General features: G+C 41.1%; 6 protein-coding genes, 2 long non-coding RNA genes and 1 pseudogene across 8 annotated transcripts; 3 read left to right on the plus strand and 6 right to left on the minus strand.

The window, feature by feature from the left end:
• The first annotated feature begins 16,281 nt into the window (after positions 1 to 16,281).
• LOC149401587 (putative glycerol-3-phosphate acyltransferase 8) lies at positions 16,282 to 19,772 on the plus strand. The gene is made up of 4 exons (XM_089611993.1): positions 16,282 to 16,772; positions 16,876 to 17,188; positions 18,599 to 19,072; positions 19,143 to 19,772. Exons 1-4 carry the CDS (start codon positions 16,432 to 16,434, stop codon positions 19,545 to 19,547), a joined length of 1,533 nt encoding a protein of 510 aa, XP_089468119.1. The 5' UTR covers positions 16,282 to 16,431; the 3' UTR covers positions 19,548 to 19,772.
• Positions 19,773 to 20,336: 564 nt separating this feature from the next.
• Positions 20,337 to 24,698, plus strand: LOC149401588 (uncharacterized). The gene is made up of 12 exons (XM_089610799.1): positions 20,337 to 20,745; positions 20,803 to 21,181; positions 21,239 to 21,447; positions 21,586 to 21,881; positions 22,596 to 22,703; positions 22,789 to 23,044; positions 23,138 to 23,278; positions 23,415 to 23,589; positions 23,686 to 23,768; positions 23,859 to 23,936; positions 24,299 to 24,453; positions 24,564 to 24,698. The coding sequence occupies exons 1-12, from the start codon at positions 20,337 to 20,339 to the stop codon at positions 24,696 to 24,698; spliced, it is 2,424 nt and encodes an 807-aa protein (XP_089466925.1).
• Positions 24,699 to 29,293: 4,595 nt separating this feature from the next.
• Positions 29,294 to 30,064, minus strand: LOC149401589 (uncharacterized). Its single transcript, XR_016296436.1, has 3 exons — positions 29,839 to 30,064; positions 29,650 to 29,760; positions 29,294 to 29,517 (listed from the first exon to the last, which is right to left on the minus strand). It is a non-coding gene; the product is annotated as an uncharacterized LOC149401589 (long non-coding RNA).
• Positions 30,065 to 30,496: 432 nt separating this feature from the next.
• Positions 30,497 to 31,647, minus strand: LOC149401590 (uncharacterized). The gene is made up of 3 exons (XR_016296804.1): positions 31,359 to 31,647; positions 31,099 to 31,282; positions 30,497 to 30,662 (listed from the first exon to the last, which is right to left on the minus strand). It is a non-coding gene; the product is annotated as an uncharacterized LOC149401590 (long non-coding RNA).
• Positions 31,648 to 35,352: 3,705 nt separating this feature from the next.
• On the minus strand, positions 35,353 to 35,514 carry LOC149401591 (U2 spliceosomal RNA; annotated as a pseudogene).
• An 18,590-nt stretch (positions 35,515 to 54,104) lies between these two features.
• Positions 54,105 to 58,488, plus strand: LOC149401592 (ascorbate transporter, chloroplastic-like). Its single transcript, XM_089612468.1, has 11 exons — positions 54,105 to 54,372; positions 55,052 to 55,539; positions 55,643 to 55,750; positions 55,830 to 55,985; positions 56,078 to 56,293; positions 56,413 to 56,622; positions 56,819 to 56,956; positions 57,166 to 57,267; positions 57,481 to 57,546; positions 57,821 to 57,905; positions 57,984 to 58,488. Exons 1-11 carry the CDS (start codon positions 54,318 to 54,320, stop codon positions 58,079 to 58,081), a joined length of 1,722 nt encoding a protein of 573 aa, XP_089468594.1. The 5' UTR covers positions 54,105 to 54,317; the 3' UTR covers positions 58,082 to 58,488.
• A 1,219-nt stretch (positions 58,489 to 59,707) lies between these two features.
• Positions 59,708 to 60,600, minus strand: CYP86A8 (cytochrome P450, family 86, subfamily A, polypeptide 8). Its single transcript, XM_089612269.1, is given in 5 exon segments — positions 59,708 to 60,068; positions 60,071 to 60,282; positions 60,284 to 60,385; positions 60,387 to 60,447; positions 60,450 to 60,600. Coding segments are annotated over 5 exon segments (789 nt in total). The 3' UTR covers positions 59,708 to 59,805.
• Positions 60,601 to 102,332: 41,732 nt separating this feature from the next.
• ORC5 (origin recognition complex protein 5) lies at positions 102,333 to 104,991 on the minus strand. Its single transcript, XM_089613899.1, has 4 exons — positions 104,108 to 104,991; positions 103,588 to 104,007; positions 102,868 to 103,198; positions 102,333 to 102,775 (listed from the first exon to the last, which is right to left on the minus strand). Exons 1-4 carry the CDS (start codon positions 104,941 to 104,943, stop codon positions 102,725 to 102,727), a joined length of 1,638 nt encoding a protein of 545 aa, XP_089470025.1. The 5' UTR covers positions 104,944 to 104,991; the 3' UTR covers positions 102,333 to 102,724.
• Positions 104,992 to 113,958: 8,967 nt separating this feature from the next.
• LOC149401595 (uncharacterized) lies at positions 113,959 to 115,032 on the minus strand. Its single transcript, XM_089610800.1, has 3 exons — positions 114,623 to 115,032; positions 114,407 to 114,494; positions 113,959 to 114,315 (listed from the first exon to the last, which is right to left on the minus strand). Exons 1-3 carry the CDS (start codon positions 115,030 to 115,032, stop codon positions 113,959 to 113,961), a joined length of 855 nt encoding a protein of 284 aa, XP_089466926.1.
• Between the last annotated feature and the right edge of the window lie 11,543 nt (positions 115,033 to 126,575).

The following is a 126,575-nucleotide window of genomic DNA, read 5'->3' on the forward strand; positions in this document are numbered from 1 at the left end:
TACCTTCAATAAGCTAGTTTCCTCTTCTATAGAATATCACATATTCATGAGCAAATATTCCTTATTTCCCTTTCTCATTTGGGCATGTGGCTTGAGGCTTCCAGAAGCAAAATTGTTTCCTCTTTTGCTTGCCTTGGCCGCCCATCAGACCTTCAACCTAGAGGAAATTTGTTTCCTCTTTTTCTTTTGGCAAATATCTTCCTACATTAACGCACAAAATAAACTCTCTTTCACACTATGGGTTGCACGAATTTTTGTCTCCCATTCCCTTGGGTTGGACGGCCAAATGGACTTCTAGAAGGTGTTTCTAGATTTTTTCTTCATTTGTTCATGACAACATAAGAAAAGCCCATTAAGAATTTTCAAGTAAAATTCTATGAAATGAAATTAATCCTCAAGAACCAATTAATTTATCATGGCCGAGCATCAATATATCATCAAATGACATTGTCAAAAAATTTATTGACATTCATTTCATCTTATGTCCAAAAAGAAAAAAAATACCCTTTTGACAATTTTCGTAAAATTTGTCTCGTTCTTGTTTTGACATAGCTTCTAGTTTAACTATTCCTACTCGATATGATTTATGACAGTGACCTCATGGATCCAAAAGAACAAAGCTTGAGCTAAAAACTTGGACTCAAAAGTTCACAAACCTTTTCCAATTTTTAGCTTATTGTCAACTGACTCCACTAAAGAGTTGACACTGAAAATATCTCGGTTCAAATGAATTTGTTTTCTACTCAAGAATTCAACTAAATTGTGATGAGTGGATCAACTTAATATTATCTATGTTTACCCTTCATGAATATCATCAGCTAGTCGGGATTTACCAAATTACCATTTTACCCTTCTAGCTGTTATTTCCTCAACTCATTTGTCGCTTGTGAATAAGTTAGAAATAATGTATTGACGAAGAGCTAACAAGTCACATTATTTAATCCAAAAGAGTCAAGACTCAATTTGGACACTGGCCAGTTCATTTATTCACATTCCAAGGAATAAAGCATGAGGTGATATATATTGCATTTCAGCAATCTTGTACATGAATTCCATATCTATGAGAACTTCACAAAGTTACTCATGACATCTTCACAACTTAGTACTTCACCAATAGTTCCTATTCAGAATCACATAGTGAGTCCGAACTCTGACTTTCTCAAATGAGAATAAGTAAGCTGTGAAATGGCATGTCTCATTTCAGGATTAAGGTAAGCATAATGCAGTTCATACGTAGTGACTTCGAGACATAAGAGGTTGAATGGTTTGTTCTTATCTTGTCTCTAGAAGTGCCTTGGTCAATTCAGTACCTTTGGAAGATACCTAGAAGAACTATAGAGTCTCCAACTCTCAATGTCCCATACCCAGACATCATAGATTCTCCTAACAATCGTACTGAGGTCAATAGTACTTTGACCATTAGGTTGCGAATATATCGTTTTAAGAAAACTACGAAGAGTTTGTTCATGCAAATCTACATTTGTCTCTTCGTAAGTTGTTAAGTTTTTTTATGGACTAAAGACTAAGGTTTTATCATAAAGCTTCAAATAGACAAGGAAGAATGAATGAACGTTTCAACTTTTATTAATAAATAAGCAATTACAAGCAAGAGTCTTCCTGAGACTATATTACATCAAATGTACATAAATAGATACTACTACTCTTCTTGTGGGCACCATTGACAACATGTGATTGACTGGTATATTGACTAACTAACTAACCAATTGGTTAGTACGAATATAAATACAATAGTCATATGACGATCATGGCCGCCCATGCTTATATAACATTACATAAATTGGTCACAATAATAGGCCCCTCAAACTAAGCATGAAGACTATGTTTAGCTAGGAAATAAAATACGCAAACTGAGGCAGGAGGTAGAAGTTTGATGAACACATATGTGACTTGCTCAAGTGTGGGCACATATCTCACTTCAATTATGTTTGACGCAACCTTCTCACGAATGAAGTGTGCATCAATTTCGATGTGTTTCATTCTAGTGTGAAAAATTGGGTTCAAAGCTAGTGAGGTTGATGGTCTAGGCTGATGGTCCATGCTCGAGTGGCATTCCCAGTTTGCTGAAAAGAGATCAGATCCACATATTATATCATGTTACAGAAGAGAGAGCTCTGTACTCGGACTCTGTTGAGATTCGAGAAACAACCCCTTGTTTCTTTGCAGACCATGAGATGAGATTTCGAACCAAGTAGACAAAGATTCCACTTGTTGAGCTTCAGTCATCAAGGTTTCTTTCCTAGTCATTATCTGCATATCCTGTGAGACTTATCACTGAAGCAATTGTGAATCGAAGCCCAAGTTATGGCGTGCCAACGAAGTAACGAAGGAGTCTTTTACATGTCATCCAGTGTTTCACCGTAGCAGATTGTAGAATTGACTTAGCTTGTTGAATGTGAAAGCTATGTCTGGTCATGGTTAGGTACTGTAGTGAGCCAATGGTGATCCGGTAGAGAGACACATGCTTCAATAAGTCACCATAACTCTGTCTGAGCTTGGAACTTGGAGACATTGGCGTTGAGCTGGGACTTAAGTATACCATGTTGGTCTTGTGGAGTAAGTCACACAGATACTTCTTCCGAGTGAGATTAAGATTGAGGTCATCTATGCACGCCTCGAAGCTGAGAAAGTAGCTGATTGACCCCCAAGTTTTCAATTTGAAAGACTTATCTAGATCAGTTATATCTTTGGCGATTAGGTCTGATCCGTTTCTGGTGACTAGTATATCATCTACATAGACAAATAGATAGATACACGTCGAGTCGCATTTGTACATGAACAACGATCTAACTGATGTGGAGTTGGTGAAGCCCCAAGTGGTCAGTGTGGTGCTCAGTTGCTCGTACCAGGCCTTGGGAGCTTATTTTAACCTGTACAAGGCTTTGTGGATGTTCATGTTGGTATGTATACACGTCTTCGGCAGAACTTGGTTGAGGAATACATTGTTGAAATCCAGTTGTTGTATATCCCACTTGTATGTCATTGGAAGAGTGAAGAGTATCTTGAGTATAGAGGGTTTGATCACCGGACTGAAAGTCTCGAAAAAGTCAACTCATGCAGTTTTTTCAAAATCATGTGCAACCAAGCGTGCTTTCAACTTTTTAAAAGACCCATTTGAGTTTCGTTTCACCATGAATATCCACTTGTTGGAGATGATGCTAGGTGCTTGCTCTGCTGGGACTAGTGACGAAGTCTTGTTGTCCTGCAACGCATTGTACTCTACATTCATAGCAGTCTTCCACTATGGGTTTGACAAAGCTTCAAACATTTAATGGCTCATTTACACTATTACACATACTTGATTCAACATTAAAGATTTTTTATTTTGAAATTCCTACTTTTGATTTGGTGGTCATGGTGTGGGTGTTGTGTTTATGGTGTTGTGCAGGTGTAGAGGATGTGTGATTTTTGATATGTGTGTCACTTTGTGGTCTCAATGGTAAAAGAATTTGTAGTGGTGAGTCTTGTCTTGGTATAGGTATGTGTGTGGTGCATTGTGGTGAATGTGATGTGTGGAAAATGGCTAGCGCATTGTGGTGAGTCTTGTCTTGGTATGGAAAGTGAGACTTATTGAATACAACAGACCTTGATATATATACATATATATATATATATATATATATATATATATATATATATATATAACCGTTAGAGTTTAGACAACTATAACCTATGTGATTAGGACTATAACCAATGAACACACGCAAAGTGGATTTGAATATGAACTTATGAATAGTGTAAGGTATCAAATAAGGATAACAAGCATTGCCAAAAACTTTAAAAATGATAGTCTGGCTTTTATTTGTACAGAAGTTCAAAAAGTGATTTTAGGTCAAGAGTGTGAGATCGAACTGTGTTTATGGTAAACACTACACTGACAAAGGCATCCCACCAGTATTTGTAAGGAATTTTGGCTTTGGATAAGGGTGTGAGATCTAACTCTGTAATATGTTGGTGTTTTCGCTCAGCTTAACCATGTTGTTGGTGTGTCAGCAAAGATGTCTAGAGGCTATTCCTAATTTCTATCCTCACTACCCCAGTCTGTTTGTATGGACTTGATTTTGGTATTGAATTGACTCTGTACAAAGGTATTGAATTTGAGGAAGATACGTGTTTTCTTTTGTTCCGAGAGGGTAAATCCAGGTAAAACATGTGTAATCATCTACAACAGGGATGTAATATCGAAAGCCATCTATGGAGATATCTAGTAGAGTCCTCATAAGTCCGAGTGGATGAGGTCAACAGGTTGTTTGGTGTATCTCTCAACGGTTTTAAAATTGGATTGATTCATTTTGCCAGTGATAATCAAAACAAAAGTTGAGATTTTTCATTGAAACAGAATATTGAACAAACTTTAGAATACAATGGTCAAGCTTCGACCACCGCGCCATGCTAGATTTGTTGAAGGATTGGGACGCAAATCTATTTAGTCATATTTTTTTAGATTGCAGCGCGAATTGAACTTCTGGAATAGCCGGAGTTTTAGAATGACTAGTAAGGTTAACAATCACCAATTCGTATTTCGAACCAAGACCGCTGAGATGTAGAGGATTAGGTCATATTCCTTCATAAGTGCACCGACATAGCTTAGATCGTCAGAGATTGTGTTCATCTTCAGGATGAGTTTGTTGATCGTGCGGAGTGCAAATTGAAGTTGAAGCACTCACACCTTTGATGTTGTTTGAAAGATCCAGCTCAAGGTTGACCAAATACTTGCTGATGTTAGGCAACGATCGACGTGACCTAACATTCCTTGTGAGATTGAAGCGAAGAGCCAACTCCAAAGAAATTAGCCGTGACAAAGCCACAAGTAGTACCTGGATTAGGCAATCACCTTGAATCACCATTGGAATCGCTCGATTTGTGTGACTGAGGACATATGAGAGTTTTTAGAAGTAGGCCTTCAAGATCGTGAGGTCGAGTTATGGATATCACTTGCGTGCTCGAAATCTAGAAAGTGTTACGATCCAGTCAAATAATAACAGGATCGATGTAAGGAATCACACTCTGATATCCTTGGATCTGAGTTTCCAAAATATGGAGTTGACGATCATTGATCGTCAGTGAAGCCGTTGTGTTCACGGAAGATGCCATTGACAGAGCAGAGATGAAGAAAAATGGTTAGGTGTTGAGCTTTAGCTCTGATACCATAACGAAGTGAACAAATGATTGTGTGTGTGTGTGTGAGAGAGATAGAGAGAGTATCTGGTATATTGACTACGTGACTAACCAATTGGTCAGTAACAATATAAATAAATATTCATGTGACGATCGTGGCCATCCATGCTTAACTAACATTATATCAACGGTTCAAACTACTACATATAATATATATATATATATATATGTGTGTGTGTGTGTGTGTGTGTGTGTGTGTGTGTGTGTGTTATAATATATATAAAAAATACATAAAAAATTATAAGGTAACCAATAGTTCAAGATTTTAAATAAATAGATAATTTTTATGACGATGCAGTTTAATTAAAAAATTGTAAAATAATTCAAATATTTTATTTTGTAGTTGATGTCAACGTCAACCAACATATATCTTTATAAAATTTGAATAACTGATATTAACTAATATTAACCTTTGCAATTTGAGAGTTTAAAATTTTGAATAGGTTAATTTTCTTTGTTAGTTGATTTAATTTGTTTCTATATAGGAGTGAATTTCCACAAAATCTACTGTAATTTGAAAATTTTGGAAATCAAATAGACAAGTTACTTTAGTTTATTTTTTAAAATATCATTCTTTTTAATCAAATTTCTAATAAATTAAGATAATTCTTTTAAATTTATCTCGTTTATCTTAATTAATGATAATTTTATATATGATATTTATTGAATATAATTTTTCAAATTCGAGTTTCGAAGTTAGTTAGTTAGTTATGTTAATGAGAATACTACATTGTTCATAATGGATTTGTCAAACCATAATCATAAATGTATCAGCCTAGATGAAATCACGAACACCAGGACCGGTAGTACCTATAGAGATTTCCACCGGTTCCGCCTTGATATATTTTCCATTTTGCTATACAGTTAAAAAAACCTAGTATATCTCTCTAAACGAAATTTAGTTTTAATATTAATTAACCTATGTGTGTTTTTTGTGTGTGTGTGTGTGTGTGTGTGTGTGAGAGAGAGAGAGAGAGAGAGAGAGAGAGAGATAAATAGAGATTGTGTTGGTGTCCAAAGCAGGTTTAAGACACTATGTTTCAACGTCAAACACGTCTAAGTTTTTCTTACACGTCTAAATTTTAAAACATAGCGTTTCATAAAGGTGGTTTAGCTAAATGGCTAATTTAAAGTAATTGATTTGTAAAATAATAATAAAAAAACGTTTGTCTTAAATTAGTGAAATTAACAAAAATGTACAATAACCAAATTTCATAAACAATAAAAAAAAACCTATGATTAAGTTTTTTAAAGTGATAAATTGCTTCTAATAATCGTATAAAAATTTAATCTTGGTGTAATTTGTTTACAACGTAATTCTGGTTACTTGCCAAACATTTGAAATTTTGGCTATTTTACGAAGCAATTAGTTTTAAATAGTTATTTTATCTAATTTTTTGTTTCAAAATTGGTTTGGACATCAACACAATTCTCTTTCCCACCCATATATGTTGAAATATTGTTAATACAGAGCATTTATTAACTTTTGTGTAGCTGATTATTCGAAAAGATTAGAGTGGTCCCCACTCGACGAAGTTGAATTATTCCAACATATTCATAATTATTCATAGCGAGAGGTATAAGATAGAATATTTATTTGCCAAAATATGATATAAGTTGAATGAGAAATTGATGCTCAAATCGTGTTAGAAAATACTAAAACTTGTGAAGGAAATATGAAAGTAGTGTGGTTGGTAGTAGGGGTGAAAATTTGATCCGGACACGAAACGGTTACAACACAATTTGTTGGATCCTCTGTGGTATAATTAGTTTGACAAAATAATTTTTTTAAGGTTATTCGAGCGAAGCTACAAGAATTTTTTCAAGTCCCGGGTTACTTATGTTACATTGTCCTCTCGTGCGAACAAAACAAGAAGCTTCATAGTTTTCGGTTTAGAATATATTGGGCACATATTATCGGATATTTGTTTCTGATTCAGTGTAATTCGCGAGAGATTTTTGGGTTGACCTATCAAAGCTCATTGTGAGTCGAATTAAGTTATTCACTCTTGTTAGAAAAATTCACGCCGCCTAAAACCTTGAGCTAGTCTTTCTACCTTGTAGGTCTTCAACGACAACTAGCTATTGGTGCTTTCAATTTTTGGATCATTGCCTTGATCAGAGTTTGTGAGTGCGCGTGTTTGTATTGACGTGCTTGATAATCTTCGAGAGAAGATTGGGTGAAACATAGAGAGGGTGTCTTTAGTCTAAGGGGAGCTCGGATTTACATCCATTGGAGAAGTCAAAGACGAAGGTGTTTGTGAGGGAGTCATGAAACTTAATATTCCTATTCTTTTGATCAATTTAAATAGTGAGGGTACATGCAAGGTCAAATCTCAACGTCACCGAATGCTCACTACCAGGTTTGAGAATCTCAATATGAGAGAGGAAGAGACTATAGATGAATTTAGTTCTAGAGTTTATGATATTTATAATGAGGCTTTTCCTTTGGGAGAACCTATTAAAGATGCCAGGCTTGTGAGCATGGTTCTAGGATCCCATCCAAATAGATTTGACATGAAGGTGAGACTCATGATGTGAATAACATGAGAATTAACGATCTATTGGGGTCTCTCAGAACTTTTGAGATGAAACTAAGGGTGAAAGAACTAGAAAAAGAATAATAGAGGCTTTGGTCTTAAAGCTGAAGCTCACTCTGAAGTTGAAGATTAAGGTGACACGTCTGATCAAATTGCCCTCCTTGACAAGAACTTTAGAAGATTCATGAAGAAGACGAGCAGAAGAGGGAGAGAACGAAGACATAATCTACACCAAACTCTCATTATATAAAAGAAGGGAAATTTCAAAAGAGGAACAGATTCGGTGAAAGCAACAACAATAGAGGAAACAAGTCGAAAGGAATCCAGTGCAGAGAGTGCGAAGGATTTGGACATATTCAGGCGGATTGCAAATACCTTGAACAAGAACAACAAGTCTTATATTGTTAACTAGAGTGACAGTGATTTTGACAGCACCAAGCTTGATAATGAGAACACTAACTATCTGGCTTTTAATGTTGTCACAAATTCGAAAGACAAGGAGAAAATTGACTCAATTGCAAACCATAAGTTGGTTGAACATGAGTGGAGCAGTGATGATAAGAGTGAAGTTACAGAGGAATATATTGTAAAAAATTATTATCGAAAGAATGAGAAATAGCTTATTGTGGTTGATCATAACAAGATGCTGAGTCAAAATATCACTGGTCTGAATTTTGAGAAGAATGAACTTGAAAAGAAGGTACTTGATCTGAATGCTGGAAATTATGAGCTGATGAATATTGTGAATAATCTGAGAGACCATGTGAAGGGAAAGATGAAAGCTCATTCGGAATTGAACCAACTAAAGAAGAATGTGAAAATGCTCAACTCTAGGTCAAGTAATTTTGACTCCATTTTGGCTATCCAAAGAAGAAGTGGTAATGGCAGAGGTATTCGCTTTCAGTGAGAATATTTTCCGAACACTACCCAATTTTTAAAAGCTAGAGAAGATGTGTGGAACTCATGGTCTAATAAGATGCTCAATCAACCTTTGACATTTTTCACTCGCACTGATGGCAGACTGAAGACGAAATGGATTTGTCACTACTGCAATAAAGCTGATCACATTAAGCCGTGTTGTTTCAAGTATCTAGTTGATCTCATACTGAAGAAGGTGAAGAAACGGGCTCCTATCAGGCAAGAATTAATGGTTAAAAAAATTATGCGTTGTGGTTACAATTCTGCAAATCACATAGAGCAGAGTAGCTGGTACTTCGACAGTGGATATTCTGGGCACATGACCGGTGATGAGAAGTTCCTCATAAATCTGAAAGAAAGCAAGACTCAATCTATAACTTTTGGAGATGGTGTAAAGGGGAGATTTGTTGGTAATGGAACTCGTAATATGAAAGGCTTACCTCAACTGGAAAATGTCCTTCTTGTGGATGGGCTAAAAGCAAATCTGATGAGCATCAGTCAGCTATGTGACAAATATCATCATGTGGAGTTCACTCAGAAAGAGTGTCAAGTATTTGACAGAGGCAACAAATGTGTCATGGAAGAAAGGCGATCGTCTAACAACTGCTACTTAATAGGACTTGGTCAACAAACTTCTCAAACAACTTCCATGATCAGCAAGTCCGATGAGATGAACTTGTAGCACAAGTGGATGAGGCACCTGAACTTCAATACCATGAAGAAAATCAATACTAGCGGCCTTGTTAGATGGATTCTTGAACTCAAAGGAGATCTCAATATTATGTGTGGGGAATGTCATATTAGAATGCATACGAAGACCGCTCACAAAAGTACCTCTCATATCAATACCAAAAGACATTTTGAGCTACTTCACATAGACTTTGGGGTAAGAAGTATGTGCTTGTATGTGTTGATGACTACTCACGCTATTCTTGGGTAGATTTTCTCTGGGAGATTCCCAGCACTCCCATCCTTCAACCTTCCTTAAGAATCCAGAAGAATCTTACTACTTCTTATATCATTGGTGATCCTCATAAAGGACAAAGAACCAAAGATAAGCCAGCTCTTAATTATCGTGACATGATTAAACATTTATGTTTTATTTCTAGCATTCAGCCCAAGAACATCAAAGATGCTATTGTTGATGAATACTGGGTAGTTGCTATGCAGGAAGAATTTGGTGAATTCTAATGATTAGATGTCTAGGATCTTGTTCATTGTCCAAATGATGTCAATGTCATAGGCACCAAGTAGACTTTCAAGAATAAATCCGATGGAAAAGGCAATATCACTAGGTATAAGGCACGTCTTGTTGCTCAATGCTATTCTGAGATAGAAAGTGTGGATTTCAAAGAAACCTGCACCTCTGAAGGCCATCCTTCTATTACTTGCTCTGGCTTGCATCTGAACTTTAAGCTTCATCAAATGGATGTCAAGAGTGCATTTATGATTGGCTTCCTCACTCAAGAAGTATATGTTGCTCGACCTAAGGGAGTAGACGATCCTCATCATCCTAATTATGTCTACAAGTTGAAAACGGCCATGTAAGGGTTGAAGTAGGCGCGTAAGGTTTGGTATGAGAGGTTGACTATGTTTCTGGTCGATCATGGCTATGCTCGAGGGAGAGTAGAAAAAACTCTTTTTGTGAAACATACCAAGTCAAACTTCATCATTGCTCAAATTTATGGTGATGATATTATGTTTGGTTCATGTTCACAGAAGTTGGTTGAACAATTTTTTGAACAAACGCAACGATAATTCAAGATGAGCATGATTGGGGACATGTCCTATTTTCTTGGACTTCAGGTCAAGAATAAATTAGATGGTATATTCATTTCTCATAGAAAATATGCCAAGAATTTGGTGAAGAAGTTCGAGATGGAGAAAGCTGCTCACAAGAGAACACATGTAGCCACTTATGTCAAAGTCACCAAAGATGAAAATGGTGTTCCTATTGATCATACTCTCTACAGAAGCATGATTGGGAGTCTATTGTAATTGACTGTAAGTAGACCGGATATCTCTTATTCAGTATGATTATATGCTAGAAATCAGGAAAATCTCAAGGAAATCCATCTGGCTAATGTCGATAGTATAATCAAGTATGTGTCCGGCACAATTTAGTGGGGTACACCAAAGATACTAGCTCAACTTTAGTGGGGTTTTGCGATGCAAATTGGGCTGGCAGCACTGAAGATCATAAGAGCAGATCTGGAGGATATTTTTTCTTAAGAAACAATCTGGTTTCCTGGTTCAGTCTGAAACAAAACAAAATCTCTCTTTTTACAGCTAAAGTAGAGTACATAGCAGCTGGAAGTAGTTGCTCTCAAATGTTATGGATGAAGCATATCTTTTTTGAATGTGGGATTCAACAAGATGTTATGCCTCTTTACCGTGATAACATAAGTGCTATAAGTGTCTCGAAGAATCCGATGCAGCATTCGAGAACTAAGCACATTGACATCATGCATTACTTTATAAGGGAGTTGGTGGAGAAGAAGATCATTGAATTGAAGCATGCTTCCAGTGAGAAGCAGTTTGAAACACTTAGATCCTCATTGGGTCTTTGTGTAATTGCGAATTAATTTTCTCAGTATCTTATCTGTCAACTAGGCTTCTACACATGACACGTGTCTTTATCAGGGAAAAGTCATGAAACCGCTCCCGCTTCTTGAGAATAATACTCATTGCTCTCTTGCCTTGTTCAACATTTTCTCTCTCTTGTTCAAAAGGTTCTCTGAAAGCCCTTTATTTCATCTAAGAAATTCTTCGCGATCCAGTGTGCTATTTGTCCAATTTGTGAGAAAATGGTTAATACTCGGGCGTCTAAACTTGTTCACGTTCATGGTCATACAAATGTTGGGGTTGTGTCATCATCAGAGCCACCGATTTTGCCTCTAAACATAATTGTCAACGCCGCTATGTTGGAAAAGGATTGAGAAAGTCTTCAGAATCCTTAGTTTATCGAAGAAGGCTATGATGCTATTGAGAATCAGGTTTTCCCTAATCCTAATATTTCTTCTATCCAGTACTACAAAATACCTATTAGAAGTCGCTATATTTGCGTCGGATACATTTTAAGGCGACGCACAAAATAATTTTTTGGAGTTCGGTTGACGTGGAGAAGAGTAAAATAAAGGTCATTCAACCAGAATTGACCACGTGGCCTCGCGTCGCTCAAAAAGCAAACGACGCCACGTGTCGTGGGACGTCGTTCTCTTTTTGAGCGACGCCACGCCATGTGTCGTTTGGCTTCGCTTGCTTTCTGAGCGATGCCAGCTGTCTGAGCGACGCGCAAGACACGTGGCCTGGCGTCGCTCATTAAATAAGCGACTCCCCATTTTAAATATTATATATATATATATATATATAGACGTATAATGGAATACATACTTTTAAAATTAAAAAAATAATAATAATATTGGAGTCGCTCATTAAACAAGCGACTCCCAATTTTAAATATATATATATATATATATATATATATATATACGTATAGTGGAATACACATTTAAAAAAAAAAAAAAATAATACTGGGTCGCTCATTAAACAAGCGAATCCACATTTTAAATATTATATATATATATATATATATATATATATATATTGACGTATAGTGGAATACGTATTTTTAAAATTAAAAAAATAAATATTGGAGTCGCTCATTAAACAAGCGACTCCCCATTTTAAATATTATATATATATATATATATATATATATATATATATATATATATATAATATTGGAGTCGCTCAAAAAGTGAGCGACGCTAGGCGTTTTTATTCTTTTAAATCGCATAAGTCCTGAAATCTCACAGCAGTTTACATCTTCATCTTCTTCGATATTCTCTCCAAAAAAAACCGAAAAACTCCATTGAAATCCACCTCCACCACCACCACACATCTCCACCGACTGAGGAACGGCTTCCACACATCTCCAGTGACTTTACTCCATCCGGCGTCGTGTTCTTCCATGGTGAACGTTTTCATTCGTGGCTCACGGGTAAGAGATTATTTCTAGGGTTTTTCTAGGTTTTTTTTTGTTTTGATTTCAAAATGTTATGAGTAAGAATTTTTGTTTTTTGTATTGGTTTTTTTCGTAGCCGGTGTAAATGATGTAGATTTGTTTTTATTTTCCGCCGCCCCAGGCACCCCTAGTCTCCGCCGCCACCGCCGCCCTTCTTCGTCTTGTCGCCATCGGTTTTAGGTGGAGGTTTTTTTTATCTGTTTTTTTTTATATATTAAATTTGTTGTTATATATTTTCAGCCCCTCATTAGCTTGTGGTCGCCTTTAATCCGGTTGTCACTCGTCGCCGACGCCGCCTCCTGTTTTAGCTTCCAAGTAAGTTTTTTTTTATTTCATATTTTTTTTTGTACACATTAAATTGAGCATACATAATATTTCATAAGCAAGGTTAACTGATTGTAAAAACTGCTTTAATACTGTTAATTATAAGATTATGAAATCAAATCGTGAAAAAATTGTGTTGTTTTTATCTGTTTTTCGGTTGGATTTGAATATTTTTTTCATCTGTTTTGCTGCAAGAAAAATATAGTGGAATTCGTATTTTTAAAATAAAAAATAATAATATTGGAGTCGCTCATTAAACAAACGACTCCCCATTTTAAATATTATATAATATTAGAGTCGCTCATTAAACAAGCGACTCCCCATTTTAAATATTAAAAAAATTAATATTTTTTTAATATTTAAAATGGGGAGTTGCTTGTTTAATGAGCGACTCCAATATTAGTCCGACGTGGCGCTTACGTGGAGCGTCGCTCGGTCATAAGCGACGCCCATACTTTGGGCGTCACTAGCATACGCGTCGCTCAAAAAGCGACGTCCAAAATATAATGCTTCGCTTTTTGAGCGACTCTAAAGGGGTATTTTGTAGTAGTGATCGTTGCTGGGGTTATTGCCTCTAAACTTGTAATGGGTTCTAAGACTGGTGATGTTGTGCGTAATCAAGCACATGGAACACAGGGGAAAGGGAGAATTTCAGTGATTCCTAACCTGATGAAGCAATTGACCCTCCTTTGATGACCTATGTGAAGAAATCCAAGAAGAAACTCTCTAAGAAGTCATCTCATGCGAAGAAGAAGTCTGAACAAGTGACACATGTTATTCAAGGTCCCTCTGTCCTAGAGGAAACCTCTATTGAAGATGATGCACCTGAGCCTGAATTAGTCAATGTGGTCCAGCCCTCTGTTGAAGATGGTGCATCTGAGAGTGTAAATGAAGATGATGTGGGTGTGCTCAGTCGATGGTCTTGATAAAGTTGTTCTAAGCATGTTCTTTCGTATATTATCAACAGAGGTCACAGTCATGGAGAGTCCAAGAAGAAGACGTCTGCAAAGAGGAAAGTCCCTGAAGAAGGAGATCCTAAAAGGGATGATGGTGTTAATGAAGCTGTGAGAGTCCTTCATGATGAGGAGGAGACTGAAATTGAAGAAAGACTATACAAAAGGAACAGAGATTATCCTTCTCGCAAGAAAAAAACAGTTCCTTCCAAGAAAAAAAAAAAGAAGAAAGTTGTGTTAGGGATTATTGCCCACGAGACGATTTATATGTATTCTTTAAGACGCTGAAATTATCAATAAAATTAAGTTATGACATTTTTATGCATGTGAATCGAAAATTTTATTTCTATTATAGATATATCAACATTCATCTAATCTTTAGTCTCTGTATCAAACTGAATAACATGTTAGGCATCGAAGTTTGGACGGTGAAATAAAACTTGGTTGGTTATTGATCCATGCCTGGATAGTAAAATCACATATGTGGAACACAAGTGAAGGTTGATCACTTGGGAGGACCATTCTACACAGGTGGTCTATGTACGGTATGACAGACTTTGGTCGTTGATATGCCGTTTAAGGAACCGTTACGACACACTAATCGGGGTCGCTATGATGGTCACAATGAGACTTGTTCTAAATCCTGAAGTGGTCATGGACTTGTAGGTTGTATTACAAAGTTCTTTGACTCATTCGTTAATGGCTACTTGAAGATGTCTTAATACTTATGTCTTGGGAATTTGGGATATGATCTGAGCAGAACGTGATTCACAGATACAAAATTCAGCCTTCCTGAAAAATGTTCACTCACCTAAGAATTGATTCCAGAACTAATTGATTGCATGCACTTTCGTAGTTAATATGTATGGAAGAATTTTTCACTGGGAGGAGTAACGATGCTTAGAACTTATATGTATAGCTCATTTACAAATTCACTTTTATAGATGTAACAAGAATAATTGCGATCAGCTTGTATAGAGGACTTTAATTAGTAAATCTAGAATTATGTGGAGCCATTATAATGAGTAACACCTATCTGCCAGTATAGCTACCTTATTAATTAACTATAAACACCTATCAAAAGTTTCCAGCTTCTAATTATTATCATTTAATATTAAAAAATTAAAGATAATTAAATAATTAGTTGGTTTATTATAGCATAGACTATTGACTGATAAGACAGACATAAGTATACTAACCCTATGCTATTAAGGGACATTACTTGAGACTTGAGAATTAGGTAAGTTTTGTTTACCTGAATTATAGTTGTCTAATATAGAATATAATATGCTTCTGAATTCCATGCAGTTAGAGGAAATCAACATATCCGAACAACAACAATAATTATGAATCGCACGAAATCTAAATAATATACTAAAATACATACTAGGAGCAAGAAAGAGAGAGTATGGTCACCAATAAAAGCTTTAAAATCAACGAAAGCCTTTTAGGTTTCCAAACTACTTCAGCTAACTCTAAATAAACAAAAAATTATTCAAGTAATTTGAACCAAACATAATAAAATTGAAGAAAGTATATATTGATTAGCCTCATAGATGTATGTCAACAAATTCAAAATTTGTTGTCATATGCTATTAAATTATAGATTTTTTTTAATATACATATCAACAAATTATGAATTTTTTTGACATGGAGCTCACTAACATATTTATCGGGATAGTTGGTTGATTTTGGAAAATCTTCATTCACATATATTAAGGTCCAACACCCTAATTTTATTTATTTGTTAAAACGATGATCATATTGTTGCTTTATGCAAAATATAGTTTATTATTTCAATAATACCTTACTTGACATAATTGTACCTACAGAAATTACATTTATAATAATAATAATAATAATAATAATAATAATAAAGAGCATAATTTAAACAACTATCATTAATAAGCTAGGTAATAAATATTACTATTATTAGTTGACCATTTCTTTAGTAAATTATATTTAATGACCTGATGAATGCAGAACCGTACTATTTTACTAAGCTGTCCACAGCTGAACGAGATCAATATATCGAGACATTACTATTCACTGTTATCTCTTTCAACAACATAAATCATGAAGAATCAATGTTCTCTAGAGTTTATTAAAAAAAATGTTCTCTAGAAAATATCAAATATAATACGATCATTCACTTAAGCTTAATTTAATTATTTATCTCCTAGTTGTTCAGTTCGGGAAAAGGAATAAAAAGGACATATCAGTCATTTGGACTCAAGACACCCGCCAAAAAGCAACTAAAGCAGAAACACCTTCGTACCCATTTACGTAATTTCATACCCCCAACCTCCACATTTAAAACTGGCCGAACCAAACGTTCCCTCCAGAGAAGACCGACCCAACTAAATAACTACACCCAAACACACTTCACATTCCCAAATCTCTCATCGCATCAGAGAGACCATTCTAGCCCTAAGAGAGAGAGCGACGGAGCTCAAACAGAAACACCGCAAGCATGTCTTCGCCGGAGCACAAGAACAATAAGAAGAAGAAGCAGTACTCGTTCCCGGCGATATCGAAGTGCGGTACCGGCGGTACGACGGCGTACGGATCTGTGGCTGCGGATCTGGACGGAACGCTTCTGAAGTCTCGGAGCTCTTTCCCTTACTTCATGCTTGTGGCGGTTGAGGCTGGAAGTCTCTTCCGTGGCTTCGTTCTCCTCCTCTCTCTCCCCGCCGTAATCTTCGCTTACCTCTTCGTCTCTGAAGCTATCGGAATCCAGATCCTCATTTTCATTTCCTTCGCCGGACTAAAGATCCGCGACATCGAGCTCGTTTCCCGCGCCGTCCTCCCCAGGTCCGTACGTCTTGAAAAATTAACAAATTTCTACAAATCCTTATTTTCAATTTCACTTTTCCCTTCTTTTTTAACTTTTACTTTTTGAAATTGGCCGAGTTAGGTTTTATGCGGCGGATGTGAGATCCGAGAGCTACGAGGTGTTCGAGAAGTGTGGCCGGAGAGTGGTGGTGACAGCGAACCCGACGGTGATGGTCGAGCATTTTGTGAAGGACTTTCTCGGCGGAGATAAGGTTCTCGGGACCGAGATTGCGGTCAACCCTAAGACGAAGAAGGCCACGGGGTTTGTGAAGAGTCCCGGGGTTTTGGTCGGAAAGTGGAAGAGAGAGGCTGTTCTCAAAGAGTTCGGTGATGAGTCGCCGGATATCGGTCTCGGTGACCGCGAATCTGACCATGATTTCATGTCCATGTGTAAGGTACGTCAAGCATTTATTATTAGGACGCGATCTAATATTATATATTTGTAGTTGTTTAGTTACTAGTATTTTGACTCAGTAGTATTTTATTACCGTCTTAACACATACCTAAGATTACGCTTATTTCAACAAAGTATAATTAACCTAATTTATACTACTGATAGATTTGAAGTGCAGATATATCTAAGAATGCATTTTTAACAAAATACAATTAACCGACTTAATATTCAGTAAATATGATCACGATTTATACCATCAATGTTGGTAGACCCCTTAAGTATAAAAATTGAGGAATATACCTTTGTTTGCAATTTAGTTTTGCTAAATATCTTAACGTGATATATATATAGTGCATGATTTGTAAAAAGTATGACCTGTAGCGATGTATATATATTTTTGGTTTTTTTTTTGCTTGTATCTTTTTTCTGGCAGAGTGTCATTTCTTAAGAAAATAATGATAGTCGCGTTAATAAATATTGTTAGTAGCATAGTTAATGGTGACATGTTTGAATGTATGCTTGTGGGACCTATTGCCTTAAAAGCCTCCAACTGGATTCCAGCTCAAAGATTAGGTGGTCCGTTCAATGATTTTATTGGGGCATTTAAGATATAATAAATGTCCGTCTCATTACAAAGAAACTTATTAGCTTACAAAACGTATATATGCATTAAATGTCCTTTACCCACTTATAAGGATTTATGGAGTGCGAGGCTCTTAATTACGACCGCACTCCATACACACTTATAACTTTAAATATTAAGAAGAAAAAAAAAACTAAACTATAGAAGATTAATATTAAAAATAACACTTGAAATAAAGTTGAGTTAGTTCAAACTAATTTTGTTATAAGATAGTCAGGGAGGTTATTTAGGCATAATTAAAAACGGCATAAAATATCATCTAGATTAACTTTCTACACTTTCATTTCGTACACTCCTTTATTTCTTTAATTGACATGTTACAGAAATAAAATGGTCAATTAGGTAAATAGTCACAATTACAGTTTGACATTATTAAACAGCCAACGTTTCGTAAATCTTAGATAAATAGTCACTTTCTATATATTTACAGATATAAATTTTAGGTAATGAAACGTTAACTATACAACAATTTCAAACGTTTTAATTAGTTATTTACTCTTTTTAAAAAAAAAAAAAAAAGTAAAGGCCGTGATAATAATTTCAATCCAAATACCCTTAAAGAAAACATATTACATGTAAAAATAAAAAATAAAAAAAAAAATAAAAAAATAAAAAAATTCGCTCACCCTCGTAAGAAATATATGGAATAAAGAAAGCAGTAGGAAAACAATATTTTGTACTGAAAAGTACGATAGTTGAACTAATATTCAGATTTTAAGTCCGTGAGATCTCTCAGTATGATATGTGATTGGTGATGATGAATTACAGGAGGGTTACATGGTTCCCCCAAGCAAGACAGCGAGAGTAACAGCGCCGGAGAAGCTAAAATCGCGGATAATATTCCACGACGGACGTCTGGTCCAACGGCCGGACCCAATGACGGCGCTGCTAACGTACCTGTGGCTTCCGTTGGGGTTCGTGCTGTGCATAGCGCGCGTGTACATAAACCTGCCGCTCCCGGAGCGCATCGTGCCGTACACGTACGCGCTGCTGGGAATCGACCTCCAAATCCGCGGGCACCGGCCCCCTCCACCGGCCCCGGGCCGGCCCGGGAACCTGTATGTGTGCAACCACAGGTCGGCGCTGGACCCCATCATCGCAGCCATCGCCCTCGGCCGCAAAGTCTCCACCGTCACCTACTCCGTCAGCCGCCTCTCGCGCTTCCTCTCCCCCATCCCCGCCATCAACCTCACCCGCGACCGCCAAGAGGACTCCCGCCGCATCGCCGCCCTCCTTCAAAAGGTTCGTCTTCCATTTCCATGCATATCTTTACGAACACAAGCTTGCTTATAAACGTACATTTTATTTGCAGGGCGACCTGGTTGTGTGCCCTGAGGGCACCACGTGCCGCGAGCCCTTTCTGCTGAGATTCTCGGCGCTGTTTGCGGAGATGAGTGACCGGATCGTTCCCGTGGCAGTTAACTCCAGGCAGAGTATGTTTCATGGCACCACCGTGAGGGGGGTCAAGTTCTGGGACCCTTACTTCTTCTTCATGAACCCTCGGCCGAGGTACGAGATCACGTTCCTTGACCGCCTCCCTGAGGAGATGACCTGCGGCGGCGGAGGCAAGTCGACCATCGAGGTGGCCAACCACGTGCAGAGGCTCATCGGAGACTCCTTGGGCTTCGAGTGCACCGGGTTGACCCGCAAGGATAAGTACTTGCTGCTCGGAGGCAATGACGGAAGAGTCGAGTCCATTTCTGCCGCCAAGAAGTGACTGTCTAGTGTCCAAGGCAGAAACTTCTAAGTTACTTCGACTTCTTATTTTAATTTATGTCTGATTCTCACCACCATTTTTTTGGGGGGGGGGGGGGGGGAGATATTTGATCACTATTTTTCTATTTTGATCGGATAGGTGATCTTGTAACTAAACAGTACCTATATGTATGTGCATTTGCATTTCTAAGCTTAAAATGGTCGGCAGATATATGTGATTGTTTAATTTGTGCACTGTGTCGTTCATTCATTTATCGTGATCCTTCCGAACACATTGTGATTCCCCTTTTACCAAACTATTATAATTCATTCCATTTAGACTACAAATTCTTGAAATCAAAAGACACAGAATCGCTTTGACAAATTCTAATACGGTGTAAAGTTGTTTGTATATGCTTTTTTTATTTATTTATCGGAAGTTGTTTGTATATATTGAAGTTGATGAAGAAGTCCTTTTGGTTGCAATTAGTGTTTTTGTTAGTTTGCTTGTATTACAAGTTTGTGTTGTTTAGTCGTTTCTTGTTATTTAAACGATTTGTAGTTTTTTTATCCTTTTTCTCTCACTGTCGTTTTGTCTAACGCAGCCTTGTTGTTTGAATATTTAAAACTGAAATGTTTCAGTCAAATCAATTAAGGAAATCATTACATTCTCTTCCGAATCTTCTTCTTTTCCTTTTCTCTGTATCTCGGATTCTCAAAATCAATATGGTATCAGAGCTCATCCGCATCTGAGAATTCCGACCTCTCTTCTCCTTTCTCGATCTCTAGGTTTCAGTAATTGTCCGCTTCCATGGGAGATCCTGAATCAAGATCGACGGAGCTTCCTATCACCGGCGTTCCCGGAATTGTTCGACCTAGGTCGACCATTGAAGATCAATCTTCACCTTTCTACCTTCATCATTATGATTCCTCAGGAGAAAGTCTCGTCTCCAACATCTTGACAGGGACGAACTATATCTCATGGAGTCGATCGATGCTCATCGTTCTTGAAGCCAAGAACAAGCTCGGCTTCATTGATGGATCCATCCCGAAGCCTTCGCCTGAAGATCCAGAGCTCCTACGCCTATGGAGTCGCAACAACAGCACTATCATCGCCTGGATCACGAATTCCGTCTCAAAGGAGAATATTGCATCGAGCATACTCTTCGGAGGAACATCAAAGGATATCTGGAATGATTTGAAGGATCGTTTTCAACAGAGTAATGGTCCAAGAATCTTCCAGTTCAAATGAGAATTAATCATCAATCTCTCTCAAGATCAACAGACGATCGACGTGTACTTCACAAGACTCAAGTCCGTTCATCAAGATCTGTGCGATTTCATGCCGGAATGTACTTGTGTCTGCACATGTAGAGGTAAGGCAAAATTGGCTGAATATGCTGAATCAGAGTATGTGATGCAGTTTCTCATGGGATTGAATGAGAATTACACGCATGCGCGAGGCCAAGTTATCCTGATGGAACCTATACCTCCAATCAGCAAAGTCTATGCCATGCTTTCTCAAGAAGAGACACAGAGATCTTTTGGATCTGAATCTCAGTCAGCTAATGATCAATCCAACACTCTTGCAATGACAATCAAAGACGATTCCAAGAAGCTCAAGCCAAAAGACCGATCAATTAGTGTGCACTCATTGTAAAATGCTTGGTCACACGGTGGACAAGTGTTACAAGGTGCATGGTTATCCTCCAGGCTACAAATTCAAGACCAAAGGCCAAGCAAATACAGTGGAAGGACAAGGCAATGGGGGAGGTTTCGATGGAGTTTCGGCAGTGTCGTCTCAAAATCTGAGTCTGATCAGATCCACCAGATTATCAACCACCTGTCAAATCAACTCGCCACTTCAGTCAAGGCGAATCAAGCTGCTTCTGGAGAAGTCAACATGACCTCGTTCAACACAGGTCTTTGCGGTTTGGTTAATTCTTCCTTAACTTTGAATTTTGCTTGTGATTCTTGAATCTTGGACTCTGGTGCTACTAGACATATATGTGCCAAGAAGTCTTTGTTCTATGATCTAAGAATTCTGCAAAATTCTATAGTTTCTCTTCCAAATCATACTACCATTTCTGTTAAGATGATTGGGACTGTAAAACTGCATGAGAATTTAGTGTTATACAATGTGTTATATGTGCCTTGTTTTAAGTACAATCTGATTTCTGTGAAAGCTTTGGAAAAAGAGTCTTATGTCATAGTTTCTTTCCATTATAATTACTACTTAATACAGGATTCCAGGACATTGAGGATGATTGGCCGGGGTGAGAGCCAAGGTGACCTCTACATCATGTCCAAGAACAATCTCTTCAGTTCTTCAGCATACCGTGTGAATCAAGCTTCTGTCTCTTCTCATACCTGGCATCAAAGACTAGGAAATTTTTTAAATAAGAGACTGAACTCTCTAAAACACCGGTTAGATTGTTCTATTAATGATGTAGATGATGAACCTTGTAATGTTTGCCCCTTAGCTAAGCAACATCGTTTACCTTTTGTTTCTCATAACAATTTTTCTCATGCTGTTTTTGATCTTGTGCACTGTGATATCTGGGGGCCTTATAAGGTCCAATCACATTTGGTACATAGGTTTTTCCTTACTATTGTTGATGATGCTTCCAGATTTTATTGGATTTTTCTTATGAAACACAAATCTGATGTTCACTCTATCATTCCTCATTTTTTTGCGTATGTCAATAATCATTTCTCTAAGAGCATCAAGATGTTTAGGTCTGATAATGCACATGAGCTTACTTTTACAGATGATTTCTCTAAACATGGGATCATTCATCAATAATCTTGTGTTGAAACTCCACAACAAAACTCTGTTGTGGAGAGAAAACATCAACACTTGTTGAATGTGGCAAGATCTTTACTCTTCCAATCTCAGGTTCCTATAAGGTTTTGGGGAGATTGTGTACTAACCGATAGTTACATCATTGATAGGATTCCTTCTCATGTGTTGTTGAACAAGAGTCCTTATGAGCTTTTGTATCAAAAGGAACCTATGTACAGTCTTATGCGTGTGTTTGGTTGTTTGTGTTTTACATCCACGTTGAAGGCACACAGGACCAAGTTTGATCCAAGAGCCAGAAAATGTGCTCTGATAGGGTATCCACAAGGTGTTAAAGGATATAAGCTTCTTGATATGAACAGTATGGAAGTGTTTGTATCAAGAGATGTTGTGTTTCATGAGAAGTTCTTTCCTTTTCATGATATCAAAAATCCTACCATTGGGACTGATCCTTTTGAAGACTCCTATTCCTACCCTTGTGGCTAATGTGATCCCTGCTCCTCATTCTGAAGATGAGGGCAATAAGAATTATGAGGAGTCCACTTCAGCACATAATGGCTTGAAGGATCGTACTCACATTGAAGAAGTCATTCCTGACCCTGTGACAGCTGACACTTCTTCTCATGAACCTCAAGAGTTGGCAGTAAGAAGGTCTTCTAGAGCTCATATACAGCCAAATTACTTGAGAGACTACCACTGTAACCTCATAAACAAAGGTGAATGTTTTATTTCCAAGCATAGCCTTGATAAAATCTTGAATTATGAGAATTTGTCTATGCCCTTCAGAAATTTTGTGCTTTCTATTTCAGCACAGTGTGTACCACAACATTACCATATAGCAGTCAAAGAGAAAGTGTGGAGAGATGCCACGCAGGAGGAGATTGATGCCATGCATAGCAACAATACATGGTCCATAGTTCCTCTTCCAAAGAACAAGACTTCTATTGGATGTAGATGGATTTTTACCAACAAGATGAACTCTGACGGATCCATAGCAAGAAGAAAAAGCAAGATTAGTAGCTAAGGGCTATACTCAAAAAGAGGGAGTTGATTTTCTTGACACTTTCTCACCTGTGGCTAAATTAGTCTCGGTGAAATTTTTGCTTAGTCTAGCTGCATCTCAGGGATGGTTTCTCTCTCTGTTAGATATTAGCAATGCTTTTCTTAATGGGGATCTATATGAGGAAGTCTATATGGACTTACCTATGGGATATATGAAACAGGAGGAGCACAAAGATTCGAATGTGAAACTTGTTTGCAGGTTACATAAGTCCATTTATGGACTTAAACAGGCTTCAAGACAATGGAATTTGATGTTAAGTGAATCAATGGTTCATGCAAGTTTCACTCAATCTAGGTGTGATTATTCCATTTATACTCGTGGTTCTGGAAGTACTTTCATTGCTATCCTCCTTTATGTAGATGACATCATTGTGGCAGGTCCTAATGCTACTCTTATTTCTGATGTTAAAGTCATGTTAAGTAACAATTTCAAATTAAAGGACTTAGGTAATCTGGGATACTTTTTAGGTCTTGAGATTGCCAGATCCAAAACTGGGATTGTTATTTGTCAAAGACAATATGCTTTGCAAGTTTTTCAAGATGCAGGTTTTATTAAGTCTAACCAGTAAAGACTCCTATGAATCCTAAGATTTCTTTATCTCTGGATGATGGAGATTTACTCCCCGACTCTACCTTGTATAGAAGATTGATAGGTCGTCTTTTGTACTTAACCATTAGTCGTCCTGACATCTCTTATGTTGTGCATTGTTTGAATCTGTTTGTTCAGTCTCCTAGAACATCTCATTTACAGGCTGTTCATCACTTGCTTAGATATATTAAAGCAAATCCTGGTCTTGGTTTATTCTATCCCTCTAACTCTTCTACTCAACTAAGAGCTTTTTCTGATGCTGATTGGGCTACTTGCTCTGACACTAGGAGATCAGTGACTGGCTATTGTGTTTTTGTAGGTAAGTCACTTGTTGCCTGGAAATCAAAGAAGCAGACCACAGTTTCGAGAAGTTCTTCAGAAGCTGAGTATAGATCATTGGCAGCTGCAATGAGTGAAGTGCTATGGCTGCAACAGATGATGAAGGACTTTCAGATCAAGTCAGAAGCTACCTCAGTGATTTATTGCGACAATCAGCTGCCTTGCACACAACCTCGAATCCAATATTTCACGAGCGCACTAAGCACATCGAAATTGATTTACGCTTTGTTCGTGATCATCTCCAGCAAGGCTCTATAAAGTTGCTTCCCATCCAGACACAACATCAAATTGCCGACATTTTCACTAAGCCATTGGCTTCACCAGCTCTACTTCATCTAACATCCAAGATGAAATTGAAGAACATCTTCAGTTCAGCTTGAGGAGGAGTATTGAAGTTGATGCAGAAGTCCTTTTCGTTGCAATTAGTGTTTTTGTTAGTTTGCTTGTATTACAAGTTTGTGTTGTTTAGTCGTTTCTTGTTATTTAAATGACTTGTAGTTTTTTTATTCTTTTTCTCTCGCTGTCGTTTTGTCTAACGCGGCCTTGTTGTTTGAATATTTAAAAATGAAATGTTTCAGTCAAATCAATTAAGGAAATCATTACATTTTCTTCTGAATCTTTTTATTTTCCTTTTCTCTGTATCTCGGATTCTCGAAATCAATAGTATATTCTTAAAGTGCAAATTAATCTGTTAAACTTCAAATAATATAAGATATTTTGATATTTTTAAATATCCAACTCACGCTTTTACATAAGAGCGGGCCTAAAAAAACACAGGTACCACAAACCAAAGTTTTAAATATGGCAAATATCGCCGAGATTTCACGCAAGTCCACGGTAGAAATTTGATAATATTTCACAAATGTCTTTTTTTTCGTGAATTCCTCGTGGTGTTCGACTCAAATCTCGCGACCCATTTATCCACCCGATCTAGTAAAAAATATATATAAAACCTCACCTTTTCGTAGCTTTTTACAGGACAAGCTCATTTGAGTGAAAAGTGAGGTCTTCAACTCTCGACCATCCCCTCTACAATTCTTGCACCTTACTGTGGTATACCGCACATGTTTACTTCTTACCGCTTTTGTCATCCACGATTCTTCTCTGATACCTCAATTTATCGTGTAATCGTCAAGTAAATAATTTAGCTCTCGTCCAAACTTAGAGTTTTTCTTATGTTTTTGTCTTGAAGGATTTAATTTCATATATCATGAATGAAAGGAGTATAATTTTGTTGATATTTTATTTCTTTTTTTTACTTGAATTTACATTTAATAAGAATTTAATCTGAATTATAGTGGATTATTTTGACTAGATTGTTTTAGTAGATATGAATGATTTTAATTTTATTTTGGTTGATTTAGAGTTGAATCTAACTTCGAGTAGTAATCTGTCTGTGATTTCGATTTAGACATTGTATATGTTGTGAAGTGTGAACTCTATATAGTACGGTGTGAAACTCTATATAGTATATATATGACGTGGACTCATTTTATAATTTATGTGTGTGTGAATTATGTTTTGTATGTTTGTGATGTAAATTCTATTATAATTTAAAACTGTAAATCTATTTATCATTAAGTATGGATTAAGCACTTAATAATATGTGTGTATGTGTAAATATATACTGTTTTCCGTAGTTGTTTAAGAAATATCCCGCAGTAGACCCTTTTTTGCAGTTTACCTCGATAACGATTTACCATGAGGTAACGATAACCTATAAACTTCATTAAATACCATGGTGTACCACGGAAAGTAAGAGATAAATAACAAGCAAAATTGAAAATGCGGTGCAATAATGGTAAGCGGTATTTCAAGCCCCTTGCCCCAAATTAGATTCTTCCTGCAGAACCCCTTTTCTCTACGGTGCACAAAGACAAAATGTAGAACTGGTGTCAACAGTTCAGCACGGAAGAAAGGACTCTTCGAGTATAAAATATTATCTCTAAATAGTAATTCTAGCTTGAAACGGGTCACTAGGTAGACTTATAATTACAAAAATTATTCTTTTAAAATATATATGACATGAAAAAAAAGAGCGCCATTGTTGATGTATGGGTTTTAAAGTTGAGGTTTTATTCTTATATTTATTTTATTAATTAAAAAATTATATACTTTATTCGTTCACAACATATTAGTGCTCCACGTTGTTATCCATCTATCCCGGACCTCTAGAGAAGCACGACGACTCATCAGAAAAGGACTTTGAGCCCTTCCTGATGGGCATAGGCAACACGATAAGGGCACTCGGCTACGGCCACCAAGCCACTCCGTCGCTCGGCCCCAAACCCCCTGGCCATTCGGCCCGCCCTTAGCCCCCTAGACTGATCGGTCGCTCGGTCCCGCGTCTCCGGCCATTCAACCATAGCTAAAGGTAATGAAATTTTGAGCCTTGTAACTAAGAATATATATATATATATATATATATATATAATTGCATCTTTTTTTACACAATAAACCCGAGTCCAATATATATATATATATATATATATATATATATATAACTTTTCTACATAACTATTTTTAAATTGGGATATTGACACTAATAATACTAAATGAATGTCACTTACCCTCAAATGGATAAATACCTAGCCCGATGGGTAAATACTATTATACCATCAAAATTTGACACATGTAATACTTAGCCCAATGGGTAAATACTATTATACCCTCAAATTTCATTTAAACGACAAAATTAAAAAATTCCCCCTGTTTTCTAAAAACTTCCCTCGCACACCTCTTCATCTTCTCTGAAACTCTCGCTCACAGATTTCTTTATCTCTCTTTCTCTCCCTCTCTTTCTCTTTCTCTTTCTTTCTCGGTCAAAAAACGATGAACCTAGCCCAGACCACCACTCTCGCTCAACCCACGCGCAACCCAAGATTTCGGCGACCCATCCTCACTCTCTTTCTCTTTCTTTCTCTCTCTTCGGTCGGTGACCCAGATCTCGGCTAAGGCAAAGTATTTTCGGCTACCCATTTTGGGCGACCCAGATTTCGGCGACCAAGATTTAGGTATGTGTTTGTTTGTGTGTGTTTGATCTTGGTTGTGCTTTAGATAGATCTCGGCGACCCATTTCAAGTTTGCATATTTTTATGTGAGATTAATTAACTCGAGAATTCCGGATTAATTTTTTTTAGTTGCATGTTTGTTCGGTATTGTTGAGATTAATTAATTTCTTGCCAGATTAATTTGTTGCTAGATTAATTTTTGTATGTGTTTGTTTGTGTGTGAGATTAATTAATTTGTATTGCCGGTTTTTTTGCACTGTAAGTTTTGTTTGAAATTGTTGAGCTGAAATTCGGTCTTGAAGTTGTTTCGGCGACCCATTTCGGTATTGTTGAGATTAATTAATTTTTTTCCGGATTAATATATGTATGTGTTTGTTTGTGTGTGAGATTAATTAATTTATATTGTCGGTTTTTTTGTTCTGTAGGTTTTATTTGAAATTGTTGAGTTGAAATTTGGTCTTGAAGCTGTTGAAATTTGCTGACTTGATTTGTTTTAGGTTTTATCTTCACTTAGTCTATAATGACGAAATCGAAATTGGCCAAGGCCGATGAGGCCTCAACAAATGTCTGACGAAGCCCTAGGACGGCTTCGAAATGGAAGACTGATGAGCCGTCAAAAATTTTTGACGATGACGGAATACAAACTAAGATACACCTTTGGATGTTAGGTGCTTTTTTACGTTTTTTTGTGACCTATGTAGCTTATTTATGATGATTGGGTTGCCTTGGTTTGTTTTGTGTTTGATACAGAGTAAAAACAAGGCCGAGACTTCAGGCGTTGCAGCGGCCTTGGAGAGTCCGTCAACTCTGATTTCCCGAAAGGTAAATGTCACAAACCCATTAGGATACGAAGTGTTTGATTTCGTGACATATCAGTAAAAAACTGATTGATTTCATGATAGAAGTGTCACGAACTCGCCCACTTCGTGACCAAAGTGTCGCGAACTCACCCATTTCGCGACATATCAGTCACGGAGGGAATGAGTTCGTGACACATCGGTCACGAAGTGGGCAAGTTCGTGATACATCGGTCACCAAATCAATCAGTTCGTGCCACATATTTGATGTAATTGACTTTATGTAATTGTTTCACTTATTATGTCATTGACTTATATGTGTAGGAGTGGAAAATGTGTGTACCCGAAGCCAACATAGAAGGTTTCGGGTTCAACTTTCACGGGGGATTAAACAATTTCTCACTCTCTTATCAAAGATAAAATGTCCAACACGTCAATATCGATAGTATTGACACATGTATTTAATTCTGGAGCCGTACGCACCCCCCCCCCCCATTGTCTTGGCTCGATACCTTCTCTTTTCTTTGGGATCGAGTGGGTGGCTGTGGCGGAAGAGGAAGCTCTCCCTGGTGTTGAGTCGATGGTGGAGCCTCTATCGACAAAATAATCGGTGGCGGAGACCCTCTGGGTTGGGATGTCAGTGTCTCCTGGATAAAAGTATTGATGTCATCCAGCTCAACAGTATCATTGACGAAAGGCTCCGGACTTGGTAAATCCCATTCATGTGACTCGGATATAGGACTCGGCATGTTTGGAATGATCCTGGATTGCCAGCGAATCCACTCTCGCTTGTGTTTGGTGTTGGAGTGGATCCAACCCATGGAGAAGAGGTTCCATCCGCGGTTTTATCCTCAAATGGCTCCTAACTAATCTCAAGTACAAGATTCAACATCGTCCGGTTTGGTTCGTTCTTCCTCAAATGAAAATAACATCGTAAACTTTCATTTTCGTCTATGGTTGGCGGTATGAGCTCATTAGCTTAGTGTTTGACGATGATTGGATGTGTTGCAGGGGTCACGTTCAACCGATCGTACAATGTTTGAATCAAGCTAGGGTAATTCAAGTTGGTAGGCAGTAAAAGTGTAAGAGTATCACCCTCTTGGTATACGCCCGATTGTAGCCACTTCCCGCTATGCTTAAGCATATAAACATATTTCCGACATCGTTGTATATGTTCAGTCACATTAGATATAAGTATTAAAATAAGGTTGTTAACATCGAAATACATCCAGTTCATGACACATGTGTCACGAACTGCATCCACTTCGTGACACATATGTCACAAAGTGAATACAGTCTGTGACACATGTATCACGAAGTGAATCCAGCCTGTGTCCCGAAGTGCATCCAGTTCGTGACACATGTGTCGAAATGCATCCACTTCATGACACCTGGAAAAATCGTGAAGAAAAAAAAAACTCAATTTTTGGCAAACTAATCGCTCACAAATGCATTAGAACCACTTTCAAAATGAATAAAATCACTTAACGTCTTCTTATTTGTTAAAAAGACGACGAACTAACCAAAATATGTTTGAAGAATTTTTGGATCTTGACCCAAACCTCCTCAGCAACGTAGAAGACGAGTTCAAGGTTCCACAGTGAGAAAGCAGACGAGCCAAGTCCCGACCCACGCTGAGTCAATGACCAACAAAGAAGATGAGCATATTTATTTGGGAGATTGGACTTTTAAAATGGGTTTAGGATTCAAACCTATAATTTGTAGAAAAAAAAACCGTCCTTTGGATTCCGGCGAGCAAGATTCCTACGACCCACGTGAAGAAGGACTTCGACGACCCTCATGAAGAAACCTCCGGGGACCCACAAGCGGAGAAGGAGGGAGTATTTTTTTAAAAACGGTTTGAGAACAAAATGAAGCTTCAGTACCGAAGAAAAAAAAACTAATTGGTTTACTCATTAATTAATGTGTCTTTAGGGCAGTTGAGGAAAAAATAAATTCTCTCACCTACTTCTAGTATTACTTTTGTCAATTTTTTAGTTTTGAGCAACATTTAGTAAGTCACATTCATTTGATATTATTAGTGTTAATATACCTTTTAAATTACCAAAAGAGGCTTGCGAATTGCGATATGGCAAACTTGCTCGAAGTCAATAAGAGGACAAAAGTTGGATGGTGTTTAATTTAAAGCGCACCAACCACTAGTTTTTATTTTATTTTTATTTTTTTCATATTCGTCAATTGTTTCATTTTGCAGTACAATAAAAAATCTATAATAAGGAAAATCTATACTTACAATTAAAGTTAATGATCTTTTTTTATGATAAATTATTGAACTCACGACATATGTGTAAGTTAGGTGAGGTGGTTTCTATTTATCCTACACATAGTAAGCATCTTTACACCTCATCGTAACAAAATAAATTATTATAAGAGTGAAACATTTTACTACTTTACAACAATCATAATGAAATCATGTGTACGTGTTGACGACAAATGAGATCACTGCAAGGCTTGACCTTGAAGCGGTTTTTGTAGAAGTTTTGGCGAGCCTCTTCCACCTCGGCTCTTCCGATGCCTTTTCATCAAATTCAAATATTTGTTATGCAACTACCTCAAAAACATCCCGTAATATGAGTTCACAGATTCGGAATTTCAGATTTCACAGGTTTGAAATAGTATTTTTGAAAAATCATTACTTAATGGATTTCCATGTTTTTGGACATTTTAGAAAGCCCATGAAATATACTATCCAGACAAAAAAAAAATATTATAAATAAATTAACCACCTAAATCATTTCCGACCATAGAAAACTGTCCACGTTCGTGTCTGTGCAGTTCAGAAAATCGGACCAAACCAAAATTCCAAGAATAAACAACAACAATCCACAATTTCAAGGCCATGGAAGTACTGTCCATTTTCCATTCCACAATGCAAGCTCGGAATCCAAAAACCGCAATTTCACAATCCAATTTGGACCTAAAACTCAAAGAAATTTAGGGTTCTTGTTTACCTTGATGTATAGATGATGGCACGAGCTTGATTCTCTTTTCTTCAACTTTGGATCACTCCGAGACTGTTACCCAACATCGACACGTTCTTTTCCTTCTCCAGCGAGCACTCACGACAATCTCTTAGATTCCTTCTTCACTTTCTTTCTTTCGTTCTCACGTTAACACTCTTTCTCTATCTCTCTCCTTCGGAATCCAAAAACCGCAATTTCACAATCCAATTTGGACCTAAAACTCAAAGAAATTTAGGGTTCTTGTTTACCTTGATGTATAGATGATGGCACGAGCTTGATTCTCTTTTCTTCAACTTTGGATCACTCCGAGACTGTTACCCAACATCGACACGTTCTTTTCCTTCTCCAGCGAGCACTCACGACAATCTCTTAGATTCCTTCTTCACTTTCTTTCTTTCGTTCTCACGTTAACACTCTTTCTCTATCTCTCTCCTGATACTTCTTTGGTCGTGCAAAATGAGTGAGAAAAGAGTCTTTAGCTCTTTATTGAGCAAAGTCTTAACTTTAAATCCTTCCTCTTTATCAACCGCCTCAAAATAGTTCCACTTCTTCTTGTTTATTTGTTTGTAGTTTGTGGTCGTATTTATTTTCAGCCAAAAAAAATATTTTTTTTTTCTTTTTCTTATTGCAAATAATGGGTCATTTTATTAAAATAACTTCATATTCCATCTATAATTAAATGGAGAATAATTATAGAGTAAAAACGAGAATTTTCTCATTTGATTTTAATTAATTTAAATCTATTCAAGGTGTCTCGAAATTAATTCTCACTCTTGAGAACTTATTCAGTCAACTAATTTATGTGTTGTCAATGATGCCCACAACAAGAGTAGTAGTCTTTACTTATGTACATTTGATGTAGACTCTTGCTTATAACTGCTGAATTATTGATAAAAGTTGAACATTCATTCATTCTTCCTTGTCTGTTTCAAGCTTTATGATAATTTATAGTCTTTAGTCCTTAAACAAACCTAACAACACATGAAGAGACAAATGTAGATTTGCATGAACAAACTCTTCATGGTTTTCTTAAAACAATATATTTGCAATCTAAGGATCAAAGGACTATTGATCTCAGTACGATTGTTAGGAGAATCTATGATGTTTGGTTATGGGACATTGAGAGTTGGAGACTCTATAGTTCTTCTAGGTATCTTCTGAAGGTACTGAATTGACCAATGCACTTCTAGAGACAGAATAAGAACAAATCATTTAACCTCTTATGTCTCGAAGTCACTATGTATGAATTGCATCGTGCTTACCTCAATCCTGAAATGAGACATGTCATTTCATAGCTTACGTATTCTTATTTGAGAAAGTCAGAGTTCGGATTCACTATGTGATTATGAACAGGACCTATTGGTGAAGTACTAAGTTATGAAGATTTCATGAGTAACTTTGTGAAGATCTCATAGATATGGAATTCATGTACAAGATTGCTGAAATGCAATGTATATCACATCATGTTTTGTTCCTTGGAATGTGAATAAATGAACTGGCCAGTGTTCAAATTGAGTCATGACTCTTTTGGATGAATCAATGTGACTTGTTAGCTCCTCGTCAATACATTGTTTCAAACTTATTCACAAGCAACAAATGAGTTGAGGAAATAACAGCTAGAAGGGTAAAATTGTAATTTTATAAATCCCATCTAGCAGATGATATTCATGAAGGGTAAACATAGATAATATTCAATGGATCCACTCATCACAATTCACTACTACAAATAAACCTTTCTGGTGCGGAGGGGCATTAGGTGCGACAAGTCGCACCTAAAAGTCGCACCTAATTAGGCATCAGGTGCGACTTGTCGCACCCAAAGGGCTCCAGAAAAGAAAAAAATTTCGCTGATTTTAAGTGGTATTGGGTGCGACTAGTCGCACCCAATAGTTTTGAAAACTTTCGGGTGCGACAAGTCGCACCTGAAAGTCCAAAAAAAATTCAGCGCTCAACTTCTCCCCCTCATTTTTTTCATTTGTCTGACGTGGAATTAATTTTTAAGTTTTTTTTTTTACTATCAGGTGCGACTAGTCGCCCCTGATAGTGTTTTTAGGTGCGACTAGTCGCACCTATTTGAGTATCAGGTGCGACTTGTCGCACCTGATTACTAGGGTTAGTTTATAAAACACAATTTCCTGGTTCGTCTTCCTCATTTGGTCACAACCGAAAAAACCAAACCCTCTCTCCATCCCTCCGTGAGCCACCACTGCGAGCCACCACCGTGAGCCACCACCATCTCCCTCGCTCTCTCTTTTCCGAGGTACCACCGCGAACCACCACCGAGGCCACCCCGGCGAGCCACCACCGCGAGCCACCGTCCTCGCCGCGTCGCCTCAGCCCCGTCCTCGCCGCGTCGCCTCAGCCCCGTCCTCGCTCTCTCTTTTCCGAGCCACCACCGCGAGCCACCGTCCTCGCCGCGTCGCCTCAGCCCCGTCCTCGCTGCGTCGCCTCAGCCCCGTCCTCGCTCTCTCTTTTCCGAGCCACCACCGCGAGCCACCGTCCTCGCCGCGTTGCCTCAGCCCCGTCCTCGCCGCGTCGCCTCCGCGTTGCCGCGCCTTGTACCTCGCAGCCCCGTCGGTGAAGGTTAGTGGTTATTTATGTTAATTAAATTAATTGAATAGTTATAGTAATTAGTTAGTTAAGTTCATAAATTAGGTAAATAAATTTGTTAAGTTGTTATTTATGTAATTAATTCACATGTTTATAAAAATGCTAATTAGTTATTACATTTATTAATAAGTATGTTAATATGTTAGGTTAATAAGTAGTTAATTTAATTAACTTGTTGATTAATTTGTGAATTTAATGAATGAAGTATATTTGTGTTTAATAAGTACATGTATTAATTACTGTAGTATAATTGTTAATATATATAGTGTTTATAATTAGTTTAGTTAACTAATTAATTTGTAGTGGAAATCAAATTGGTTAATAAGTTGTTAGTTTAGTTAACTAATTAATTTGTAGTTAAATTGTTAACAATTTGTACTTAATAATGAAATTGGTTATGTAACTAATTTTAAATTTTAAATGTTAGTTTAGTTAAGATTGAAATTGGTTAATTGTTTAAACTATAGATATTGATAAAATGTTGTGATCGAACCACAGAGGCTCGGTTTAGGACTTAGTTAATTAATATGATAGTTTCTGGATGGATTTTAAATGTTTTTAAAGTAGTTTTCAGGTTTTTGGTTTAACAATATTATAGGAGAAACTCTGCCAAAATTTCGGTAGAGTTTTGAACCAATTAGAATCGAAATCCACTAGAAACAGTCCATTTTCAAAAACAATCCATTTTCCAGGATTTTGAGGCGCTTTAGTATCTTTCCCACAATTTCTACAATCCATTTAAAAAAATAAGATTCCCTTGACAGTCTCTCTCTCAGTCTGACGCTCTCCCAACTGAGCTATCCCCGCTAACAAAACATATGTAAAGCACAAACATTCCGACAATTACCTTCGTGAATAAGTTTTATATAATTAATCCAGCTTTAACTTATTTATTGTATTTGACAAAAATCTTACCTAAAAATCCTTAGTAGACAATTAATTATAACCAATGTGTATATATAAATATACATATACATAAACAAGAGAAGTCAATTGCATATTCAACTTCTTAATCTCCTGAAACATGAAATTAAAAAAAAAACACTTAAAGATTCTACACAAGCATTTCTATTTATTTATTCGTGATTTCTCAATGTAATATCACGTAACATTCTATTTCTCGATGTTCTTTTTTTCGGTTCAAATAATAAAATATGTTTCTAAAGACAAAAAAAAAAGTTATGACTTCTAGAGTTTAAAATATTTCTTTATAGCTTACAGAATATTTCTAGAATCTAAATAAAATATTGAATTCCAAAGCTTACAGAATTGATTAAGTCAAATTTTAAAATGAAATTCACTTTTATTAGTCGTAATTTCCTTCTATCCCTGCCCTCTATTTATAGCTTGCCCTCTATTTTTGGCTTTTCAAGATCCTTGAATCTAGAAAAAATCTAAGATTTAATTAACTACTTTATTTTTATATTAATCCTTATAATAAAAAGAATCATAACAACTATATTCTATTTGTTATAATAAAATAGCTAATATTCTCTTTTATTTAAATAAAGTTTATTATCTACCAAATCATATTTGTAAATTATTTATTTTATTTATGAAATATCCCAACCTCCAAGGTTGTAAATAAAACAAAATTCAAAAAGCTTTGCGGACTAATTTAAGTGCTCTTTATATCATTGGAGGCCACCCGGCAGAACAATACCGTGAGCCTTCCACAATTTATCTTTAGCTCCGAATCTGTTGGTCCCCTTAGCCGAGAAAACCAATTATCATACATTAAGCTGATAAGAACATATACTACACTTGGTCGTAGCCAAAAGGCCAAAAATCTCCCACACTTGTGTTTAATACGACCCCTCAAGCTCAACCTGGAGACGCAAGGTTAAGCTTGGAACACAATGACATGAATCTGGGAACACTCAGTGGTGTCGTCCACATTTCTTTGTTTTATAATTTTATTTTCTTCTTATAGGATGTCGACTGGAGCAGGTGGAGGCGAGGATCCACCACAGACGCCGGGATCCTCCAGATCAAAGAACACACGTGGACCAACGAAGGGTCTCGTGTCAGCGAGAGCAGGGGTAGGGACTCCTGGTGCGAATGTAGTTCGCTACGATCGGCGACACATGATGTTCTACCAGGCAGGACATCAGGGAGCAAAATCCCTTGATCGGCACATTCTCGAACCGTCTTGGAAACTTGATCAAGGCGACATTTCAAGCACACGCAAATGACTGGAATGAAGTCGAGCCTCAGCATGTGACGGCCGTTATGACCGCAATCCATAACGAGTACCGTTTTGTGTACGGGGATCCTGCAACTGGCGAGAGAGTGCCAGCTGATTGCATTCGCAACGAGATAGAGTCTACTATCATTCGCGAAATGAAGCGGTTGCGACGCAACCAAAAGTCAAAGTTATCATCTAGATTCTTCAACAAGTTTTGCGGGAAAATAGAGCTCGCCAGAGAAGAAACACCAAAGGGCTATACGCACGAGGCTTGGTTGAAGGCAATAGAGGTGTTCAACACACCGGAACATAAGGTATGAGTTGAACATGATTTTTTTTTCTCATCGAATCGAATTAAATGAATTTATGTCTCGCAGGCAAAGGCTGACCGCAACCGACAAAATGCGAAGAAGAAGCAGACAAAGGCCAGACAAGGGTCGATACATTTTTTCGCTCATCGACAGAAGAGCGTAAGTTGCTTAATTTTTATTAACATTTGACACATTAGTCTTATTTTGATGATTAAAACTTGCAGAGGAAGGAGGATGGGACATTGTCCTCCGCATTAGCGACGTGGGAGAAAAAGCATCAAGATATTAACGGCAACTAGACAACGCCCTTTCGCGAGTCAACAATTTGTAAGTTATTTTATTTAATTACTTAATAATAATTATATAATAATTTTATTTGGTTTATTTGTAAAGGCGCGAATCAACGCCCAAGTGGCAGATATTTTGCGACAAGCGGAGGAGAGAGGCGAAGAGGTGAGCCTCGAACGCGCAGAGGAGTATGCGATGCATGACGTTCTCGGGCCACGCCGTGATTGGGATGTCGGGATAGGACCCACGACACCAGTTGGGGCTTTGAGTGTGGCTCGAGCTCAAGATGGAAGCTCGTCTGGTTCGTCACCTCAGTCACGCGCCGATCCAGTACTGTATACCGAGTTGCAAGCTCAGTTGGCAGCACAACAAGCTCAAATGGCGGCACAACAAATGCAGATGGAAGAGATGCAGCAACAGCTGCTTTTGTTTACACAGATGCATACTCAGGCTTCCCATACGCCGACATCAGCGGCAATGGCTGATAATGAAACGCCAGGTTCTGCGGAGTTTCAGCGTGATCGTCCTAGCGGTAGCGGCAATGGCCGAGGAGGAAGCAGCAGTAGTGGCCGCGGAGGCAACTTATTTGGAGGAAGAGGAAATTCCTCTATAGATAAGTTTTATAGGCAACAACGAAAATAGTTGCACTTGTATATTTTTATATTAGCGAACAAACTCGTATTAGTTGCTTGTATATTAAAAATATTTTAATATGAAATATTAATTTCTAATTCTAATTATAATTCTATTATAATTCTAATATTAATTTCTAATTCTAATAATATTATATTCTAATTCTAATATTTGTAAATTTTTTTTAAAATAAATTGGGAATCGGGTGCGACTAGTCGCACCCAATACTATGGCGGGAAGGGTATTGGGTGCGACTGGTCGCACCCAATAAGTTGGCGGGTAGGCTATTGGGTGCGACTAGTAGCACCCAATACGTTGGCGGGTAGGGTATTGGGTGCGACATGTCGCACCCAAAAGTCAAATTCCCTCCTTTCTCACGGAAAAATAGGCGCGACTTCAGATGCGATAAGTCGCACCCAATAGTGTCGCACCTAATAGTATATACTATTGGGTGCGACATGTCACACCCAATAGTATTAGTTGAGGACTATTAGGTGCGACTATGTCGCACCTAAAGTCGCACCCGATAGTACTATCGGGTGCGACTCGGTGGGCATCAGGTGCGACTTTTGTCGCACCTGATGCCCATATTTGTAGTAGTGATTAGTTGAATTCTTGAGTAGAAAATAAATTCATTTGAACCGAGATATTCTCAGTGTCAACTCTTTAGTGGAGTTAGTTGACATTAAGCTAAACTTGGAAAAAGTTTGTGAACTTTTGAGTCCAAGTATGTTAGCTCAAGCTTTGTCCAATTTGATCCATGAGGTCACTGTCACAAGTCATTTCGAGTAGGATTAGTTAAACTAGAAGCTTAGTCAAAACAAGAACTAGACAAGTTTTACGAAAATTTTCTAAAGCGTATTTTTGTCCTTTTGGACATGGGATAGTATGAATGTCAATAAATAAGTTTTTTGACATTGTTATTTGATGACAATTGAATTAAAACACTCGGCCATATTGAGAAATATTGGGCCTTGAGGTTTGAATTTCATTTCATGAATTTTATGTGAAAATTCTTAATGGGCTTTTCTTGTGTTGTCATGAACAAATAAGACATCTAGAAACATGTTCTATAAGCCCTAAGAAACCATCCATACCAAGGGAGAGAGAGGATTTATTTTGTGCATTGATGTATGAAGATACTTGCCAAAAGAAAAAGAGGAAACATATTTCCTCTATGAGGAAACTATAATGGGCGGCCAAGGCTAAGGGAGAAGCAAAAGAGGAAACAAATCCAAGGCCTTCTAGAAGGAGAAGAGGAAACTACCTTTTGAAGGTAATCCTTCTCCTATAAATAGAGTGCTCATTCTCATTGTTTCTCTCTCTAGAAAGTGGCTGCCCCTCTCTCTCTCTCTCTCTAACCCTTTTCGTTTTTGTTTTGGCACCTACGTCCACATTTGACCTGCGTTTTGTTTTAACTCTTCGACTCTAAGACTTGTTCTTGAGTTGTCGTGTTTAAAAGTGCCCACACATTAATTCCTTCTTACCTCGAGTGATTTATGTGATAGAAACTTTCGTGGTTACTCGAGTTCCTGAAGAATGAAGAAAGACGAGCTGCATGGGGATACGAGAAATTCAACCTCCACAAGCTTCTCAACGATCAAACTACATTAAGGTTAGTAAACGTTTAATTGCTCTTAGATAGTTTTAATTTAAAAATAACGTGCTTGCTCTTTGTCTAGCTTAGTAAAAATCGGTTTTACGTGTTTGAAGAAAATTTTTGTTTTCCGCCGCTTGCTAGAAGCGATAAATTTTTCTTAATCCTAGATCAATTCCAACAAATGGTATCAGAGCTATGGTCAAAGCTAAGCATGTACATGTGCTTAAAACTATGAGCTTGAAAATGGTTTTCGAAAGATTGCTCATTTTTTGACAAGTTAGAATTGTTTTCTTAGTTTTTTTTTTAATTTATTGCTCATGTCTTTAAATTAAAAATCATGTTGATTTTATATGACCTTGGGATGTTATTAAAACACATTAGAATTAGTTCTAGAAGTTTTATGTTTTTTCATAATGAAAAACGTGTTTTATTAAGTTTGAGAAATTTCGGGTAATTTCATGACTAGTTATATTGTCTTGCTAGTTTTGTTTGTTCACTCGTTTTGTTTTATGTTTGTTGTTATTTACTTTTATTCTATGTTATTACCATGTTAATAAAACACATATAAAATCTTTAACAACTCTCTAAAACGTTCCGTTACACTCGATTCTTTTGTACTCAAATCCGGACTTTAATTCTTTCCAGTTTTTTTCGAGCTCGAGAAAAAACTACGGTAAAAATGGCATAACTCTCTGCTCAGAATTCGAAATTTAATGATTCTTAAATCAAATTAAATGTCCGTTTGTCCTCTTTCCAATGTCGTTAGTTTTAGGTCAAAAGGATGTCGGAACCGCCAATTATGGCGATTTTATTCCGAGGTTCGCTGCTGTTCCGAAAGTCCAGGTTTTTAGAATTTTTGAATTCCGGATTTCGGACCCCACTCCATGAGTTAAAGAACTCTAATGAGAAATTTTCCTTGAGAAAAATTGTTTTTCATTAGATAATAAACATAATGTGAAAGATTAAAATGTTTTGATTTTTGAAAAATTTACTTGAATTGAATTTCTTTAAAAACTAGTTTGATTGTTGAAAATCGTTTTGACTTTCGAAACTTGAAAAAAAAAAATTCATCCAAATCATATATGTTTTTCAATGTGTTTTCAAAACTATATATATATCACATATGTTCAAAATCTATATGCTCTTGAAAAGTTGAGTGGGAGGTCTCCTCGAAGAAAAGCCAAAATAATAAAGATGTGTAATCTTAAACTTTCAAGTGTTCAAGTGAATTGAAGTTCACACTTCCCTCATGCACTTTCTCGAATAGAAAATAGCAAAATGTCCGAGTATGTACCTTGTGCCTTTATGCACTAACACTGCTCTTCCTTGAACATGAAGATCTAAGATTCATTTCTAGAAGTCCACTCTATCTCTTTAAGCACTAGGAAATGTGTTTTAAAACTTATAAGAGACGATGTGCCAACTCTTAAAAACTAAGTGGGAGGGTTATACTTGTTGTTTACAACCCACGATCCCCAACACTAATGAAAAGTGTAATTGTCGTCAGACTAAGAGTCATCCTCGTGGCTCTCTCTTAAATGAGAGTACTCAACGGCGCTTTGCTCTGATCATTGTTAAATGAGATACGTCCGAGAGTGAGATAATGAGACAAGGATTCCCCTCGGTGGATTGTTTTTCAAAGTCGATCTCTTGGACTAAGTGGTTGGTTACACACTTAGACTCCATCCCTAGTAATTCTCCCTCGAGGCCTTGCAAAAGGATGTGAGTGATCTAACTTTTTTATGAGGTGGCTAGTCAAATATGATGTATTGACATCTTGGCTATGCATTAATGATGAGTCATTTACTTATGAAATGAGACTCGTTGCGGCCTTCCCTCGAAGGAGTAAAGTGTCATTTCATTCATAACACCTTTGGATTTTTCCTGTCTTGTTCATCCTATTAACTTAAACAAACTTAAATCCTAAACAATAAAACTAATCATAAACTTGTTTCAACCTTTTCAGCATAATGTCTCTCAACCATCCTTTCCTCGAACAAACTCGAAGGGGAAAATTACATCGACTGGAAACGTAACCTCAACATAGTCCTTACTGTGGACAAGCACAAATGGGTACTTACCACCCCCTGTCCTCAAACGAATGATGATTCGGCACAAGAGAAAAAACACATCTTGGCGGCCTGGCTCCGATCCGATGAAATTACGAGGTGCTATATCTTAGCATCAATGAACAATGTGTTACAACAACAACAACATCGAGACTGCCGCCGACATGCTCTACAATCTCCATGAGATTTTTGGAGGGCAAGAGTGTCAAGCAAGGCAACAAGTGGTCCGACAGTTTATGAACTGTCGCATGAAGGCTGGGACTCCCATTAGAGACCACATGATGCTGATCATTAGTTATCTAAACGAAATGGAGATCCTTGGATCTGAGGTTGATGGGGAGACCAAAATAGATATGATCTTGGAAACTCTACCCGAGTCTTTTGATACCTTCAAGCTGAACTACTCAATGAACAAGTTAGATTACACTGTTACCGAGCTTATGAAGGAGCTTTACACCGCTGAGTGTCTCACTAAGAAAAAGAGGACTCAAGGAGAGGTACATGCTACTGCCTCCACCTCTGGATCTAAGAAGAGACCTCGCAAATCCGAGAAGAAGAACTAACCTAAGGTTCAAAAGAAGAAGAAGACGCCAGGGGTTCCTAAGGTGGAAAAGTCTAACGACAAGTGCCACCACTGCAATGAACCTGGTCACTGGCGTAGGAACTGTCCTGCCTACCTCAAGACTAAGGAAAAAGGTATTGTACTTATTACCGAAGTTTGCTTAGTAACTGATAATGTATCAACGTGGATTCTTAACTCCGCTACTACTAACCATATTTGCTGCTCCTTGACTGGTTTTAGGAAAAGCAAAAGCTTAGAGGAAGGCGACTTCTGCTTCAAATGGGGTGATGGGAGCTTAGTGTCTACGAAGGCTGTGAGATCCGTGACGCTGTCTATTGAAGACCGTACTTTAAATTTGAATAATGTTTATTATGTTCCTTCCTTTGGGAAAAACCTACTATATGTTGCTCGATTTTTTGAGCAAGATTATTGTTTAAAGTTTATAAAGAATGGAATTCGTATTTCTTTTTCAAATTCTTTCGTCACTATGCATGTATGAAGAATGCTCTTTTCTACCTTTATCTCACACAACCTTCTCTTTTAGACACTGAAATAGATAATGATCTAGTTAGGGAGCAAAAAAAGATCAAACTTTATGATTCCTCTGATCTAATAAAATCAACATATCTCTGGCACTTAAGACTTGGTCATAACAGTCTAGACATGATTAAGAGACTTTTGAGGGACGGTCTACTCCAAGCCTCTGCAATAGGTTCATTACCTACTTGTGAATCTTGTATAGAAGGAAAAATGACTAAGCGACCTTTCTCAGCTAAGGGTGGAAGAGCCACTGAGCTGCTGGAACTTGTGCGTTCTGATGTATGTGGTCCGCTCAATACAGGAAAGGGAAGGATACGAATACTTCGTTACCTTCACCGATGATTACTCAATATACGGTTTTGTCTATTTGCTCAAACACAAATCCGAGACCTTTAACGTATTTAAGGTCTTTCGAGCTTTAGTGGAAAAGCAAACTGGCAAACAGATCAAAACCCTTCGATCCGATCGAGATGGTGAGTATATGTCTGGAGAGTTCGATGACTTTCTTAAAGAAGAAGGTATCGCTTCTCAGCTTACAGCACTTGGCACACCTCAACAAAACGGAGTGTTAGAGAGATGGAACCGAACTCTAATGGAGACACCTCATCACTCCCTCTTTCCTTTTGGGGATATGCCCTCAAAATAGTAGCTTACATTCTGAACCAAGTTTCGTCTAAAGCGGTTCCTGGTACTCCTTACGAACGATGGACTGGCCCTGTAAATTAAATCTAGGCCACATCCGAATTTGGAGTTGCCATGCACATGTGCTAAGGCAAAAGACTAGCAAGTTGGCTAGTAGATCAGAATTATGTCTGTTCGTTGGATATCCAAAAGAACCAAAGGTTTCACATTCTATAGTCTCGAGGACGAAAAGACTTTCGTTAGCACGAACGCTCGTTTCCTTGAGGATGACTTATGAAAGATGTAAAACCTAGAAGTAAAATTGTGCTTGAAGAAAAGTTGGGTGTGTTGTCAATGGTGCCCACAAGAAGAGTTGTAGTCTTTATTTTGTACATTTGATGTAATAAAGTCTCACGAAGACTCTTGCTTATAATTTCATATTCATTAATAAAAAGTTGAAACGTTCATTCATTCTTCCTTGTCTGTTTGAAGCTTTATGATAAAACATTAGTCTTTAGTCCATAAACAAACTAAACAACTTACGAAGAGACAAATTAGATTTGCATGAACAAACTCTTCGTAGTTTGCTTAAAACGATATATTCGCAATCTAAGGGTCAAAGGACTATTGACCTCAGTACGATTGTTAGGAGAATCTATGATGTCTGGTTATGGGGCATTGAGAGTTGGAGACTCTATAGTTCTTCTAGGTATCTTCCGAAGGTATTGAATTAACCAGTGCACTTCTAGAGACAATATAAGAACAAACCATTTAACCTCTTATGTCTCGAAGTCACTACGTATGAATTACATCGTGCTTACCTTAATCCTTAAATGAGACATGCCACTTCACATCTTACGTATTCTCATTTGAGAAAGTCAGAGTTCGGACTCACTATGTGATTATGAACAGGACCTATTGGTGAACTAATAAGTTGTGAAGATGTCATGCGTAACTTTGTGAAGTTCTCATAGATATGGAATTCATGTATAAGATTGCTGAAATGCAATGTATATCACCTCATGCTTTGTTTTTTGGAATGTGAATAAATGAACTGGCCAGTGTCCAAATTGAGTCTTGACTCTTTTGGATGAAACAATATGACTTGTTAGCTCCTCGTCAATACATTGTTTCTAACTTATTCACAAACGACAAAGCAGTTGAGGAAACAACAGCTAGAAGGGTAAAATGGTAATTTTGTAAATCCCGACTAGCTGATGATATTCATGAAGGGTAAACATAGATAATATTCAATGGATCCACTCATTGTAATTAGGTTGAATTCTTGAGTAGAAAATACATTCATTTGAACCGAGAGATTTTCAGTGTCAACTCTTTAGTGGAGTCAGTTGACATTAAGCTTAACTTGGAAAAGGTTTGTGAACTTTTGAGTCCAAGTATATAGCTCAAGCTTCGTTCATTTGGATCCATGAGGTCACTATCACAAATCATATCGAGTAGGAATAGTTAAACTAGAAGCTAAGTCAAAACAAGAACAAGACAAGTTTTACGAAAATTGTCAAAAGGGTATTTTTGTCTTTTTGGACATAGGATGAAATGAATGTCAATAACTTTTTTGACATGGTCATTTGATGACAACATCCACTCGGTCAAGATAGTTTATTTGGGCCTTGTGGATTAATTTCATTTCATAAGAGTTTTATTGAAAATTCTTAATGGGCCTTTCTCATGTTGTCATGAACAAATGAAGAAGCTTCTAGAAGCTCCTTCTAGAGAGCCTCTTGGCCGCCCATTACCCAAAGAAAAAGGGAGATTATTTTTTGCATTGATGTATGAAGATACTTGCCAAAAGAAAAATAGGAAACAAATTTCCTCCACAAGGAAGGAGAGAATTCGACCAACAAGCAAGGAGGGAACAAAAGAGGAAACAAATCCAAGCCTTCTAGAAGGCATTATGGCCGTGTGACTCTATGGAAAAAAAGGAAAATTTTGCTCATGAATATGTGATATTCTATAGAAGATGAAACTACCTTATTGAAGGTAATCTCACCCCTATAAATAGAGGCCTCATTCTCATTGTTTAATCATCAAAGTTTTAGAGATTGAGAGCTCCTCTCTCTAGACTTGGCCGAACTCCTCTCTCTCTCTCTAGTTTTCTTTCATTTTTGTTTTGGCACCTAGGTCCTCATATGACCTAGTGGTTTTAGCTCTTCGACTTTGAGACTTGTTCTAAAAAGCTTCTCAACGTTCAAGCTTCTAAAAAGTTTAGTAAATTTATTATGCTCATAATAGTTTTTTATTTACGTGTACTTGCTCTTTGTCTAGGTTAGTAAAATTGTTTTACTCGTCAAAATAAATTTTTTAAAATTCCGCCGCTTACTCGAAGTGTTAAACTTTTTCTTAAACCCAAGATCAATTCCAACAGGGTGAGGATGCTTCTACCTCATCTGTAAGAACTGTTCTTACCCCAACTGAAACACAACCTAACTCATCAGAACCTCGTCAAGTAGTACTTCGACGTAGTGGATGACCCTGCTTCCTACAGCCATGCAATGGCTGGTTCTGAATCAAACCTTTGGCTTAATGTCATGAAAGTTGAAATGCACTCGATGTATGTCAACAAAGTCTGGAAACTTGTAGACCTTTCCGAAGGGATTAAACCCGTAGGGTGTAAGTGGATATACAAGAAGAAAAGAGGTCCAGATGGGAACGTCAAGAAGTTCAAAGCACGACTAGTGGCTAAGGGTTATACCAAAAAAGAATGGATTGACTATGAAGAAACCTTCTCGCCAGTCGCGATGCTTAAATCCATCCGCATACTTCTATCCATAGTTGCAGCCCTCGATTATGAGATCTGGCAAATGGATGTCAAGACCAATGTTTAAAATATCGTTACCGATATCCATACCAAAGTTCTGATTTTACGGATATATCAAGTATCGACGGATATTCTATAACAAATTCAATACCGACTACCGATGATATCATTGATATATCGATGATATATCGGTTACCGACGTATATATCGACAGAAATCCCATAACAAATAAATATTTTTAAACAACTATATATATATATATATATATGTCTTGAAATTCAAATTATGAAAAACACTTTCTCGCCCTTTCGTCAGTCATTTTTGTAATAAAAAATTCACAACCACAATATCACAATTCATAATTCACAATTTCTTAATCACGATTCACAATCACAATCACAAGTTTTGATTCACAATTTATATCGGCAAATTTCAATTTCACATATTCCCATCCAAAATCATAAATTCTAATTCACTCGTACAATATCACAATTTATAATTCGTAATTTCTTAATCACAATCACAATCACAAGTTTTGATTTGAATTTCCTAAAATCACAATTTATATTAGCGAATTTCAATTTCTCATATTCTCGTCCACAATAATAAATTCCAATTCACATGTCGAAATATCCTAAATTCTACAATAACATAATTTTTACACTAACCTCGTTTAAATGAAGATTCTGGAAATTTTCAAGTCGCCCGAAAAGTCGCCGGCCGTCGTCAATTTGGGTGGCGGGTCGCCGAAAAAATGGAAAACTCGCCGGAACTTTAAAAAAGTTGGGCATCTGAAAGATATTCATATACTAATTTGAAATATGCAAAAATTTTCAACAAATCTTGAGTTAAATCTATCTAAAAACGAAAAAAAAAACTTAAAAATAAGTTCCTTCAAAATATCTGAGCTTTATATACTTACCAGGGAAATATCCGGATATATCGGTGATACTCTATAAAAATCCTTCTTCGCCGGACGATATTGCACGGATATATAGCTTTCTCACCGATAATCCTCGATAGGGCATAAAAAATGGCATGCGTCTAACGATATTGCACGGGTAGAAGAATGACGATATTTTTTTTTAAAAAAAAGTCCGATTTTTTCATGTTTTATACTATCCAAAAAATCGCGATATTTTCAAAACTCGGTGATATATCACGATATTTTGTCGATAAATTATAAAACGATAACGTTTATTGAAGATATTTTACCGAGAGTTCAAAAAATGGGGATATATCGCCGATATTTTAAACATTGGTCAAGACTGCCTTCTTGAATGGTAATCTTGACGAGCACATTTATATGGCTCAACCAGACGATTTCGTGGAAGAAGGTCAAGAGACCAAGGTATGTGAGTTGCTTAAGTCCATTTATGGATTAAAGCAAGTATCTAGGTCATGGAATATTAGATTCGATGAAATTGTGAAGAGCTTCGGTTTTGAGCAGTCAATAGATGAGCCATGTGTTTACAAGTTAATACACGAAGACAAAGTTGTGTTTCTGGTACTGTATGTCGATGATATATTACTCATAGGTAATTATGTGGGTAAGTTATCTGAGGTTAAGATCTGGCTAACAAAGCAATTCGATATGAAGGATCTAGGAGAAGACGCGTACATTCTGGGGATCCAAATCTTTCGAGATCGGAAGAACCGGACTCTGTCGCTCTCTCAAGCATCTTATATTGATAAAGTGATGGATCGCTTCTCGATGCAAGACTCCAAGAAGGGCCAAACACCATTTAGGCATGGAGTCTCACTCTATATGGATCAGTCTCACAAGACTGCACAAGAGATCAAGGACGTGAGAAAAATTCCTTACGCCTCAGCCATAGGAAATCTCATGTATGCTATGCTTTGCATTAGGCCAGATATCTTCTTCGCTGTTGGCGTAGTTAGCCGTTTTCAAACCAACCCTAGACCCGAGCACTTGATTGATGTTAAGCATATTCTTAAGTATCTTCGGAGAACTAGGAACTTGATGCCTACATATTCAGGTACTGACCTGACTATGACGGGATATACCGACTCCGATTTTCAAGGGGAAAACGATTCAAGGAAATTCACTTCGAGATCTGTGTTCATCCTTAATGGTGGAGCTGTCGTGTGGAGGAGTATTAAGCAATCTTGCATTGCTGACAATGGAAGCATAATATGTGGCTGCTTGTGAAGCATCCAAAGAGGCTGTATGACTTAGAAAATTCCTTAAGTATTTGGAAGTTGTTCCAAACGTCGACGAGCCCATGACCCTTTATTGTGATAATAGTGGGGCTGTCGCTAACTCAAAGGAACCTCGAAGCCATAAGCGCTCTAAACATATTGAGAGGAAATACCATTTGATTCGAGAGATCGTGTAGCGCGGAGACGTGCTGGTGAAGAAGATCTCAATGGTGGACAACCTGGCAGATCAATTCACGAAGGCCCTAGCGAACAAGGTCTTCGACCAGCATCGAGAGGGATTAGGCATGAAGGACTACTCACATCTTCTTTGATTCAAGTTGGAGTTTGTTGTCAATGGTGCCCACAAGAAGAGTAGTAGTCTTTCCTTATGTACATTTGATGTAATAAAGTCTCACGAAAACTCTTGCTTGTAACTGCTGAATTATTGATAAAAGTTGAACATTCATTCATTCTTCCTTGTTTGTTTGAAGCTTTATGATAATCTATAGTCATTAGTCCTTAAACAAACCTAACAACATATGAAGAGACAAATATAGATATGAATGAACAAACTCTTCATGGTTTGCTTAAAACAATATATTCACAATCTAAGGATCAAAGTACTATTGATCTCAGTACGATTGTTAGACGAATCTATGATGTCTGGTTATAGGGCATAGAGAGTTGAAGACTCTATAGTTCTTCTAGGTATCTTCTGAAGGTACTGAATTGACCTGTGCACTTCTAGAGACAGAATAAGAACAAACCATTTAACCTCTTATGTCTCGAAGTCACTATGTATGAATTTCATCGTGCTTACCTCAATTATGAAATGAGAAATGCAATTTCATAGCTTACGTATTCTCATTTGAGAAAGTCAGAATTCGGATTCACTATGTGATTCTAAACATGACCTATTGGTGAAGTACTAAGTTACGAAGATGTCATGAGTAACTTTGTGAAATCTCATAGATATGGAATTCATGTACAAGATTGCTGAAATGCAATGTATATCACATCATGCTTTGTTCCTTGGAATGTGTATAAATGAACTGGCCAGTATCCAAATTGAGCCATGACTCTTTTGGATGAATCAATGTGACTTGTTAGCTCCTCGTCAATATATTGTTTCTAACTTATTCACAAGCAACAAAGGAGTTGAGGAAATAACAGCCAGAAGGGTAAAATGGTAATTTTGTAAATCTCATCTAGCTGATGATATTCATGAAGGGTAAACATAGATAATATTCAGTGGATCCACTCATCACAATTAAGTTGAATTCTTGAGTATAAAATAAATTCATTTGAACTGAGAGATTCTCAATGTCAACTCTTTAGTGGAGTCAATTGACATTAAGCTAAACTTGGAAAAAGTTTGTGAATTTTTTAGTCCAAGTATGTTAGCTCAAGCTTTGTTCATTTGGATCCATGAGGTCACTATCACAAGTCATTTCGAATAGGATTAGTTAAACTAGAAGCTAAGTCAAAACAAGAACTAGACAAGTTTTACGAATATTGTCTAAAGGGTATTTTTGTCCTTTTGGACATGGGATGGTATGAGTGTCAATAAATAAATTTTTTGACATTGTCATATGATGACAATTGAAGTAAAACACTCGGCCATATTGAGAAATATTGGGCCTTGAGGTTTGATTTTCATTTCATGAATTTTATGTGAAAATTCTTAATGGGCTTTTCTTGTGTTGTCATGAATAAATAAGACATCTAGAAACATGTTCTATTAGCCCTAAGAAACCGTCCATACCAAGGGAGAGATAGGATTTATTTTGTGCATTGATGTATGAAGATACTTGCCAAAAGAAAAAAAAAGGAAACAAATTTCCTCTATGAGGAAACTATAATGGGCGGCCAAGGCTAAGGGAGAAGCACAAGAGGAAACAAATCCAATGCGTTCTAGAAGGAGTTGGACGTGTGGAATAAGGAAGGAAGAGCAAATATTTGCTCATGAATATGTGATATTATATAGAGAAGAGGAAACTACCTTTTGAAGGTAATCCTTCTCCTATAAATAGAGCCCTCATTCTCATTGTTTCTCATCCCACAATTTTAGAGATTGAGAGCTTCTCTCTCTAGAAAGTGGCCACCCCCTCTCTCTGTCTCTAACCCTTTTCGTTTGTTTTGGCACCTAGGTCCACATTTGACCTAGAGTTTTGTTTTAGCTCTTTGACTCTAAGACTTGTTCTTGAGTCGTCGTGTTTAGAACTGCCCAGACACTAATTCTTTTTTACCTCGAGTGATTTATGTGATAGAAACTTTCGTGGTTACTCGAGTTCCCGAAGAACGAAGAAAGACGAGCTGCGCGGGGAGACGCGCAATTCAACCTCCACAAGCTTCTCAACGATCAACCTACATAAAGGTTAGTAAACGTGTAATTTCTCTTAGATAGTTTTTAGAATTAATGACATTTTTGGCCTCTCGTCTTTGACCTCTTTAACACCTTGGTCCCTGATTAAAAAAACCTGCAATATTGGCCCATTATGATAGTCATTTTTTCACTTTCAGTCATTCTGTTAAAAAAACCGTCAAAACGGATGAAAAATGGATCATGTGCGTATCACGTGCCTTTTAAATGAGGACAAAATCGTAATTTAATAATAAATTAAAAAACAAATCATATTACAATTAAAATTAATAAAATAAAAAATAAATAAAAAAATAAAAATATCTTCTTCTTCTCTCTCTCACGTTGCTTCTCCGTCGACATCACTCAAAAGATTAAGCCAATACAGCTTCTTCTCAAGAAGCACCGAAAACCAGCATTCCCAGTACTAATAATCCTAACTCATTCAACGAAAGAACTGTCACTCCCATCTTCCAGTTGGGACCGAAATTTCTCATTCGGCCAATTACAAGTTCAAAACTGATAATTAATTAGAGACCAGTAAAAACCCCACCCCACAACTTCATGCCGTGCAAATTCAAGAAACAAAGTAGTGAAAAATCGAGAAAACGGCCTATTGCTCGACCCAATATTTTTTTTCGAGGTGGACTTTTATATTTTTTTTCCACTCTCTTGTCACCAACTATTTACTTATTAATATCCATTTTTATTCAGTACTACCTGATGTAAAGAGAAGTTGCAAAAAAAATTAAGCACGAGAATCGTGATTAAAGGATAATGAGAAGAAGAGCTTATTATATATCAAATTGAGGTATTGGTTTGGCTTTAGCATAACATAACTTGTGTTGGAAAAAAGTTCACCATCACTGAAATAAAGATCATCAAGCTCGGGCAACTTATTTCTCATCTTCTAGAGAACACTATTGTAACCTAATTTAGTCATCTTCTACCCATCAAAATCGAGCCTTTAGCTATCCTAAGTTACGAAGCTTAAGGTCAATTTTAAACCTTCTCTCATGCATTCGATTTCCTTTTTCGTATATGAATAAAAAAAATTAAGAAAATTCAATCCATTACTCTGTATGTAGGTAGGTCAAGCATATTAGGGAAAAAAAGAGAAACCCTAAAAATGAAAATGGAGAGGGGAAAAAGAAAACGAGGACTTTACCAGGGATGGGAGAGAGAAAGCTGAATATGTGCATGAGACAGCCATCGTCGAGATTATTGATGAGAGGCTTGGTTTGAGTGTTTGAAGAAGAAGAAGATTTAGTGAGGATTGAGAATTGGGGGTTTGTTTGAGCCGTGAGAAGCCTGTGGCTCAGGAGAACCTCCGAGCTTCGAGGCGCGACCAGAGAGCCGGGAATCAGATCGGCGTGGGTGAGATTCGTGAAACGAGAGGTCAGTCTCCCGGACTGAAGAAACCCCCAATCGGCGAGCCTGAGCGATCGGGTGAGCTGGTCCTGGAGGCCGAGCCACCTCTTGCAGACGAGCGAGTTCGCGGTTCTCTGAGAGCTCGGAAGCCGGGGGAGGATTCTGAGCAGAGTCTCATCGGGCAAGAGGAGAGTCCGGTCGGAATCGACGGCTCTGAGAGGGCGGGAAGTGGGGCCGGGCCGCGGAGGAGTCGCTCGGGAGAATCGACGAGTGTTGGACGCGTACCAGGCGACCCAGGTCCTGAAGATTTATTTTAATGGCGGTAGTGGTGGGGGAGGATTGAGAAGATTTATTTATTTATTTATCTATTAACAATAATTAGGAAGTAGAATAGGTAAGGGTATTCTGATAATTTCCTTTTTTTTGTTTTACACGTGAGAATTTTCAATCAATTTTAACAACAATGCTAACAGAAGGACTGAAAGTGAAAAAATGACTATCATAATGGGCCAAAATTGCAAGTTTTTTTAATCAGGGACCAAGGTGTTAAAGAGGTCAAAGACGAGGGGCCAAAAATGTCATTAATTCTAGTTTTTATTTTAAAATAACATGTGTTTACTCTTTGTCTAGGTTAGTAAAAATCGGTTTTACTTGTTTAAAGAAAATTTTTGTTTTCCGCTGCTTGCTAGAAGCGATAAATTTTTCTTAATCCTAGATCAATTCCAACATTATGGAATTCCCCTCGAAAAATAATTCTCGTTCAAGACGAACTCGAAACTTCATTCACTCGTTCTGAAATTTTCACATAACCTTAAATATATTTTCTTTAATTCCAATATACCCATTAGATTATTTCTCTAAAATCAATAGATTCATTTGCAACAACGGAAGCTCGTTTCTCAAAAGCTCGTTCAATATTTTCCATACGAGTGATACAAAAGTTTGCTCTTTACACTTAGTAGAAAACTCTAGGCAATTGTGTTGTCGTTTGAACTCTTATCGTTTTGTGTGTAATTGTTTTAATAGAATTAGAGGTCGAGAGAATAACAATCCGTCAATTACATAGGTTTGCTAGTGGATATCTTTGATAATGTGAGATTAGCATCCATAGTAGTAGATATTGTTGTTCGAACCCGAAACCCCCGACCTAGTTAGTTCCGGTGAAGTCGTGATCCCTACTTTTCTTTTATTGAAAAATTCATGATTAATCTTGTTTTAGTTTTGTTTAATTTCGTTATTCGTACCAAACCACATCCACTTTTCTTTGGAATGAAAGTTAGAATAAAATCGCTAATTCTTCAAGTTCTTGTAGATTCGACACTCATCACTTCCATAATTATATTACTTGGGCGACATGTACACTTGCGTGTGTGAATTTATCGCAACACTAACCACTAACAAATCTCTTATTTTAAAACATTACACCAAACGTATTGTTTCCATAATTTTCCTATTTTTATAACCGGCTACAATTTCATGGTTTCTGCCAACTCATCCTGGTTATTGGTAGCAAACAGAAGTTCCGGTTCCGTTGGTGTGCCTTTCCGATGCTTATTGGAACCGAAAGCTTCCAGTAGCTAAAACCCAAAATTTTAGTCCTTATCGAAAATGTAAATTCCAATTCTCATTTCATTTCTTGCCTTCCGCTCAATAGTTTTGAAAGTTACATGCGTTGATCTACCAGACATAAACATTTTTAATAGTTGCGATTGAATGACAGAAATCATGATTTAAGGCAAATAACGTATTCACATTGCTAACGGTAATAAGGTCTGATTTTTTTTCCTTCTAACTCTTATCACTTTCGATACACTGTCGGAAGTGTACTTTCCGTTGGGTACTCTTTCGGAAATAGTACTGTCGTTAACCGAAGATTAACAATTTCTGTCAAGTTCCGTACCTAGTGCCCGGGATGAGCGCCAACCAAAAAGCCCACTTATGTCTACTTGCTCAAAATGAATTTGTTACTGGCCACCATCCAGTTGCACGTTCTAGGATATTCCACGTGGCCTAAAAATGCGTGGTCATGAATATTGATAAAAAAATATATATGAGAATACACGTTGTACTTTTCATCGCTTTTCCGGTCAATTTTAATTGTCCGGTTGGCTTTCGATTGTAACTTGAGCAACGTTGAAAGAAACGGCTCAATAGTCATACTATAACACCGTTGAATTCCTCGCTTTCTTCTACCGAAAACACCCTTCTCCCTCAGTAATTCGCCAATACACCCCACTAAATCTACGGTAATTAAACGTGCGTAGAGGGGTATTCATTAGTATTGACCTTATTCTTTTCCAGAACCAAACAATAGCAGGGATGACGTGCCACGTGGCAGCTCCATGACCTTCCTCCCTTCGGTTTTAACGACACCCAGTATTCTTCCCGCTTTCGGAATAAAGTATCACATATAATATAAATAAAAGTTTCTACTAGGTCCCTGGTTTTGTGTAAAACTGATAAGGTAGCTATATATTTTGCTTATCTAGTTTCGAGCTCAAAATCACATTTCAGAAACAAATGAGCCCTAATTTTTTAAGGAAATTTAATTCAAGCTATTGAACTTTTAATATTGTACTACTTCATTTGCAATCTAGTTCCCTAACACCTATACATGATAACCCATTACTTTCCACATTCAGCTCAATTATTATACTTGAATTCTAACTCAGGTAGCATAAAATCATAAAAATAACACTTGAATTAATTACTGAATAAGTCATACTGGTTGTTCAGTAATAAATCAGTAAAATAAAAAGTTCCAGTCATATTTTGTGTTACTAGTTGTGAATTAACTATCAAGGGACTAATTTGTGATATAAGACAGTTCAAGGACTATTATGCTTAGATCAGAGGCAATGGATAAAACTACCATAAATAAAAATAAAAATGAAAGCGAAAAATTTCGACCAAAAATTTGAAAGAAGGAAAGGCCATTGGTTATCCTCTTCTTAGTGTCTGACACTTGGAGAGAATTGAGCTTAAAAATGGCGTCGTAATCGAGGATTTGGAGCTCTGAAGTTCATCGACTATAAATAGCTCTCTCTCAGCTCATTTCTCAGTTTCGAAGCTCATCATCTTCTTCTTCTTCACTCCCAAAAGGAACGAAAATGGCTATCGGTGGCTTGATTTCGAACCGGAATTTCGGTTCTTTCATCGGCTCAGGTATTACTCCAGTTCAATTATAAGTTTGACAGTTCATTTTTCTTTCCCTTTTTCTGCAGTTTTTCGAGTTCTTCGATGCTGGTTTTGGATATGATTTTTTGGTAAATTTATCGAATCATGTGTTTTGTTCTAAAACATATATGTTTTGCATGCTCTAAAAGTGTTTATCCGTTGTCAAAGTACGTTTTTCATATGCTTTGTTTGTCTCGCCTGTTCGTGTGTATGTGTGTGAATCTGCTGAAGAAAATTGCATGTCTATAATCAGCTACACAATTTCACTGCATATTGTCCTTTTTTTTTCTTTTTTTTTTTGGCTTTGTCTGAGGACTTTTTCAAGAAGATAGATTTAGTAGTTGCATGTAGTTTTTATTATTATTATTATTATTATCAAGAAGAGAGTGCAATTTTACTTTTGCATGTGGATGTGTTTTTTGCGATTAAGCAATTCAATGATCAATCTGCGGTAGTCTTTCGCTTGTGTTTTTAAGCCCAAGCTTTTCTCCCGATATTATAAGAGACTAAGAATTGTTAATTTTTACAATCCTGTTTCGGCTCAATAAATGCCGATATTATAGATTTAACGATTTTCTGAGTTTCAATCTAGTTGGACAGTTATGATCATGTTTTCTAAGATCCTTGCTTTTTATATACTTGCTTGAGAATTACTTGTTTATGGCAGGGAAAGTGTGTACCGCAAAACAGGGTGTTTCGCAGCAGAGAGCGCGGTCGCGGCATAACTTCTTGCCCACCCCAACCCCACAGTGTAATGGTTCGACGTTTCGCACCTCTCTGAAGTCAAGAAGAGCCTTCCATGAAAATGACCGGCCACTGATGATATCTCTGCAACCGAGTAAAAGGTGTCTTACCAGCATCTCCAGGCAAAGAGCAGGGACTGAAAAGTGTGAGAGCTGTCTTTCACGGAATCCATTCTGCAGCGCTCGGAGTCGGTGCGAACTGTTTCTAAATTCCCAGAATGTCAGGATCAACAGAATCCGTGCCCATTATAAGTCCGAGGACGATGAAATGAAGAATGCGAAGGTGGAACTGGGCGCCTCGGGCGAAGCCGTCTTGGTTGAAGGAGCGTCTTCTTCGGGTCAGCAATTTCCTAAGCGCTGGGTGATTGTGATCCTCTGCTTCGCAGCCTTCCTATTATGCAACATGGATCGCGTGAGTGATTCTTTGGCTTTATCCGCAATCAGATTGTTCTCTCTTACCGCTGTATGCTTGTTTATCTCAAATGGTTTTAAGTTTTCCTCTTGGTTTCTCGTAGGTAAACATGAGTATTGCAATACTCCCGATGTCCAAGGAATTCAACTGGAACAGTGCAACGGTTGGACTGATTCAGTCCTCATTTTTCTGGGGCTATCTACTTACCCAGGTATTTCACTCGATACCTGTTCATTATTGATCTCCTTGGAGTTGTGTTTGACGTGCTAAGCATATGTACCTGCATGCAGATTCTTGGAGGCATATGGGCAGATAAAATTGGTGGAAAGCTAGTATTGGGTTTCGGAGTTGTCTGGTGGTCGATAGCAACGATTTTGACACCCATTGCTGCGAGACTCGGGCTTCCTTTTCTGCTTGTAATGCGAGCTTTCATGGGGATCGGTGAGGTAGATTTCACTGCTTGTTCCAAGTAGATCTTCAAGCATTTTCTGTAGCCTGGTCAGCTAATACTAAGAGCAAATCATGTTTCTACGCACAGGGTGTTGCCATGCCTGCTATGAATAACATACTCTCGAAGTGGATTCCAGTGTCGGAGAGAAGCAGATCTTTAGCACTTGTTTACAGTGGCATGTATCTTGGTTCCGTAACTGGGCTCGCCTTTTCTCCTGCTTTGATCAACAAGTTTGGATGGCCATCTGTGTTTTACTCTTTTGGCTCCCTTGGAAGTATCTGGTTCGCACTTTGGCTAAGAAATGTATGCTGTCCCTGTTTTTCAATATTCTGAAGTAACTGATATTGAGCACGGTTGACATATTATGCCGGGGACAATAAACTCATAATTTTTTTCGTTCCTTCTTATCGACTAATCCTCAGGCATACAGTTCCCCAAAAGAAGATCCGGGCCTGAGTGTGGAAGAGAAAAAAGTGATTTTGGACGGTAATGTATCCAAGGAGCCTGTTACTTCCATACCATGGAAGTTAATTTTATCAAAGCCGCCTGTATGGGCTCTAATTATCTCCCACTTTTGCCATAATTGGGGGACCTTTATTCTTTTGACTTGGATGCCCACATACTACAACCAGGTACTTTTAGTAATCTTTTGGCAAACAATACATACCCATATTCTTTATGCGTAGACTTCAAAATAATTATTGAAAGAAAGACGCCGTACTTGGCTGGTTAGATTGAATCCATATTTGGTAAATCCGTCTGTCTATATCTTTATCTTGCTTCTTAAATTGAAAGATGTCTCTTTAAATCTCTGTCTTTCTCCCACAGGTTTTGAAGTTTAATCTCACTGAATCTGGCCTTCTCTGTGTGTTGCCATGGTTGACGATGGCCGTATTTGCAAACATAGGAGGTTGGATTGCAGATACACTTGTGAGCAGAGGCCTTTCCATAACGGCAGTTCGTAAGGCAAGGATTTTTTTGCTAGCAATAATTAACTTCCCGACACAGATTAAGGAAATACAGTTTTTTCTTTCTTTTCACAGTGAAAGCAGACAATGTTTTACGAATAACATCTAAACATTATCTATAGAGATTTGGATCTGTACATTGATTGTAGGTTTCACAAATCCGTGGCATGCTAATTAATTTATCACGAAACCCCTTTCATTTTGTAGATCATGCAATCAATTGGGTTTCTTGGGCCAGCCTTCTTTCTTACACAGCTGAGCCATGTCAAGACTCCTGCTATGGCTGTACTATGCATGGCATGCAGTCAGGTACCAAATATTGTACAATAATTACCTTTTTTGGTCGGTCTAGCTTTTTCAGTCTAGTTTACAAAACCATCGTACTATAAAGTGAAACTTTAAATTTGATACAAGGCTCATTAAATAAAATGATTAAATTAACATAATTCACCTTAAAAAAAAATACAATTAGATTTTTTTGATAACCCTATTCTTCAAACCTCAATGCTCTACCTTTTTCAGGGATCTGATGCCTTCTCACAATCCGGTCTGTATTCCAATCACCAAGACATTGGACCACGCTATGCTGTGAGTTCTCATTATTCTAAATAAGAATTGGTTAATTATTCGAAAGTATTTCACTTGTTCTATACAATTGATAGGAACCTCATTGATTTTGCTACTAGAAAACAGGATAAACTGAATACAATGCCTTTTCATACTATGTCCCATTTTCCATTCATAGACAAATAGTAATGGTAATTTCTAGTTATTCTGATTTTACCCCTTAACTATGTACTATCTTTTACGGTTCCATGTACCCTAGAATCTTAACTACAAGCTAACAAACACTAATTTACAGGGAGTGTTACTTGGACTATCAAATACAGCCGGGGTTCTAGCAGGTGTCTTTGGTACCGCCGCAACTGGGTTCATATTGCAACGAGGTATGAGTTAATGTCTGAATTAACTAGTTAATGAATTATGTGTTCACTTTATTATACTTGTTATATATTTTTTTCCAGGTACTTGGGACGATGTATTCAAAGTCTCGGTTGTACTGTACCTCATCGGCACACTAGTCTGGAACTTGTTCTCAACTGGAGAGAAAATTCTGGACTAAACCAAAGATACAGCGCTCAGGATATAGTGGAAAGAAAGGACAAAAGTTACCAGAAATGAAGAAGTAAATCCTTATTTATCAAAGGAAGGAAAGAAAGGACAACCAGGCTGATTCTGCAAACAACTTTTTGAAACTCCCAGCTTGCTATTGACAAGTTCTGGATTAGTTGGAAACTTGGTTTTTTTTTTTTTTTTTTTTTTTTTTAAATTATTTTTTTCCTTCACAGGTTGAATCCAATAATGTCTCTTTCATTTTTCATTTCATATATGATCACGTAGTCTGCTCTGTAAAGATCGTATAATCAACCTGCCCTATATAGGTCCCAAGACCCAGTTTTAGCAGTTATATTGTATCTAGATTACAATATTCTTCTTTTTATTATTATTATTATTATTATTATTGGAATGAAACGGCATCATATCATATTATCAATCAATATTAAAGATGATGTGGAAGGAAAAAAAATAAGATAATGACGATAGAGCCGCTAATTGAAAAGGCCAAGATAACTTGGGAAACAAATAATCTCACCAGGTAACATATTCCTATAACATCTTATTGAACAATATCAATAACACCAATCTGATGTAACAGTTTAATAAACAATATCAATAACACCAATCTTATGTAACAGTTTAAAAAAATGCCCATCTTGTAATCTTATGAGTGTGGGATGGGATTATCGGGATTATTGGTTTCATCGTTGCCCTCGTAGGAGACAACCACTACAACCTATTTTATAATTGTCCCTTCAATTCCCACACAATATCTCTGTGATTTTGATGGAATCCAATACTCTTGTCTCTACCAAGCAACAGCTTTTTTTTTCTCATATTTTTGCCAAGCCATGTGACAAAAAAAAATGACTGCAGATGAAAATAAGATTCAATTAGATATAGAATATATTATAAAGAATAATAGCATAGCCACGTCGCTTCATAAAAATTAATGAATAAAAAATTCACTTCAAGCAGATTGATTTTCATACATAAGTACATTTCTCTAAGACGACATTGATAAATATTAATAAACACAACCTTAACCATACCATAAAAATGAGTAATGCCAGTATCTAAAGCAATTAAATTAGGATATCTAAGATACAAAAGCAAATATAAGTAATCCAAAAATTAAAAAGAATTATTAAAAAAGAAGAAAAAAAAAATGTTACAGCAGAATTTTTTCCTGCCGTACATGGAATTGGAAAACATGTAAATATAAGATCATTTAAAGGAACATCTCTATCTCTGTGTGTGTGTGTGGCCATAATCACATCCAAAATGAAATGATTAAGACATGTAATTCCCTTCAAAATATATATAATCGAATCAATCAATCCCTCCCACGTAATGAAGTGATAAGTCAAACTACTTGTCGTTTATCCCCTTACCGTTAAGGGAGCCATGAAACGACAGCGAATCGTCACTGATCCTCCTCAATACTCCCTCCAAATCCCTAGGCCGAACCAAAACCCTAAGCCCGTACTTCATAAATAGAGTCAACGACATCTTCTGCTCCACACTATGACCGGGAACCACCGTTAGCCGGTGCCGGAGAAGCACCGCCGCCGCAATCGACTTCATCTGCAAATAAGCCAAATCCTTCCCCAGGCAAATCCTAGGCCGCGCATTGAACGCCACGAACTTGAATCCCTCCGCCGCCAAAAACCTCTTCCGATCCGGCGAAAGCCACCGCTCCGGCCGAAACTCCAAACAATCCTCTCCCTACGCCGATCTCATTCTCCCGGCGGCGTAGATCGAGTACGTCACGGCGAGGATGAAGTTCAGGACCACGTGGCGGAGGAATTCGTCGGAGTAGGATTCCTTGTTGTGTTTTATGAAGCGAGAGAGAAGATCGTCGGTTTGGTGGCGGCGGAGGTCGGTGATGACGTCGTCGAGGTAGGAATGGAGGAGGGAGAGGGATTTGGGAAGATGGGCCTCGAGTCCGATGCGGAGGCGTTTCTTGAATCTCCAGAGGGCTTCGGGGAGGCGAAGCGGTTAGGCTCGGGTGGGCCGGGCTGACAGGTGGCGAAGGTGAGACGGAGGAGGAGGTCTTGGAGGTCAATGGGGCGGGAGGAGAGTTGGGCGTGGGCCAGAGCGGGGGCGAATCGGACCCAGCGGGACATGGCGCGCCGGAGCGTTCTCGTCGTGAACTCGAGGGCGGCGGTCTTGCGCTGGGAGAGCCACTGGTCGCCGTCGGAGGAGGTCCGAGAAGACGGCCTGCCAGGCGGGGCCTTTCGGGTAGTTGTGGAACCGGGTCTTGAGGATGTGCTCCATGTTGGCGGGGTCGCACGTGACTGTCACGCTTGCGCGCCAAGAAAGGGACGGCCCAAATGCACGTCTGGTAGGTGCCGTGGCAGGCGCGCACTCGTGGAGGCGCTCGCAGTTCTCCATCAGCCCCGGGAGGCTTCCCACCACCGGCCAAACCCTGGGCCCACGCAAACTAGTCCGCCACAGGAAGCTGAACCATACAAGGTACGCCGTCGCCGCCGCCACACCCGCCAATGTCCACGTCTCCATTCTACCCCTACCACGTATGTGTGTATCAATGTTATTTGGAGGTGAAAATATAACAAGGAAAGGATATATGTATGGTATATTAGAGAGTGAGTGAGTGTGCAAAGTTATGTGGTGAGATTAAAAGGTGTAGAAAAGATGAAGAAAGAGGGAATCGGAAATGAGAGAGAGTGTTCCGATACTTTTTAATATTTCTTATCTTTGATATGAAATTGTATCACTTATTTATACATATGGTAGATACATGAGTGTAGTCTAGATGCATGTGAAGTAATAAAGACGTGTAATAAATATACCTAGTAAATAGATAATAATAAATATTACACAGAGAATAAGACATAGAAAATAACATGAGAAATAAATGCGACGATTTCTCATGTGAAATGAATGCCGAGCGGTGCGAGTTCCCAAAGGCACACTTGTCAGGAAGAGGGGGCGAAGTGACGATGACGGGGTGAAGCTTAGCTCGGACGAGGTAGCGAAGTGTCAAGAGAAGACCGAACTGCCGAGCTAGATTTCAACACTCCCCCTCAAGCTTGACTGTATATATTGAGGAGATCAAGCTTGCTACATAGCTCGGAGAATATAGTTCGCGGAAGGGCTTTGGTGAGGATGTCGGCGAGCTGAAGACCTGACGGAATGTATTCCATATCGATAATTTTGGCTTCAATCTTTTCACTAATGAAGTATCGGTCGATCTCGATATGTTTCGTTCTGTCATGGTGGACTGGATTTTTAGCTATGCTGAGAGCGGCTTGATTATCACAGAAAAGCTTGATTGGACCTTCGATGATGATCTTGAGGTCGTCGAGAACTTTCTTCAGCCAGATGCCTTCACATACTCCGCTCGCTAAAGACCTGAGCTCGGCTTCAGCACTACTTCTTGAGACAACAGACTGCTTTTTGCTTCGCCAGATAAAAAGATTTCCCCAGACGTATGTGCACATGCCTGATGTTGATCGTCTGTCTGGAACATATCTGGTTCAGTCCGCATCTGTGAACACTTCGACACCGCGACTTCGTCTTTTCTTGAAGGAGAGGCCAGTCCCTGGGGCAGCTTTGAGATATTGGAGGATCCTCATAACTGCATCCATGTGAGTTTTCGAAGGGTTACTCATGAATCGACTTACCATACTCACTGCGAATCAAATATCTGGTCTCGTGTGGGTGAGGTAGATGAGTTTTCCCACGGGCTGCTGAAATTTTTCTTTGTCAGTGGCGGCCTCGGTGGTGCGAGCTAGAAGTTTCACATTGGTATCCATCGGAGTGTCTACTGGTTTGCAGCCAAGCATACCAGTTTCTTTGAGGAGATCCAAAGTGTACTTGCGCTGTGAAACAGAGATACCCTTCTCAGACCGAGCTACCTCCATGCCAAGGAAGTATCGTAGGCTGCCGAGGTCCTTGACTTCGAACTCTGATGACAAAGTTTGCTTCAATCTCTTGATCTCTTCTATGTCGTCTCCGGTGATGACTATATCGTCCACATACACACTAAGGATGGTGTGCTTGCCTTGTGTGGAGATTTTTGAGAAAAGTGTTGGATCTGCTTGAATCTATTCGTAGTCGCAATGCTTGAGCACATTGGTGAATTTTCCGAACCATGCTCGAGGGGACTGTTTTAGACCGTATAGAGACTTCTTGAGTTTGCAGACTTTGTTGGCTCCTTGATCATTGTCAAATCCCGGTGGGAGTTGCATGTAGACTTCCTCTTCCAGTTCGCCAAATAGAAAAGCATTCTTCACATCGAGCTGAATGAGATGCCAATCTAAGTTGGCTGCTAGTGAAAGGAGGATTCTGATGGTATTGAACTTCGCAACTAGAGCGAACGTCTCTTGATAGTCAATGCCATATGCCTGAGTGTACCATTTTGCGACAAGGCGGGCTTTGTATCTTTCCACTGTTCCATCTGGATTGTGGGTGAAGAGCCATCTACATCCAACAGTTCGCTTGCCTGGTGGTAGCTCGACGATATCCCACGTATCATTCTGTTCGAGGGCTTAGATCTCGGCATAACTCGCATCTCGCCACTCGGGACTTTGAAGGGCTTCCTCGATGGATTGTGGCACTTTACCTTCATCTAACTTCGCCACATAGGCTTGGTAGCCCGTCGATAGGTTCCCATAGTACACGTAGTCCTCCATCTTGTATTGACCACACGATCGAGAAGGTTTTCTCAATGCAATGGGTAAGTCTGGAGATGAGATGTTACCTTGTTCAATAGTGTCGTGGTTCAGGTTCGGAGAGACATCTTGTTTGCGAGCTTGTACCGGACTCTGGGTGATGTTCAGTTCGCATGGAAAGGGTTCAGAGGCTTGCGAGCTGGGAGTCAGAGTCGGACTGGGCGAGCTACGAATCTCTTGAACAGGTGAGGTCAGACTGTGGGGAGAGGTGATCGTGTTTTGGATAGGTGAAGTCGGATTTGGGAGCGAACTAGGTGGACTAAGAGGCGAGGTGAATTCTGGGTTTATGATAAGCCAATTTGGGAAGTCATTTTCATTATTCTCCCCCTCACGAACTGGATTGGCGAAGTAAGGGCTGAACTCATGAAAAGATACATCCATGGAGACTATGAATTTTCGTGAAGATGCACTTGAGCGATTTTGGTTCCAGTTTACCTTGGTCATAAGAATGGGTGAAGACTGAACAGCCGAATACTTTCGCAGGTAGAGTTGAGATGAGATGAGAATGAGGGTATGTCTCAAGGAGGACTCGGGCCGGGATTTTGTAACCAAGGACCCGAGATGGCATTCTGTTTATGAGGTATGTGGCTGTGAGGACTGCTTCTCCCCAAAAATGAGATGGGACGTTTGAGGAGAACATGATGGCTCGGGCGACCTCGAGAATGTGTCGATTTTTCCGCTCGGCTACCCCATTTTGTTGCGGGGTATGAACGCACGAGCTGGAGTGAATTATGCCATGTGTTTTGAAGAAATCGCCGAGCTCAGAATTAAAGTAATCTCGAGCGTTGTCGGTGTGGACAATTTGAATGGAGGTGTCGAACTGTGTTTGGACCATTTTGTGAAAGGTTTTGAATTGATTGGATGTTTTGGATTTTTGTTTCATCATGTATATTCAACTGAGTCTAGTGTGGTCGTCAACAAAGAGAAGGAACCATCGAACTCCAGTGATATTGGGAACTTTTGAGGGCCCCCATATATCACTGTGAATTGTGGCAAATGGACGAGATGGTTTGTACGAGGTGGGGTGGTACGAGCTTCGAGAATGTTTGGCGAAGTCACACATGTCACACTTAATGGAATTGATATTTTTATTGATAAACAAAGAAGGAAACAGTCTTTTGAGATACATGAAATTTGGATGCCCTAGTCTAAGGTGATTGAGCATGATCTCTTTGTACTGGGGTGAATGTTGGGCGAGTTGACACATGGCGGGCTGATCTGGCTTGATGACATAGAGTCCGGTACTCAACTCGGCATTACCAATCTGTCTCCCCGTGACCTGTTCCTGAAACACACATGAACTTTCATCAAAAATAGTTCGGCACTTAGAGTCTTGGTTGAACTTATGCACATATAAGAGATTGCACTGTAGTTGAGGAACAAAGAACACCGAGTCTAGCCTCATGGACTTCGTCAAGACCACGGTGCCAATACCGGTGACTTGAGTCTTGGCTCCGTTGGCGATGGTGACTGATATGCTTCTATTACAAACGGAGTAAGTTGTGAATAGACTTCGATTACCAGTCATGTGATCAGAGGCACCGGAGTCGACAATCCATGCTGTGGGATTCTCTGAGCTTACATGGAGGGCTCTATGAGAGTTACCTAGAGGACCAATTCCCGAGCATTCTCCACTGAGTTGGACTTGTTGGATAAGCTTCTGGAGAATAGCGAGCTGGTCGTTGCTGAAGGGAGATGAGTCCGAGGTCGAGGTCGAGGTCGAGGCAGCGGACGAGGTTGATACTAAGTTTCCGACTGAGTTTGGATCCTTAGTGTCTCGGGTTGACTTCGAGCTCGGTGGTTTCCCATGCAGCTTCCAACAGGTTTCTCGGAGGTGTCCAGGTCGTCTGCAATGATCGCAGTAGGGGCGAGGTTTGCGAGGTCTCTCTATTGAGACACGAGCTGCAAGTGCTTCGTCTCCATGCGTGGTGAGGGCGGAAGAATATGAGGATGAGCCCGTAATTGAACTAGATTGGTTAACTCCAAGCATGAGTTTCCTTCTGCTTTCCTCGTGTCTGACCGCGGAGAAGGATTCACGGAGAGATGGTAGTGGTTTAGTACTGAGTATCCGACCTCTGACCTCATCGAGGTCTTGGTTGAGCCCGGATAATAGTTTAAGCACACACTACTACAAATATGGGTATCAGGTGCGACAAAAGTCGCACCTAATAGTCCGCAGCTAATACTATTGGGTGTGACATGTCGCACCCAATAGTATATACTATTAGGTGCGACACTATTGGGTGCGACTTATCGCATCTGAAGTCGCGCCTATTTTTCCGTGGGAAATGAGGGAATTTGACTTTTGGGTGCGACATGTCGCACCCAATACCCTACCCGCCAACTTATTGGGTGCGACCAGTCGCACCCAATACCCTTCCCGCCATAGTATTGGGTGCGACTAGTCGCACCCGATTCCCAATTTATTTAAAAAAAAATTTACAAATATTAGAATTAGAATATAATATTATTAGAATTAGAAATTAATATTATTAGAATTATTATACAATTATAATTAGAATTAGAAATTAATATTTCATATTAAAATATTTTTAATATACAAGCAACTAATACGAGTTTGTTCGCTAATATAAAAATATACAAGTGCAACTATTTTCGTTGTTGCCTATAAAACTTATCTATAGAAGAATTTCCTCTTCCTCCAAATAAGTTGCCTCCGCGGCGGCCACTACTGCTGCTTCCTCCTCGGCCATTGCCGCTACCGCTAGGACGATCACGCTGAAACTCCGCAGAACCTGGCGTTTCATTATCATCCATTGTCGTTGATGTCGGCGTAGGGGAAGCCTGAGTATGCATCTGTGTAAACGAAAGCAGCTGTCGCTGCATCTCTTCCATCTGCATTTGTTGTGCCGCCATTTGAGCTTGTTGTGCTGCCAACTGAGCTTGCAACTCGGTATACAGTACTGGATCGGCGCGTGACTGAGGTGACGAACCAGACGAGCTTCCATCTTGAGCTCGAGCCACACTCAAAGCCCCAACTGGTGTCGTGGGTCCTATCCCGACATCCCAATCATGGCGTGGCCTGAGAACGTCATGCATCGCATACTCCTCTGCGCGTTCGAGGCTCACCTCTTCGCCTCTTTCCTCCGCTTGTCGCAAAATATCTGCCACTTAGGCGTTGATTCGCGTCTTTACAAAAAAACCAAATAAAATTATTATATAATTATTATTAAGTAATTAAATAAAATAACTTACAAATTGTTGACTCGCGAAGGGCGTTGTCCAGTTGCCGTTAATATCTTGATGCTTTTTCTCCCACGTCGCTAATGCGGAGGACAATGTCCCATCCTCCTTCCTCTGCAAGTTTTAATCATCAAAATAAGACTAATGTGTCTAATTTTAATAAAAATTAAGCAACTTACGCTCTTCTGTCGATGAGCGAAAAAAGGTATCGACCCTTGTCTGGCTTCTTCTTCTTCGCATTTTGTCGGTTGCGGTCAGCCTTTGCCTGCGAGACATAAATTCATTTAATTCGATTCGATGAGAAAAAAAAAATTCATGTTCAACTCATACCTTATGTTCCGGTGTGTTGAACACCTCTATTGCCTTCAACCAAGCCTCGTGCGTATAGCCCTTTGGTGTTTCTTCTCTGGCGAGCTCTATTTTCCCGCAAAACTTGTTGAAGAATCTAGATGATAACTTTGACTTTTGGTTGCGTCGCAACCGCTTCATTTCGCGAATGATAGTAGACTCTATCTCGTTGCGAATGCAATCAGCTGGCACTCTCTCGCCAGTTGCAGGATCCTCGTACACAAAACGGTACTCGTTATGGATTGCGGTCATAACGGTCGTCACATGCTGAGGCTCGACTTCATTCCAGTCATTTGTGTGTGCTTGAAACGTCGCCTTGATCAAGTTTCCAAGACGGTTCGAGAAGGTGCCGATCAAGGGATTTTGCTCCCTGATGTCCTGGTAGAACATCATGTGTCGCCGATCGTAGCGAACTACATTCGCACCAGGAGTCCCTACCCCTGCTCTCGCTGACACGAGACCCTTCGTTGGTCCACGTGTGTTCTTCGATCCGGAGGATCCCGGCGTCTGTGGTGGATCCTCGCCCCCACCTGCTCCAGTCGACATCCTATAAGAAGAAAACAAAATTAGAAAACAAAGAAACGTGGACGACACCACGAAATTTTATGACAATGCCCTCACATATGGCGGAGGAAAACCGTGGTTACATATTAGATAAATATTACTCATTCATCATCATCACTGCCTATAATGTTAGTATCTTCTATATCTACATCAACATCTTCTCCCTCAAAAACGATGTGTGCCTCATTATCCTCATCAAATTCTTCATCATCGTCAACGATACTGACTAGCTCAATTTCAGCGGTTTCGTGTCGATGATTCAGACCTTCGATGTTTGACAATTCTATTGTCAATGGGACCAAGGCTGATGTGGTAGGGTCAACTTCGGGAATGTCCCAAATCCCTCGATGATTGCATTCCTGAACAAATTCCCAATCGCCACCTTTAACAAGATCTTGGATGTAGAAGACTTGTTTCGCCTGAGTCGCGAGTACGAACGGCTCATCTGTAAACCACTCTTTAGCGGTATAAGAACTCGTCGCTCCAGTAATCTTATCAATATGCACTATTCGCCCTGTATTGTACTTGTCACCATACCAAATGCATTTGAATAGTACGACACGACAGTTATGTCTATAGTTAAGCACGATGACATCTTCCATTCGTCCGTAGAAATTGTACTCATCCACGGGCACACATACACCACTATTTTGAGTTATTCGTTGATTATCACGACGACGAGTGATGAACTTCACGCCGTTAACAAAACAACTCGGATATTGATGGGCGATTTCCAATGAACCGACAGACAATGCGTAGAGCTCTTCAGACACGTTAGAGCCGCGCGTTCCGAGGCTCTTCGGCAAATTCTGGGTATCTCTCGTCCAGGTTCTTCCACGTCGTACCGTCCGCAGGATGTCGCAAAATGCCTTCTTCTCTAACGCGGACTCTTTCGTGCCACTGCATCTGAAGCGACGTGTGTCGAGAGGCGTACAACCGCTTCAATCGATCTTTCAGGGGAAAATATCGCAATATCTTTTGCGGTATCTGTTTCCCAGTCGGCTTCCATCTGCTCTCGTTGCAAATTGGGCACACTTCAGCTTTCTCAAGATCTTTTCGAAACAAGACGCAGTCGTTTGTGCACACGTCGATCATCTCGTACCCCATGCCGAAGCGCTTCAGTTTCGCCTTTGCCTCGTAGTGCTTTTCTGGAATTCGGTTACCGGTTGGATGAAACTTCCTCAAGAGCTGCAAGAGTTCTGTGAACGACTTGTTCGTCCAATGGTTCGTGACTTTGATGTGCATCAACGAAACCAAGAATGACAAAGACGAAAACTCTTTGCATCCAGGGTACAATTCCGCTTCCAACTCGGCAAATAAGTCTTCCACTTGCTCCTCCGCACGCACCTCGCTCGGGGTCGGATCCGCAAAGTCGTCGAAATCCTCGTGGTCCATGATATCATGCAGGGCGTCGTGCAATCCTCCTACTCCTCTCTGATCAGTTCCAATGGGGTCTTCACCATGAGTAAGGACAAGGCGCTCGCCGTGATGATACCATTCTGTGTAGCCTGGGGTAAACCCATTGTCCAGGAGGTGATGCCTTACGACTCCAATGGCGTGCCATCTCACGTTGTTGCAAGACTTGCAAGGACAACGATATTGGCCATTTTCGTTCGGTTGTCTGCTTGCAATGCGGATAAACTCGTTAACCCCTGTTTTATACTGCAAGCTCAACCTCTCGTTCTCGGTAACCCAATCTCTACTTGGATTAGACATTGATTTCGCTGAATGAGAAAGACAACGAGAATTATTAATTAGCATTGAAAGTCCGATCTTACTAAAGGACCGAGAGCGAATTTAGAAGGAATGAGAGAGAGACTGTGAAAGGTATCTTATTTTTTTAAATTGGATTGTAGAAATTCTGGGAAAGATACTAAAGCGCCTCAAAATCCTGGAAACAATCCTGGAAAATGGATTGTTTTTTAAAATGGACTGTTTCTAGTGGATTTCGATTCTAATTGGTTCAAAACTCTACCGAAATTTTGGCAGAGTTTCCCCTATAATATTTTTAAACCAAAAACCTGCAAACTACTTTAAAAACATTTAAAATCCATCCAGAAACTATCATATTAATTAACTAAGTCCTAAACCGAGCCTCCGTGGCTCGGTCACAACATTTTATCAATATCTATAAAACAATCACTCAGTAATTAATTAATTACAATATCATAAACAACTAAACTAACAACTAATTAACCAATTTGATTTTCCATTACAATTTCAATTTCAAAATAATATTTAATCTAAACTTTTACAATTACAATTAATTTCAACTAAACATTAACCTAAGCATATTACTAAACTAATTATAAACACTATATATATTAACAATTATAATTACATTAATTAATACATGTTACTAAACTAATTATAAATACTATATATATTAAACACATATATAGAATTTAAAACTAAATGTTGTCGCTGTTTTTCGGACAACTATTTAGGAGCCAAAGACGGTTAGACCCAAGGCCGGACCAAGTGGTATCGTCTTGACTCGAGCGTGTCGGACCCGGTGTCCCGAGTCGTCCCTTAGCTGTGGATGTCCCTCGAGTTCGTCAGAGTACCTGAAAAGGAGTAGAGAACACGTGAACTACAAAGGGGAAACAGGGGGGGTGCCCCTGTTTACCTCTCCGACGCTCAACATTAGTGTGATTGAGGTGGAGTATAGAGGTTTTAGGGGTGTTTAGAGGCCAAAGCTTGAGAGAAACGAGCGAGGTACGAGTTCGGCAGCGTTTCAATACTCAAGAATGGGTTACCTGGACCGGGGGAGCGGCCCCTGTATTTATAGGCAGCCAAAGGGTGGTTTGAAGACCCCTTGGCCGAGTGAACAAGTTTGGGTCAGCCATTGGCCGACTGAAGCTTTGCCTCGGCCAATGGCCGAGTGAACTGGGTCGGCTGAAGCCTTGCCTCGGCCAATGGCCAAGTGAGACCCTTGGGTCGGCCATTGGCCGACTGAAATTTTGCCTCGGCCATTGGCACTTGACTCGGCCAATGGCCGAGTGAGGCATTAGCCTCGGCCAATGGCCGGGTGAGGCATTAGCCTCGGCCAATGGCCGAGTGAGGCATTAGCCTCGGCCAATGGCCGAGTGAGGCATTAGCCTCGGCCATTGGCACTTGGCTCGGCCAAGTGAGGCACTAGCCTCGGCCAATGGCCGAGTGAGGCATTAGCCTCGGCCAATGGCCGAGTGAGGCATTAGCCTCGGCCATTGGCACTTGGCTCGGCCAAGTGAGGCACTAGCCTCGGCCAATGGCCGAGTGAGGCATTAGCCTCGGCCAATGGCCGAGTGAGGCGTTAGCCTCGGCCATTGGCACTTGGCCCGGCCAAGTGAGGCACTAGCCTCGGCCAATGGCCGAGTGAGACATTAGCCTCGGCCAATGGCCGAGTGAGGCATTAGCCTCGGCCATTGGCACTTGGCTCGGCCAATGGCCGAGTGAAGCATTAGCCTCGGCCATAGGCACTTGGCTCGGCCCATGGCCGAGTGAAGCATTAGCCTCGGCCATTGGGACTTGGCTCGGCCAATGGCCGAGTGAAGCATTTGACTCGGCCCATGGCTGGGTAAGGCCTTTGACTTGGCCATCGGTTTGGCCGACCCCTGGTTGAGTCAGGGTTTCGCCGCCCAAGACCTCGCACCAGCCACGTGGGTTGAAGAGCTGCCTTTGTCCTCGTCGGCCTCAGACGGGCCGACAACATTAGCCCCCCGAGTTTCCGGTCGAGCGTAGATCGAGTGGAAACTCAAAATCTATGCTTTTATACGGATGCGGGATGAATGCTCTCGGGTCTGCGTCATGAGGAATGGCCTTCGCGCGTCGCGAGGGACGGCCTATGGTTTCGGGTTGATCGTGCGCGGCTTATTTTCTCGACTTGCCAACGAAGGCGTGATCGATTTGCACGTCTTTGTTGCGTTGTGCGCGTCTTGTTTTCTTGATTTGCCAACGAAGGCACAATCGATTTGCACGTCTTTGTTTTGTTGTGCGCGTCTTGTTTTCTCGATTTGCCAACGAAGGCACAATCGATTCGCACGTCTTTGTTTTGTTGTGCGCGTCTTGTTTTCTCGATTTGCCACCGAAGGCATAATCGATTTGCGCGTCTTTGTTATGTGGACGCAGACCTTGAACCCATTTGTAACTCGTTGCCTATCGGCCGACGAGCTGGGCGGCGAGCGCGATGCCACTTTTGCGTGGCGAGGTTTCCCGTGGACGCTGGCTAGACCAGATACGCCCTGCGGACGCAGACCTTGAACCCATTTGTAACTCGTTGCCTATCGGCCGACGAGCTGGGCGGCGAGCGCGATGCCACATTTGTGTAGCGAGGTTTCCCGTGGACGCTGGCTTGACCAGATACGCCCTGGCGGACGCAAGCCTTGAACCCATTTGTAACTCGTTGCCTATTGGCCGACGAGCTGGGTGGCGAGCGCAATGCCACATTTGTGTGGCGAGGTTTCCCGTGGACGCTGGCTAGACCAGATACGCCTTGAAGACGCAGACCTTGAACCCATTTGTAACTCGTTGCCTATCGGCCGATGAGCTGGGCGGCGAGCGCGATGCCACATTTGTGTGGCGAGGTTTCCCGTGGACGCTGGCTTGACCAGATACGCCCTGGCGGACGCAAGCCTTGAACCCATTTGTAACTCGTTGCCTTTCGGCCCACGAGCTGGGCGGCGAGCGCGGACTCAAGACTCAACTCGAGGGCTCATGTAGAACCTGCACGAGGAATAGTTAGTTGACTTGTGGACTCGGGACTCAACTCGAGGACTCTCGTAGAGCCTGCACGAGGAGTGGTTAGCTGTCTTGTTGACTTGGGACTCAACCCGAGGGCTCTCGTAGAGCCTACACGAGGAGTTTCGTGAAGAGTCAGCGCGAGGAGCTTCGGTCGACTCGCGGACTCGTAGCTCGACTCGAGGAATGAATTCATCTCGAGGAGACATGTGAAGCGTCGGCACGAGGAATATCAATCGACTCGCGGACTCGAACTCGACTCGAGAACTCACGTAGAGCCTATACGAGGAGTTTCGTGAAGAGTCAGCGCGAGGAGCTTCGGTCGACTCGCGGACTCGTAGCTCGACTCGAGGAATGAATTCATCTCGAGGAGACATATGAAGCGTCGGCACGAGGAATATCAATCGACTCGCGGACTCGAACTCGACTCGAGAACTCACGTAGAGCCTATACGAGGAGTTTCGTGAAGAATCAGCACGAGGATTATCGGTCGACTCGTGGGTTCGAACTTGACTCGAGGAATGAACTCATCTCGAGGAGGCATGTGAAGTCGGCACGAGGAGTGGCTTGTCGACTCGTGGATTCGAACTCGACTCGAGGAATGAACGTATCTCGAGGAGACATGTGGAGAGTCGACACGAGGAGTAGCTTGTCGACTCGTGGATTCGAACTCGACTCGAGGAATGAACGCATCTCGAGGAGACATGTGGAGAGTCGACACGAGGAGTATCAGTCGACCCGTGGACTCGAACTCGACTCGAGGACTCACGTAGAGCCTGCACGAGGAGTTTCGTGAAGGTTGTCTCTCTTTGGGATCTCCGGCTTAACCATTGGCCCCTTGAGACTTTATTATGCTTTTATCTGTTTTCTGCTTTTGAGAGAGTTAGCCCAACACGGTTGGGCGAACTGATGAACCGAATCCAATGACGTTTGGACGAAGCGATGAAGTCGCTCCAGCTCGACTAGACGAAGTGCCGAGCTCGACCGGGCGAGGCAACGAACTCAACCAGACAAGGTGACGAGCTTGACCAGACGAGCTTGGCCAGGCGAAATCAACCAGGCGAGTTGAAGAGCTCGGTCAGGCGAGGCGAGCTGACGAGCTCGGCCAGGCGATGCGAGCTGACGAGATCGCCGGGCGAGGCGAGCTGACGAGATCGGCCGGGCGAGGCGAGCTGAGGAGCTCGGCCGGGGCGAGGCGAGCTGATGAGCTCGGCCGGGGCGAGGCGAGCTGATGAGCTCGGGCGAGGCGAGGCGAGCTGATGAGCTCGGCCGGGCGAGGCGAGCTGACGAGCTCGGCCAGGCGAGGCGAGGCGAGGCGAGCTGATGAGCTCGGCCGGGCGAGGCGAGCTGACGAGCTCGGCCGGGCGAGGCGAGCTGACGAGCTCGGCCAGGCGAGGCGAGCTGACGAGCTCGGCCGGGCGAGGCGAGCTGACGAGCTCGGCCAGGGCGAGGCGAGCTGACGAGCTCGGCCAGGCGAGGCGAGCTGATGGGCTCGGCCGGGCGAGGTGACGAGCTGGCGAGCTCGGCCAGGCGAGGCGAGCTGATGAGCTCGGCCAGGCGAGGCGACGAGCTGGCGAGCTCGAAATCCCAAAAATTCGTAAGAATCGGCACGAGGAGTATCAGTCGACTCGTGGACTCGGGCTCAACTCGAGGACTCATGTAGAGCCTGCACGAGGAGCTACGTGATGAACCGGCACGAGGAGTTATTGGTTGACTCGTGGACTCGAACTCGACTCGAGGACTCACGTAGAGCCTGCACGAGGAGTTGCGTGAGGAGTCGGCATGATGAGCATTAGTCGACTCGTGGACTCGAACTCGACTCGAGGAATGACCGCATCTCGAGGAGACATGTGGAGCCTGCACGAGGAGTATCAATCGACTCGTGGACTCGAACTCGACTCGAGGACTCACGTAGAGCCTGCACGAGGAGTTTCGTAAAGAGTCGTCGCGAGGAGTATCGATCGACTCGCGGACTCGAAGCTCGACTCGAGGAGTGAACTCATATCGAGGAGTTATGTGAAGAGTTGGCACGAGGAGTATCAGTCGACTCGCGGACTCGAACTCGACTCGAGGACTCACGTAGAGCCTGCACGAGGAGTTTCGTGAAGAGTCGGCGCGAGGAGCATCGGTCGACTCGCGGACTCGTAGCTCGACTCGAGTAATGAATTCGTCTCGAGGAGTTACGTGAGAAGTCTTTCTTTGGGACCTCCGGCCTAACCATCGGCCCCTTGAGACTTTATTATTATTTTTTTTGAGTTGTTTTTTATTGAGCATTGATCCCTGTTAGCCCCCCGAGTTTCTTGCGTTTGTGAGACAAAGGCCAAGAAACTCTCGTGTTAGAGGTATGCAATAGTGTGCGTTACACTTTTTCATGTGTGAAATAAATCTTTATTGCAATAAGGGGGTCGTTACAGTTTGTCATGGCACTTGGCCTTCTTTGATAAAAGGAAATTACATTTTCGAAATGAAAGTGACCACGAAGCCGATCGAGTTCGGGCGTGAATTTAAGGGTCGAAGTAACGATACTCATGGCTTGCTAGCAGACGCGACGAATTCCTTGAAATCCCCACCTCGAATTAGGGAATCAATTCGCTTCTTAAGCTGCTTGCATTCGATCGTCACGTGCCCGTGATCTTTGTGGTATTCGCAGAACCGACTTCGATCTCGCTTCGCGGGGTCCTTTGTGAGTGGAGCGGGGCTTCCCAGCTCATTGCGGCGTAAGCGCAGGATCCGGTCGGGCGTTGTGTTGAGCGGGATGAAGGATCGCTTCGGGGCTGGAGAAGGGTGGTCGTTAGGGACTTGACCCTTCCGGCGCCTTTTCCTTCGTGACTCGGGACCAACGGCCGGCATCACAAGCGTGGCTGCGCGCTTTTGGTTGGGTGCTTGATCAGTGTTGGGTGGTTGCTGCCCCAAGACGATCGCGGTCTCACATTGAGCGTCGAGTTTTTCACTCAAATCGAACTCGTGATTCTCTCTTTGAGAGTTGAGGCGGTCTCTCAAGTCTCCGAAGGCCGTCCCTATCACCCTTGTTAAGGGCGCATCATTCAGGCAACGCCTTTGGCGGAGGCCGAGACCATCGACGTTGTCACCTTCACAAGGGTTTTGGACGCAGACGGTGATCTTGGAGCGTCCCTTCCGGGACCTCGAGACCGAGCGTCCTCGGGTATTGCGCGAGTTTTGACGCCTTGACGTGGTCGCCCGAGGGTGTTCCCTCGAGGGCGCGTGCGCGTGCTTATAAGAAAGTTGACGTCTCGGCGCGGCCGCCCGAGGGTGTCCCCTAGGAAGCGTGCGCGTGCGTCCCCTTTCGTGAGCAAGGTGGTCGAGGTCGGTCTCGAGGTTGACGTCGTCGACGTTGTTGGAGTCGAGGAGGTCGGCGATGAGTGCGCCAGTGACGCCGGGGCGGTCTAGGAGCTCGGCGAGCCTTCGAGCCGTGTCCTCTCGGACTGCGGCCTCGGGGTCATTTGCCGAGTCTCGGGGCTGGCTCTCGTTATCACGAGGTTGCCCTTCGAGACCGTGCACGGAGCTTTGGAGGTCGCGCCTCGAGCTAGTCGCTCGGGCGCCCACGGAGGTGGCGGGGCTACGACTCATCTCTCGAGAGTCGTAGAAGTGAGAAGAAGACTGGTAGAGGGGATGTGTTGGCAAGGTCGAGAGATCCCCTCCTTCTAGCGCCAAAATGTTGTCGCTGTTTTTCGGACAACTATTTAGGAGCCAAAGACGGTTAGACCCAAGGCCGGACCAAGTGGTCTCGTCTTGACTCGAGCGTGTCGGACCCGGTGTCCCGAGTCGTCCCTTAGCTGTGGATGTCCCTCGAGTTCGTCAGAGTACCTGAAAAGGAGTAGAGAACACGTGAACTACAAAGGGGAAACAGGGGGGTGCCCCTGTTTACCTCTCCGACGCTCAACATTAGTGTGATTGAGGTGGAGTATAGAGGTTTTAGGGGTGTTTAGAGGCCAAAGCTTGAGAGAAACGAGCGAGGTACGAGTTCGGCAGCGTTTCAGTACTCAAGAATGGGTTACCTGGACCGGGGGAGCGGCCCCTGTATTTATAGGCAGCCAAGGGGTGGTTTGAAGACCCCTTGGCCGAGTGAACAAGTTTGGGTCGGCCATTGGCCGATTGAAGCTTTGCCTCGGCCAATGGCCGAGTGAACTGGGTCGGCTGAAGCCTTGCCTCGACCAATGGCCGAGTGAGACCCTTGGGTCGGCCATTGGCCGACTGAAATTTTGCCTCGGCCATTGGCACTTGACTCGGCCAATGGCCGAGTGAGGCATTAGCCTCGGCCAATGGCCGGGTGAGGCATTAGCCTCGGCCAATGGCCGAGTGAGGCATTAGCCTCGGCCATTGGCACTTGGCTCGGCCAAGTGAGGCACTAGCCTCGACCAATGGCCGAGTGAGGCATTAGCCTCGGCCAATGGCCGAGTGAGGCGTTAGCCTCGGCCATTGGCACTTGGCCCGGCCAAGTGAGGCACTAGCCTCGGCCAATGGCCGAGTGAGACATTAGCCTCGGCCAATGGCCGAGTGAGGCATTAGCCTCGGCCATTGGCACTTGGCTCGGCCAATGGCCGAGTGAAGCATTAGCCTTGGCCATTGGCACTTGGCTCGGCCCATGGCCGAGTGAAGCATTAGCCTCGGCCATTGGCACTTGGCTCGGCCAATGGCCGAGTGAAGCATTTGACTCGGCCCATGGCTGGGTAAGGCCTTTGACTTGGCCATCGGTTTGGCCGACCCCTGGTTGAGTCAAGGTTTCGCCGCCCAAGACCTCGCACCAGCCACGTGGGTTGAAGAGCTGCCTTTGTCCTCGTCGGCCTCAGACGGGCCGACAACACTAAACACACTAAATTACTAATTAAAACTAATTAATAATTATTAACACTAATTATATATGCTAATTAAAACATACTAATTACTAATTAAAACATACTAAACCATTTAAATTTTGTTTTTCTAATTAAAACTAATTAATAATTATTAACACTAACTATATATGCTAATTAAAACATACTAATTACTAATTAACACTAATTATATATATATAATACTAATTATTAATATATATATATATATATATACACAAAAAAATATTATACCTTAGGCGGCGGAGGAGATCGGACCGGCGCGGAGAAGCGGCGCGGAGGAGCGAAGGTGGAGGAGAGGACCGGCGCGGAAGAGAGGACCGACGAGGAACGGCTGCAGAGGACCGGCCGACGCGGAGGAGATGACCGGCGCGGAGGAGCGGCTGCGGAGGAAAGGACCGACGGAGGAGGAGAAGACCGGTCTGAGAAGAGCGGTGCGCGGACTTGGACGTCGGAGAAGGCGTGCGGACTTGGACGTCGTAGAAGACTTGGAGAAGAGAGAGGGAGAGAGGGAGCGAGGTCACAGAGGGAGGGAGAGAGGGAGGGAGAGTCGCAGAGGGAGAGAGAGAGGGAGGGAGAGAGAGAGGGAGGGAGAGTCGCAGATGGGCTGTTGGGGCTGTTGTTAAGAAGATGAAGAAGACGCAGCTGTTTAAAAACTAACCCTAGTAATCAGGTGCGACAAAGTCGCACCTGATACTCGAGTAGGTGCGACTAGTCGCACCTAAAAAAGATGATAGGTGCGACTAGTCGCACCTGAAAGTAAAAAAAAAAAAATACCACGTCAGACAAATGAAAAAAATGAGGGGGAGAAGTTGAGCGCTTATTTTTTTAAGACTTTCAGGTGCGACTAGTCGCACCTGAAAGTTTTCAAAACTATTGGGTGCGACTAGTCGCACCCAATACCACTTAAAATCAGCGAATTTTTTTCATATTTGGAGCCCTTTGGGTGCGACATGTCACACCTGTTGCCCATTTAGGTGCGACTTTTAGGTACGACAAGTCGCACCTAATGCCCCTCCGCACCAGAAAGGCTTATTTGTAGTAGTGACACGTTTGGTCTCCACTATCCTGCGGTAGAGTTTTGAGTCTTCGGAGCAGGTCCACTGGTGATGTTCGTAGAGGTCGATCTTCTGCCATAGATGCGTGAGCGAGCTGAAGAACTGAGTAACAGACATCTCTCCTTGATGTAGGTCGTGGAGAGTGTTCTCAGTTTCAAACAGCTCGGACACATCTTCGGAGTTGGAGAAGATTTCTCTAGCTGCTTGCCAGATTTCCGTTGCCGTTGGGTAAAGGAGGAAGGTTTCCCCGATTTCGGGATGCATAGAGTTTATGAGCCAGGACATCACCATGTTGTTTTCTGCCTTCCAACTCTTAAATGCCGGATCTTCGATCTTTGGAGATTTAGCCACGCCTGTGAGGTAGTCATCTTTACCTCGTCCCGATATGAACATGAGCACAGATTGAGACCACTGCAGGAAGTTGTGGCCATTGAGTTTGTGACTCGTGATATGTTGGGAGAAGGATTCAGATTGAGACTGAGTGGGCGAGGTCTGCAAGGTGGTCGAAGTGGTGTTGAGGGCAAGTGAGTTTTCGAAGGAGTTCATGATGATTGAATTTCTGGGCTCTGATACCATGTAGAAAAGATGAAGAAAGAGAGAATCGGAAATGAGAGAGAGAGTGTTCCGATACTTTTTAATATTTCTTATCTTTGATATGAAATTGTATCACATATTTATACATATGGTAGATACATGAGTGTAGTCTAGATACATGTGAAGTAATAAAGACGTGTAATAAATATACCTAGTAAATAGATAATAATAAATATTACACAGAGAATAAGACATAGAAAATAACATGAGAAATAAATGCGACAATTTCCCATGTGAAATGAATGCCGAGTGGTGCGAGTTCCCAAAGGCACACTTGTCAGGAAGAGGAGGCGAAGTGACGAGGACGAGGTGAAGCTTAGCTCGGACGAGGTAGCGAAGTGTCAAGAGAAGACCGAACTGCCGAGCTAGATTTCAACAAAAGGTGTTGAATAATAGGTAAAAATGGTAATTAATTATCATTCATGTCCACAGTCATACTGGTTTTTCTTTTCTTATAACTCTCTGACAAAAACCCTAAACCATAAGGTGATAAGAGAGAACCGTACCATAAATGACTTGCAGGCAGGTCATGGAAAATATTAATTAACGCTCTTGTATTCCATTATAATCCGTATGTGTATACATATATATATATATATATATATATATATTCCAGATATATATAAGAAGAAATGAAAACCAGAAGCAGCGCTAGGCCATACCCTTTATATCTGCAGAGAGGAGATAAATATTTATTTCTAGCATTGAATGATAAAATAGTTAATGAGATTAGTTGAAAGGAACAAGACAAAGCTATATATATATATATATATATATATAGGCACGAAGTCACATGGAAGTGAGAGGGGGTTATAGCCTTTTTTACCCTCAGAATTTACAAATCAGCCCTCCCAGAATTTACAAATCAGCCCTCATTGGTATGGGTTTTTGTTTATTTTAATCTTACTACTATATATCCTTCTACTAATATTTTTTTTTTGTGTGTGTATATTATTTAAAGGCTTCTATAAAAATAAAGGTGATCATGTGTAATTGGTTTTTTTAGGGTTTGGCGCAAGTACTTTTTTATACCAAGTAATATGCCTTTCCATTACGTGACTCGTCACTCTTATAAGCACTTGCTTCAGTCATGTATTTTATTTTTCTTTCACTATTTTCATGACTTTTTTTATGTCCTTATTAAATATTATACTACAATGTCCATAGATATAATTAAAACAATAATGAAATGATATTCCTGAGGGGCTCTTCACAATCAGAGGGTTTGACCCTCACCCTTTTAAGGCTGTCTCTCAAGAAATGAAAATGCGTGTCATTCAATGGATATTATATCATCTATAGACTATTCGCTATCAGAAAGTCAACGCCCACCGAACACTCTCGACTCTCACCTGAACACAGGCTTTGAATTCGATGATCATCTGATAACTAATTCTATAAATATATTTCAGGTCCTATATACATATATAGAGACTATCTTCCGTTTCTCCATTGTTTTGATTGGGACAACGCATATATTGCATGTAAGTCGATCGATAGTATATATGGATTAATGTTGCCTGCATGTTTATGCGTAAATGTATTCTCTAGAGATATGTATATGAGTAAGTCATTATATTATTGTGCTTAATTTCAATTGTCAAATATATATATGTCAATTATTATAATGCGTGGCATCGTTGACAAACTCAAATTCATATATAGAAGCCAGAGTTGCAGCCTTGCAGGTTGCAGCTACGGGTGTTCATCGAAATCGCCAAACCGAACACCCGATCATCCAAACCAAATCGCACTCTTTTTTAAATCGCCTCATTAAAACCCGATGAAGTTTGGGTTGTAACCAACTCAAACCACAATTGTTTCGGGTTGGTTTGGTTTTTTAAAGCCGTGAGACTGGATTGAACCAAACCAGCCCGATAGTGTTAATTCTTTAATTTTTTTAAGATTGCAAATATTTTATATGCACTATTGTTCAAAAAAATATTATTTTTCTAATAATATTATAATTAAATAAAAAGTACATAGTATTATACTTTATTATTTGTGACTACATGAAAATTGGGTAGTTAAAAATATGCGTAAATTTTTATTTTAATGTGTAAATTTTCTAAAGATAAGTAAAAATTTGATTTTATACGACAAATTTTTTTAGATATAATATACGTATATGATTTTCATTCGAGTTATAAAGTCATTTTTCGAGAATTATAATCCGAAAAAACCAATTCAAACCAACCCGATTATTTTCGGGTTGGTTTGGTTTGGTTTAACATTTTAGTCGGGGTGGTTTGGATTTTAAAACTAAAAAATTAGTTGTAGCAGTTTGGGTTGATAGAACATGAAAAAACCGATTAACCCAACCCGATTACACCCCTAGTTGCAGCGTTGTTCAGAATTAATAATATATAGTTTGTCTCAAGGTAATGTATACTTACAACTGTATACGTGTCCATATCTATAAATTCTATTTAATGGGTGTTGTCGGTCGTTTTCGGAAAACCCGGAACGCCGAGAAGACGCGCCGCTCAAAGGGCCGATGGTCAGGCCAGAGGTCATGAAGAGCGGCAAGCCTTCCGTCACGGGTCGACTGACAAGTCCTCGTGCCAAACCCTCAGCTCCTCGACTCGAACCTCGCTCCTCGAGTCAAGCCTCGAGTCGTTCTCCTCGAGTCGAGCCCTTGAGTCATTCTCCTCGAGTCGAGCCCTTGAGTCGTTCTCCTCGAGTCGAGCCTCGAGTCGTTCTCCTCGAATCGAGCCTCGAGTCGTTCCCCTCGAGTCGAGCCTCGAGTCGTTCTCCTCGAGTCGAGCCTCGAGTCGTTCTACTCGAGTCGAGCCTCTACTGACTCTCGTCAAGTAGAGACCTTCATATTTCACGTGACAAGCGTGATATCCGAAGACCGCTAAGGCCCACAAGAGTCTGACGAGACAGGCCGTGCACCGCGCGCCCCTCAAGGAAACCGCACGTGCAGTAAGCCGCGCGCCGGCCGCGCCAAGACACGCCCGCGCCACGCGCCCCATGTGCCGCGCATCCCGCGCCGCGCCTGGTGTCCTGCGCGCTACGCGCACCCTTTTGATGGTGCGCGCGCCCCTAGTCCCACATGGACGAAAGATGACCCTCTTAAGGCCCTCCAACTACTATAAATACCCCTTCTCATTGAGGGGAAAGCCATCCCATTCATTCTCAAGAAACTTGAGACTTCTCTTTGCTTCTCTTGATGCCATCCTTGGCCTGAAGCGGATTCTCCTCGATTTCTCGTTCTCAGAGATTCTGAAGCACTCCCGGGGACTCCCGAGTGCCGCCTATCTCGATCAAACGACTAATCCCGAGCCCACGAGTGCTCTTGCGGTTTTCAACTGAAAATCGCCTACGCGTCTAGCACACTAGACGCGTCCACCATTTCCGCTTAGAGTCTCCCACATCTCCAAAAGAGAGAAAACACATATTCTCTCTCGGGTCACTCGATCCCAGAGTTCTGAGACGTCACCGAGGACTCCTCCGCGCTCCGTCTCCTCTGTCGAGCTCACCCTTCAGGCTCCGTGCCACACACTGCGTTACGTACGCCTTGAACTACGTTCTGACCTGATCCATATTCACATAGGTACGCAGGCAGCCGACACAAAAGGCACGGTCACTCCTCCTCCTCACCCCTTCCCTCCTCTGAGAGGTGGGTTGATCGGAGAAAACCTAGCTCGAGACTTTCGAGTTCACACTTTTGGCCCGGGTACGATCACTTGGTCCGGCCTTGGATCGAACCGCCCAAGGTATATAATCGTTGTTCATTTTCGTGCGACAACATTTTGGCGCTAGAAGGAGGGGCGCGCCGTAAGACATCTTCGCGGCGCGCCGTAAGACATCCATGAGATGCAGGCTTAAGACGCCTCCGTGGTGCGCCATAAGACGTCCAAGAGATGCAGGCCTAAGACGCCTACATGGCGCACTTAAGACGCCTACATGGCGCACGTAAGATGCCTACATGGCACAACCAAGTCGTCCCTCGCGACGCACCTAAGACGCCTACATGGTGTACCTAAGACGCCTACATGGCGCACGTAAGACGCCTACATGGCGCAACCAAGTCGTCCCTCACGACGCACCCAAGATGCCTACATGGCGCACGTAAGACGCCTACATGGCGCAACCAAGTCGTCCCTCGCGACGCACCCAAGACGCCTACATGGCGTACGTAAGAAGCCTACATGGCACATCTAGGCTATCCCTCGCGACGTGCCTAAGATGCCTAAACGACGCATAGAGCCATCTCTCACAACGCGCTCTGAGTCGTCACAAGGCGCTGCGTATGATGAATAATCGCAACGCACTCAAAGCCGCCACAAGGCGCACTTGAACCGCCATACTAGGCGTAGTTCATACCATCTTCGTCACCGCCAACTGAGCACGATCACACTCGCCTTGGGAGACTCCCCATTCCATGCGAGCTAATTTAAACTGCTCGCAAAGACTCGCGAACTCCGCCTCTGAGCAAGAACCTCGCTCGGCCTGAGCTAGCTGAGACTTCGCTCGAGCAAGCTCCTCCTGGAAGATTCCCAGGCGACGAGTAAGGTCGTGTAGAATCTTCTCGAGCCGGGCCTTGCTCATCGAGTCAAGTCACTCTCCTCGAGTCGAACCTTGCTCCTCGAGTAGAGTCATTCTTCTCGAGTCTAGCCTCGCTCCTCGATTCAAGTCACTCTCCTCGAGTCAAGTCTTCCTCCTCGAGTCGAGTCACTCTCCTCAAGTTGAGCCTTGCTCCTCGGGTCGAGTCACTCTTCTCGAGTCGAGCCTTTCTCCTCGAGTCGAGCCTTGCTCCTCGAGTCGAGTCACTCTCCTCGAGTCGAGCCTTGCTCCTCGAGTCGAGCCTTGCTCCTCGAGTCGAGTCACTCTCCTCGAGTCGAGCCTTGCTCCTCGAGACGAGTCACTCTCCTCGAGTCGAACCTCACTCCTCGAGTCGAGTCACTCTCCTCGAGTCGAGCCTCGCTCCTCGAGTCGAGTCATTCTCCTCGAGTCGAGCCTCGCTCCTCGATTCGAGTCATTCTCCTCGAGTCGAGCCTCTCTCCTCGAGTCGAGTCATTTTCCTTGAGTCGAGCCTCGCTCCTCAAGTCGAGTCACTCTCCTCGAGTCGAGCCTTGCTCCTCGAGTCGAGTCACTCTCCTCGAGTCGATCCTTGCTCCTCGATTCGAGTCACTCTCCTTGAGTCGAGCCTTGCTTCTCGAGTCGAGTCATTATCCTCGAGTCGAGCCTCGCTCTTCGAGTCGAGTCATTCTCCTCGAGTCGACCCTTTCTCCTCAAGTCGAATCACTATCTTCGAGTCAAACCTCGCTCCTCAAGTCGAGTCATTCTCCTCAAGTCGAGCCTTGCTTCTCGAGTCGAGTCATTCTCCTCGAGTCGAGTCATTTTCTTTGAGTCGAGCCTTGTTCCTCGAGTCGAGTCACTCTCCTCAAGTCGAGCCTTGCTCCTCGAGTCGAGTCACTCTCCTCGAGTCGAGCCTTTCTTCACGAGTCGAGTCATTCTCCTCGAGTCGAGCCTCGCTCCTCGAGTCGAGTCATTCTCCTCGAGTCGACCCTTGCTCCTCGAGTCGAGTCACTCTCTTCGAGTCAAACCTCGTTTCTCAAGTCGAGTCATTCTCCTCGAGTCGAGCCTTGCTCCTCGAGTCGAGTCACTCTCCTCGGGTGGAGTCTTGCTTCTCGAGTCGAGTCATTCTCCTCGAGTCGAGCCTCGCTCCACGAGTCGAGTCATTCTCCTCGAGTCGACCCTTGCTCCTCGAGTCGAGTCACTCTCTTCGAGTCAACCCTCGCTCTTCGAGTCGAGTCATTCTCCTCGAGTCGAGGCTTGCTCCTCGAGTTGAGTCACTCTCCTCGGGTTGAGTCTTGCTCCTCGAGTCGAGTCATTCTCCCCGAGTCGAGCCTTGCTCCTCGAGTTGAATCACTCTCCTCAGGTTGAGCCTTGCTCCTCGAGTCGAGTCACTCTCTTCGAGTCAAACCTCGCTCCTCGAGTCGAGTCACTCTCCTCAGGTTGAGCCTTGCTCCTCGAGTCGAGTCACTCTCCTCGGGTTGAGTCTTGCTCTTCGAGTCGAGTCATTCTCCCCGAGTCGAGCCTTGCTCCTCGAGTCGAGTCACTCTCCTCAGGTTGAGCCTTGCTCCTCGAGTCGAGTCACTCTCCTCGGGTTGAGTCTTGCTCCTCGAGTCGAGTCATTCTCCTCGAGTCGAGCCTTGCTCCTCGAGTCGAGTCACTCTCCTCAGGTTGAGTCTTGCTCCTCGAGTCGAGTCAGTCTCCCCGAGTCGAGCCTCGCTCCTCGAGTCGAGTCACTCTCTTCGAGTCAAGCCTTGCTCCTCAAGTCAAGTCATTCTCCTCGAGTCGAGTCCCACTCCTCGAGCAAGCACCTGAAACGATTTGAAGAGCAGGATAGCCAAAGCAAGACTATTGCAAAACAAAGCGAGAAGACAAACAAGGGAAAACTTGCCCTCTGGGCGTCAAAAATGTCGTGACAGAAGAAGTCTACATCGCTACTCATTACGATGTCCCTTCACGTCTTCAGCGAAGATTATCTGCCCCGGCATCGAGAGAAAAGTCAGCCCGAATCGGAGTAACACTGCTCCAAATGCATCAACAGAGACTCGTACTTACGGCTGGGGAATAAGGGCCGATCTTCCGAATGCAGACGGAGAAGCGTCACCAAAGCTGGAATGGCGGATGCCCCGTGAGACCGACTTATGCTTGATGCGTGATCGAAGTTTGAGCATTGATCCCCGAACAGTCAAAGCCCTCCGGTGCGGCAGAGCCTTCCACCAGGTACCACTCCGCCTTCTCGAAGCATCGGCCCGCAACATCAACCTCCATCTCCGAGACCTCAGAATGAGCACGCCTTTGCAAAATGCAAAAGTGCAGTCGCCTTCCAAGCTGGCCGAGACGGAAGCCATGATCTTCCCCTAATAGGTCACGATTACACAATCGTCACCCTGCTAGTAACCGTCGAGTCCCATGGACTCCGGGTTGATGATATCATCAAACAAAACGCCATCGAATAAAGACATGGGCAGAACTTCGCCAAAAGATCAACAAGTTGCGGCACGCCGGTCCACCTCTGCACACGCACACGCCCTACTTGCGCATGCATGTCCCCGACGCTCCGGGGCTAGAGCGATTGAGTCCACCCCGCCCACGTTGAGCTACGCCGCGCATCCGCTTGTATCCTCATCCACGTGTTGATCACACGATCGTGTTGAGAGAGACGGAAAAGCGAGAGAGAATACTTGCAATTGTGAGAACATACTTTGTAACCACAAAGGCTTCGCGACGGCGAAGCCCTGGGAAATAAATTTTCCTCAAACACCCGGTGGAAACAACTAAAAGTTCACCGCCCGGGGCCTCCCGAGCGCTGAACTTGGGAGGCTAATGTTGTCGGTCATTTTCGAAAAACCCGGAACGCCAAGAAGATGCGCCGCTCAAAGGGCCGATGGTCAGGCCGGAGGTCGTGAAGAGCGGCAAGCCTTCCGTCACGGGTAGACTGGCAAGTCCTCGTGCCAAACCCTCAGCTCCTCGAGTCGAGCCTCGAGTCGTTCTCCTCGAGTCGAGCCTCGAGTCGTTCTCCTCGAGTCTAGCCTCGAGTCGTTCTCCTCGAGTCGAGCCTCGCTCCTCGAGTCGAGCCCTTGAGTCGTTCTCCTTGAGTCGAGCCTCGAGTCGTTCTTCTCGAATCGCGCCTCGAGTCGTTCCCCTCGAGTCGAGCCTCGAGTCGTTCTCCTCAAGTCGAGCCTCGAGTCGTTCTACTCGAGTCGAGCCTCTAGTCACTCTCGTCAAGTAGAGACCTTCATATTTCGCGTGACAAGAGGACCCTCTTAAGGCCCTCCAACTACTATAAATACCCCCTCTCATTGAGAGGAAAGCCATCTCATTCATTCTCAAGAAACTTGAGACTTCTCTCTGCTTCTCTGGATGCCATCCTTGGCCTGAAGCGGATTCTCCTCGATTTCTCGTTCTCAGAGATTCCGAAGCACTCCTGGGGACTCCTGAGTGCCGCCTCTCTCAATCAAACGACTAATCCCGAGCCCACGAGTGCTCTTGCGGTTTTCGACTGAAAATCGCCTACGCGTCTAGCACACTAGACGCGTCCACCATTTCCGACTGGAAATCGCCTACGCATCCGGAATCTCCGCCACGACAAGGAACTCTTGACTTAGAGTCTCCCACGTCTCCAAAAGAGAGAAAACACACATTCTCTCTCGGGTCACTCGATCCCAGAGTTTTGAGACATCGCCGAGGACTCCTCCGCGCTCCGTCTCCTCTGTCGAGCGCACCCTTCAGGCTCCGCGCCTCACACTGCGTTACATACACCTTGAACTACGTTCTGACTTGATCCCTATTCACACGGGTACATAGGCAGCCGACACAAAAGGCACGGTCACTCCTCCTCCTCATCCCTTGCCTCCTCTGAGAGGTGGGTTGATTGGAGAAAACCTAGCTCGAGACTTTCGAGTTCACACTTTTGGCCCGAGTGCGATCACTTGGTCCGATCTTGGATCGAACCGCCCGAGATATATAATCGTTGTTCATTTTCGTGCGACAACAATGGGCTGGGGCACAAATGAGTATATACTAGTAAGTTAACCCACGTTGCCGCGAGAAATTTAAATACATTTTTTTAAGTGAACTAAAAAAAAGTATTATGTCATATATGTACATATATATATATATATATGTACATTCGTAGATATATATATATATATATATATATATATATATATATATATATATATATCAATTGATGTTAATTGATTTTGACATCCATATACACACGCAGTCAAAATATATTTCTACAAATTCACTTTTAAAATGAAGTCGAATTTATTTTTACAATGTCGTAAATTTATTTTTAACATTTCTCAATTTGACAATCTCTTTGTCAACGTCTTAAGATGAACTAATAATATGCGAATAATAGTTCTCTCATAAATTAAAATAACATGATATTATTTGTTTAAGAATATATTAGTTGCTTTTCCGTTAGTAAAATTATCTCTAAACGTTTTTAAGATCCATAGGATATAGTTTACTATTTAAAATACCAAAATAATACTTTAAATTAAAATTTGGAACGAATTGCTACATTTTCTTTGGGTTAAAAAGGTTTAAAATACATTAAACTACTATCACACTAGCTTTTTTCAAAACATGTAAGTGGTATAGCGTTTTTACATACTTCTAGCTAAAGGTATTATCTAAAAAGAATTGCTTCAGTTAAGATATATATATAACAAAATGTCGCACACAATGTATTGATAATGTGTCCGACAACTTGCTTGAACACAGATAATAGATAAGCAATAAACAGAGCAATATGAAAATGACACACAGTATGGTTATCCAGTTCGGTGCAATATCACCTACGTCTGGGGACACTCTGACAGTGGAAAGGATTTCACTATCTTGTAGTCAATAGTACACACAAGGTTTTATATGATTACAATCACCAAATCAACAACCTAGAGACTATTACCACCAGTGAATACCTAACCCAGTGACTCCCCCTGGATTTGAGATCCGCCCCAATTCCACTCTTTGAGCAACCGCCTATGCTCGGATGACTTTCAGTCTTCAAACGATCGTGAGTCTTCAATCACGAGTACACAGAACCCAACTCTCACAGACACTCAATCTTTCTGGAATAGTGTTTGAGAGAATACACCGCTCTTAACGAAACACAAAGTCTCCCAATCCGCCGGTCTTGCACGTCTAGGAGCTCTAAGTATTTTATCAAAAGCGTCGAAGCTGCTAAGGGGGGAGCGCAGGGCTTTTATAGCAGCTGTACAGACTTGGAAGTGTATCTAGGGTTTCCTTACTCATCCTCGAACGAATATCACGCAATAAAGTCACCAGCGAGGCAATCTAGCAAAACTGGAAACTTGCCAGAAAAACGATCTGCGCACAGAAGGAATGATGTCTTACCGGAAGTAGAAACATGATGACCGACATCTTTCCAAACACCTTGTACTAAAAAATAAAGTCAACATATAACGTAACAACAAACTCCCCCTTTGGCTATTTTTTAGTCAAGCACTTCCAGGAACAGTTCTCACTCGAGCGTCATGACCAGAGAAAAGAGTCAAAATAAATGACCTCATGACGCCTCTCCCCCTGATTGCCTCAAAAACATACCAAAGGCAAGGATCGACCAAGACAGAGGGAGGAAAAACACAGCCTGAAAAAGGAGTGAGAACCAAGGCAGCAGACAGAGATATAACAAACCAACAAAGGTCTTTGAAACCATATATCAAGAGACAGAAAGAGGTCTTTTAACAAACACACCATACCAAAACCAAGTCTGAAACAAGATGTTATACTGTATAGATAACCTAACGGAAGGAAGTCTGAAAGAAAAAATCAGAGGATACAGACCACGAAGAAAAAACAGACCAAACTAAAACACACATTAGATAGTGGGATTCCTGGTAGAGTCATTATTATCTTGACCTTCAGAGCCCTTAGAGTCACTGACGACATCATCCTCGTTGTCTTCATCATCATTGTCGTCAGCAGGACTTTCAACGTGGCTCGGCTGAGAAGAGGAAGCACCATCAGTGGCAAAGGAAGGAGTCATTACCTTGATAAGCCTTTCACATGCAGTCTTCCTTCGAGAAGAGGTATCAATGATCTCCTTGAGGGCAGCAACTTCTTCATAAAGCCCTTTGAGAATATCACTCTTAGCATCTTCATAAAGGGGAGCAACCTTGATTGTACGACCAGGGGCGACAGATGTCACGACAAAAGGCATGACAAGATCTCTGGCATGTTTTCCCTCAAATAACTTGTGACTGAAAGAAAGTTCACTAGGGGGTTGTCCAGCAATGTCATCAGCCCTTAGTAAGTCTCTCTTTTGAGCCATCATCATACCAGAGAAAAGAGAGGGAAAGCCAATAGGGAGCTTCACGGCGTAGGATTTAGCGTGCTTGACCAGGTGACTGAACACAAATTCTCCAAAGTCAAAAGAAGCACGAGTACCTATCTGATAAATAAGGCATGCCAGGTCTAACTTGATGCTTGAACCATGAGAGGAAGGAGCCCAGTTAGCAACTCCAATTCTGTACAAAACTAAATATTTTGCAGAGAGATCTGAAGAGGGTAGAGAACCTTTAGTGGGCCAAGTCTTCTTCTCAATGTTGGTGAGCTCTTTGGCAATAACATCCAGGGAGGGAAGTCGATCGGCATTGAAAATTCTTCCTCGTCTCAGGTAATCATTGATCGCAGATGAGGAGACATCAAAGCAGTGACCACGAACGAAGACTTTGCCAAACTCAGGGTGATAGCAGAAGATAGATTCACAATGAACTCTTTCACCAGTCTGGGGAAATAAGGGCCGATCCTAAAGACAGTCTTGATGAGTTGGGCATCGTGCAGAAGTTCCATGATGACGTCAATTTTCAAGGCTTCCTTAGACAGTTCCTTTTCTGGAAACACAGTTCTGTGATACACGTACCTCCATTTTTTTACACGATCTTCCTCATGAAAGGAGACATTATCCAGGGGAGCAGGGGGAACATCTTTTGGAAGTTTTTGACCCCCAACGGATTTCCTGGAAGCAAGGGACAAGTTCTCAGGATGAGCGGGTTCTTCCTCTTCGTCCTCTATATCTCTCAGAATATCAGGAACTTCCTTCTTGGTAGATGTTGCCTTCTCTTGTTTAAACCCATCTTTACCAGTTTCTTCTTCTTCTTCTTCGTCTTCTTCTTCTTCTCCATGACTGGAACAACAGGCATACTTTCTTCCATCATCTTTCTCTTCTTCTTTCTTTTCTCAGACAGAAGAGTGGTAATACACACGTCATCATCATGCTGGACCTTTTCCTTTAAAAAGGCAAGAACATCCTCTCCAGCATCTTGTCTTTTAACAGTCTTATCCTCATGCACCTGAGCAGAAGATGTCGGGACATCCTTCACAACATCTTTACTTAACCCCAAAATACCTTCAATCGCATCATCATGAGGGGGTTCTTGCTCATCAAGAAGAGACTCCAAAACATCACTATCCCTAGGGTTCTCTTCAAGAGGAATGGAAGATTCAGGATTACCTTGAACCATTTTGTGGGGGCTTTCAAGATGAGAGCCGCTGGTGAGGGTTTCTTCCATGGCAGTGACATCACCATCATTTCTTTCTTCAGAAGCGCTACTTGAACTGACTTCTCCAGTAATATCAGTGATGGCGAGGGAAGATTTCTTGATCATAGCTTTTTTTACGGCGGCGAGGGAAGAGTTTTCAGGCGGAACAGATGACCCAGCAATGGCACCTCCGGCCTTACCATCGGCGCGATTACTGGATCGCATCCCACGAACCCGGACCCCATGTTTGTTACTCTCCTGCCCTAGCCCTTTCTTCTTGACATCCTTCATCCTCATTTTTGTCTTCTCTTGCTTGGGCGAGTCAGTGGTACTAATTATGCTCCTTATTTCCACCATTGTGAAGAAAATCCAAAGATAACTACCACAATAATAACCGTCAAGACGGGTGGTTACACAAATCAGAGAAATTTTGTGAAAGTAGGGCGAAGAAACAAAAAAAAATAGTAATAGCGAAATTTGAACAAGAGGTAACTTCCCAGTCTTTCTCGAAAATGAAACCGTCTGCATGTTTGAACAGCTGACACAAATCAAAACGGCGTCGTGACACAGAATGGGCCTTGGTCCATCTCAAGCACAAACTCAGAATAGGTGGCATTTTAGCCCGGAAACACAGTCGAATGAGCCAACCAGAAAAATGGGCCCATGAGCATACTTTTACGAAAAACACAAGAGCAAAAATCAGAGATATTTTAGCCTTAAGAAGAGGGAATAAACAACCAAACCTCTCTCCACATCTCAGTAATTGCTATTGTTCAATCACACACAATCCTAGGGAGGATCTGAGACTTTCAAATTGGTTAGCATCCAAGGCCTTTGTAAAAATGTGTGCGAGCTGTTTTTCCGTGTGAATATATTCGAGTTTGATCTTTTTTATCTTCCACAAGATCTCGAATGAAATGATGCCTGATTTCAATGTGCTAAGTCTTACTATGTTGAACTGGATTCTTTGAGATGTTGTTGGCACTAATATTGTCGCAGAACAATGTCATGACATCTTGTCCGACACCATATTCAGCAAGCATCTGTTTCATCCAGAGAAGTTGAGTGCAACTGCTTCCGGCTGCAATGTATGCAGACTCAGCTGTGGACAAGGAGATGCAGTTTTGCTTCTTGCTAAACCAGGATATAAGATTGTTTCCTAGGTAGAAACATCCACCAGAAGTGCTTCTTCTATCAACCGTGCTACCTGCCCAATCAGCATCACAGTATCCCACAAGCGTAGAGGAGGTATCATAAGTATATAAAAGACCAAATTCAACAGTTCCCGAGATGTACCTCACAATTCGCTTGGCTTGAGTCAGATGGCTTGCTTTGGGGTTAGCCTGATAACGTGCACACACATCAACTGAGTAGGCTATGTCAGGTCGGCTGGCAGTAAGGTAGAGAAGACTACCAATGATACTCCTGTAGAGGCTTTGATCAACAGATTCACCAAGTTCATCACCAGATAACCAATTTTGAACCTGGATTGCCGATTTTTTCTGAAACCAAAAAACAAGAAGAATCTTTAATATAATGAGTAAATTAAATGAATTGGAAATGCTACTATAGGTGTGTGTAACATAATGTATCCAACTCTCTTTATTCACCTTGCTTGTCTTTTATAGTCATTGAAATTTGGGACGTGGGTTGATCAAATTCACATTTTGACAGTTAATTGTGTTACCACAATCTCCTCGACCGTTAGAGATTTGAATGTATTGAAATGTAACTGTCTTGCCTCGTGGCATAGTCGGTTACGTGGTAGGGTTGTGGCATTCATCCCGTGTATTAAGTAACTGACTAGTATGTGAGTCCACTAATTTATCCGATCTTCTCGGTTCTGTACGACTGGCCTCGGTCCTTACCTTATACTCATGTCCGTTGCTCATCTATTCGTCATCGGCTCTCCTATAGGTCAAACTTTTTTGTTGTACGACATCGATCATCTTTTTTTTTTGTTCGATGTAGGGTACAAATCACGGTATATTATACCAAATTTCGATTTTGGACTAATTTGTTCCAATTATTTGTCCATAAATTTGAGGACCAAAAATTCAATTCTAGTCCATAATCCAAACAAACCAGTTTCAGCCCTCGTAAAACGGACAAAAATAAGGGAAAAAGGACAAAGTCAAAATCAGCAGTTGACCACCCAGTACGATTAAACTACGTACCAAGTACCAACGTTATCCTTGACGGGAATATTGGGAGTATAATAGTACATTAACTGTGGAACGGCCCACATTAAAACAGATATAGTTCAACTTCAAACAACCAGCAACACTAAGCTCTAGTTATTTACACGCAGAAATTGACCGTATTGTTGAGCAAATATAGTAATTCCAAAGGTGACTGAAAATGAGACTCTTCTCTTCTTTACGCGTTTCTCTTTTACTAATTATTGACTAGTTGTAGCTTGTCTTTACATTTTTAGAGCTGGCAAAGTGGGACAACTACATTTATTCAATATGCAGTTTTACAAACATTACAATAAATAGTATTTACAGCATTTTCTTTTTTACTGCAATTTGTAAGCTGGCAAATACTCATCGTATTGAAAATGAATCAATATTATTTCTCAGCTACCTCAAGTAGCTAGTTTCTTTTATGTAAAGCTTAAAGCAATATCATAGGTCTATAAATTCAAATTACTTGAAAACAAAAACGAAAAGGAATGCCTTAAGAAACTAGAGCTTAGCAAGTATTTAAGATTGTAACTCTGTCCGTAAAAGTAGTTTGCTATGAGTTTTAGGAGACAAATCCCAAGTTTCTTTCCTATAATCCTGCATAATCTCTTCAATTAAACCCAATATATAATCAACTTATTTATTTATGGGAAAATATCATATAGCTCCCTTGAGTTTAATCGAAATGCGACGTTTATTCCCTGAATTTTTAGAAATATCATGACAAACCCCTAACATCACTATTAATATCAATTTTATACCCTAAAATTTTTTACTGCTTCAAATACCACCCTTTTACTAATTTTTTGTTTATGAGTTTTTAGGATTTTTTTTTAATAGGCAAAAATACCCCTACACTTAAAATAAGGTATTAATTAAAAGAAATATAAATAGATAAATATAATTTGATGACAATATTCAGCGTATGTTAGACTCTTCGTGTTCTCTCTTTTTTTTATAAGAGACTCTTCGTGTTCTTGTTTCCTCTTCAACACGTTTGGACAAGAAAAAAGTTCAAGTGATTGTGGCAAACACGTTCAAGAGATTCGACGAAGTGCTGCATGGGTAAGGTTTTTTCGTTTCTCTTTTGAATCGATTTTACATTTCCTTTGTTCTTGTTCGTTTTGTTGCACTGGTTTGTTTCTCCTTTTAGTTGGATTCGTTTTTAGTTGCTCTGGTTTGTTTCGTTTTGTTTCTCTTTTGTACTGGTTTTGTTCGTTCTCTTGGTTTTGTAATGGGTTGTCACTTGAGTTCGTTTTTCATCTAATGTTTTTAGGTTTGAGATGTCGGTTCACAACGTGCAAATCGTTTGTAACAAAATTCATTTCCTCCCTTTCATGGTTGATAGTGATACCACAAATTTGATGATATTTTGAGATATCATAACAAGGATTATTGTAGAAAAACAACTCGTCAGCTCGTCTCACCCCGTCAGCTCGTCTCACCATCAGTTCGTCCCTCAGTCCATAATCCATCTCAGCTCACTCCGAACTGATCTCACCATCTTGGAACCAGCTGGTTCCTTGGAACTCATCTCACTTTGGGAAAAGTGTTGCATTCATTGTTCATTCTATTTTCTATGTCTTGTTCTCTGTGTATATTTATTATTCTCTATTTCCTAGAAGTAGTTATTACGCACATTTATTACACTAATCATGTATCTAACCTAGTCTAATGTATCAACCATATCTATAAATAGGTGATACAATTCATATCAATACATAAGAAAATATTTCAAAGTCTCGGAACACTCTCTCTCTTCTCCGATTCTCTCTTTCTTTATCTTTTCAACATGGTATCAGAGCCCAGAAAATCAATCACCATGAACACTACTTCAACCACCTTTCAGACCTCGCCCACTCAGTCTCAATCTGAATCCTTCTCCCAACATATCACGAGCCACAAACTCAATGGTCACAACTTCCTACAGTGGTCTCAATCCGTGCTCATGTTCATATCGGGACGAGGTAAAGATGACTACCTCACAGGCGTGGCCACATCTCCTGAGATCGAAGATCGACCTCTACGAACATCACCAGTGGACCTGCTCCGAAGACTCAAAACTCTACCGCAGGATAGTGGAGACCAAACGTGTGTTTAAACTATTATCCGGGCTCAACCAAGACCTCGATGAGGTCAGAGGTCGGATACTCAGTACTAAACCACTACCATCTCTCCGTGAATCCTTCTATGCGGTCAGACACGAGGAAAGCAGAAGGAAACTCATGCTTGGAGTTAACCAATCTAGTTCAATTCCGGGCTCATCCTCATATTCGTCCGCCCTCACCACGTATGGAGACGAAGCAGTTGCAGCTCGTGTCTCAATAGAGAGACCTCGCAAACCTCGCCCCTACTGCGATCATTGCAGACGACCTGGACACCTCCGAGAAACCTGCTGGAAGCTGCATGGGAAACCACCGAGCTCGAAGTCAACCCGAGACACTAAGGATCCAAACTCAGCCGGAAACTTAGTATCCACCTCGTCCGCTGCCTCGACCTCGACCTCGGACTCCTCTCCCTTCAGCAACGACCAGCTCGCTATTCTCCAAAAGCTTATCCAACAAGTCCAACTCAGTGGAGAACACTCGGGCATTGGTTCTCTAGGTAACTCTCCTAGAGCCCTCCATGTAAGCTCAGAGAATCTCACAGCATGGATTGTCGACTTCGGTGCCTCTGATCACATGACTGGTAATCGAAGTCTATTCACAACTTACTCCGCTTGTAATAGAAGCATATCAGTCACCATCGCCAACGGAGCCAAGACTCAAGTCACTGGTATTGGCATCGTGGTCTTGACGAAGTCCATGAGGCTAGACTCGGTGTTCTTTGTTCCTCAACTACAGTGCAATCTCTTATCTGTGCAAAAGTTCAACCAAGACTCTAAGTGCCGAACTATTTTTTATGAAAGTTCATGTGTGTTTCAGGAACAGGTCACGGGGAGACAGATTGGTAATGCCGAACTGAGTACCGGACTCTATGTCATCAAGCCGGATCAGCCCGCCATGTGTCAGCTCGCCCAACATTCACCCCAGTACAAAGAGATCATGCTCAATCACCTTAGACTAGGGAATCCAAATTTCATGTATCTCAAAAGAATGTTTCCTTCTTTGTTTATCAATAAAAATATCAATTCCATTCAGTGTGACATGTGTGAGTTTGCCAAACATTCTCGAAGCTCGTATCACCCCACCTCGTACAAACCATCTCGTCCATTTACCACAATTCATAGTGATATATGGGGGCCCTCAAAAGTTCCCAATATCACTGGAGTTCGATGGTTCCTTCTCTTTGTTGACGACCACACTAGACTCAGTTGGATATACATGATGAAACAAAAATCCGAAACATCCAATCTATTCAAAACCTTTCACAAAATGGTCCAAACACAGTTCGACACCTCCATTCAAATTGTCCACACCGACAATGCTCGAGATTACTTTCATTCTGAGCTCGGCGATTTCTTCAAAACACATGGCATAATTCACTTCAGCTCGTGCGTTCATACCCCGCAACAAAATGGGGTAGCCGAGCGGAAAAATCGACACATTCTCGAGGTCGCCCGAGCCATCATGTTCTCCTCAAACTTTCCATCTCATTTTTGGGGAGAAGCAGTCCTCACAGCCACATACCTCATAAACATAATGCCATCTCGGGTCCTTGGTTACAAAATCCCGGCCCGAGTCCTTCTAGAGACATACCCTCATTCTCGTCTCATCTCAACTCTAGCTGCGAAAGTATTCGGCTGTTCAGTCTTCACCCATTCTTATGACCACGGTAAACTGGAACCAAAATCGCTCAAGTGCATCTTCCTTGGCTATTCAGCAACTCAGAAAGGCTACAAATGCTATGAACCCCGGTCACGAAAATTCATAGTCTCCATGGATGTATATTTTCATGAGTTCAGCCCTTACTTCGCCAATCCAGTTCGTCAGGGGGAGAATAATGAAAATGACTTCCCAAATTGGCTCAATATAAACCCAAAATTCACATCGCCACTTAGTCCACCTAGTTCGCTCCCAAATCCGACCTCACCGGTTCAAGAAATTCCCAGCTCGCCTCACACTCCGACCTCACCTGTTCAAGAAATTCCCAGCTCGCCCAGTCCGACTCTGATCCCCAGTTCGCAAGCCTCTGAACCATCTCCATGCGAACTGAACATCACCCAGAGTCCGGTACAAGCTCGCGAACAAAATGTCTCTCCAAACCTGAACCACGACACTATTGAACAAGGTAACATCTCATCTCCAGACTTACCAATTGCAGTGAGAAAACCTGCTCGGTCGTGTGGTCAATACAGAATGGAGGATTACGTGTATTATGAAAACCTATCTACGGGCTACCAAGCCTATGTGGCGAAGTTAGATGAAGGTAAAGTGCCACAATCCATCGAGGAAGCCCTTCAAAGTCCTGAGTGGCGAGATGCGAGTCATGCCGAGATCCAAGCCCTCGAACAGAATGATACGTGGGATATCGTCGAGCTACCAACAGGCAAGCGAACGGTTGGATGTAGATGGCTCTTTACCATCAAACACAATCCAGATGGGACAATGGAGAGATACAAAGCCCGCCTTGTCGCGAAATGGTACACTCAAGCATATGGCATTGATTATCAAGAGACGTTCGCTCCGGTTGCGAAGTTCAATACCATCAGAATCCTCCTTTCACTAGCAACCAACTTAGATTGGCCTCTCATTCATCTCGATGTGAAGAATGCGTTTCTAAATGGCGAACTGGAAGAGGAAGTCTACATGCAACTCCCACCGGGATTTGACAATGATCAAGGAGCCAACAAATTCTGCAAACTCAAGAAGTCTCTATACGGTCTAAAACAATCCCCACAAGCATGGTTCGGGAAATTCACCAATGTACTCAAGCGTTGCGGCTACGAGCAGAGTCAAGCCGATCCAACACTCTTCTCAAAGATCTCAACACAAGGCAAGCACACCATCCTGAGTGTGTATGTGGACGACATAGTTATCACCGGAGACGACCTATAAGAGATCAGGAGACTGAAGCAAACTTTGTCATCTGAGTTCGAAGTCAAAGACCTCGGCAGCCTACGATACTTCCTCGGCATGGAGGTAGCTCGATCAGAAAAGGGCATCTCTGTTTCCCAGCGCAAGTACACTTTGGATCTCCTCAAAGAAACTGGCATGCTTGGCTGTAAACCAGTTGACACTCCAATGGATGCCAATGTGAAACTTCTAGCTCGCACCACCGAGGCCGCCACCGACAAAGAAAGATTTCAGCAGCTCGTAGGAAAACTCATCTACCTAACTCACACGAGACCAGATATTGGATTCGCAGTGAGTATGGTAAGTCGATTCATGAGTAATCCCTCGAAAACTCACATGGACACAGTTATGAGGATTCTCCAATACCTCAAAACTGCCTCAGGGACTGGTCTCTACTTCAAGAAAAGACGAAGTCGTGGTGTCGAAGTGTTCATAGATGCGGACTGGGCCGGATATATTCCAGACAGACGATCAACATCAGGCATGTGCACATACGTCTGGGGAAATCTTGTTACCTGGCGAAGCAAGAAGCAGTCTGTTGTCTCAAGAAGTAGTGCTGAAGCCGAGCTCGGGTCTTTAGCAAGCGGAGTATGTGAAGGCATCTGGCTGAAGAGAGTTCTCGACGACCTCAAGATTATCATCGAAGGCCCAATCAAGCTTTTTTGCGATAATCAAGCTGCTCTCAGCATAGCTAAAAATCCAGTCCATCATGACAGAACGAAACATATCGAGATCGACCGACACTTCATCAGTGAAAAGATTTAAGCAAAAATTATCGATATGGAATACATTCCGTCAGGTCTTCAGCTCGCCGACATTCTCACCAAAGCCCTTCCTCGAGCAACCTTCTCCGAGCTATGTAGCAAGCTTGACCTCCTCAACATATACAGTCAAGCTTGAGGGGGAGTGTAGAAAAACAGCTCGTCAGCTCGTCTCACCTCGTCAGCTCGTCTCACCCCGTCAGCTCGTCTCACCATCAGTTCGTCCCTCAGTCCATAATCCATCTCAACTCACTCCGAACTGATCTCACCATCTTGGAACCAGCTGGTTCCTTGGAACTCATCTCACTTTGGGAAAAGTGTTGCATTCATTGTTCATTCTATTTTCTATGTCTTGTTCTCTGTGTATATTTATTATTCTCTATTTCCTAGAAGTAGTTATTACGCACATTTATTACACTAATCATGTATCTAACCTAGTCTAATGTATCAACCATATCTATAAATAGGTGATACAATTCATATCAATACATAAGAAAATATTTCAAAGTCTCGGAACACTCTCTCTCTTCTCCGATTCTCTCTTTCTTTATCTTTTCAACAATTATAGACAAACAGCCCCGCAGAGATGCAACCATAGGCTACACCATAAGAGCTTTAATTAGGTGCGGGGAGTGTGTCGTAGATGTTGTAGATGATCAGTCATTGATGAAGATGTTCGAGCTCAATACAAACCGAGATGATACGATTTCTTGTCATGTTAAGCTTACCACGCATGAGATGTTGAATATTGTGTATCCCAGAGACGAAGGGAATGACGGAGATGAAGACAATGAAGGAGTTGAAGGGATTGAGAGTGAAGCCGACAGCGAGAGTGATACGAGCTAGACCGAAGAAGAACCGATGAGTGAATCGTTTGTGGAAGATGAAGGTTGTGAAGATGACCGTGGTGAAGATGAAGATGTGGAGTACGATAGTGATGGTTTTAAGCATGAAAGGGCAACCACTCGGACATGGGAGGAGCCAAGGCCAGATCCGAATGCTAACATTCCCACTGTAGAAGCTGTCAATGAGGGTAGGAAATTGAAGTTGGAGAAGTGGCAAGTCTTCAAGAACCATAAGCATCTTGGTGCCACCCTTGAGGACTATGCAATTCAAGAAGGTTTTGAATTAACGAAGCTGAAATTCAAAAAAACAAAAGCCACGATAAGTGCGAAGCCGAAGGCTGTCCTTGGAGAATACATGCCTCACCTGCCCCAGATAACCTGTCGTTTCTAATCAAAACGTACAATAATGTTCATACTTGTTCTGTAGTGAGGAGCAACACCCATGCCACCTCGACTTGGATTGCTCAAAAACTGAGTGCTAAGCATTGCGAGAATCTTGATATTCCGATCCAGTCCATGAGAGCGTGGTTGAAAGATGAGTACGGAGTAGATGTTAGCAACTTGAAATTATGGAGAGCTCGACAAAAATTTAGAAGCAAATCCGAAGGAGACCACAAAGAATCATTTAAGAAGCTTCGATGCCATGCACAAATGATTTTGAAGACAAATCTAGGTAGCTACGTGGTCATTCAGAGCACTCTTCCAAACGGAGAACACCGAAGTATTGAAGACTCTAACGTAGTCCCGACATTTCAGAGAATATTTGTCTGCTATTCCAGTGTCAAAGAAGGCTTTTTGCTCGGGTGTAGGCCGTTTGTAAGTGTCGATGGTTGTCACTTGAAGGGGCAGTTCAAAGGTGTTTTGCTCACGGCGGTTGGTATTAATTCGAATATTCAATTTTTCCAGTTGAGAGTTGCAGTTTCCAAGGCCGAGAACAACTATAGTTGGACCTGGTTTATGCATCACTTACATCAAGTTATTGGAGATAATCTTCATGGTATTTCGTGGTGTGTAATGAGTGATCAACAAAAAGTACGGATTCTTTGTTATTCTGGAATGTTAATGTGTTTTGTTAATCTAATTTAATTGTTTGGTCTTGTTTGCAGGGAATACTATAGGGTGCCCCTATACTGCCCGGGTCGCTGCACCAATATTGTTGTTACCACTTACGCAATAATTTTCAGAAACAGTTTGGTGATGTTGGACTAAGGAACAAATTCTGGGCTGCTGCGGAGGCTGGAAATTCACAACAATTCAAACAGATTATGGACGAGGTTAGACTGGTTTTAAGACAAATTTTAGACTGGTTTTAAGACAATATTTAGACTGGTTTTAAGCTTTTTGTTGGACTGCTTTTAGACTGGTTTTAAGACAGTTTTTTGACAGTTTCAGTTTTTAATCTTTTAGTTGGACTTCTTTTAGACTGGTTTTAAGACAGTTTTTTGACAGTTTTTATACTTATTTTTGGACTGTTTTGTTGACAAATTTTATACTTATTTTTGGACTGTTTTTAGACTGGTTTTAAGACAGTTTTTATACTTATTTTTGGATTGTTTTTAAACTGGTTTAAAGACAATTTTTATACTTATTCTTGGACTGTTTTATAGTTATTTTTGGACTGGTTTTAAGACTTTTTTTTACAGTTTTATACTTATTTTTTTACTGTTTGGTAGACTTATTTGCTGGACTTTATTATTGTTTCCAGATTCGGGTTATGAACACTGACGCACATACGTGGTTGTCCGCCATACCACCGCAACATTGGTCTTTGAGTATTTTGACACACGACACCATGTTGAGCATTTGACCACCAACCATACTGAGTCCTTCAATGTGTGGGTTGACAAAGTGAGGTACAAACCGATCATTTCACTTTTAGAGGGATTGCGTGTCAAGCACTTCTCACTGATATGGTCTAGGCGCGAAGCAGCTTTAAACTGAGGACCAACTAACACCACGAGTTCGTGCGAGATTGACGAAATTGATGAACAGATCTCCTTACGCACGAGTTTACCGTGTTGGTGACCACGAGTTTCAGGTGGACTTTGATATAAAAGATGTGTGGTGAAGCTTGATGAGAGATACTGCATTTGTGGACAGTGGCAAGTCCGTGGGATACTTTGTATACATGTGTGTGCGTGTATATCGACAGTTAGGGGTAACGTTGTTGATTACTGCTCTAACTGGTTTACTACTGAATCCTGGAAGAGGTGTTATTCCAGTCCTTGTCACCCTATACCCGATGAGTCTATGTGGCCGATATTCGAGAGTGTGGAACTAAACCCTCCATTAGTTAAGAAGCAATATGGAAGACCGAAGAAAGTGAGGATCCGAAGTAGCGACGAACCGAAGAAAGTCACTGGAGAATCAGCGACTAAACGGTGCAAAAATTGCTTAATGTTCGGTCATAACGTCCGAACTTGCAAGGTGCCACGAGCCGAAGACAGTCCATCTTCCCGTGCTACGAAAAGATCATGACGTGGACATCAATCTCAAACAGTAAGTTATGATATCTTCTCATGTGGATTCTTGTACTTGAGTTAACTTATAACCTGCGTTTTCTTTGTAAGGTCCAGCAAGATGAGATCCCGGCAAGTCAAGGTGGCGCACCAGCTATACAAGATAGTCATGGAGGGGTATGATATAACCTTGGACTTTTTGTTTGTTTGTTAATATGCACAAATTTGAGTCATATGTATTTTTGTGCTCATATTTGGTTATTTTAGAACTATGAAAATGTACTGATATGAGCAATATGTATGGTTGTGCTCATATTTTTGTTATTTTGGAACTGTGTAAATGCATTGATCAGAGCAAATATATGTTTGTGCTCATATTTTGATTATTTTGAAATTGTGAAAATGCACTGATCTACTAGTTTGAAGTTTGAACACTAATATTATAATGCACAATTTATGTTCTCATATTATATGTCCCTTCTACTAATTATATTTTCTTTTAATTAATTTTAAGTGTAGGGGTAGTTTGGCCTTTTAAAAAAAATAAGTCATAAAAAGTCAACAAAAATTTAGAAAAAGGGTTGTATTTGAATCAATAAATCATTTTAGGGTATAATATTGACATTAATAGTGATGTTAAGGGTTGGTTACGATATTGCTAGAAATCAAGGGGATAAACGGCGCATTTCAACCAAACTAAGGGAATCATATGATATTTTCCCTTTATTTATTTATCTAGAATCCTAACAATATCGTAAAGCTTTGTTGCTGATTACAATCGCACGGCCATTTCTGGTTTGATTGTCTTCTATTGGGTTTGAGTTTACATGGTTATAGAACCAAGTTCCATGGCAAAAGCCATGATAAATAGAGACCAGGAAACACAAGCTTAATACCAACTATAAGAGTAAAAAGTAGAACATCGACCTTTCTTTTTAAGGTTGAGAAACAAGACGAAAAAATTAAAATATTGAACCAAACCAAGTTCCCTATGACATTTGGGGGTGACGTAAATTACAATGCATAAGAGTACAACAACTTTACAGCACGCAAAGTTCACTCCTTTTTACTTGGTTGTAATTTCAAAACAGCATTTGGCTTGGTTTTTTTTTTTTTTTTTTTTTTTGTTTATTCAGTTCGATTAGATTTCTCAATTTCAAGCGACATTCATGAATATTTTGCTGACACAAGAAAAGCTAGTAAAAAAAGAAAGCAAAGTTTACATTTCGAGAAATTTAACTAGACTATGGATATAAAATTAAAAGCCATGTTACAACATAAGTACCTCAGGAACGACAGATTATCTTCTGTATAAATATTTGGATAGAGGAAACTTAAGGTTCCTCGCTACCTGCAAATCACACAACAAAAATATGCTTGTTACCAACGAGCCATACAAAGCACTTGAAACGTCAATCCTCAAAGTAAGACATATATGTTAACCTTCAAGGCCATATCTTCAGATATCGTGGATCGATACCGGGCCGTGCCCTCTAACGGACAAGTTCCTCCTTTGACAATATAATTAGCGTTGCATAAACTGGAAAGCTGTAAGAGAACATCAAACATGAGGTTATTACCACACCCTTGAGCTCCGGGCCCATCACTTCCCTCTCCTTCTTCTTCTTCATCTTCTCCTTCAAGGGAACATTCTGCTACGGAGGCAATGCACTGAAATATGGCCAACAGTCTCTCCAGTGGAAAAGTTCCAGGTCCCTTCATAAGTAACTCCTGCTCTGCAATCTCCTTCTGTTCCAATGATTTCTCAGATGGCCTGAGCATGGGCATCATCATCAATTTTGTAAGACGGTTAAATTATCGTGAACCCACGTTCATACCATCAAAAGGAAGTAAACTTTTTAATGCCAAAGATAATTTGGACTTCAGCTAAGCATCAGTGTGAGGTTGCCAAAACATTTACTTATTTAATTGAATCTCCAACACAATGATCTCCACAAATAAAGGTATATAATGGTCAAGATAAATATGCATGTATCAATAGAAGGAGGTTTATACAAAGAAAGAACGAGCTTTTAAAAGAAACTTCAGATGCATTTTTGAAATCCTACTTTAGAGGTAAAGCCTAATTATTACTCACTAATTTTGAGAATATACTACATTCATACAATTGAAAAAACAAAACAAAAAAGTTGATGCACTTACTTCCTCTTTCGCTTCCGTTTATCAAAACCACCGTATGAATCGAATAATGATGCATCAAGAGTAGCTGGGTTTCTTGAAGCAAGGAATGCAGAAATGAGAAGATACTTAGCAGAAGTAGACATATGGAAATCTAGTTGATCGGTAGCTTCAGAACTTGCTGATTTCCTTGTGCCACTTTTCACCTTCATCTCCTTCCGGTCTCCAACTTCAGTAGAAGGTGGAGATGAAACCTTAAATATTTCACTCATAGAGGAAGATATGTGAGGTTGAAGATTGCTAAACAACCTTCTTTTCATTTCTTCGTTGGGAACCACTTCCGGGTCACTTAAAGGCTCGCAATACGTTTCGAACAATTGTGCAAAGGAAGCAGATAGTTCATCAACTCGTCTTGTAATCCGAAAGAAAGGCCTGAGCACAAGACTGAAAAAGAAAAGGATAAAAATAAAAAAGATTAAGCACACTCGTTTACATAGAAAAAGACGCAAACCCAGGGAACAACAAAAGCTGTGAAAGATCTTACTCGAGAAAAGAGGAGTAGAGCTTCTTGTTATCTTGGGTCCTTAAGAAGATTTGGCGTATATCCTCTTCCGAGTAATCAGGAAAATATAAAGGGACAGGCTCCAAGTAATTCGTACTCGAGTAATATGTATCGGGAGAAGTATTGCTTATGAAGATCAAGCCAACTTCGGGCATTTTCAAAAGATCATATAGATTAAACAGAAATGGCAATATAGTAGAGCTCTTATCCCACTCTCTAGCAAGCTCTAAATTGTCGAAAATCAAGTAGACCATGTTTCCTTTAGCCTGCCTGGCCAACTTTTTGGACCCAGATTTCCCCGAGATTTCCTTAAGACTATCAGTAACGCTAACCAACGCTTGACGGAGAAAATTGACAAAATCAGATGGCCGTTCACAGCGCTTGGCACTCAAATAACCATTCTCGTCATTCTTTCTGTGAAGCAACAACTGGTTCAAGATAGATTCAAACAAGATTCTGGGGTTGAAACAGGTGAGACAGCTCGAATAGACAAAAGGGCGATTGAGGTGCCTAAATAATTGGAGAGTGACGCTTGTTTTCCCGGAAGAAGGGTCTCCGTAGATGAATAAAGGAAGCATAGGGCAATTGGTTGGACCCAAATTGCGCATAAGCTCGAGGATCTGAGTTTTTCTACCTGGAAAGCTCGATATCACGTCTTCAAGGGTAATCGGTTTCTCTTTCCCTCCGCCGTGCAAAAGGTCGTTGATGCTAAGAGGCTTTGCAGTACTTGCTTTGGCTTCAACTTCGTTGCTCGAAAGAGCAGTCAAAGACTGACGAGTCATTCTTCTAGTAACTTGTGGGCTCTCTTCGTTTCCCATTTCTTCAAAGAGGAACTGCAAGCTAATATGGAAAAGTCTTATTCTAATATATTTAAAAGGGTAACAGACCTGGTGTATATATATACGCTACAGACTCTAAGGAAAGACAAGACCCAAGACATTGAACCCTGACTTGTTTACCTTATCAGTCTCCTATAAGGGAAATTGCTCTAGGAGTAAAAAAAAAAAAGGATATTATTTTTTGGATTTTTTTTCAAAAAGGTCACTTCGTAATTAATTTGGATTTATGTAATTACCTTTTTACCCCATGAACATTAAAATTTAAATAAGAAATCACAAGCCAAAGCCGGATTTTTTGCTGAAAAACGGGACCACTTATTAAGCCCGCCCAATTCAATTTCTCAGTTACCTTGCCTCCACGTTACCTTCCTCTTTATTTCTTCATTGACCGATATAGTTTAACTAGAAGAGAGAGAGAGAGAGAGAGAGAGAGAGAGAGAGCGAAAAAAAAACGTCCAACTTCAATTAACCAACACTCCAAAAACCGTCTCGATTTGTTTTTCAAACTCCATTATCTCACTCATTTCGTCACTCTCATCCATTCTTCGCCCAAGAAATGAAGACAAAGAATAGTTCGCCGAGCAAACGCCCTCCAAAATTTCCAAAACCTAACCCTAAAAAGATGAGTCTTCCTCAATCGTCGGCTGAAACTCCACCTCCTGTGACCCATGCATCCCCGCGTCGGAGTCCGCGCGTGGCTTTTGCCCCGGAGCAACCAACGGAAAACTCCCCGGCGAAGAAATGGAAGAAGGTTCTTGCGCCGACGAAGAAGAAGAGGAAGGTGGTTGTTGAGTCGCCTTCAAATGTTGAGTCCTATGTCCCTTCTACATCCGAGAGACCTCACAAGGTGAGATTTTTTTTACTTGCAATTCGTGATTTCAGTTTTTTGGTTCCTTAATTTTTTATTTCGTGACAAAAATGAAAACTTTTGAGTTTGCATGTTAATTTTGTGTTGATGTAACTGTTAGTTTGATGTTATCAGGGATTCTGTGTGGATTTTGTGTTGATTTTGTGTGGATTTTGTGTTGATTCATGGTTTGCATGTTTATTGTGTGTTTGAACTTTGATTTTGTGTTGATTCATGGTTTGCATGTTTATTGTGTGTTTGAACTTTGATTTTGTGTTGATTCATGGTTTGCATGTTTATTGTCTCTTGTTAGTTTGACAAAAGTGATCATTTTTTTATGTTATTGGGGATTTTTGTAATAAAATTAGATTTTTCTAGGCTTGCTCATATTAGATGTAGGTTCTGTGAATTGTTTTGTGTCAAACATTTCTGGGTATCGTGATAATTGTGTCATGAAATTTCTGGGTTTCGTGACAATTGTGTCACGAAATTTCAGGGTTTTGTGACACCTATGTCACGAAATTATTGATAGTTATAAAGTGACAATCAAGTCAAGTCACGATACCCATGAAGTTCGTGCCAATTGTGTCACGAAACCACGAAGTTTCGTGACATAAATGTCACCAAATTCATGGGTTTCGTGACTGTGTTATCACGAAACTGAGTGTATATATTTTGTTTAATGTTCTAACTTTTATATTTTCTAATTTCTAGGGTTTCATACGCAAGATAAAAGAAGAGGACATAGAAGAAGAGTATTCATTCAACTTCCATGGAAACTTGGACGCGTTCGAGAGGGAGACGGGCATGACCTCGAACCAAAAAGAGCTATTCAATAAAACTGTTTTGGGCAGTTCCTGGACATGCCCTGTATCACAAAATCATCCAAAATAATCAGTCACTTAGTGTTGAGATCGGGATTTAATGACGGGGAATGTCCATCAAACGAATCTCAGGTCATGGAGATTGGTGGGAAACCCCGGGAGTTCACCAAAGAGCACTTTTCTTTAATCACGGGATTAAGATTCAGCGACGACTACGGAGAGCAGCCGTGATACGCCAATGTGGTTGAGGGAGGGCTATACCAAGACACCTTCTGCAATAGTGCGCTTGGCCGAAAAAGGGCCAACATTGCTGCAGTCCTTGAGATCAACAAGAAGTGGTCAGATGAGAGGAGAGTGAGCCTACTTCTCCTCCATTTTACAACGTACTTCTGGCGGCCGAGAAGACTGTCAACCTCTCATGCGATAGCTACATAAAAATGGTGGATGACCCGGTGGTTTTCAACAACTACCCATGGGGAAACATCACGTGTGACATCTTTCTAGATTCTGTCAAGGGCTTTGTGAGCAAGGCCAAGACCATCAAGGATGGTAAGAACCCAAAACTCCACTTATCGGGTTTTGTGCTCCCACTCCAAATTTGGAGCTACGAGTGCATACCACGATTCGTGGCCCTGAACTTTGCCACGATACTCGATGCCCATGCAAGGCCATTGATGAGGCGTTGGGCTACTAAATCAGGGAAGGTCTTGGAGTCTCAACTCCAAAAAATTCAATTTCAAGAGGTATGAATATGATTGATAAGAACATGCACATTTAACTAACTTCTATTTTTTTTACTTATTCACATTAATCTGTTTTCTAGATTGAATTCAAGCTGATTGGTGGTGAAATCGAGTCAGCGATGACTGTTGTGAGCCCCTCTGAGAAGAAAGGTAAGAAGAAAAAAGTGTATGGATGCCCCACATCAGCAACCGAGGTAATGTTGTCGTGACATTTAACTCACGAAATAAAATAGATTCGTGACAATAAAGTCACGAAATCAAGTATATTCGTGAGACTAATGTCACGAAATCAAGTATAGTCGTGACATGAAAGTCAGGAATTCAAGTATTTGATTTCGTGAATTTCATCTCACGAATATACTTGATTTCGTGACATTAATCTCACGAACATACTTGATTTCGTGACATGAATATCACGAAGTTATTTGGTTTCGTGACTTTATTCTCACGAACATACTTGATTTCGTGACATCAATGTCACGAAAATATTTGATTTCGTGACTTTATTCTCACGAATATACTTGATTTCGTGACATTGATGTCACAAAAATACTTGATTTCGTGACTTTACTGTCACGAAAAAACTTTATTTTGTGAATCTATTCTCACTAATACAAAACTATTTGTGTACATCGTAGATTCGCTTATCTACCTTGGAAAAAGATCTGAAAGATTTTAGATTTGAGTTTGTGGAGTGGAAGAAACAGTTGTCCACGGAAATGCGTGCTATTTCAGCAACCTTGAAAGAGGTTGTGGACAAGCAACAAGTACAAGTCTCTCAGGAAGATGATTTTGTTAACCTCCAGAAATATGAAGACGAGGTGAAGGAGGAAGAGAATATGAACGAAGAAGAAGAGCACGAGAACAATGGGACAGATGTTCCCATGAAGGAAGGCGATGTCGAAGAGAAACAAGGAAAAGAAGAAGAAGAAAAAGAGAACAAGAAAGATGATAAGGACAAGGAAGATTTGAACAACGACGAAGAAACCGAGAAAAATGATGAAGATCAGCCATCTGATGGAGGCAAATGCAAAGAAGATGATCTTCAGAAGAAAAAAGATGAAGTGCCAAAAGAAGTAGACGGGAACCAGACGCAAGCTGATGGCGGCGAGGACCAGACCCGAGCCGATGAGACCCAGGAGTCTAAAACGCATATGCCACGTCCAGAGGCGGTTGATGAGGTCTGTTCCTCGTTGTTGAAGATTCCTGCAAAGCTCATAATGATTTCATCATCAGATGAAAAGCCTACTCGTCATAGGAGGGCGTCAGCGGTCTTCACACCGACACTCGCGCTGGCTGTGTTTACGAGGTTCACACGACCACTTCGGCCACCGTCAGTCCTTCCATTCTCCTACCCTAAAGACGAGATTTCTGAGGGAGATATTGCAGCAATGGCTAAATGGATTAAAGTTGGTCTTAAATCGAATCAAAAATATGCGTAAGTATCTTTCTCCTTCTTACATATATTGTCTGTTAATTTTAAATAAAAATGAGATCTAATACTTGTGATTTTTCAGCAGTCGGAAGTACAAGTCACCAGAAGAAGATTTATCTCCCTCGTTCCATTTTACGGTGGTTGAGATTACATCGAAGACTTGGTTTTACTCTTTGTGGACCCCGATTGAGTGGCTTACGAAAGAGGTACGTCCGCTCAACCAGGTTTTTTAGAGCCAAGGATGACAAACACCACTGCACTTCGGATTGTTTTTTTGTTTGTGTGAATGTAAATAGATAAAACCATGGTTTTTCTAGCTTTGTTGTGACATGTTTTTTATTTGGTTTTTTGAACTTCATGTAATAAATTCTATATGTCGTGAAAATGAATTTCTGAACCTGGATTTCTGAATGAATTCACTTGGATTTCGCTTGTTATTCTACATACTCAATAGTCAACTACATTTGTTTGTTGTTAATATTTACTACGTGACAACATTGTCACCAGAAATTGTGTTGTTGTCACGACATGAAGATAAGAATCTGGTGACAATATTATCACGAAGTGAACACATATATGTCACTGATTTCTGTGAATTTTTTATTTTGCAGCATATGGACATCATTTTCTACTACTTGAGAAAGAAGGGGAAGTATGGAAATGTCCGAAAGCCGTTTATGACAACCAACTCGTACTTTCTACCAATGCTCACCTGATGCCATGATGCTTGGTCCAAAGCGAAGAACAAGGGCGTGTTTGATTGGACGGACCATTTAGTTGTGCTTGACTACATAACTGCCGAAAAAAACAGGTTTTGCAAACACTCCATGGATAGATGTTAACACTATCTATGTCCATGTCCATGTGCCGGACCACTGGCTCCTTGTCGTAATCTCCCTAAGTCGTAGATCGCTAACAATATACGACTCTGTGGACACCAAGTATGCACGCAATGTTCGTGATAGCATTCGGATGATGGCGAATTTTATCCCGATAGTGTTGGGCGTCGTCGGCCTTGCAGATGGTGCGACGTTCTTGATCACAACAATCGGCGAGAGACGAGACGGACACACAACGAAGAAGCATGACGGACGAATAAAGCCTCCACGACTATGCCACAAGAAAACTTGTCACAAAATTTTGTAACAAGTCTCGGCCGTCCTCTTCGTGCCGGGCAGCGCCCTCGTGGCGGCGACGGTCCGGTGCAGCCTCAAGTCTAATCTTGACCTAGGTCAAGATTAGAGGATTCGTCCGGGCCTCAGCCCAGAAACCCTAGTGGGCCCACGGGCCCACTCATTAAAAAAAATTTACCGAAAAAAAATTAAGTTTTAAATGTTTTATTTAATTAATTGTATGGGCTGAGCCCTAATGATTTTTATTTAAAACATTCCAAAATAAATTATTATGATATCGATTTATTTTAAATGAGACATTAGAATGGGCTCTTACTTAATTAATTTTTTCGATAAAAAAAAAATTAGAAAAATTAAATAATTTGATATTGATTTATTTTTCTAAATGACATAAGAATGGGCCCGATTGATTCCATGGGCCAATATGATTGGGCTCATCTTGATTTACTTTATATAATCAAATAGGAAACGATCAATCCGAATCAAACCATTCTTGCATGCTCTTGCTTGTTTATTTAATTAATATGCCATGTTTGTATGCTATAACTTAGATCAGTTGTCATGGGCTTTCATTCATTAAAATTGTCTAATTGGATTAGGATAGTTAATTAATGAATGAGTTGAACGGATCGGAGAGCTTTGTCACCAAGCCGATAAGAGGCTAAACTGAGAGGTACTTAAGAAGACCTAGTGTCTCACCTTCTCTACTGGGAGCTTTTCCGTGATGGAATACTATTAGGATAATCAAGACTAGATGTCGCGAATTCCTAATCACTAAGCTATATCGAAACATAAGGGTAGCTTAGAAACACTCGAGTTTTTAATATGACTTAGTTAACTCGAGTGGATCATCTAGATTAAAGTTAATGCTAGAAAAATTAAAATACTGAAAGTATATTGAGTCGTAAGGTCTCCAACATTGACACAACACCGTGAGGATGAAAGATCCCCTCGTGACCGGTGGTTTTCTAAACATGGTGGTCAGTTCCATTCGGAAGGGCTTTTCTGATTCCAATACCAAGGTTGTGTCTCTGACGATAGGTGGGAGGGTTGATCTTTGTGTGTACTAGTTACGCTAGTGCGTATAAGATCTCTTCTCATAATTGTTTATCATGTTCTATTTTGATGTATATTTAATACTAGTAAGCAACCATGAACAGGGGAGACTGTGGCATGTTTTGCGTAAAGGCCGCCGAATTTATGATCCATGGGATTCCGGTCACTAGTTTGCATCAAGACAATATGTCCATGTATAGAAAGAAGATGACAATCGAGTTGTACAAGCACGGGGCATTAAAGATCGCACACAATGTTGAGTCAGACGAAGAAAATTGAAAGTAGGAGAAGTGATTAGTGATCCAAATCTTATAAATAGGGTGAAGTGTATTCTTTTGGAATGTCTTTGTGATGGCGGTGTGACTCTTAATTCTCCTTTTTAGAATTTGTGTGACAAGGTCGTCATGAAGACATGGTCTATGTTTTATACGTACGTATAGGGGCCAGTAAATTATTAAATATGTAACTCTATACTCTTTTGGATGTGATTATATTAAATACAATTCATATGATTTCATAACAACGCCAAATAGATTCTTGATGTCACTTAATGGGTACGCATTTCGTGACTTCTCTGTCACGAAAAATGGGCATTTCGTGACGTTCTTGTCACGAAAAATGGGGATTTCGTGACGCTCTTGTCACGAAAAATGAGGATTTTGTGACGTTCCTGTCACGAAACATGAGGATTTCGTGACGTTCATGTCACGAAAAATGACGATTTCGTGACGTTCATGTCACAAAACAGAAGACTTCAAGTCACGAAACGGTACTTTTTCGTGACATACCAGTCACGAAATTGTTAGCTTTGATGGAATTTAATGAGAAATCTCTTCTTCTTTTCATTAAATACGTCGTAAGGGATCAATGGTTGTTATGAATATTAAAATGATAAAATTTGAAAAATAAATGGTCAGCGCGTTCTACTTACCTAGAATATCAAGAAAATATGAGAAGAATAAATGGTAAGTGAGTTCTACTTACCTAGAACATCTTGACGAACTAATGTGTTTTGTATTGTGAAGTGTTGTTGACATACATTCATTTGTCCCATTTCATCATCTCAAAGGGACAGAATTTAACGTACTCTAAACATATGAACATAGGTGAATGAGCTTGAACATCATGCCGTCCAAGATGTCGTTTTCAACTCTAATTTCTCCTTAATGTTGGAATTTATTGATAAATAGCGTTGTTAGTCCTCCCAAGACCACTCATTTAAGAGTCTAGAAGGAAATTTATGAGGACCAAACGAGATCAAATGAGCGAAATTGATCATGTGTTCGGTTAATTGGTACGCATTTTGTGACTTCTCTGTCACGAAAAATGAGGATTTCGTGACGTTCCTGTCACGAAAAATGAGGATTTCGTGACGTTCCTGTCACGAAAAATGAGGATTTCGTGACGTTCATGTCACAAAAAATGTGGATTTCGTGACGTTCCTGTCACGAAAATAAGTATTTCGTGACGTACATGTCACAAAACAGAAGTCTTCAAGTCATGAAACGGTACTTTTTCGTGACATACCAGTCACGAAATTGGAAAAAAAGTCCATACCAAACATAAGTACATCAATAAAAAGTCTTAAACATATGAACATAGGAGGAGAATTATACAAATAGTTTTAAAACATGTGATATCGTCTAAACATTAAAACATTAAAACATGGAAAGCATTGTAAATATTGAGTACCTCATCTCGAACTATATTTTATTTCTTTCCGTCCACCCCCCTTTGGCAAGCCGACAAATCTTTATGGTCTTCGACAATAGCTCCCTTTGATTTCAAAAATTCCTCCCGATTCTCGCCGAATATTTCGAGAAGAACGGAGTTAGCCATCAAAAATGGAGTATTGTAATCCTCACCTGCATGCATCTCTACATACTCGTTGAATTCAGCGTCGCTCATGTTATGACGCTTCTTAAATTTCCCGAGAGGGCGCGAACATGGAATCAAGTAATATCTCGCGGTCGAGTTTGCACTTCCTGAAGGCATCTCCGACGTCTCATTCACCGTCGACACCTTTTTACTCGAATCGCTTCCCTTCGTCGTTGGATCTTTAGTGTCCATTTCACCGTTAGACTCTTTCAAACAATATGATGAGTTTGATATGAGGTAAATATCAAAGGTCGGATAAATATGAGGATTCCTTACCTAACTTTTGTAGTAAGTAAATGCTAAAATAAATATTCTTACCTAACTTCCAAAGTTGGTTGTTCATAAATCTAATTGCTATTAATGCCATTTATTGCTATGCTATTTTTCGCAGTAGATGCTATTAAATATCCATATCCCATTACCAACTCGGTCAAAATAGCGAAAGATATCATGTTTCACGAAAATGGCGCGGACTTCGTGACTTCTATGTCACAAACTTTCGAGAACTTTCGGGAATTCGTGACGTTTCTGTCACGAAAAAATTGGATGTCGTGACTTCTATGTCAAGAAAAATGATGATTTCGTGACTTCTCTGTCACGGAAAAATTGGATGTCGTGACTTCTATGTCACGAAGAATTGGGATTTCGTGACTTCTCTGTCACTAAAACATTAGATTTCGTGACGTTTACGTCACGTAAATATGGGTTTTCGTGACTTCTACACGGATTGTTTAATGGGGACTAAAACGTCACGAATGAGAAATATAAAAATCCATAACAAACATAACAAACTAAATAAGAAATAAAGTAAAGTACAACTCCAAATTGGTACATCAAATGAAAAGTCTAAAAAAAGGAACAATCGAACTCATGTTCGGGGTCGACTATGGTGGGTCGGGATCGCGTTGCGACATGTGGCTCAATTATGTCCTACTCCACCACATCGACTGCATTTATTCCTTCTATCCTCATTCCCTTCCCATTGAGAGGGTATTCTTTTCTTTTTCGGTCTTCCGGCGGCACGAGCCGCAACATGAGGTGGGTTTACTATTTTTTGCGTGACTTCCTCTGGAAAATTTCACGACTCCCCGCTGCCAATTGGATGAATTATACTTGCATAACAACTTCTCCAATATTCGGTGGTATAGTAATTTGATATGTACCTCTCAACTGCGAAGTTTCGAAAACCGCAAGCCGCAATGTCGTGGGGACAGATAAAGTTGTCAGTTTGAAAGACACGGCAACTACATGTCTTCTCTCTCAAATTTACTGCCCACTTTTGCCCCTCTCTATCAACGACTTCAAACTCGTACACCGATGATGGATGCACCTGTTCCACACCCAATATCATTTTGTTTACAGGTATAATAATAATAATTTCTGGGAAATACTTCGATAACAAGTTTTCGTGACCAAAAAAGGTAGTCACGAAATCCTGTTCAGTACATACAACGTTGTCACGAAAAACTGGACATATTAAACAACATATTATAAAAAAAATTTAAAATTGAATGCCTATCACGTACCCCCATTCCAGTAGATTTAGCGTGGTATTCTACAAGTTTTTTATTCGCGTCAACGCAAAGGATCGTCGACGTTCCCAACGCTTTTTCTCTACGTTCGTAAAATCATTTACTCATTCTCTCCCGGAGAAAATCAAATAGCTTGGCAATAGGGAACTCTCTCGGTTTGACATTCATTGCATTCAGCGACTCGGCATTGTTTATGTCATTATTGAGTACCTCTTCTCCATGTAGAAACTACGAGCCCATTTTTCGTGGCCTACGTCGTTCTGAAGATACGCTCGGACTCTTGGATCTTCCTCATCTATCATAAGCATATATTTTTCAAACTCTGCATACGTGCATGCCTTTGCTGTAGCATAGAACATCCAATTCACCTCTTTTGATAGACCTTTGATTTGGTTCTTCACGTTCTTCAAAAGATGAAACATGCAATAACCATGGTCTGAGTTGGTGAAAACCTTTTTCACACTGTTAATGATTCCCGCATTCCTGTCAGACACTATGACCTGATATGACCTCTCCCCGATTGCTTCCTTTAACCTTGTCAAGAAGTAAACCCACGATTCAGTAGATTCTGAATCACCAGCGCCGAATGCGAGGGGGTAAACTTGTTCATTCGCATCCATACCACATGCTGAAAACAGTGTGCCTTTATAGTAACTCTTCAAAAAAAGTGTCGTCGATGATAACTACGGGCCGCAGATACTTCCACCCCATTTTCCAAGCACTAAGCGACATGAGGAAGTATTTGAAACGGTGGGATCGAGGAGTTGTGACAAGGTCGAATGACGAACCTGGATTGTTAGTCGACCACGTGTACATGAATTTAGGCAGAGATCTATACGATGCATCATCGGTGCCAAACAATGATGATAGTGCCGCCTGACTTGACCTCCATGCTTTATTGTAGGACATGTCCACTCCAAAATCTTGTTGCATGTAGGACATGATGTCTTTGGGTTTGCATGGTGAACATGAGGGATCGATGTACATGTGTTTCATAGTCTCGCCTACAAATGTGGACGTAGCCTGAGGATGTTCTCCTTGTCTGAATTGTGTAGCACACGTGTGCTCAGAATCATACCTGCAAGAATGTATGAGCAATGTTAATTTTAAGTGACCACGATAATATCAATGTAGAAATAAGTAATAAGTTACCTCATCACTTCAAAGATCTCGGATGTAGTCTTTTTTACTCCACGAACAGACCACGCGCATGAGTCATCTCGACAAACAACATGGATATACAGTTTGTTAGAAGTCTTCGTCTTGAACGTAAAATGTTTGGTGATTGCTAACATGCATAAATGTTTCTTCGGAGTTGCTTTGTTGGCATACAATCCTCATTTGACTAGTCTCAGCGGAGAGTGAATATCCGACACATAAAGGTCAGGATGCATATTTTGGTTATCCGTGGAAGGCGTAGCACATTGACTCGTCCTCCTCGTTCTAGAGCAAGGCGTACAAAACAGTTTTGAAGTGCCTGAGCGCGGAGGGGTCTGCCATGGTGTGCCTGAATGACTCTGATTCGGGTCGGGGATCTCGGGAGTGTTGTCATGGTGTCCACAAGAAGAGTTATAGTCTTTATATTATACATTTGACGTAATAAAGTCTCATGAAGACTCTTGCTTGTAATTGCTTATTTATTAATAAAAAGTTGAAACGTTCATTCATTCATCCTTGTATGTTTGAAGCTTTATGATAAAACACTAGTCTTTAGTCCAAAAACAAACTAAACATCTTACGAAGAGACAAATGTAGATTTGCATTAACAAACTCTTTGTAGTTTGCTTAAAACGATATATTCGCAATCTAAGGGTCGCACGAAAATGAACAACGATTAAATGCCTCGGGCGGTTCGATCCAAGGCCGGACCAAGTGATCGCGCCCGGGCCAAAAACGGGAGCTCGTAGACCGAGCTGCACCCTCCAAACCCTGAGGTGTGTTTTGGGGGGTGTGACTGTGCCAAAGGTTGGCTGCCTACGTACCCTTTAGTAGGGATCAGGTCAGAACGTAGTTCAATTTGTGTGGGGAGGCTATCTTGGGCTCGGAGGCTTTGTGAATCCAAGGCTTTAGAGTAGGACCCGGCTCGTAGCTTCTAGTGAAGACTTTAGAGGGGTCGCGTGCTCATAGCTCGGAGTTCTAGCTCAAGGGCCAAGAAGCAGGAGGGCAGTATGTACTGCAGAGGCTCGGGTCGCAGAAGAGGAGCGCGCTCCCTCTCGTGGAGGGGGGTCCTTGACTTTCTGAGCCGAGGGAGGAGGAGTGCGCGTTCTTAGAATGTCACAAGAGCACGAGAGAATTCTTCAGAGAAGGGAAGTATTGTTCTCGAAATATATCGATTTCCCTAGGCTGAATCAGCGTCCCTTTTTTCTCCCCTAAGGAGGAGGGGTATTTATAGTGTTTGAGGGGAGGCCTTGGGCCGGCCCCTTGAGGCCCACCGGGTGGCCGGGAGCGAGGCGCGCGAGGCCTCACGCATGGCACGTGGGACATGTCGCCTGGACGGGCGCGGGGCGTGCCAGGCGCGGGACTTGGCCGGGCGCGGCGTGCCCGGCCGAGGTGGCAAGAACGCTCGGCCGCGGTGGCAAGAACGCTCGGCCGAGGTGGCCGAGCTGGCGAAGGCGCTCGACCGAGGTGGCCGAGCTGGCGAAGGTGCTCAACAGAGGTGGCCGAGGTGGCAGGGACACCCGGCTGAGGCAGCAGGGGCGCTCGGCCGGGGTGCCGAGGTGCACGCAGGCCGGGAGGCCGGGGTGCGCGGGAGCGCGCGAGCGGGCCGGGAGGCCAGGGCGCAGAGTGCGCCTGAGCCAGGCGCAATAGGGCACGCTGAGGCCCATTGGGCCGGGGGCCTCAGGGCCGGGGGCGCAAGTGCGCGCGCACCGGCCATGCCGGGCCGTGGGTGCGTAGGGGCGCTCGGGCCTGGTGGGCCGGGGCCCGTTGGGCTTCCGGCCGGCAAAGCCCGGCTGGCCTTGAATTGTTTTTGAATTTCCGGTGTCCCGAAAACGACCGGTAACAAGAGCCGCTCTTACGACCCTCTCTTAAATGGAAGTACTCCAAGGCGTTTTTACTTCGATCATTGCTCAATGAGCTACGTCCGAGAGTGAGACGATGATGACAAGGCTTCCCCTTGGGGGATTGTTTTTCAAAGTTGACCTTTTGGACTAAGTGGTTGGTTGCACACTTAGGCTCAATCCCTAGTAATCCTCCCTTGAGGCTCTGCGAAAGGATGTGAGTGATCAAACCAATTTAAAAGGTGGCTAGTCAAAATTGATGTATTGACATCTTGGCTAAGCATTAATGATGTGTCATTTACTTATAAATGGAGATTTTTTGCGGCCTTCTCTTGAGGGAGTAAATTATCGTTTGGTTTATAACACCTTTGGATTTTATCAAGTCTTAAACAAACTTAAATCCTAAACCAAAGACTAATCATAAACTTGTTTCAACTTTTATAGGCAAAATGTCTCCCAACTCTCTCTCTTTCATCCTTTCCTCGAACAAACTGGAAAACAAAAACTACGTAGATTCGAAACTTAACCTCGATATCATCATTACCATTAACAAGCACAAATGGGTACTCACCACCCCATGTCCTCCTCTGACGAATGATGATTCGACTCAAGAGGACAATGACGCCTTAACGGCCTGGCTTCGATCCGATGAGATTGTGAGGTGCTATATCTTAGCATCTATGAATAATATGCTGAAAAAGCAACATCGTGACATCGAGACTGCCGCCGACATGCTCTACAATCTCCTTGAGATGTTTGGAGGGCAAAGGCGTCAAGCAAGGCAACAAGCAGTCCGACAGTTTATGAACTGTCATATGAAGGATAGGACTCCTGTTAGAGACTTTATGATACTGATCATTAGTTTTCTGAATAAAATGGAAATCCTAGGATCTGAGACTGATGGGAAGAATGTCATAGATATGATCTTAGAAACTCTCCCCGCATCTCTTGATACCTCCAAGATGAACTACTCCATAAACAAGCTAGAGTACACTGTTACCAAGCTTATGAAGGAACTTCACACTACTGTAGGTCTCACTAAGAGAAAGAGGAATCAAGGAGAGGTACATGCTACTGAGCAAAAAGCCTCCGCCTTTGGAACTAAGAAGAGACCTCATAAGGTCGATAAAAAGAACTGTCCTGCCTATCTCAAAGCAAAGGAACATAGTATTGTACTAGTTACCGAAGCATGCTTAGTAGCTGATAATGTATCAACGTGGATTCTTGACTCCGCTGCTACTAACCATATTTGTTGTTCCTTGAATGGTTTCAAGAAAACCAAAAGCTTAGATGAAGGCGAGTTCTGTTTCAAATGGGGTGATGGGAGCCTGGTGTCTGCGAAGGCTGTGGGATCCGTGACGCTGTCTTTTGAAGACCGCATTTTAAACTTGAATAATGTTTATTTTATTCCTACCTTTGTGAAGAACTTAATATCCGTTGCTCGTCTTCTTGAGCAAGATTATTGTTTAAAGTTCATTAAGAATGGAATTCGTATTTCGTTTCCTGATAATTCTTTTGTCACTGATGCATGTATGAAGAATTCTCTTTTCTACATCTATCCCACTCAACCTTCTCTTTTAGACACCGAAATAGATAATGATCTAATTAGGGAGCCAAAGAGGATCAAACTTTCTGAATCCTCCGATCTAACAAAATCAACATACCTATGGCACTTAAGACTTGGTCATATCAGTCTAGATAGGATTAAGAGACTTGTGAAGGACGGTCCACTCCAAGCCTCTGCAATAGGTTCACTACCTACTTGTGAATCATGCATAGAAGGAAAAATGACTAAGCGACCTTTCTCCGATAAGGGTCGAAGAGCCACTGAGTTGCTAGAAGTAGTACATTCTGATGTATGTAGTCCACTCAGTCAACAGGCACGTGGAGGATACGAATACTTCGTTACCTTCACCGATGATTACTCGCGATATGGTTTTGTCTATTTGCTCAAACACAAATCCGAGACCTTTAACGTATTTAAGGTCTTTAGGGCTTTAGTGGAAAAGCAAACTGGCAAAGTGATCAAAACCCTTCGATCTGATCGAGGTGGTGAGTATATGTCTGGATAGTTTGATGACTTTCTTAAAGAAGAAGGTATCGCTTCTCAGCTTACCGCACCTGGCACACCTCAACAAAACGGAGTATCAGAGAGAAGAAACCGAACTCTTATGGAGATGGTTAGATCAATGATGAGTTACTCACCACTCCCTCTTTCCTTTTGGGGATATGCCTTCGAAACAACCGCTTATATTCTGAACCAAGTTCCGTCCAAAACGGTTCCTGGTACTCCTTATGAACGATGGACTGGCCGTAAAGTGAATCTTGGCCGCATCAAAATTTGGGGTTGCCCCGCACACGTGCTGAGGCAAAAGACTAGCAAGTTGGCTAGTAGGTCAGAATTGTGTCTGTTCGTTGGATATCCAAAGGAAACCAAGGGTTTTACTTTCTATAGTCCCGAGGACGATAAGACTTTCATTAGCACGAATGCTCGTTTCCTTGAGGACGACTTTATGAACGATGCAAAACCTAGAAGCAAAATTGTGCTTGAAGAAAAGTTGGGTGAGGAAGCTTCTACCTCATCTGTAAGAACTATTCTTACCCCAACTGAAACACAACCTGACTCATCAGAATCTCGTCAAGTAGTACTTCAACGTAGTGGGAGGGCTACTCAAAAGCCTGACAGGTACATGTCTTATGGAGACTCTCTCGTAGCCGTTTCCGACATGGATGATCCTATTTCCTATAGCCAAGCGATGACTTGTTCTGAATCAAACCTTTGGCTTGACGCCATGAAAGTTGAAATGCACTCGATGTATGTCAACAAAGTCTGGAAACTTGTAGACCTTCCTGAAGGGATTAAACCCGTAGGGTGTAAGTGGATATACAAGAAGAAAATGGGTCGTGATGGGAACGTCGAGATGTTCAACGCACGACTTGTGGCGAAGGGTTATACCCAACAAGAAGGGATTGACTATGAAGAAACCTTCTCGCCAGTCGCGATGCTTAAATCCATCCGCATACTCCTATCCATAGCTGCAGCTCTCGACTATGAGATCTGGCAAATGGATGTCAAGACAGCCTTTCTGAATGGCAATCTTGACGAGCGCATCTACATGGCTCAACCAGACGGTTTCGTGGAAGAAGGTCAAGAGACCAAGGTTTGTGAGTTGCTTAAGTCCATTTATGGATTAAAGCAAGCATCTAGGTCATGGAATATTAGATTCGATGAAACTGTGAAGAGCTTTGGCTTTGAACAGTCAATAGATGAGTCTTGTGTTTACAAGTTAATACACGAAGATAAGGTTGTGTTTCTGGTACTAGCAAAGAATTCGACATGAAGGATCTAGGAGAAGCCGCGTACATTCTGGGGATCCAAATCTTTCGAGATAGGAAAAACCGGACCCTGTCGCTCTCTCAAGCATCTTATATTGATAAGGTGATGGAACGCTTCTCGATGCAAGATTCCAAGAAGGGCCAAACACCCTTTAGGCATGGAGTCTCACTCTCTAAGGACCAGTCTCCCAAGACTGCACAAGAGATTAAAGACGTGAGGAAAATTCCTTACGCCTCTGCCGTAGGAAGCCTCATGTATGCTATGCTTTGCACTAGACCTAATATATGTTTCGCCGTTGGCGTAGTTAGCCGTTTCCAATCCAACCCTGGACCCGAGCACTGGATTGCTGTTAAGCATGTTCTTAAGTATCTTCGAAGAACTAGGAACTTGATTCTTACATACTCAGGTACTGACCTGACTATGACGGGATATACCGACTCCGATTTTCAAGCGGATAAGGATTCCAAGAAATCCACTTTGGGATCTGTGTTCATCCTTAATGGTGGAGCCGTTGTGTGGAGGAGTATATTTATAAGCAATCTTGCATTGCTGACTCCACAATGGAAGCAGAATATGTGGCTGCTTGTGAAGCATCCAAAGAGGTTGTATGGCTTAAAAAATTCCTTAAGTATTTGGAAGTTGTACCAAACGTCGACGAGCCCATGACCCTTTATTGTGATAATAGTGGGGCTGTCGCTAACTCAAAGGAACCTCGAAGGCATAAACGCTCTAAGCATATTGAGAGGAAATACCATTTGATTCGAGAGATCGTGCAGCGCAGAGACGTGGAAGTGAAGAAGATCTCAACGGTGGACAACCTAGCAGATCCATTCACCAAGACCCTAGCGAACAAGGTCTTCGACCAACATCGAGAGGGATTAGGCATGAAGGACTACACACATCTTCTTTGAGTCAAGTGGGCGTTTGTTGTCAATGGTGCCCACAAGAAGAGTTGTAGTCTTTATATTGTACAAGTGATGTAATAAAGTCTCATGAAGACTCTTGCTTGTAATTGCTTATTCATTAATAAAAAGTTGAAACGTTCATTCATTCCTCGTTGTCTATTTCAAGCTTTATGATAAAACACTAGTCTTTAGTCCATAAACAAACTAAACAACTTACGAAGAGACAAATGTAGATTTGCATGAACAAACTCTTCGTAGTTTGCTTAAAACGATATATTCGCAATCTAAGGGTCAAAGGACTATTGACATCAGTATGATTGTTTGAAGAATCTATGATGTCTGGTTATGAGGCATTGAGAGTTGGAGACTCTATAGTTCTTCTAGGTATCTTCCGAAGGTACTGAATTGACCAGTGCACTTCTAGAGACAAAATAAGAACAAACCATTTAACCTCTTATGTCTCGAAGTCACTACGTATGAATTGCATCGTGCTTACCTTAATCCTGAAATGAGACATGGCATTTCACACCTTACGTATTCTCATTTGAGAAAGTCAGAGTTCGGACTCACTATGTGATTCCGAACAAGGCCTATTGGTGAAATACTAAGTTGTGAGAATGTCATGAGTAACTTTGTGAAGTTCTTATAGATAGGGAATTCATGTACAAGATTGCTGAAATGCAATGTATATCACCTCATGCTTTGTTCCTTGGAATGTGAATAAATGAACTGGCCAGTGTCCAAATTGAGTCCTGACTCTTTTGGATGAAACAATGTGACTTGTTAGCTCCTCGTCAATACATTATTTCTAACTTATTCACAAGCGACAAAGGAGTTGAGGAAATAACAGCTAGAAGGATAAAATGGTAGTTTTGTAAATCCCGACTAGCTGATGATATTGATGAATGGTAAACATAGATAATATTCAGTGGATCCGCTCATCATAATTTGGTTGAATTCTTGAGTAGAAAATAAATTCATTTGAACCGAGAGATTTTCAGTGTCAGCTCTTTAGTGGAGTCAGTTGGCATTAAGCTAAACTTGGAAAATGTTTGTGAACTTTTGAGTCCAAGTGTTTAGCTCAAGCTTTGTTCATTTGGGTCCATGAGGTCACTATCACGAATCACATCGAGTAGGAATAGTTAAACTGGAAGCTAAGTCAAAACAAGAACGAAAATTGTCAAAAGGGTATTTTTGTCTTTTGAGACATAGGATGAAATGAATGTCAATAAATTTTTTGACATGGTCATTTGATGACAAGTAACACTCGGCCAAAATTAGATTTATTGGGCCTTGTGGATTAATTTCATTTCATAAGAATTTTATTGAAAATTCTTAATGGGCCTTTTTCATGTTGTCATGAACAAATGGAAAAGCTTCTAGAAGGCCTTTCTGGATTGAAATAGGCGCCCAACATACCCAAAGAAAGAGAGAATATTTTGTGCATGAATGTATGAAGATACTTGCTAAAAGAAAAAGAGGAAACAAATCCAAGGACTTGCTTGGCAATTCTTGGCCGTCCAAATGAAGGAGAAGAAACGGAAATTGGCTCATGAATATGTGGTATTCTATAGAAGAGGAAACTGCCTTATTGAAGGTGAGGCCTCTCCTATAAATAGGGGCCTTATTCTTCACATTTCATTCATCCAAAGTTTTAGAGATTGAGAGCTTCTCTCTCTAGAATTGGCCGCCCCTCTCCTCTCTCTCTCTATTCAATTTCGTTTTTATTGTTTTGGCACCTAGGTCCTCATTTGACCTAGTGTTTAGCTCTGCGACTTCAAGACTCGTTCTTAAGTCGTAGTGTTTAAAAGTGTCCACACACTAATTCCATTTTATCTTGAGTGATTTAGTGATAGAACCTTTCGTGGTTGCTCGAGTTGCCGAGGAAGGAAGAGAGACGTGCTGCGAGGGGAGACGAACATTGCAACCTTTTCCAAAAGCTTCTCAACGTTCAAGCTTCTAAAAAGGTAAGTAATCTTTTATGCTCATATTAGTTTTTAATTACATGTGCTTGCTCTTTGTCTAGGTTAGTAAAAACTGTTTTACTTGAAAAAGAAATTTTTTAAAATTCCGCCGCTTAACGAAGCGTTAAACTTTTTCTTAAACCCTAGATCAATTCCAACAGGGAGAACTAGCCTCCGACTTAGGAGAGGACATGACCGCTTGTGCTGGTTGACCGGTGTTCGGAGTTGAACCAACGCCTGAGTCCGAAACCAACGGCTCTTGCTTCAATGGCTCCATATCTACTACCAAACTAAGTTTGGATCTGTCCGATTTCTCATTCCGAAGATGCAAGTAACATTTCAAACTTAGGTTGGAGCAATACTTACTGGGGGTACCGACCCTTCTGTCTCATAAGAAACACGGAGGATTTGATTTTTAGGTGAGCAATTGAGCGTGGCATACAATAACTGCATAAACTCCTCGTACGTTTCTTTTGCCGGTATTAAGATTCCCACGGTACATCCAGGGCCAGCGCCGTATCGTTCATGTTTCACCCATCTACCGCTATGCTTGACGAAGGTATGAATGTCTTTCATAACGTCAAATAGTGGAGATAAAGTCACATTAAATTATTTTCTCATAAAAAATTATTATATGCGTAGATATATAGTAAGCTCTTGAATCCATATTATATAAGCAAAATTGACAAAGAGTTATAAAAATTTTATATAAGCAAAAATATAGGATGCAGAATTTAGTTTCGTGAATATGTTGTCACTGCAGACTTTAGTTGTCACTGCAGACTTTAGTTTCGTGACTACGGTGTCACTTCATAATTTAGTTTCGTGACTACGTTGTCATTGCAGACTTTAGTTTCGTGACTATGGTGTCATGAAATAATTTAGTTTCGTGACAATATTGTCACGAAATAATATTGTTTTGTGACTATATTGTCACGACATATCGAGTCATGCTGAAGCTTTCGTGACTATGGGTGTCACGAAATAATTTAGTTTCGTGACAATATTGTCACGAAATAATTTCGTTTTGTGACTGTATTGCCACGAAATATGGAGTCATGCTGAAGCTTTCGTTACAACGTTGGTCACAAACACTGTAACGAAATGACTATGTATGAGGGAGCTTACCGGAATAAAGAGCGAAAAGAGTGTCAATGTTGGAGCTTCTGCGCCGCAACGGGCAGAGAGAGACGGCGGCGAAGGTGGGTGGCCTTGGAAGACGACGGACGGCGCGAACTAAGAGAGAGACGAGGGATGGCCGTCAAGTTAGAGAGAGAGGAGGGACAATGAGACACGACGCGGACGCCGAACGCCGGCTGAGATCCAGACACCCGGACAACAATGAGACATGGCGCCAATGGAGGAGATGTGACGGAGACAATGGAGGAGATGAAACCGATAATAACTGAAAGAAAAGAAAAGAAAGAAGGACAGATGAAAGTAGGGTTTAGTTTTTGAGATTATTTACAAAAAAATAAATAGAAAATAAATAAGGGTATAATGGTAATTACATAAATAGAAATAAATGAAGAGGTCCTATTGCTGACCTTTTAAAAAAAACCGTCCAAAAAAATCATTTGGTCATTTTTTACTCCTAGTTTTGGAAAACTCCCCTCCTATAAATCAGAGACACTCAATTACAAGATATAAAATTAAATCAGGAATAAAATCTATTATAGGGTCAAAATCGACCTTCGAAAGCGGAAAAAATGCGATGGAATACGAGAGATGTAATCATTCCTCGCCGCCAAAAACCAGTTTTTGACTGAGCTCGGGCAAGGCCCAAACAGGCTCTCGAGCCGCAGGCGAGGCCTGGCCCAAATGGCAGGCCACGCGAGCTTCGAACGAGGCCTAACCTTCGAAGTAAGACTCGCAAACTCGGGTGGGATCCAGCCCGAAGGCAGTCTCCAAAAACGAGGCCCAGCCCACTTGACAGGCCTCACGGACCGCGGACGAAGCTGATCCGAAGGGGCAAGCCCTGCGAGCTCCAAGCAGACGGCCTTGCGGACCACCAAAGGTCACAACTATAATGGCTATCCCAAGCAGACCAAGGCCCGTTATCCATCACAAGGGCACCGTCCACGTATGGGCGGCCACCTCCCCCAGCCTCCCTACGGCTAAAGGAGGAAATTTAGTTAACTGAAGTTCATTGTTAATCATTAAATGCGATCAAAAGTTCATTGTTAACCGATATAATTTCAACCCAATCAATTGAAATCTACCAAGCTATAATTAAGTGTGAATATTTGAATTTTGAAATTTCAGTTAGAATTAATTATACGGCGAGGATCCTTAGGTCCTGCACGGGCCCTCCCCGCAAGGCCCCCTTCGGGCACCTCGAAATTTAGGCAACGCACGCCCTCAGCCTATATACCCATAAATATGGGCTCATTCTCCACAATCTGTAAGTTGTTGGAATTGATCTAGGGTTTAAGAAAAAGATTAAACGCTTCGGGAAGCGGCGCAATTTTAAAAAATTTCTTTTCAAGTAAAAACAGTTTTTACTAACCTAGACAAAGAAGCAAGTACATGTAATTAAAAATCAATATGAGCTAAGAGTTTACTAACCTTTCTTGAAGCTTGAACTTTGAAGAAGCTTTTGGAAAGTTTGCAACGCTCGTCTCCCCTCACAGCACGTCCCTCTTTCTTTCCTCGGCACCTCGAGCAACCACGAAAGTTTCTATCACTAAATCACTCGAAATAAAGGAATTAGTGAGTGGGCACTTTTAAACAATACAACTTAAGAACAAGTCTTGAAGTCGCAGAGCTAAACACTAGGTCGAGTGAGGACCTAGGTGCCAAGACAAGAAAAAATCGAAAATAAACTAGAGAGAGAGAGAGGATTTTCGGCCACAAGTTCTAGAGAGAGAGTCTCTCAAATCTCTTAAACTTGGATGAATGAATTGTGAGGAAATGAGACTCCTATTTATAGGAGAGGTCTCACCTTCAATAAGGTAG

Source organism: Urtica dioica, chromosome 4, assembly GCF_054948205.1.
Source record: "Urtica dioica subsp. dioica isolate 48M chromosome 4, U.dioica_male_clone48M_v1_H2, whole genome shotgun sequence".
NCBI lineage: Eukaryota > Viridiplantae > Streptophyta > Magnoliopsida > Rosales > Urticaceae > Urtica > Urtica dioica.

Excerpts from the sequence above, each read along its gene's own strand:
- LOC149401587 (XM_089611993.1), top strand. The coding sequence starts at position 16,432 with ATGTCTTCGCCGGAGCACAAGAACAATAAGAAGAAGAAGCAGTACTCG. Across the intron at positions 17,189-18,598 it reads ATTTCATGTCCATGTGTAAG|GAGGGTTACATGGTTCCCCC; the intron begins GTACGTCAAGCA and ends GATGAATTACAG. Across the intron at positions 19,073-19,142 it reads TCGCCGCCCTCCTTCAAAAG|GGCGACCTGGTTGTGTGCCC; the intron begins GTTCGTCTTCCA and ends TTTTATTTGCAG.
- LOC149401588 (XM_089610799.1), top strand. The coding sequence starts at position 20,337 with ATGGGAGATCCTGAATCAAGATCGACGGAGCTTCCTATCACCGGCGTT. Across the intron at positions 22,704-22,788 it reads TGAACAGTATGGAAGTGTTT|ACTCCTATTCCTACCCTTGT; the intron begins GTATCAAGAGAT and ends ATCCTTTTGAAG. Across the intron at positions 23,279-23,414 it reads GAACAAGACTTCTATTGGAT|TCTCGGTGAAATTTTTGCTT; the intron begins GTAGATGGATTT and ends TGGCTAAATTAG.
- LOC149401592 (XM_089612468.1), top strand. The coding sequence starts at position 54,318 with ATGGCTATCGGTGGCTTGATTTCGAACCGGAATTTCGGTTCTTTCATC. Across the intron at positions 56,294-56,412 it reads TCGCACTTTGGCTAAGAAAT|GCATACAGTTCCCCAAAAGA; the intron begins GTATGCTGTCCC and ends ACTAATCCTCAG. Across the intron at positions 56,957-57,165 it reads CCATAACGGCAGTTCGTAAG|ATCATGCAATCAATTGGGTT; the intron begins GCAAGGATTTTT and ends TTCATTTTGTAG.
- ORC5 (XM_089613899.1), bottom strand. The coding sequence starts at position 104,943 with ATGGGAAACGAAGAGAGCCCACAAGTTACTAGAAGAATGACTCGTCAG. Across the intron at positions 104,008-104,107 it reads CTCTACTCCTCTTTTCTCGA|TCTTGTGCTCAGGCCTTTCT; the intron begins GTAAGATCTTTC and ends TTTCTTTTTCAG. Across the intron at positions 103,199-103,587 it reads AAACGGAAGCGAAAGAGGAA|GCCATCTGAGAAATCATTGG; the intron begins GTAAGTGCATCA and ends GCCCATGCTCAG.
- LOC149401595 (XM_089610800.1), bottom strand. The coding sequence starts at position 115,032 with ATGGATGCGAATGAACAAGTTTACCCCCTCGCATTCGGCGCTGGTGAT. Across the intron at positions 114,495-114,622 it reads AGTTTCTACATGGAGAAGAG|AGAAAAAGCGTTGGGAACGT; the intron begins GTACTCAATAAT and ends TTACGAACGTAG. Across the intron at positions 114,316-114,406 it reads CTAAATCTACTGGAATGGGG|GATTTCGTGACTACCTTTTT; the intron begins GTACGTGATAGG and ends TGTACTGAACAG.